This window comes from Poecile atricapillus, chromosome 8, assembly GCF_030490865.1.
Source record: "Poecile atricapillus isolate bPoeAtr1 chromosome 8, bPoeAtr1.hap1, whole genome shotgun sequence".
Taxonomy (NCBI): Eukaryota; Metazoa; Chordata; class Aves; order Passeriformes; family Paridae; genus Poecile; species Poecile atricapillus.
The window spans coordinates 6,481,900-6,618,473 of NC_081256.1; the positions used below are offsets into that span (position 1 = coordinate 6,481,900).

The following is a 136,574-nucleotide window of genomic DNA, read 5'->3' on the forward strand; positions in this document are numbered from 1 at the left end:
AGGAACAAGCAGCTGCGAAAATACAGGGATTGGGAAATGCAGCCAACGTCAAACTGCTCTGTGAAGGCAAATCCAGCAGGAGTTACAACACAGACACTCGTTGGTATGTGTTTTGGGGAAAAAAAAAAAAAAAAAAAGGAAAGTTTTGCTGCATGGAAAGCAATACAAGAAGAAAGTTTGCTCAGTCTACTGGTGGCAGTACTTTAATTAAAATTTAATTGATTAATATATTTGGTTATTGATGTTTCAGAGCTCGTGGTAGTCTGCATATCAACACAGTGGAAAAGAGAACCAGCTCATGTAATTCCGTGTTAGCTATCCTGTGTTTGGGATAAACTCTTCCAGCTGCACAGGTAACAGGGACTTGGATGTGCAGTGATCACTCCCACCCCACAGACACCGTCAGGAACGTCCCCAGTCACAAAAATCATTGATCAGCCCTAAAATCCTTCTCCTTCCACTGTCCCGGGAGGATGAGGAAGGGATTGACGGGTGGCTCTGCAGATCCTGCATGGGGCTGCCGTGCCCTCTGCTGGGCTCTGCATCCAGGCTCAGGCTCCTTCCTTGAGGCCTGAAGCCTGGAAATTTTTTTTGGAAAAATAACCAGGAAGGTAATTGTAATTAAAGCAGACCCCACCATCCCTTAGATTCCCTGCGGGACCTCCTGCTGGGAAAGCTGCCCCAAAACGCTTTAATTTTCCCATTTTCCTCCCTGCTTTCCTTTAAAAATCCTTTTCGCTCCTGAGTAAAATGCTGGAGAGTCAGCTTGGAGCAAGCAGCTGGGAAGCAACAGGAAAAGCATTCAAAAACCCTTTTGTCACTGAAATTCGAGGATAAAACTCCTAAACACCAATGCAATATTAAGGATCAGGCGTTACTTTATTCCGGCGCTGGATGCTCGAGGGATAACTGTCTTTAAGTGAGCGCCTGCCTCAAATTGCTACAGGTTTTATTACCAGGAGATACCAATTTATCGGGAAAGTGTTACATGTTCCTGGGCAATTTGTTACTTCAGGCGGCCGCAGCGCTCCTGAACCGGCTGGGGTTCCTCCAGCTGCTCCCGAGCTCCCAGGAAAGTTCCTTCTCGTGATGTGCAGCACATTTAGGAGGGAGCGGGGCATTCCCGGGGCTCCAGGAGCGAGGAGCGGGCGAGCCCCGCGGCACCGTCCGCGCCTCGCGCTGGAACCCCCGCCTCGAGCCCCGCGGTCACTCGGTCACTCGCGGTTCGGTCGCGGCTCAGTCGCGGTTCGGTCGCGGTTCGGTCGCGGTTCGGTCGCGGCTCAGTCGCGGTTCGGTCGCGGTTCAGTCGCGGTTCAGTCGCTGTTCGGTCGCGGTTCAGTCGCTGTTCGACAGCATCAGGCGAGCGCCATGCCGAGAAGGAGAAAACGCCGACGTGCGCCCAAGGCGGCTCGGTGAGCGCCGGGGAGGGGATGCCGCAGCGGGGGCACGGGGAGGGAGGGCGGGGAGACAGAGGGACCAGTGGCTGCTTTTCCTGGGATGCCGGGGGTTCTGTCCCCCGGAGTCAGGGAAAGCACCAGAGCCCCCGGGAAATGCCCAGCAAGTCCCACCGCCTCGCAGGGACCCACGGCAAGTTCCCCACGCCAGGTCCCCACCAAAGCCCGACGACCGAGTCCTGGAGTAGGGAAAGCTGACTCTCTGCGAGGGCAAAAGCTCCCGACCCTCCAAAGGGACAAAGCTCCTGACTCTTGGAGTAGGGAAAGCTCCTGGCTCTAGGAGAGGGCACAGCTCCTGACCCAGCCGTGGTAGCGCTGTTAGGGCCGGCTGGGGTGGGGGGGAAGAAAACGGTACGGGACAGGAGCAAAATGGGCAGAAATAACCCAAATTTTGTCTTTGGAATGTTGCAAAACGCACGCGCGCATCGTTCCAGCCCGCGCGCTCCGGGAACGGGCGCGGGAGGGGCGGGGCGATGAGCCCGGGGGGCGGGGCCTGTGCGGATGGGGCGGGGCCTACAGGGCTGCGGGGCTCGCGGGGCTGTGGGCGGGGCGTTTGTGGCTGTGGGCGGGGCGTTTGCGGCTGTGGGCGGGGCGTTTGCGGCCGTGGGCGGGGCGTTTGTGGCCGTGGGCGGGGCGTTTGTGGCCGTGGGCGGGGCTCTAGGTGGGCGTTTGTGGCTGTGGGCGGGGCGTTCCCCGCCGTTGGCGGCGCGGGGCGGGGCCTGGCGCCGGAAGTGCGCGCGGTCCATGTACCAATGGCTGCTCGCGGTCCTCCGCGCCCTCCGCGACGCCGCCCGCCAGGCCCCGGCCCCGGCCCCGGCCCTCAGCCCGGCCCCGCGCCCGGACCCGCCGCCCCGAAAGAAGCCGCTCTCCAGGTCAGCCCTTCCCGCCGCGCCTCCGGCCTGCGCCCCGTCTGCTGCCCCGCCGCTCGGCCCGGCCGGCGTCCGCACGCCCCCGGGGCTCCCCGTGTGGGTCTCGGAAATTGCTGATAAATCCCAGGTGTTCCCGTGGTCGTGGGTCCCAGGTATTCCCCTTAAGGCGGTCCGCAGGCCCAGGTGTGGAGGTGGCTGTGGGTCCCAGGTGTTCCCGATAAACCCCTCGGGCCGTTTCCCCCTGCCCGGGGCGGGTTTGGGGGGCAGGAGCGGCGGGCGGCTCTAGGGTGGATGTGCTGCTGGAGCAGGGACGGCTACACCCGCCTGTGGGGATGCCCTGGCTGCAGGGGACGGATGGAATATGGGTGTGAAGTGGATAAAAGAAGGATGCCTGCCCAGGCATTCAGCATTTTGCTGCCGGTGATGGCCGAAGCACCTCCATGCCTTGGAATGTATGGGTTACAGGCTGCGCTCTGGGGCAGCGCGGCTGCTCCCTCCGGGACAAACTTGCTCCGGGAGGCTTTGCTTAGTGTCCCATTCCTGAGTGAGACAGACGAGGGAATGTCTCTGGAAAGAGCCGCGTGGTGCACGAGTGATTTTCACTGAGGAGCAGCTCAGAAGGAGTTAGCCTTTGGTGGGGGGAGAGAATTAAAATAGGAACGTTCTTTGTGCTCTGTTCCTAAAGGAGACGTTTTTACCGGCCTTAATGATGGTGTCAGCTGATAAAAATCCCCGCGTTTAGGCCTCTGAGAAAGGGTGAGGCTGCTAATTGTTTCAAGGATTTGTTCCCAAGCGCTGACTCAGCAGGCAGTGGCTGGAGTGGATGTAATCAGGAATGACATTCCCACCTTTTGTTTCCTCTTCTGCTTAAACTTTCCTTTGCAGCTCAGAGTAGTGACATGAGCTTGGGTGGCTTAGTGTCCTCTGGAGAGTTTCTTTCCTGGAGGAAAGATGAAAGTATTACATGTTAAGCCATATTTTGGTGGTAGGAAGGAACATAAAACATGAGGAAGCATTAACAGAAGGAGAAAAGGAGGCCTGATCTGCTTTAGTGGGATGATCAGCTCCCTGGGAGATGATCTTAGGGAAATAGGAAAGCCACCTTTGGAAGTTTGGGCGCTGTGAAGAAGGGAAATCAGCCTGCTGGAAGCTGAATTGTGGTTGCAAAACATTGTTCTGTCTGTTCTTCCCTCAGAGTTCTGTCACCTGTGGAAGATCCTGAGGATATTCCCGCAAAGAGGCTGAAAACAGGTATTTCCCCTCGTGGAGAGGTGTAATATGCCTGATTTTCCTTGGGTTTGGGGTACCATGGGGAACTCTGGATTGGGTACTTAAGAATTGCTGCTGAAACTGAGGATTTTTGAGCCATTCTTGTGGCTGGAGGGGGCCTGGGTCTATTGATGATGTGTCCCATTGTTCATGGATGTGGCGCTTGGGCACGTGGGTCTATGGTGGCCTTGGGAACAGTTGGGCTTGATGACCTCATAGGGTTTTTCCAACCTTAATGATTCTGTGATCTTCAAACCAAGTGGAAGATCAGAGATCCTGCTCAGATGAAGGCAGGAAAAGAAGCAGGGAACAACTTTTTCCCTTCTGGGAGGGCCATGTATTTACACCAAGGATAAATCCTGGCTGGGGCAGGGCATGGGGTATCCCAGATCCCTCTGGCACTGAGGGGCAGGGCAGCACAAAGAGCATTTTCAATCAAGCTGTTGCTGTTCCATGGGGGATTAGGAATTTCCTAATTGCTATTTGGGAGCAAGATCCCCAGTGATGGGGTGTGGGTGCTGCTGGGCTGTTGCTGAGTTGTTGAAATGAGTTACCTGCTCCATGTGGGATCGAGGGGCAGGGCTTCAGTGTAAGGAGAAATCCCAGCCCCTGTTTTCAGTCCTATTCTTTATGGCCTGGTGATGTGGTTTTTCCAGAATGTGTCTCTGGGGCTAGCAAGGAGCCTGAAGAGGTTTCTGTGGCTGCCAAGTTGCCACCCGAGGCAGCAAGCCAGGAGACTAAAGAGAGAGATGACTTCTTCTCTGATTCTGAAGATGAGGTGAGCAAGGATTTTGAGAGGAGCTCAGGGATCAGCTCCTACAATCCCTGCATGTGTGAGAGCCTGTGTTACAGAAGTGGTGCCATCAGTGCCCCTGCCTTCTGCTGCAACCCAAGCAAAACCACAGGCTCTGAGAGCACAGCTGGCTGAATTTCAGGAAGGGGAGGTGTCTGCTTGGATTCATCTTGAGGTTATGCTCACTCTGGTACTTGTTTTTATTTCAGGTAGTATACATTTCTTCTGACTCTTCAGTTGTAGCGTCTGCAGAGGATGAGGACACAACAGAACCTGGTAGGGCTGACAGCAAGTCTTTCATTCATTCCTTTCTCCTGCTGCTCTGACTCTGAGCAGCTCTGCCCAGGCTGGGGGCTGGTTGCTGAAGTCAAAATATATGTAGTTACCAATATGAAAATACCCTGAAGCAACATAGCACAAATAATATTAGAACATGAGGGATAAAATGAAAGTAATTTGTCTTTGGTGAAGCTCTTTAAGCTCATAAAACTCCCGTTTTCTTGACTGGTAGCTGATGTCTTGTGCTCTTCTCTCACAGACAAAATGCCTTGTGACACCAACCCGTGCTTGACTGAGGAAACACCATGCTCTCTTGCCGAGAGACTTCCCTATGCGAGGTAAAAACCCTTCTGTTTTCCTTCACTTCTGCTTTGAGGGGTTTCTTGCCTTTCACTTTCATCTGTGAACTTCTTGTGCTGCCCAACATTTGTTTTGCTGTCCCCAGAGCAGCATTTTTCCATGGTGTTCTAGGGCTCCTCCTGGCTGCCATAGTGAGGGAGGTCTCCAGCTGTGGAGAGACAGCTGTGTTCTTGTCTTTGACCAATTTTAAACTTTCTCTTTAAATCCAGATAATTGATAGACTCAGGAGATGAGAGAAAGATTAACAAGTTCATCACTCTCACCTCCTGTGGTAGGTGGAAGCGTTGAACTTGGGAAGAGGCTGAGACCAGGAATGCAAACAGAAAATCCTAGAACCACCAAAAAAAAAAAAAAAAAGAAAGAAAAAAATCCCCAAAAAACCCCAGAGAATTTCCATTTCCCCAGAGGAAAAATTTTTTTCCCCTTCTGAGGTTGTTCAGCTACTGCCACAGGTCACCTAGAGAGGTTTTGGAGTCTGTCCATGGAGATATTGGAAAATCCTCCTGGACATGGTCCTGGGCAGCCTGCTGTGCCTCCTTGAATCAGGAGGTGCTAATTAAAACCTAATTAATAAATCAGGAGATTTGAATGTTCTTTTAGTAGTGTTTGTTCTGCCTTTGATGCTTTCAGCTTGAGCAGGAATAACTACATCCAAGCTGCTCCAGAGAGCCCTGTCACACCCAGGCCCCCCATTAAGGAGCCAGGTCCCAGCTCTCCAGGAGTCAGTGGCACCAGGAGGCCTTTGTGTGCTGCTGAGGAGGTAAACTGGGGAGAAGGGAATTGTTTTGGGATGAAACAGCTGTGGAGTTCCTGTACAGTTAGGCTGAGACAAAAGGAAGGGCTGGGAATGCCTCTCAAAATCTCTTTTTTCCTTCCCTTCTGCAAGGATGTTCAGCAAGCAGAAAATAAGAAATACAAAGAGCTCTTGCGTCTGTTCAAGGAAAAATATTCTGGAAGACTTCATTCTCCACAGCCAGGAAGACTTAACAAGTAATTATGAGCAAAATAACCCTTAACTTTCTGGTGATGAGCTCCTTGTATGTGGAAGGGGAGGAGAATTGATCTTTCCTACTCTCAGAGTTCTGGACAGTGTCAAATGTAACGATTGTGTCTTTTTTGGAATAGTGGAGGCAGAAAATTTGACTCTTGTATATTCACTGTGCCTGAGTTGAAGGTGGCCAAACTTCTGGATGTAAACTCCTCGAAATGCCCTTTGCATCTGGTCATGGAACCAGTGACAGCATGATTCTGTTAAGGATTAAACCGCCTAATTTTACTTCATATATTTCTGTTGCTTTCATTTAGCCAGTTATGTACAAATAGCCATGTCCTCTGCAGTGAATAATGTGCACTGGTAACAAATCAGCTGTAAAAACTCTGTCCTTTTCTTCTGCTGCTCCAAAGAGTTCAAACCAAGGAACCAAGGATGACTGGGAGTCCCCTGAAAGAACAAAAATCCGGAGGTGCCTCTCCACCTGTGCCAGAGAGAACTAGTGAGTATCCCCTGGTCCACTCTGTAGGTGGATGTCCAGCTCAAACAGGGCATTTCCTCAATCCTGGCTAAACTGAGTTTCTGAGGGTTTTACTGAAGGGGAAGAACTGGTTTTAAATGGCATTTGAGAGCTGTGACTGTAGCAGTGCAGTTTGTGCAGCTGGATGTGACCCCGCTGCACAGGAGAAGGTTGTAGAATCTGTTTTCCTTTTTTTTTTTTTTTTTTTTTGTACCAGGGGAGGGGGATATTTGACTCTGCACCCTCAGAGCTGCACTTTAATCCCTTTTTAATGCTAGACAGGACTATTTCCATAAAAGCAAAGCTTCCAAACCAAGTAAACTAATTAAATAAGTGCTTAATATTGTCCCAGGATTTTTTTTCCCCCTGTTCATTACTTAAATACTTTTTCATCACTTGCTCTTTTATATCTTGAACTATGACATGATTACATGGGGATTGAAATGATTTCTGAGCAAGTACCAGAGTTTGAACTTCTAAGTTGGAAATGCTGATGCAATGTCAGTGATGTCACCCAGAAACTGAGAGCTCTGTGCAGCTGCTGGAATGGGAAATCACCTCCTTATTCTCATATTGCTGCTTTTCCCTGCAGGTGTCAATCAGAGGGATGTTTTCAGCCCCCAGCTGCCTCAGAGAGGTGTCATGATCAGGTAAGAGTCTCTTTTAACCATGGCTCTTGTTTCTTTTGGCTCTGTCAGTCTCCAGAATACAAGTCCTGTCCAGTGTCTCAGTGCTGGGGGAGAGGAGCAGCTGGTTTGAGGAATTGCTGACAGCCAGTTGTCCCTCACATCCAGCTCCCCTGTCACAGCTGGGCAGCTGTTGGGATGTGCTGGGTGTTTTCTGGGAGAAGGAAGTAGGGGTGACAGTGGTGGCCACACCAGGTTGTCCTTGGGTTTGCAGAATCCCTCTTTGTTACTGAGTGTCTCAGTGCCACACCATTAATGGGCTGACTTTGCATTTCCTGTGGATCCTTGAGCAAAAGGAGTAAGGAGCTGGTAAAGCCTGGAGGAGCTGAGGCAGTTTTTGAGGCTTGCAGGATGCCTTGGGTTGGAATAGGAGACCGAAAAGAAGTGTTGCTGTCCCTCTTCAGGGGCCAGTGGACTCTGTGGTGGCAGGATGGGGGTGCAGGAGGCTCCTTGTGGAGGGAAGGGGGCTTTTGGCTGCAGCTCTAGGGAGGGGTTTTAGTGTGGCAGTTTGGTGTCCTCTTCTTCCTCCCCTCAGGCAAGAGAGGAAAGAGTGCAGATTGGGGCAGAGAGAGGTTTGGTTGTGGTAGGTCTGGTTTGGGGTGATTTTGTCCCTGTTCTCTTTCCCCCTTAGACACAAGCACTGTGTTGAGCTGTGCATTTGTCCTGAGTTCAATTGTCACTGTCCTCTAAGCTCAAGGGAAGAGAGGGATTAACTGGTGGAGTGGCACCTGTCACCAGGAGATCACAAAGCACTTGATAGAGGAAGTGCTGGTAGCTTCCCTGTTTTCCAAAGATTAAAACTGAAGAACAAAAGGAGTTTGGCACCTGACATTGGAAGAAAGTTTGTGGAGCTTCCAGCTCTTCATCTGTCCTGGTCTCACTGCTACAAAAGGGATGGGGAAGGAAACAGATGTTGTCATGTGTCAGAATGAGCCTTGAAAAAGTGTTTCTTATGCAGAAGGTGAATTCTGGGGAATTTCATGGGGCAGTGTGGATATCCAGCTCACTTCTCTTTCTCTCCTGACAGCTACTACACACCACCAGAAGACTCTCGTGGACAGGGAAAACGAGACAAACAAGCTGCTTCAGTGGTAAGCTTGAGTTAGTCATTACTTCACTTTGTTTTATGGAAAATATAACTCATCTCTGCTCAGGATTGAGATCCAAAATAAAATCTGAGGTGTAGAAATCAGAAATACTTACCTTGGTCTCACCTTGATACCTGCATGTGGAGGCTTTGCTGGGGTCCTGGATGTTAATCCAAGCCCGAGGAAAGTCCTGTCTCTCTGGGCACACTTGGAATGCAGTCACCACTCAAAGGTGACTTTGGGGTTTGCTGCTGGGATGTGTTTCCACAACCCCTCCCAGTTTCTTGCAGGATTCTCTGCCCTGTCCCCCAGCAAACCCCTTGTGCTTCTCTCTGACTTCCTGTCCTTGTCCCTGGCAGGGCCAGCGTGAAGCCAAAGTCCTCCAAGGAAAGTTATTCCAGTTCCATGTGACACCTGTGCTGTCCAAAGACCTCTTTTTTGTGGACAGTGAGCCACTGCCATGCCCAGGAAAGCCAGTAGATGACCTGGCTCCACTGACAGAGGTACCTTGTGCTCAGCAGCGAGCCAGTGCTGTGCCTGGTCCAGCAAAGGCCTGCAAGGCTCCTTGCTCTGGCACTGGAGCTGCACTTGGAGGCCTTCTGGGGGGCTGGTGCTGTGCTGTGGGGGCTGTTCCACGAGCCCTTCCCCACTGAATGCTTTGTTGCAGGCCATGGAGAGCGAGATCTCTGCTGCCTTTGACAGTGGTGAGCCCGATGACATCCTGAGCAGAGCCTTCAAGCTCAGTGTCACCCGTGAGGACATCTGCACCCTGCAGCCCCTGGGCTGGCTCAATGACAGGGTATGGCATCCTGCACTTGCAGGGAAATCCCACCTCCCTGGGCACAGGAGTCTTCCAGGAGCTCCACTGCAGGGCCCAGAAATAGCTGTAGACTCATTTTGGGTACTGTGTGGGCTGGTGTTTCTGGAAGCTTTCACTTGGATGATGCAGCTCCCAGGAGTCAGTCTGGGTTATCAGAGTGGGTGTGGGGGCTTTAACCAACAGCACAAGTCTCCCAGTGTCAAATTCTGGGAGCAAAAGCTGCCAAGCTGGACTTTTCTCAGCTCAAGGGTGACCAGCAAAGACATGTTGGTGTATTTTTAATTTAGTGTCTTATTTCACATCTCACTTTGTCTCTTTCTGCTCCAGATAATGAATTTCTACATGGGTCTTCTTGTGGAAAGAAGCAAGAAGGAAGGATATCCAGCAGTCTATGCTTTTAATACCTTCTTTTATTCCAAGCTAAGTTCTGCAAGCCACAAGGGAGTAAAGAAATGGACCAAAGGTGTGGATATCTTTGAGCACGATGTCATCTTGGTGCCTGTTCACCTCAGAACTCACTGGACACTGCTGGTAAGTCAAACTAGCTTTTTATTTAGGGATGGGGAGAAGTAAACTAGCAAGCAAAGTCCTTTAGTGTTTGGAGTGTGCTTTGTCTAAGCCAGCTTTTATCCCAGGTCGTAGACCTCCGAGAGAAAACCATCAAATACTTTGACTCCTTGGGACAGAAAGGAGACCACATTTGTAAAACTGTCTTGTGAGTAGCTGCTTTTTTATCCCTTTTGGTTGTTTTTGAGGCCTTCTCCCCTCCCTTCATGAAGTGTTTTTGCCCCTGTCCCATGGTGCTCCTCATTTCATATATCTTCTGTTCTGCTCAGTGTTTTGAATCCTCTGGAGTGTCAGAGCTGCAAGTTTTCACATGTGCTGTACTTCCTGACATGTCTTTGTCAGTAAAAGCCCTTCATCCAGCAGCTTTGTAGGGTGAGAGCAGGAGAGCAGCCCCACAGAGACAATTCCCAGAATCACTGAGGTTGGAAAAGCTCTCCAGGGTCATTGAGTCCAACCCATGACCGATCCTCCCCTTTTCACCAGCCCAGAGCACTGACCAGAGCCCTGTGCAGAGCCTTTCTGCCCTCCACCCAACTTGGTGTCACCTACAGAGGTCCTTAGGGTGCCAAATCCCCTGGTCCAGGTCATGGGTAAAGATATTACACAGGGCTGGGCCCCACACTGGGCCCTGGGGAGCCCTGCTCACAGCCTCTCACTGTGTTTCTAGGATTGGAATTTTTTCTCCATGTTCCTTAAATCCACTGCTGTGAGGATCCTCTGGCATTTCACTATGATTTATTTTCCTGTCACCTTTCAACAGCTTCTTGTTGTTGCCCTAAACTGTGGAGATGAAAAGTGTGATTTTTGTGTTGTTTTCAACAGAAAATACCTGGAAGAGGAAAGCAGGGAAAAAAGAAACATTGAATTGACTGCTTCTGAGTGGACCCTTCACAGCATGGGCACAGAGGTATGGGAGCAATGCCTGGATTTGGAATGGGAGCTAGAACTCCTTGTCACAGAGGGTTTAACAGTTTCCAGGCAAGCAGAGGAGGGAGATGATGTTCAGTTAACTGGGGCTATTCCTTGAGTTTGGGAGTGGTAAATGGATTATGGAAATAGGTTTTCAGGGGTAGGTGTGGCTAATGTGTGCTATGACCAAATTGCTGCTCTTTCAAATCAGATAAAAATTCTCCATGTTTTTTTATTCCTCAGGAAATTCCTCAACAAAATAATGGAAGTGACTGTGGAGTTTTTGTTTGCAAATTTGCTGATTTCATCTCCAGAGACAAACCCATCATCTTCACCCCGGTGAGAGGAGGTGTAAACAACTCCAGCCTTTCCCAGAGCCAGGGAAGCTGCACAGCAGCTGGGGCAGGGGCTGAGGGTTTGTTCCTCATGTTTGGTGTCTGCTTCTTGGGCAAGAGCACAGAATTGTGGGGTCCCAGGGTGGTTTGGGCTGGAATGGACCTTAAGGACCATCTCATTCCATCCAGCCAGGCTGCTGCAGCCAGTGGCCTTTGTATCTCTTGGTGAAACAGGTTTCACCCTTGGACCAGCTCAGACCCTGGTTATTTTCTGATGCAGTGACTTTAATAAATGTCCCTGTAAAGAGATGTGGTTTTGTTGGGTGGTTGTGTCATCCTCATGTGAAACCCACCTTGTACCCAAATGGCAGGTGCTCAGAAGCAGCTTCCCATTCAAGAATTCCCTGGGTTTTAATGGAGATTTCCTGCCTCTTTCTCCCCTGGCTTTCTATGTGATGGATTTTTCCTGTTTCTTTTCAGGAACACATGCCTTATTTCCGCAGGAAGATGGTGTGGGAAATAATCCATCAGCAGCTGCTGGGAGACATGCACTGTTAAGAAAACACTGTTCTGTAAAAGAGTAGTATTTATTTCTTATTGTTTAGGTTAAATGAGATAAATATTAACTTATGTAAGAGCCTTACTGTATGGGAATGTGACTTGTTAATAGAGTAATTTATTTTTTAATTGAAAACTGATTTGGTGTCTGTGTGGTTTCTAACTTGCTCCCCATCTGATGAAGAACAGGGGCTGTCTCCTCTCCTGCTGGCTGTGGGGACAGACAGCCCTGTGCTGCTCCTGACCCAAAGACCCACAAGATCCCAGCCAAGCTGCAGAGGAGCTTTGTCTGTCTCTGCTTTTAGTGATTGGTTCAATCTGCCACAAACTCGGGCTAGATTCTCCAAAGGATGAACAATTCCAAATAAACTCATGTTTAATCCTTACAAATAATCAGTCAGGGATAATTAATAATCCCTGAGGATGTAGAAGATGTGAGCATGAGGATGCAGTAGCTGGGAATGTTTTAGGTGTCCTTTACCCTGTCTCTTGGGTTCTCACTGTTTGGGGCTGCAGTTTTGACTCTCCTGTGCTGGAGGGCTGGGAGGGAAGAGCCCAGCTCTGGGGCTCATGGAAGGGAGGGTCCCTCAGGGTGGCACCTGGCAGCAGCATCCCTGGCCCTGCCCCCAGAGGCCATCCCAGCCCCATTGGGCACCTTTCCCCACTGGCTGTTCCACCCAGAGATGTGCAGGGAGGGAGAGGTGGCTTCATGATGCCAACACTTCCCAGGTCCCAGGGTAAAACCACACCTGGCAATGCCTACAACTCCACACACAGCCCTTCCCGTGCTGGCAGCAGGGAATTGGGCACCAGGGAGGAACTCCCATCCACGACCACCAAAAGGGACCCCAAAGAAGACAAGAGAGAGCAGGCTCAGGCTCTGGTTAGCTGGATATATTTCTCTTTTTTGTCGGTTGGTTTTCACAGAACACTTTGCAGTAGAGGAAAACACGGATTCGCAGCCCACAGGAGCGGTGCTGGCACCGGCACCTCTGCTCCCACCCCTGCTCTTGCCCATCGGCTTTCACCACTTCCATCCATCACTTGGATTTCATTAAACCCTTTTGCTTTTGTGTTTGGCTTTTTAATTTTTCCCTTTTTTTTTTTTTTTTTTTCTTTTTAACCATTTCTCAAGCTTTCTCCGAAGGAACAGCCACTGGCTCTCGGTTTGCAGGAGACTACGGAAGAGCTCTGGGACACGGGGAATGGTTTCCTTCTTCCACCTCGCAGCTGACTTGGTCGAGATCATTTTTCCAACTCGTTTTTTTTTTATTACAAAAATAAAAAAATGCTCCAACTATCAGTTTTACAAGGCATACAAAAATCTCTAAAAGGGCAACACAAGCGCAAGGTGCTGAGGTATGAAAACCTGAGGTAGTTTTTCTCTGTGTGTGTGTGTGTGTTGGGAGGGTTATTTGGGTTATTTTTCATTTGAAGCCAATTTTGCTGGTTGGGTTTTCCAGCCCTGGGCTGACAACCTCTTGTAAATCCATTTTTTTTCACCCATTTCCCCCTCCTCTCCCTGCAACAGGGATCTTTCCCCAAAGATCCCAGTCCAAAGCGGGCAGGGCTGGTGCTGCCCCTTAATTTTCCAGGGATGTCAGTGCTGGGCAGTGATGGAGAGAGGACAGAGAACAGATGCGAATCCCGCTTTTGGAGTCAAAAGCAAAGAGGAAAAGGTGTGTGAAGGAGAGGAACAATGAACATGAGGAATCTTCTTGGCTCCTACAGGCCCTGCTATTCTCAAAGCCCTTCAGAAATTGCTTTTTAACAGTAATTTAGTATTTTTTTTCCCTGCTGGCGATCCTACAGCTCTGCTCTACGGTGCATTAGAGAACCAATGAACCAGCTCCTGCCATTAAACCTCTAGAAAAGCCTGCTTTTGCTAAAAACAAACAGCCCCCTCCCCCCAAAAAATTTAAAAAGTGAGTTAAAAAATAAAATCTTACAAAACTTAAAAATCGGCGTTAGTTTTGTTACTGATATATTAATTCTAAATTAACGAGCGCCGCGGCCCCCTAGGCTGGGCGAGCTCCTCCGGGGTGGAATGGGCAGGTTTGGGGAGAATTCCAAAATAAAAACCACCTCTCTCTACCTGTGTTAGTCCAACTGCTGGGGCCGGGGCGGGGGAGGCGATGGAGTAAGGCGGAAGCTGCGGGATGGAGAGAGCCCCCCGTGCCCCGGTTCTGCGCTGCCGGGGGCCGCGGGGGTCTTTGGTTTGTCCCCTAACCTGCTGGGCTCCGGCAGTGGCGGGGGGTTACATTCGTCAGGCGCTGCTGGCGGGAGCCTCACTTGCTGTGCTGCGAGGCCGCGGCTCCCTCAGCGTGTTTGTGCTCCTGCTGCTTCACCTGCTGCACGATTTCCCTGATCTTGCGCTGGGCAGTCTGGAGAGGGGGGCAAGAAACGGGGGTGGTCTCACCAGAGCTGAGCTCCTGCCCACCACAACAGCATCACAACCCCACAGCTTTTAACGCCAGGACAAACACGTAAGCGACTCTGTGATAAATGAGGGTGTGCTAAAGCAAAGGTTTGGCTTGTTCTTCCATCACTCAAGAGCCTCGATTCTGGGGTGTCACGGTGCCCTCACAGCCAGGAACACAGCCTGGTTAGATGTACTGAGGTGGGATGCAGGAGACAATTCCCACCCTGTGTCCAAGGCACAGATTTTGGTTGAATCGAGCCAATCCTTAATTTTAATGCAGCCAAAAACCCATTCAGTGCATCCAGGGTGCACAGAAACTGCTCAGAGCAGCTCAGGGGATGCTGTGCTTGGCGGCTTTCCTTAAACTGAGAATTTTGGGAGAGCTATGGCCAAACCTTACCTGACTGGCAAAGAAATGCCCAATGATTTTGACGATGACCTCCTCGTTCTCGTCTGGAGTTTGGTCTCTGGGCACAATGACTTCTGCGCTCGTTAAGTTCTGCAGTTCGTTCACCTGGAGCAAATGACAAAGATCCAGGTTTTGCTGTGGAAGAGCCAAAATCCTCCGCTGCTGCTGCCACCCCAGCTCTGAGCCAGGACGTGGCACCAGGCTGCCGTGGCTCACACCCTGTCCCCTTGGCATGCTTGCCACCCCCAGGACACAGGGCTGGGACTGAGATATCGCTGATATCACAGAGCACTGGGACAGAGGTGATGGGAGGCAGGGGATGTCCAGCTCTCTATTCCCAGGACAGGTGGGAGCCCACACACCCCCACCTACCGTCTTGCCACCTTTGCCGATGACACGGCCGGCGGCGAAGGAAGGCACCTTGATGTGGGCTTCGAGCTTCACTTCTTCTTTCGGGTTAAAGAAGTTTTCCTCTTTCAGCTTTCCAAATATTCGCCCCTGGGCCTGGAGAGGACACAAGAGGGACATAGCGGTGGTGGGCAGCATCCTGGAGGTGGCCTGATGTGCCCTTCATTCCCACAGGCAATGATGTGCCATGGGCTGGCAGCACTAAAAACGTGGTCCTGAGCTGAGAAGCCCCCTGGCACGGTGGGGACCAAAGGGATGCTCTCACCCATGTCCCCAAGGCAGCCCCCACCCTGTGGCCACCGCACCTTGAACTGAGCCTCAGGTGGCCCCGTGATGATCACCATGCGCTCGCTGGCATCTGGACCTTCTGCCGGGGCGATCTGCAGAGGGACAGGGAAGGAGCGTGAGTGTGACTCTCCTCGGGCAAGACCTTCCGTGTGTGGGATGTGCCCCCATGCAGGGACACCCCCAGTGCAGAGATACCCCCCTACCCAGCAGTGGTGACCATCAGGAAACTGCAGGACTGGGCTTCTACCAACCTGGGGAGCAGAACCATTCACCAAGGGCCTCAGCAGTGGGAAGGGGAAACTGAGGCCCTCTTTCCTGCTCACCTTGATGGAGGCACCAGCAAACCGTGCTAGCTGCTTGATGTGCTGCCCCTTCTTCCCGATGATGGCTCCCACTGCCTGTGTTGGGATGAACAAGTTCACAACCTCCTGCTCCGGCAGCTGGAAAGGGCACGGAAGAGGCAGAGGGTCAGGGGAACAGCTGGATCAGGGGGTTCCTTCCCCCTGCCAGCATTCCAGGCTTGAAGAGGTGGTGGGGTAGGTTGGGTTGGGCTGGGTTGGGTTGAGTTGGGCTGGGTTGGGTTGGGCTGGGTTCTGTTGGGTCAGGCTGTGGTCCTGGCACACATTCCCTGCTTTTTTGACTGCCTTCCCACAAGATGCCCAAGGAAAGACCTCATGGCAGGAGGTACCAGGGTACCTCTGGGGAAGGGAAACTTACGGGGTGTTGATGGGGGAAGGCGCTGGCTGGGGGGCCTCCATACAGACTCGACAGATAGGCTGAGGAGCCCTGTGGAGGGAGAGAAAATGAGGATCAGTGACATTGATGACGTCCTCAAGGTGCCAGCCCCTTCCCAGACACCCCCAACCTGACACAGGGAGTATCACCACCAAGAGTGACACAAGGGACACAGTGACCACCCCTCATCCCCTGAAACCCCTCCAGAATGAGCTGCAGCCCAGATCCTGTGCCTATGGGGCAGTATGAGGCTGGGATGTGGATAGGAACAACCAGTTAAACCCAGTCCCTCCCCACTGCTGATTTTTTGGCTTTGGGTTGTTAATGTTTGTACCAGAAAAAAAGTTCCCTTCTGGCCTCACCAGGGGGGCTTAAAAAAGGCCACACAAAGCTTTGGGGTGAAGGACCCCACACCAAACACTGCTCTTCAGGAGACCTGTCCTCTCCATCACACCCATAAATAATTCCCACAGCTGTCTCCCAAAGGCTGTGATACAGGCACAGCACCCTCCCTCCAGCGGCTGAGAGTGACCAACCAACCCTCCTGGAGCCCTCCAGAGCCACCACATCCCGCCCCCCACATCCTCCCAGGCACTCACCGTCCTCCTCCTGCTGCTCTGCTGCTGGCATTCCAGAGAAAGAAAACAGCACAGGTAAATTAACCCACAGCTTGGAATAAATTATTTAGGGACTAACAGAGACAGACCACAGTGTCTGGGTGACCTGGGATGGACCTTCTCCACCAGCACCTTGGCCATCCTGTTCTCCTGGCACTGCACCATCCCTGCCCACTGTCACCTCAGGGGTTGTGAACATCCTTGCCCAGGTCTCAGCACCCCAAGAACAAGGAGAACCCTCCCCTGTGAGGTGGGGTGGAGACTGGCTCCCCACAAGCACAGTCCCTCAGGTGCCAAGGCAGGGATCCAAGCTGCTGGTAGTGGATGCACAGGGTGGGCTGCTCGCCCCCTGCACGCCCCTGTGGCCACACCAAGGGGCTCTGGTGGCAACCAAGACCCACAGGGCACAACCCAGTCCATTCCATCACGATGCAGTGGTGGACCTGGGGTCAGGACTGAAGACCACATACGTGGTTTTTCCATGCTCTACAGAGAGCAGCACCCTTGGGACACAGCCAGTCCTTAAACACTGGTGAAACCCAGCTCAGCACAACACAGGGATGCAGCTGATCATCCCAGGGGACTGCCACCTTCATTCCCTGTCCTCTCCACTTTGCTGCTGCCATGAGCATCCTCCCCAAATGGCCGAGAGTCAGAACTCCCCATGAGGTGGATCCCACAGCTACGGTGTCCACCCAAACCCAACAGCTCCAGCAGGACACTCCAGACAGCAGGAACATCTCACACTTACTGCAAAGGGGTGGTACGGGGTGGCAGCTGCAGCCCCTCGGGCCCCTGGGGTGGACGGGAGCATGGACAGCCCTGTGGAGAAGATGCCCAAAGCACTGAGGTTCAGTCCTGGGATCAGGTTGGCCTGTTGCTGGGAAAGGAAAGACACGGAGAAGCGTGTCAAAGGTGGAGTACTGAGCTTCTCAACACAGTGTGGATGTGATGGGTGTGGCCCAACCCTTGCTGTAACACATTGACCTCCACTCTGAATTTTTGTCAGGCCACCTGCAGCAGGAGCAGGCACAGTGGGAGGGCTGAGCTTACATTGACGGCCACCATGTCATTCTCGTAGGCCTCGCGCAGCTTCTTCATGATCTCCACCTCGGCGTTGGAGCAGGCCTCCGTGCTGCCCTTCACCGTGATGGTGCGCTCAGGGTTGTAGATGGTCAAATCCTGCAAACTGCCCCACGGGAAAACCCAGAGACATGGTTACATTCCTTCTTCAAATCAAGACAAATCCCAGGAGAATTCAAATCACAGCTGAGGGCTTCCCCTGAGACAGCGTGAGAGCCACAGGCCCTCTTTGGGCTGGAAGGGGCATGAAAGCACATCCAGTTCAATCCCCTGCCATGGGCAGGGCCACCTCCCACTGTCCCAGGGTGCTCCAAGCCCTGTCCAACCTGGCCTGCAACACTTCCAGGGATCCAGGGGCAGCCACAGCTCCTCTGGGCAATCTACCACCCTCACAGGGAACAATTCCTTTCCACTATCCCATCTAACCCTGCCGTCTGACCATGGGCAGCCATCTCCCCTGGTCCTGTCACAGAAACTTACGGGGAGATGGTGATCTTTGTGCCCGTGTCCTGCTCAATCTTCTTGAGGTTGCGGCCCTCCTTGCCAATCAACCTCCCCACCAGGCTGTTGTGTGCCAGGATTTTCAAAGGGATCTCTTCTGCTCTAAAATAGATTAAAAAAATAAAATCTAAAGGTCCAGCCAGTCAGGAAACAGAAATTGCCAGCCACAGGTACTAAGGGTGTGCTGGAAAGGAGAAGGACCACCATCAGCATTTCCCACCACGCTTTTGGCTGAGCCAGGAGCACTCACGATTTAGTTTCATCAGCCTCCTTCTTCATGATATCCAGGATCATGCGGCACGCTTCCGAGCACCCCTCTGGTGTGGCGTGGATGGTGATGGGCTTCTCGGCAGCGCCGGCGTTCTCCTTCCGATGGATGTCGACCCTGCGGCGAAACAACCAGCAGAGAGGAGCCCCTGAGATGGGTCTGGTGTCACACAGAGGCTTTTGAGAGCTCAGGAGCTGAGAAAAACTCATTTCAACACTTGCTCAAGCTTTGGGGTGAACCTGGGTTCAGGTCCATCTACCACCACCTGGCTCACGCAAGCCCAGGCAGTGTTTGGCTTTGGGTGGTTTGGATCAGATTTGGGCCACGTTCACCTGCAGGACCCGAGGTTCTGGAAGCTGAGGGGTATCACAACACCAACCAATGCATCGAGGGGGCAGAACAAATCCTCAACTGGACAAAGCCCTGAGCAACCTGGTCTATCATCTCTGACGCCAGTCCCGCTTGGAGCAGGAGACCGGATTAGAGGCCCTTCCAAGCTCTGCCTCTCTCTGCGCAACACCCGAGGCTGTCCAGCGACCACGTCCTTCGGGACAGAGAGCACTTACCCGTGGGCAGCGTCTGTCACGACACGGAGGCACCCGGCAACAACAGCGCTGGTACTCACGCCCTTCCAGGGGAGACCAGAAGGCTCCCATGCGCACCGGCAGGGACCGTGCTCTACTCCTCTGGTCTTCCCTCAGCTCATGGCGGGAGGAGGCACGGCCTCCAGCTCGCTCCTCAACCGTACCTGGCAAAGCCCTGAGAGAGAGGGAGAGAGGAAAGCAGGGTAGGAGACTCCCGCACCTCAACCATGTGCCTTGGACAACAGGGGGAAGAACTTTTCCGTCTTCTCCGCGCGAGTCCACGCGCTCTTCCCACCGGAGGGTGATGCCGTGCGGCCGTCCTGCCATCGGCCACCACCTTGGTGTCCCTGTCACTGCTGCAGCCGGGGCCGGATCTTCCGAGCAGGCGCGGTAGTGGCAGCTCAGCCACTCCGGAACGCTGCCAGTGCTCAGCTCCAACACGCTGGGTTCCCTCCGGCCACGTCTCCGAGGTCCTGTCCCGATGGGATCATCCAGGCTGCTGCTGCACATGGCAGCCCGAGGGCTGCGGGGCAGCCACCTCACAGTGCCACGCTGGGATGCTGCGGGATCCAGGCGGGTTTGCACAGGTGAACTCTTCCAGGAGCTCAGGAGCACGGACAGTGGAAGGGGAGCAGCTGGGTGAGAGAAGGGCAGGGCCAACCCCACCCGCTCCAAAGGGAACCCCAGAGTGGTTCCATCCAAGCACTGAATAGGGAGTGAAGACTGTGATGCCCTTTGTAGGCTCCATCTCTCCAGATCTCCCGTGGCTTCAGTTGGTGCTCCCAGCCATGGAGCTCCCTCAGCTTGGCCTGGAGGATCCATTCCCAGCAGGTACAGGGACACTTGCTGCCACCCCTTCACTGTGGACAGGGTGAACACGTCATGGTGGCCACACGAGGTGATGACAGACCAGGCTGATGCTCCCAAGGTAGAGGGAATCAATGAGGAATCCCAACAAACACCACGGATGGGAGCCATGCAGCTCCTTGGACCCACGAGCAGCTGAGGAGATGAGAACACAGCTGAGCCTTCGCACCAGAGAGGGACCGAGTGCCACAGAAGTGCTGAATGGAGGCACCGAGGCGATGAGGACCTTGGACAAGCCTTAGAAAGGGGCACGAGCCAGGTTCCTGGCTGACCAACCCATCCCACCTTGGGATGTGTGGGCACGAGCTCACTTGCCAGAGAGAAGAAGGGATTCCAGGAAGGGGCAACTGCTTTCAGGCACATCCCACCCCAGACAGCTGGAGAGGGAGAGCTCTGGAGCTCCCAGCACATCCCAGTGCCGCTGCTGAACTGCTCCATTACAACAGGAGGATGGAGAAGGGGACCTTCAATAGCTTCACCTCATCACCAGGTGCTGCAGGGAGGGATGTTCAGGGCTGGGGACAGGGTTTGCCTACAGTGCAGCAGGAAAAGCCTCCAAGAGACCTTATGGGGGGCTGGGAATGCTTCAGGGAGTGGTTGCCATGAGGGACAGCCCTCTCCAGGTGGACAATAGAGTGTGCCTGTAGGGTTATCCCAGTCCCATGGCTGCTGGGTAGCCACGATCCTCTCCTCATGGAGTTCCAAGGGCTGTGGAAAGTCTCCTGGTGCGGTGGGCTCTTGCTCTGGGTTTCTTCATGGAAAAAGATGGCTCAGCCTGGGGACACTTTTGCCTCCTGGGGTTCACAAGCATCTTTAGGATCTCTGTGTGTGGAACCAGGGGTGAAATCCAATGTGACCAGAGGAATCCAGAACCCAACGTCGCTCTGGGGAGGAGCAGGGGTCAGGCAACAGGATGTCACCCTCAGATCATCACACCAGTGGATGAGGGTGGCCTGGGCAGGGACAGAATGTGGGATGACACCCAAAGTGAAGGACAGGGGCTCCTGTGACTCCATGGCACCGGTCTTCAGGGCAGGCACAGGGAGCCACTCCACAAGCAGGGACAATTCAGTGGCAGAAACTGCTCCAAGCAACAGCATTTGGTTTCATGGTTGGGAGAAACTGGCACTTTCCCACCTTCCTTGCTAGGCTCAGGGCTTGGAAAGGACAAATTCCATTCTTGGGTGGTGAGGGCACAGCTACACCTGCTGCTCATCCTGCCAGGACTCACCTGGAGAAGAGCTTGCAGCCTACCAGGATCTGCTCAGGGCTATCAGGTGGCCACGCCCTGGGGCGAGCCGGGCTCCAAGAGCTCCTCTCCCTACTCCTCTGCCCCCTTTCCGTACAAACCTCTTCCTGCCAACCCAGTGCCGGGGTTTGGCTCGTCTTTCTACCTACATCCACACTACTACCAAAGATTTGCCTCTAAAAACTCCTCTGAGAACTAGGATGCTCTGGGACAGGAGTCCTACGTCCCATGGGATCACCAGGTTCAGGATGATGAGCACAGGAGAAGACAGCTTTGAGTTAAACACAAACACACCTGGGCAGAAACAAACCATGCAGGAAAACCATGCAGAGAATGAGCGGTGAGATCAGGAGAACAGCAACAAGAGAAACATGGAAAACTTTGGCAAGACAACCCCACTTTTGTTTTTTTTTCCTTTTTTAGTTCAAAAATAAACATGTTAATAGCTAAAAAAGGCTTCAAATAGTCACAAAAGCCCATCCTTCTTGTGGCAGTGCTCCCACAGTGTCCCTTTCCCTTCATTGGCTCTAGCCCATACAGGATGCTGCAAGATGAGCAAATCCCAAGAACAAAGACCACTGCACTGAGGATTCACCCTTAGGATTTTATCCCCAAACTTGCCATTTCTCCCTAAAGCCTCATTCCCAGCTATTTTCATGAGGCTTTAGGAGCTCATTCCAGCCTTTTCCAGTGTGCATCCCCCTCTTGCAGCACCCAGACCACCCTGGCCAGCAGGAATGGTTCAGGACCTGAGCTCTGCCACCAGCCCCTGAAGGCTGCACCCCAAGAAATCAGCAGTGGCTGGCACTCCAAAGCCCCCAGTGCAGGGAGAGCCCGAGCTGGGACCTACAGCACCCTAGGGAAGGAAACAAAACCATTGGAAGTACTTACTTGGACTGGGTTTGCTTAGTAAGGTTCTTTATGGTCAAGCCCTCCTTTCCTATGATCGCACCAACAAACTGCGTGGGCACCAGCATCCGCAGTGGGAAATCGAGCTGTTTGGGCTGCGAGGAGCCCCCCGGGGAGGAGCCCCGCTCCCTGGAAGAGTGGCCCCCACGGCGGGATCGCTGCGGGGGCGGAGGGGAGCTCACCTCTTCATCCGGGATGTAGGAAATCTTGAAGGAATAGTTCTCAAACTGGTGGTCGCTCAGCTTCTCTATTGCTCTGCAAGGCAGGGAGATGCAGGGGGTGGTGAGGGGCTCCCCGGGGATGGGCTCCCCTCCAGCATCTCCTCCACATGTAGAACATGGGCCTTTCCCAACTTTCATCTTCCTCCCTGCCCAGTCTGGATAATGTGGCCACAAGAAGCCAGAGCCCCACACTTTTCCCACAAGGAGCAAGTCCCTGGTGTAACCTGGTGGGACATCATCCCCTTCCACGTGGGTCATGCCAAAACTGGCACATGACTTTTACCCCCTGCAGAGGTGGGATGGCAGCCTTCACCTGGGCAAAGTCCTGCCAGAAGCTACCACACAGCATGGAATGGTCTCACAGGCTTCTTGGACATGGAAAAGGTGACAGAGTGGCTCTGAGCCAGAGAGGAGGATGCAGCACGTGGTGGCCCCTCTGCTGGGAACCCCAACTCCCTTCCCAGCTGGATGAGGCTGGCTGGCAGCACCTGGACTCTTCAAGCCCCTCCTCAGCAGTGACATTTGGCCACGCTGGCATCTGCCATGCTTGGCTTCCCTGCTCCTACCACAATCCCACTTCAGCTACTGACAAATCACAAGCAGCTCCTTGCCAGGCCTGAATTCCACATCTTCTGAGGACTTCTGCAGCTTCACCTTCCCTTTCCTAAGTCCAAAAAAGCCTCTTATCCCAAAGCATTAAGCATGGCTATGTTGGGGAAACTCTTTGTCTTCCTTTATTGCCACACCCCCCAAGACCATGGTGGGATTTTTGGGGCTGTCCTGTGCATTGTGGGACCCTTCCAGATCAAGAGACTCCATGATTCTAGGACACTCATGTCATGTTTATCTGCGGTCCACAACACATCCAGCCGAGGCTGGAGGCACAAGAAGGATTCTCCTCTGCCCTCCTGGACCAGCAAATCACTGTCCCCATCTCTGTCCTCACTTATCCAGCACCACGATGGGTCAGCTCAGATGGGAAACTGGTGGAACATCCATCCACAAATGGACTCACAAAATCTCTTTGTGGCCTGGGATCTGCTCTTGATCATATAAAAAATACCCTGGCCACTAATAATAATAATCTCACTGGTCTCCAGTACAGGGCTGAAGTCTGTACAAGACCAGAAGAAAACGTTTTGCTTGGAACCATGCCCCCACATCTGAAATAACCCCTAATTTGTACTACCCCATCTCCCATGCCAGGGGAGAAGGCAGAAGACAGCCCAGTGGTGGGACAGCTCAGAGAAGCCTGGAAGGTGCCTGGGATTCCTTGGGAAAGCTGGTGTGGCGTGAAATTACGGGCAAACCGAAACAAACCCCACTCACACTTTTGCCTCCTCCTTCGTCGCGTAAGTCACGTTGACAACGGCAGTTTCTGTGTCTGTGTTCACTGCGGGGAGCAAGAGAAGCAGGGTTGGAGCAGGGATGGGAGAGGTGTCCTGCTGCTCTCAGCATGCTCCAGAGGGGGATACAGCTGGGATGGGGGGAGGGAGGTGCCTGTCCCACAGCACGCCTGGGCACCACTGTGTTTCCCCTCAGCTCAAGGACTGGGATGGATCCAAGGGTGGATCCAAGCAGAATGCAAGGCTGGATATCCCCAACCCACCAGTGAACCCCAAGCTACACTCAGCTCGTTTTTGTTGCAGGGGTAATAGTTTTTTTCAATTTTCCAGGGACTGGGAGCATTCCTGGGGATGGTGGATGGATGGCCCACATCATCCCACCACTGGACAGGAGGCCCCACCTTCACCAGCAAGGTTTGTGTCCAAAACCCATTTCAGACCAGTGTTGCTGGTCTGGTTATCCAGCTAGGTTTCATCCCAGTGGGCTTCCTGCAGCCTGGGTGGAACAGGGGAGCAGTGCTGGGAATTTTGCAGGGATGAGGACCATGCTGGACCATCTCACCTTGCTCTACATTCTCCACCGTGCCGTACTGAGCTAAGAGGCCATCCAGCACCTGGGGACAGAGCAGCAAACCGGGCATGTGAGCCCCCAGGCAGACAGGGCAAGAGCCCACTCCAGCCACAAACACCCTCCAGCACCACCCAACTGCTCCAGTCCCTCCACCCACCTGCATCCCATCATCCCAAAGCTGACCCAGCGCTCAAAGCTGGCCCACAGCTCTGCTACCCAGAAGCAGGCAGGAGCTGGAGCCCAGTTCATGCTCCCTCCTGTGGTCACTGGGAAGTTAAAGGGTGGCCCACACGCAGACCATGTGCTCCAGCAGCACAGCTCACGCTGCTGGAAAAGGAGATGAACGGGATGTTTTTGGGATCAGCCACTTCTTACCTCCCACTGTAGGTGGGGAGGGATGTTTCGGATCTGGATCTTCCTGCTCCTGCAAAGACAAAGCCCTGGATTAGGGTCTGTAGGCACCTCACAGCAGAGGGAAAAGCCTCTCTGGGAATCAGACAGCTGTTGTTGACAGCTTTGCAAAGCATCCCACTTCCCCAAGCCAGGGCAGCTCATGCCCAGGGAAAGCCATTTCTCCCAGCTTTGCCCTGGTCATCACCGGGGCTGACGCTCTCTCTGGAATGCTCCCTCCTCATGCTGGCTGTCAGGTTTCCAAGGAAACCTCCTGAAAGGAGCCTCTGCAGAGCTGTGACCATACAGGGATGCATGGCCAGCCCTGCCCACGCTGCTCTGGGCTGGATGGCTGGGTGGGAACAGCAGCCCCAGCCCTGTCATGGCCAGACCTCCTATACTTGAGGGGAGCTCTCCAAAAGTACATCCAGCTGGGGACCACCACTTCCCAGCACCATGGGGCTGCTTTCCTTGGGGAAACCCAAATAAATATCCTCAGAGGCCCGAGCTTGGAGATGGCCAACACACCCAACCTTGTCCAGTGGCACTTCCAAACTCACGTGACAATGTGGCTCACTCCCAGCCTGGCTGTGGTTCCATTCCCACCCTTGTTACAGCTGCATTCCCAAACTGTGGTTGCATTCCCAAGTCAACCATGGCTTCATTGGCAGCCTGGCTGTGGCTGCACAGGAAGCATTGCCAAGGCTTCCCAAGGGTAACAGCCCCTCAACACCTCCCCAGCCTGACTGTGAGATGTGCTTGGGAGCTCTGACAGGAGGATCCAGCCAAGCCATGAGCTCATTCACGAGCCACCCAGATCAGCATTCCCAATCCTGCCTGGAACCAGTCAGCTCTGACCACAGCACTGTCCCATGTTCCCACCTGGTCAAGCTCCAATGGCCTCAGCAGAGCACAGCTGGATCACCCCTCCCAACAGCAGGGATGGCTTTCCTGACCAAGCCACCCCATGCCCACACACAGAGCCAAGTTTCAGGAGCTGAGCAGAAGCTGGAAGCTGGTTTTGTTAAGATTTCCTTTTCCCTGGGATAAGTTCAAGGAGAATGCTTGGAAGGACAGGTCCCACCAACCTGGGAGTTCCATGGGAACACAGAAGCAGCCCCAGCTGATGGCCACCAACACCCAGGGACCTTGGGCCAAATCCTGCAGGACAAGGAGGACAACCTGATCCCACCAGGGATCTTCAACCACTGGGAAACAAGACCTTCCAGCCCTGGTCCCTGCTCTCACAACTCATTGCACAGACAAACCCTCAGCCTCTGACAACAGCTTTGGCAGCTAAAGAGTTCCTTGAGTAGCCTGGGGCCAGACACCAGGGCCAGCAAGGAAAAGGCAGGGAAAAGGATGTTCTTTGAGATGTGGGCTGTCAGGGCAAGACAAACCCCACAGCTCATCGCATGAGAAGGACCATGGACAAGCAGGTGGAACCACTGGAGAGCCTGGTATCTCCTGGGGCTGCTCAGCCACAGTCAGGGGGACAATAAACCCTGTGCTGGCATCCAGCTGAGCAGGTGTGCTCAGGAAAAGGCTCCTGTCCCCAGCTGCCACTGGGGATGTCACAGCTGGGAATCCCAGAATCCCTGCGAGGGAAGGAGCAGGATTTGTCCTATCCCACCCCCAGCCATGCCCACCCACAGCAGGAAGGAGGCAGGAAGGAAGGCCTGGCCCAAGGCAGACCCTGGCAGTGATGATCCTGCTCTGTTCACCAACAGCTCGAACCCTTCTCCTGCCTTTGTCACCCGTCCATGGCTAACGCTGCTCGTGGTATAAACATCCCACGGGGACCACTCCAGAAAATGGGATCTGGTTTATTGTTAAAACCCACCAGCATTTCCCAGAGGGTCTATTTTAAGATGCCCAGGTCCTGCCCAGATCCTCAGCTCCTGGGAGACTGCTCCTGCCTGCTCCAAGTGACACATGTCACTCCTGAGATGATGGGTGCCACACTGCGAGCCCAGAGTGCCTGAACAAATCCCAGCGAGTCTCGAACCATCGGAGAGAGCCGGACACGATGCCCAGTCACTCCCACCACCTCCCAGACACAAACCAAGGGGGTGGGTACCTTCATCCCAAGGTACCACTGCACAGCTCCAAGCCAAACCATCACCACAGCCACCCTCCTCTCTGTGTGGGAGCCATCGGGATGCCCCAGGCTGGACCACAGAGGAGCCACTCTCCATTTGGGGTTCATTTGGCTCAGCCCACCTGGCACCAAAGCCCAGGAGCCCAGGGAACACAGGGCACTTGGAAGGGGCACATCCAAGAGAAACCAGCACAGGAGCCGGACACGCTCCCTTCGCCACTCCTGGAAAAGCTCTGCCTAGAATTTAATTGCTCCAGGGCCGTAATTTCCCTACTCCTCTGCCAAGAGAGATGCCAGGGGAGATGCCAGAGCAGTCCTGGTCTCCCAAGGTGCTGCCTCACCCCTCCTGGCCCACCTCCCAAAACACCCAAACAGAAGGATCACAGCAAGCTGCCACATAACCCCAGCTCCCAACGGGACACGACAGCACATCCCCACTCCCAACATCCATCCAAACCAGTGCAGAGCATCTAAAGACACCCAAAGGCACTCAGGCTTCAGATCCCATGGGCAGGACTCCCAGCAGCTCATCACCCCCCAGCATGTAAGATAAAGTTATTATTCCTACTGGGTGTGCTTATAGCTCTTGTAACTCCACACCTGGTTGAAGCAGTGCTGGACCACACACAGCCATCACTGACGGAGCCATGGATGTACATCTGGAGCCATGACAGATGGATGAGTTATTCCCAGAGCTGGGGCATGGGCTGGTATTCTCCAACACCACTCCCAGGACTTTGTGGCAGACACCCCCTTTCTTTTGATTTTTGTTTTTATTTTAGTTATATTTTCACCACTCTCCCAAACCCCAGAGACTGACTCCAGGGCACGCACAGAACGCTGGCACAGGAGCTCTTGATGGCCACATTTCACCCACCCTGTTTTGCAGCAGACTGGTGGGGATTTGAAGAATGAAATAACTCACAATAACCAGCTAGGGGAAAAACACTCAACTGTGTGTGATGCAACTGGCCCTGCTGTAGCGAGTGCCCTCAGATAACCTGGAAAGCTGCATCCCTCTGGTTCTTCCCTACCTCCACACACCCATACTGCTGCCTCAGCAGCTTCAAGGGCTGAAGGACACCAGGATCACTTGCTTTGTTCCCTTCTAAACTGATCCCAAACTAGTCCTGCTCACCAGCAGCTCAAGGAGGAAGCATCTCCTCCAGCCCAGAGCAGGGTTTGGGTACCAGGAGCTGCCAGCAGCGCAGGGAGGATGAAGCAGTGAGTGAGGAGGTGAAGTGGGCTCATGAAATAATCCAGGATGGAGCTGTGTGCTGTTTCACGCATCCATTAGAGCAGAATCATGGGGCTGGCATCACAATCCTGCAGGGAAAGGGGATGGAAAACCCCCAGCCAACCACGCCCTGCCAGCATCACCACTGCCATGTGCCCTGCACTTGCTGAAATCATGCAGTAAAACAGAAAAGCCTTAAAACTTGGGGTTTATTCCCCAGAATCAGGAAGATCGAGGGGGGTTTAGCACATCCCCCACATTTTCCAGCATGGCTTCCTGCCCTCCTGTAACTTCCAGGGAAATAGTGAGTAACAAGCCCCTCAAAATCCAGGGACACAGAAGGACAAGAATAAAAATGAAGTTGTGAAATGAGAATGAGACACCAGCTCCCTGCCCAACATCCACAAGCCCTTCCTGGATTTTCCCTGTTGGCCCCATGGAAAACCCACCCATCCCTTAGTCAAGGTGAAGTTCCAGAGGGGCTTTGTCTCCTACAAGAATTTGGGAACTAGAAACAAGCTGGCTTAAATATAAGCTCTCTAATATAATAATAAAACCTCAGCAAAAATAATACAACAATAAAATAATACAGTAATATAATACCATATAGTAATATCACACAATAATATAGAGAAATAATATATAATGGCATATAATTAATGGAGTGGAATACAAGGTGTGGCTTCACCACCCTCTGCCCTAAAAAGTGCAGATTTTTTTTCCTACTCACACTTTGTAATATCTTACTATAATAAAGCTTAAAGGGATTTTATCACCTTCCACCTCAGATCAGTGCTGAGGGCAGAGAAAACATCCTCTGCCACCCCCTGTTTTCCATAAAAATCAGATTTCAAGAGAACTGAGGAAAGAAAGCAAAGGGAAAACATGCTGAAAAACCAGTGGGGGCTCTGCCTGCCTTATGAAATGTTTGTCCCAGGCAAGAAAACATCTAGAAAAAAAATGATTCCCATCATCAGGCAGGGACCAAACTCTGTCCCAGCTGAATTTTCCAGACCCAGCAGCTCGCAGCCTGAGCCAGCCACAGCCCCCTGACCGGGCAGGGAAGGAAGTGGCTGCTGGATTTGTGATCGTTCATTATTACATTTATTTTCTGGGTCTGCCAGGGCTGTCCTGGAGGAGTTTTGCTGCCACCCAAGCCCACCCAGCAGCGGATCCAGCACAGGGGCAGCAGCATTAAAGAGCTGCCCCAGTTTCCAGCAGTTGCCAGGAGCGTGGAGCTGCTCCAGTTCCCCCTCCCAGCCCGGGGGCTTTGCCCTGACGCTCTTAAGGAATTAAAATCCCCGGTTGGAAAAGCACCGGGCTGGTCCTGCCGGGGCTGGGGAGCAGCTCCAGCAATATCAACAATATCAACAATATCAACAATATCAACAAAATATCAACAAAATATCAACAAAATATCAACAATATCAACAATATCAACAATATCAACAATATCAACAATAGGGATGGATGGGAAGCGCAGCCCATCTGTCACCACCCAGACTGAGGGGGGAAAACAAAAGAGGGAATAGGGGGGGAAAGAAGAAGGTAGAAAAAAGGAGGGGTGAAAAAAAAAAGGATAGGAAAATAGATAAACGGGAGGACAGAAAGAAGGGTGGAAAGGAAAGGAAAAGAAAAAAAGGGAAAGGAAAAAGGGGATAAAAGATAAGGGGAAAAAGGAAGGAAAGGAAGGTGGAGAAAAAGGGGGAGGGAGGAAAAAAGAAGGGGGGAGAGTGGGAAAGAAGAGAGGTGAAAAAAGGGGGGAAACAAGAGGGAGAAGAGAGGAGGGAAAAAAATGAAAGGGGAAAAGAAGAGGGAGAAAAAGGGGGGGAGAAGAAAGGGGAAAAAAGAAATAAGGGAAAAAGAAGGGGGAAAAGAAGGTGAGGGAAAAAGGGGAAGGGAGGGGGAAAGAAAGGGGAAAAGGAGGAGGGAAAGAAAGGGGAAAAAGAAAAGCAGAGAAGAAGGAAAAAAGGGGAAAATAATGGGGAGAAAAGAAGAAGGAGGGATAGGGGAAAGAAGAGGGGAGGAAGAAAAGAATGAAGGAAAAGAAGGAAGAAAGAAAGAGGTGGAAAAGAAAGGGGGAGGAATGAGAGGAAAAAGAAAGGGGAAAAAGAAAGCAGGGAAAGGAAACGGGAGAAAATAAATGGGGGGAAAGAAGGGACAAAAAATTAATGGAAGCAAAGATCCATGTGGAAAGGAATCTAAAGAAAACCAAAACTCAAACACCACCAACTCCCAGTTCACCCACACCTGCAAACAGAAATAAAATAAAAATTTAAAAAAAAAAAAAAAAAAAAAAAAAAAAAAAAAAAAAAAAAAAAACAAAATAAAGCCGGTGTCACCCCTCTCCAGAGCCAGCACTGGAGTCTGGGAAAAGATCAGCTCCAAGGGGATCCTGGCCAGCTCCATTGGGAGCAGCATCCCAGACCTATGAAAAACTGGGCACACATCCAGTGGGCAGCAGGAGGGGGTTTTCCCATCCTGGATGTGACCAACATTGCCCTGGCAACTTCAAATGTATGTCTATATATAAATATATAAACATAAAGTCTCTTTTTGCACATAAATGTGTCTTATAAAATTTTAAATATTATACAGGAATATTTTGTGTATTTCATGTTGTTTGATATATTCACATAAATGTTTCATATAAACACACATAAATATAGAATCATAGAATAGTTTGGGTTGGAACTTTAGAGCTCTTTTAGTCCATATATCTCACAGAAAAATATATATTAGAAGTATTTTTTAAATACATATAAAATATATATAAGTACCTTTTATATAGTGTCTTTATACATGTAATATGTTTTATTTATATCTCCATAAAAGATACCAAATACTTTAAACACACCACCATACATTATTAATTTGTATCAATACGTAACATACTCTAAGTTTTAAAATAGATCTGGTTTAGGATACAGGACTAGGACTGAATTTTCTGCTCCCCGTGTGCATTTCCAGACACACGTGGGGAAGTTCCAGGAGCTTTTCCTGCCAAAGCAACGGGAAATATCAACAATATCAACAAATTCCTCTCTGCTAATTAAGCAGCTCACTAACGACAAGCAATTATTGATAAGGAAAGCAAAGATGGGGTGTCCAGAGGAAGAACAAAGGGCCTGGATGTTTATCCCAAGCATTAACATCATCAGAATTTCTGGGTTGAAAAACACAGGGAAATGAGTAAATAATCAATAAAGCAAAACCACGCAGAAATGAGAAGGGAATTGATGCTCAAAAGAGAATAATTTACGGGTAATTCCTTTTGAAACAGGAGAAAGTGCCATAAAATCACCCCCAGCAAAGCCACTCGGGCAGGCACCAGCACCGCTCCCCCTCCAGCCACCTTTATCTGGGGCAAAAGCACCCGAGTTTGATGCAATGAGATATTTCTATATAATCATTTAATGTTACAGTGATCTCCAGGCTCCCCTCACTGCTCTTCACACCTCCCTTGGGCTTTCCTTTCTCATTTCTGAAAATTATGGTAGAAGCAGAAATTAAAAGGCACCTCCACAACCAAAACCCCCCAAAATTTGACTGGTCTGGGGACAATAACTGGAGCTCTGCTACTTTTTTAAACTCCTCATTTTAATTCAATTCTTGTATAAAGGTCAGCACTGGGCTAGCTGAGTTGTACTTCCTATTTTTCACATTTTAATTTTTTTAAAATGCTCTTTCTTTATATACCTTTGTATGTTCTTTCTTTTCTTTCTTTTCCATTAACTTGATTTTTTTAAGATTTTAGGAATACACAACCAATCCTTAAGGGGGAAGATGCTGCTGCTTCCCCCATGGCCACAAAAACAAAATACTCTTGGAGTGGGATTGCTTCAAGCAAATAAAAGTATTCCCTGCTCCTGCTGAGTTTAAAATCAATTTAAAAAGAACTTAAAATTTGAAAATGTTGATAAAAATATAAAGTGATTTTTTTTTTCCTTTAATTCCCCAAGGCACAAACAAACATTTACAAGGGAAAAAAACAATTGCGATTTGTTGGATAACTGTTGGATATTTCCTACAGCAGCCCAGATCATTGGGAAAACAGCAGAAGGGCTGATTTTATATTTGTGGGAGGTGAATTGATGTACTGGGCAGGATTCAGGCTCCTTCCCACCACTGTCACATTTAATTTCTGCCTTCGGAGAAACAGAAACAACCCCTCTGCCAGCACCTCCCCTCGAGGAATTCCCTTCCCTACTTCACGTGGCCAAATGTCCCAGGGGTTTTCCAGCCAGTTCCTTATCCAAACCTATTTATATGTACACAAATAGATTGATAGCATAGATCTGGATTCGATTTTAATATAAAAATTAAGCGTTCCAGGTGTAGTCGGGCACGGAGGGAAGCTCCGGGCACCGGCACCTCCTCACATCCCCGTGACGCAGGAATGCCAAGGGATGAGAGCCAACCCAGCTCGGGTTCTCCAAGCCAAATAACCCCAAATTCATCTCAGCAACAGGGGGGTTTTCACTGTTTCACTCCCTGAAATCGCAGCGTCTCTCCGGGACTCAGCCGCCACCGTAAAAATTGGATTTTCTACAAATTTAAAGGGAGGGGGGGAAATAAACACGACCACGTGAGGTTCCGTCCCCTGCCAAAAATCACATTACCAAAATAAAATCTATAATCTACCGAGCCAAGGCACAGCCCCCCCAAACTGGGGATATTAATATGAAGCAAGGTAGATTTTTTTTGAGCTGGGCATAAGAAGATACCAGCTTAAATTAGATCTCGATAATCGGAAGAAATTTGGGAATAGAAAACTTGGAGCCAGCTGAGCACAGAGCGATGTATAATAAATCAGTATTTATTTCTGGGCTGCTTAAATGGCTTTTTTTTCTAATTTTAAAACTTGGGAGGAAGAGCAGGCGCACCCAAGCACTGAGGGAGAACTTAAAGATGAATTCCTTGTTTACATCCCCTGCTTCATGGTAAAGGTCGAGCCGTGGCTCCATACTATCGCCCCAAACTCTTCATTTCTGGCTCCATCCCTCCTCCAAAGCCACCGGCAGCCCAACGTGAGGTTTAGTTTAGAAGAATCCCACCTGGGCATTTCTGGGGGGCTGGTTTGGATGGGTTTATTTTGAAGGTAGGGAGCGTGTGATCCCTGCCGAAGACGAAATCCCACTCCGGCACACGTGATGCCGGGCACGAGCCATTCCCCCCCCGTAAGCCTCAATTACACAACAGCATTTCCAACCCCCCCGTCATTTCCAAATTAATACCCCGACAGCAATCCCGGACCAAATCCGTATCCCACCTCCCAGCCCAGGCCAAGCCTCCGCGCCAAGAGCCACCAAATTACTCGCCCGGAGCAGCCCATGGGGGTCTTTTTTGTTCCTTTTTATCCCGACACATAACGGGGGGAGGAAATAAACCCCGGGCTAAGGCTGCGCCACTGGGTGCCGGGGTTTGTTTTCCCTGTGGAACGCGTGTGTCCATCAGCCCGGCCTCGGGCACCTGATGGAAATGAGAGGGCGCGCTCGCCGCGATGCCTTAAATACAAAACGCTTCGGCTTTGGGGGTTCTCCGGCCGGATAAAGGGAGGGTGAGGTGTTTGGAGAGGGAAAATTGATTAATTAGTGATTAAAAATAATATCCCTAAAGGTGCGGGTGGCTGCGCTGCTGGGAAAACCTCCGTCCGCGCCGCGGAGAGCGGGAGGAAAGGGGTTTTCTCGTGTTTTCCTGCTAAATAGGCGGCTGTTTTCGCCGGGAGCGGTGGGGAGCGTGGAGCGGGGGGCATCACGGGGGTGCCCAGCCGTGGGAACGCGGCCGTGGGCCGGCAGCTCCTTCCCCCCCGCGCCGCGCTCGGGAGCGAAAGTAAAACCGACGGGGCTCCGGCGCCCCCCATCCCCCGCATCCCGGCCCCAGGAGCGCCCCCCGTCCGGCTGGGGTGGCCACACGGAGCGGGGGGAGGCTGGGGGTGACGGCGCGGGGTTACCTGAGCTTTTTGGGCACGGAATAATCCACTTCCATCACTTTGCCGTGCAGCTCCACTTTCCCTGCGGAGACAGCGGGGCGCTCAGCATCCCCCCGGGATGGGGCAGGGCGGCATCCCCCCACCAAATCCCGTCCCCCTCCCCATCCCACCCCATCGGATCCCACCGCATCCCACCCTCCCGGCCCCACCGGGCTGTCCCCGCGTCCCCCGCCCCCCCCGGCCCCCCGATCCCCCCCGCTCGGCGCCCCCGGGGAGTTGGGGTTGGGCACCTCGTAATCGGGTCCCCGGGGAGCCGCGGGGGGCGGCGGGGCGGCGGGGCGGGGGGCGCCGCGCCCCGGGGGCTCCCAATAAAATCGGAGAAAAAAATCAGCGAAAAATAGAGGCGAGGTCGGGAAGAGCCGGGGCGGGAGGAGGGAGGGAAGGAGGGAAAGGAGGGAGGGAAGAGGGGGGACAGGGAGATGCCCGGGGAGGGGGCGGCGGGGAGGGTGATGAGGGGGTCGCGGGGGGGATGCGGGGGGCGCGGGGGGGGGCGGGGGGGGTCGCTCACCCGAGAGGGTCTCGATGGCCCGGATGGCCCAGTTTTGGTCCGGGTAGTCCACGAAGGCGTAGCCGGACTTGAGAAGGACCTGGCCGGGCAGAGGCAGCTGCCGCTCCCCGAAGAGCTGCCGGAGGTCCTGGGCGGTGGCGGCGGGGCTGAGGTTGCCGATGTACAGCTGGTTCATTCTCCGGCGCCTCATCGGGAGCCCCCCGGGCTCCTCCCCGGGAGCCCCCCCGGCTCCTCCCCTCCCGGGAGCGGGACGGACGCGGGCTCGGGAGGGTCCCGCTCTGCGCCACCGGCCCCGGCCCGGCCGAGCCTCCGACAGCGGCGGGCGGAGCCCGGCCCGGCCCGGCCCCGGGGCCGCCCCGCGGGGGGGCAGGTGGAGCCGCCAGACCCCCGCGGGGACGGGATGCGCCGGGGGGGACCGGCCCTGTGCCCCCCACCCTTCTGGACGGAAACCCACCGCATCCCAGCACCCCGATCCCTCCGTCCGGGACCCCCCTGCATCCGGCATCCCGATCCCGATCCCTCCGTCCTGGAACCTCCCGCACCCAGCATCCCCATCCTTCTGTCCTGGAACCCATGGAATCCCATTCCCCCTAACCCCCCACACTCTGTCATCAGCTCCGAGAGCTCTGCCCTTGCACCCCACCGTACCCCATCACCCCAAACCCCTCCCTCTGTCCTGAACCCACTGCCCCCCACCATTCCAACCCCTTTGCCCTGGAAACCACCACAGCCCAGCACCCCCAAACCCTACTCTGCCCTGGAACCCACTGCACCCACCACCCCTGACTCCATCACCCCCAATCCCATTACCACGACCCCAACACCCCCAAACTCTGCCCCAGAATCCACCACAGCCCAGCACCCCCAACCCTTCAGGAGTTCCTTCAGGGAGAGGAAAACCTTTTTGCTCAGGAACCCAAGAAAATAAATAAGAAATACATCTTTATATCTATTTATTTATCTACATAATTACTTAATACAGTTAAAACAAATAAACAAGCATGATAAATAATAAAAATAATAATTTTTTTACAATGCTTCTTTCAGAAAATAAGAGTGTATGAACTCTTCCCAGCCCAGATCCAACCAGCCCATCACTGCATGTGATCCCATCATCGGGAAGGCTCCAGGAGATGCCAAACCGGTGCCAGACACTCCAGCCACGAGCTGGGCATGTTCTCTGCCTGCTGGTAGGTGGCTCCTGCAGCCTCTGGGGCTCTGCTGAATGGTGTCCTCAGGTCACCAGGAGCTGGTATCACCACCTGCCTGCAGGCAAAGTGACATTTTTCTCCCCTTTTGAGAATAAAAGCCTAATCCTTGTAGAAGCGCCTCGAGGACATGATTGGAGACAGAAATAAGGTGCAGAATAATCCTGTCTGGGTGGGTGACAAGTGGCCGTGTGCTCTTGGAACAAAGCGTTGTGTCCAGGGCCAGGCATCCCTTCCTTCGCTGGGCAGGTGAAGGGCAATATTCTGAATTCCCCAGATTTTAAGGCAATTAAGGACACAAACCACCGCTCCCCCTGCTGCTCCATCCCACTGCCAGTCTTCCCTGGCATACAGAGATGGATGGAGTAGGAATAGCGGTGACGGGTGCTCGATGCCATGCCTACAGCAAAAATAGATGTGGTTGGGCTGCGATGATGCAAAGCCAGAAGAATCCTTCTCCGATTTCCCCGGCTTTGCTTTCAGTGTGGCTCCTGCCTGGCTGTCATTTGTCACCGGTGCTCGTGGCTCCTGCATCCCCAGCACATTTTTGGGGTGATTTTAGGCTGAAATTGGTTGATAAAGTCCTTTTCAAAGATCTTACCCTTTCCCTTTTTCAGGTAATTCCTGCCTCCTCAGGGATGAGCTATCAACAGGAATGGGGCAGAAGCTGCTGGTTCATTGTGTGAGGTCGCTGCCACTGGGAAGTAGTGGGAGAAACACGAGGTTTTGACATTAATAAAACTCATTTACTACTCCTCAAAACAGCCTTCTGCCAGAGCTGGATGCAGCAGAGGAGTCTCCTGCAGTTACCTGCATGAGCTCATCCTTCCTGCCCCTGATTTTTGGCTTTGCAGAAAGAGCTCAACAAACTTCTGCAGGTCACTTCCCAACCCTATGGAGCTGGTAACTGTTTCCCGGTTTTGGTGGATCTGTCGTGATCCACATGTGATGCTCAACGGAAGTCTGTGCTTTGGGGAGGAAGATTTCAGAGCAGTGGTAAAAAACAGCTGGAGAGGCAGCAACTAGATGGAAAAAAGGTCCTAAAAGTGGTGCAGGATCCAGCAGGAAAGGGAAAGCATCTTCCAAGGGCAGCCTTGCAAGCAAGATCATCCCTCCCTAGAAAGAGATGCCGACATGGAATGAGTTTGGAATGCGGCAGCAAGACTGATAAAATGAGCAAAAGGCCATGAGAGGTTGAAGGAGGGTTTGTTTAGTCTGTAAAATGACAAGATAACCTGCTGTGTCTGAAGGGCTGCCTTGAAAAAACAGGACAAACTAGGAAAAAAACAATGTTTGGTCGATGGGAAGAGGAGATGCTGTTCCACAGCTGGAGGTTTTGGGAGGAGATTGGGCAAACATCTGGGACTACCAAATCCATGTTGAGGCCAGCCTAGGGGGGTTCCTGAGTCTCCTCAAAGCTCAGGATAAACAGTCTGGACCACAACTCCATTTTATTCTGAGCCTTTGGAAACCCTGTCTTGGAGCAGGCAGGTTGGGATCCACGAGGTTTCATCACCCTGTTCTGGCAGACTGATCTTACTGGGATTTGCACTCAGGGCACTGGTTGGGCTCCTAATAACAGAGCAGGCTGTGTTGGGATCTCTCCTTGGATCCCACATCCCCAGAGGGTGTTTGGAACAGGACAGAGGAAAGACAGCGGGGTGAGGGAGCCAGCAGGGCTCCAGAAGTTACCCCAGGAGGCTGCAGTAATCCAGCAGGAAAAGCCCAGCGACCTGGCCCAGGAGGAACCTGCCTCACCTCTCTGACCTGCAAGTTTCCCCTGAATCCTCAAGGATATTTTCCACTATTCATCATGCAGAGAATCTCAGGAGAGCTTCATCCCACCCCTTCACTGTTAGGATTGGGAACAAGGTGGGAATGCAGCTGCTCGTTGCTCCATGGGGACACCTTTGGCTGCAGAGACTGCACAGGCGAGGCAGTGCCAAAACAAAGCCCCGAGTAAACCCTGTCCTAAAAAAGAACCCATTTCCCTCATGGAAGGACTTGGTTTGTTCTCCCAGTCTTGTGGCAGAGGTGACTCTGTGCCACGATTCAGCACAGTGGGATCAGGATGTGCTGCCAGAGCGGCTCCCACCTGCCCCTCACCACTCCGAGCAAACCACGAGGCAGCTCCAGGCTGGGCTGATCCCAAATTTCCCTCATACAGAGGCGATGAACCATCTGAAATGCGGTTTTTGGCTTTTAGAAACCTCCCAGTCACAGAATGGCGCAGATGCTACGGAGGTGAGGGAAGAGCATCAAGGACTGGCATGGAAGCAGACCATCTTGGGAGGTGGGATTATCCCTCAGGAAGAGCAGAGCTGAGAAAATAATTCACAATTTGGCTGGAAAATGCATCCATGCTTTTCAACTGTTTTGCTCACCCTTTGCTGGGACATGAGTGAAAATCTACCCACTACTCACTGGATTCCAGAAGTTTCCAAGTCTGTAACAGTCAGGAATGCTGAGGCGGAGGCACTGGCATGGCTGGGTAACAAAATTAGTGTCTGTGCTAATTACACCTGCACAGGGGTTGAGCACGAGTGAGACATTAATGATGGGAATGGTGGACAGGCCCCAGTAGCTCCTTCCCAACTAAGTTTTGCTGGCTTTCCCAAGGTGATATCAAAGGTATGGATCTGTGGGAACAGCGGTGCAGAGGAAAGGCAGGTGGCAGAGACAGGCACCAAGGAGGGTCCTGTGGAGTTGCACACTTCCTATCCAAGCAGGAAAACAAAAGGATCAGCTTCTCCCAGCTGCAGAGCAGCTCCATCGGGATGGGAACACCTGCCTTGTGTGTGATCAATCTACTGGAGCTGGAGTGAACGGCAAAATAAATAGTTTGAACCCCAATAAAGGTGTTGCAAGGAAAAACAGGATTTCTAGCTCATGGAATTCCAAGAGGAGCAGAGAGCTACTGCACTACTTGTGCAAGAGGTGCCTGAATGTACTGAACCCACAACTGCCTTGATACTGCACAGCTCCCTCGAGCTCCACAATCCCTCCAGGCCCCCTCTCGTGCCCAGGGAAAGTCAGGAGATGCCAAAGGGACAGCTCCTGTGCAGGGAGAGACTCAAACTGCCCCAGAGGAAATTCCACCTGCATGTGTGGGGAGAGGACAGCCGCACAAACAGCTCCTGGTTTCCTTTTTGCCCTCCACATGCTTCCAAGGTTTTTATTTGTCCTCTGTTGACGGGAAAGCAGGTCAGAAAAGGGCACAGCCTGTCTCATCCAGCCAGCAGATGCTGCTCTGGCACAGGATTCCTTGCTGCCCTGGTGGGATGCATGCTGGGGGTCAGGGTAGGCTTCCTCCTCCTGCCATGGGTAATTCCTGCCTCACTGCTGCAGAGCACCGGGCCAGGCAGCCGCGGGTTCCCACAGCCATGCCACAGGGCAGCGCTACACCCTGGGAGCACCGGGCCCTTCCTGGACTGAGAGCCCTTGGATGATTCAGCAGCAGCAAGTGCTGGGCTCTCCCCACAGCAGCTGCTTCCCCAAACCCCAGCGACAGCTTTAAGGTGGATTGTGGGGTGCACCCCAGCAAGCTGCCACTCACAGACAACATCCATTCCCTCTGGCTCTCCTGGTGGAGTTTTCACCTGGGTCTGAGCCTTACCAGCACCCCTGGTCCTCACAATGACATTGAGGGGCTGGAGCGTGTCCAGAGAAGTGAACAGAGCTGGGGAAGGGGCTGGAGCACCAGGAGCAGCTGAGGGAGCTGGGAAAGGGGCTCAGCCTGGAGAAAAGGAGGCTCAGGTGGGACCTTCTGGCTCTGCACAGCTCCCTGACAGGAGGGGACAGCTGGGGGTGGTTGGGCTCTGCTCCCAGGGAACAGGGACAGGAGGAGAGGGAACAGCCTCAATCTGTGCCAGGGGAGGTTCAGGTTGGACATGAGGAGGAATTTCCCCATGGAAAGGGTGGGCAGGCACCAGGAGCTGCTGAAGGTGGTACAGTCCCCATCCCTGCAGGGATCTGAAAGCCCTGTGGATGTGGCTCTTGGGGACATGGACAAGTGGTCACCTTCGAGTGTTGGGGAATGGTTGGAGTCCATCTTAGAGGGCTTTTCCAAACTGAATTATTCCATGATGCATGGAATATGAGCCTTGCAATGCTCATACCAAGCACAGACCTGGCACAGGGATTTGGGACACACTCAGGAGCCATATGACACATTCCAAAAAATTTGTCACCAAAAAATGTGCCCACTCAGCCCTGAATGGGCTGGTACTGCCCAAACAATTTAAAATAATTACTGCCATTGTCCATTCTGGCCACTAAAAACAGGGAAATTTTAACAAATACCTGGATAATTTGCAAATCCCTAAGACACCTGGTGTACTGTTGTTGGCCATCTCCTCTCCAGGCAGCTGAAGCAGGTAGGGCCTGCTCCCTCAGTCCCTTCCTTTGCACCACAGCACACCATTCCTCCAACTTTGTTCCCTACATTCATAGAAATCATCAGTTTTGAGTCTAGAAATTTCCATTATTTCCACAAAACCACACATTCTCACCACAAACCAATGTGGAAAGCTCCTCCAACACAAGATTAAAAAATAACTGGCTCACAGATCCAAGTGCAAATTCATTATGTGGTATGACAGATAAACAGTAAAGTGTTGGCCTAAAATCTTTTAAATACAAGAGGCAACAGCTGAACACCCAAATGAGGGATTCAGTGCTGATTTCACAAGTGAGAAATGGACTTGAGAAGCACCTCAGGTGCAATTTACTTGTGGCACACCAAAAGACTGGCTCCTCCTGGAAGGAATAGATGGCACTTGCCCTGGGATTACCTCCAAGCTTTTGTTTTCTCGGCAAAAATAAGTAGGAAAGAAAAAAAACAAACATCTTTTTATTTTATTTTCTCGTCTCACTTTCAGAAAGCGTTTTACACAGGTTTGTATCTTGGGAATAACTTGGAATCAGTAGAAAAAACTAACTCAACAGTTTGTGTCTTTACAATAGAAACCTCTCAGGAGTCAAAATGGAGACTAAAAAAATACATGCAAAACATACTCCTTTCAAAACACACCTGGAAACGAAGCACCAAACTACACAAATATGCAGAATGAAACAGCATTGAACACCACAGAAGTTGTCTTCATAAAAGGTGTAAAAGTCACCTAATTCACTAGGCACTGTCACTTGGTTAAACAGAAGAGACAATAAAAAAATATTGTCCACAAACTTGCAATTTCAACTCAAAGGCTGTAGCTAGAAATTCCTCTATGTGTCATGCTTTAATAGCGACCTGAAAGACAAAAACCCAACAGTCAGACTTTCAAAGGTTGAGGCTCAATAAAATATCCACACCCAAATCAATCTTAGTGGACACAGAAGCTCAAAAGAAGTTCAAGAAATGGGAAGTTTACTTTTGAGAGGTGAACTCTGTGACTGAGCCAGGCCCAATTAAGGCCAGGTTGGATGGGGCTTGGAGCAAGCTGGTCTATGGGAAGTGTCCCTGCCCATGCCAGAGCGTGGAATGGGATGAGCTTTAAGGTCCCTCCCAACCCAAACCATTCCACGAGTCCGTGACTACTTACGAGGTGAGTAGGATCGGGATCTGGACCGGGATCTGTAGCCCCCTCGGCTGTAGTACGGGGACGGTGACCTCCTCCTGTGACAGGGGTGACACAAACAATCCCTTTGTTAAAACCTGCACAGGTGAGTGCCAGCATCTTTATGTGGGTAGCTCTAACCCCATCCTGGTCTCAGGAATGCACTTGGGAAAGCTAACAAGCATGGGAGAACTGATCAACATTTCCACTGGGCAACAAAGCAATGATTTGAATTCTCTTTTTTTTTACCAGGATTATTTTTCACTAACACAGCAAATACAAGCTCTTGTACTCACAATCTGCTCTCATGTGAATTTAGTCTGAAGCCAAGAGCATCCCACACAAGCAGGGTAAGCCAAATCCACCTTCACTTTTAATCTGAATTACTTGTTCAAGGTGAAGATTTCCTTGATTTGCAGTCAGTCCTACAGCCAGGCACTCCCAAACCCCTCTAATCCAGGCATTCCCAAGTTTTGTGTTTCCTTGCCTAGTTCCACTAGTCCAGTACACACCTGTAAAACTGATCCCTGTCCTGAACAGCTCTCCAGCCTCCTCCGCCGCCACCACCTCCTCCTCTGTGAAAACAAAATGACGACTTTTAGGAATTTAAAAAATAAACAAAGAGTTCACTGTACAAAACCCCCCCATCATCAGAGTAAGAAAATGACATGAAGACAACATTAGTTCTTATACCAGATGATGCTGACTTACTTAATTTAACATTGATTTTTAAACACTTATCTACGCAAGGAAAATCCTTTTACCTATTATTTTCAAGTAGCAAGATCAACTCACTATCCTGAGGAAAAATACAGATTCCAAGATGGAGGCAGGGAAAGCCTTCCTATCCTGACATTTTAACACTTTTGAGTCATGTTTAAACGCAAAATGTGATGTGACTTATAGAGAGCTGAAACATCACCCTACAGCATTAATATTGAGTGGCTGCACTGGAACCTCCTCAGATTCAGATCAGCAAAGCTCCACCAGGAGACTAAATCAAGTTTAAAGCCTTCCCCAGTTGTTTCTGGGGGATTGCTTTTCTTAAAGAATATTACCTTATTTACAGACACTTTTTCAGGCAAAATTAAGCCTCCCACAGTAACAAGGAGAAACTGAAGTTTTAATTCCCATTTGTCACTACATTTCCCTTAAGGCTTTATTTTCAGAAGATAGGGAATGCAAAGGAATTGTTACCAATGGAATTTTTAGGGTGGGGTATGCAATGCTCCACTGCATCTTGAACAATTCCAACCTTTCCTTCCTCAGGGAAGCACTCACAACATAGTAACACCTCTCTCCCTCAACCAACCCAGGTCTGCAGGAGGGGAAAGTAGCAGACCGTGACATTTTTCAAGTAGCCACGCACAAGTCATTTGTGGCTCCATATTTATTCACAGAATCCCAGAATGGTTTGGGTTGGAAAGGACCTTAAACACCATCCAGGGGCAAGCCCTGCCACAAGTAAGGACACTTCCCACCAACGCAGATCACGCTCACTGGCTCTCTCCTGACCCAATCACAACTGGTAACATTCACAAACCCCTGTCAGAATGAAAAGGCACCACTTAAGCACTGAAGACTTGAGCCCAAAGCATAACTTTAACATGGAATTCTGCAATTGCAGGAATGCCTGGTAGTACAGACAGAAAAAAACAGTTTCTCTATTACCAAAACCAACCATGATTACACACACATCCAACCTGACAAGGGATATTTAAAAAGCTTTTTAATGCAGATGCCCAACACACGCTCCAATCCCCAATTCCTTATTTTTGGCAACATTCGAGGTGCCATAATTATCAGCAGGAGATACTGGGGACCACTGAAATTTCCCACTTTTTATCTACTACAATGTGCTCAAAATTTAAGTAGACACTACAATACCAACTCAAATATTAATCTGCACCATTTCTGTGCTAACAGAAGAACCGACTAAAGATTCTAAAATGAAAGCACAATGAACACTTAGTGCAGATTCAGAAGACATTTTGGACTAAGGCAGGCCACAGGTTAAACACCATCAAGTATTTCTCAATCCAACTAATATAATTTGTATTGAGCAGTCATTCTGGTGAAAATTTCACAGGAAAATTCCAGATTGACAGAGAGTGCAAAAATATTCTGGAATAGTTATGTAGGATGAACTGCCTAATGCTTGCACAAGCAGATGAGAAAACAGAGTTTAGAAAGCAGCAAAAGATTCCAAATAGGCTCACCTGTATGACCTGCTGTAATAATCACGGTCATCGTAGCCTCTGTCATAGCCTCTGTCATAGTAATCTCGCCTCCGTGAGCTGCCACTGCAAAGAGGGAAGGAAATTGCATTGCTAAGATACAAAACATTAACTTTGTCTGCAGTGTGGTAAATTCACATGATTTACACTAGGTTACATTGTTACTTCTTATCCTCACAGTCGGAAGACTGCAAGTACTCCTGCTTCCCACCAGTGCAGGTGGGAACTAACTACTTAAATAATTGCTATTTAAATGCTGGAACTTTCAGTTATTTTCCTCAGCCTTTAGGCATCACAGGCACATTCCATTCCCAGACAAGTCTTCATTCACTTTTAACTCTGAAAAAGCTCCTGTTCAATCAACTTCCTGACTTAAAAAATCAGAAACCTTTAGTCTCAAGACAACATCACCATAACCACCAGTAAGCTGAAAGTCTTGGGAAGTGAACTGGGGAATAACTTGGGAAAACTATTTACACTGCTGGCAACTGGAAGTCAAAAGGGCAGGGTGTGAACACAGCAAACCACTAATCCCAAATGTTAAATGAATTAGTTAATGCATAAGCCCAAGAAACCAGGAAAACCACTCAGAATCAGGTCTCTCAGGGGAGAGACAGGAGTTTTTACAGAATCATGAATCCTATCCTGTACTGCTTTGGGGGAAAAAAACCCAGCCAAAACCATGGACACAACTTACTAAGTGGGTCTTCCCATATAGATTCCAGGGGTTGGTGTGTGAGGTCTTTTTGTTATAGAAAAGTCTACCCGGATCCTTCTTCCATCCAGCTCCATTCCATTGGCACGTTCCTTTGCCTAAGGAGTGACAGAAGAACATTAGCTGTAGGTATGAACTTCAGCAACTACACATTTCTAACCACTCCTTTAAGTGCAGAAATGTCCTGAAAATGGTTGTTTGGAGGCAGGTCTGAGTGTCATATCTACAGTGAATGCACTGTGTAAGATGCTCTAGGCCAGCTGGACTTAAGTGCCAGTAACCACTGATTAAAATCCTGAAAGGAACACCACCGGGCAATTGTTTCAAAGCCTCTGACATGATTAAGAGCAACCTTTCAACATGCTGATGTAGGGAGATGTAACTACTCCACCACACAATATAAAACATTTACAGGTTAAAAGAACACCACTAAGATATTCAAAGACATCCTTCAAACGACCATAACCTTGAATATAAGATCAGAGTCACAAATATAAAGTAAAAAACCAGGAACACTTGTGTTTTGGGTTTTTTTTTGTCTGCCAAGTAGCAGCACCTATACATCAAGCTCCAACCCAACATGAAAGCCTTCATGCCAGATGTGGAAAAGACTGGAGACCTTCTGGAGTAGAGTTTATGCAGAATATAAGCCTTGCTCCAGTCCACGAAGAGCAGCTCTACAAGGACTGGCGTGAGCACAGGATTCTCTGCTGGGTGACTACAGAATTCCCAATTCATTCTGCAGCATTTTTAAGGCCAAATTCCATGATTATCAGATTCCAAATATTTTTCAGGCTACGAGTTTCCCCTGGCTATACACTGTGACAGAACATACACCCCAGGAGGTCAGAGCCCAACAAACACGGCCCATACTGTGCACCCCAACCTACCTCCTTGGCATCCTCGACGTTCTCGAAGTAGACGAATGCGAACCCTCGGGAGCGCCGTGACTGCTGATCGTACACGATGGAAACGTCGGCAATGGGCCCATACTTGGAGAAAACCTCTCGCAGGTCTCGTTCTGTAGTGTACAGACTCAGCCCAAACACTCCGAGACAACAGTTTGGATCAGGATTTGCCTAAAGGAAGGGACAGAGACATTGGAATGAAATTAGGTTTATTTGCAGTGCAACATATTTCTCAAGTTGTGACTGTCAGGGCTTCAAGATGAACAGCAACAAAGGTGGGGCTGAGATTTAGGCCACCCGCTAATAGCCACTAATAAATTCAACCTACAGGAACAAAAGCCGTTCACAAAACCCCTTTGTGTTTCTCAGGGCACAGAGACGATTCCAGGATGCATCCAGGACACACATACCCTGTTCCCAATGTGACGCCTCCGAGTAGACATGGGGGAATGGCTGTGACTGTGCCGTCGCCGGTAGTCCCGACTGTACGACCTGCTTCTGGATCTCCTGTGGGAGCGGGACCGGGAGCGGGACCTGGTGTAGTGTCTGCGGGAACTCCTCCTTGATCTAGACCTGAGGGAAAGAAGAGAAAGATACAGCTTGTTGGGGTGTTTAACATTTCAAAAATCCATCAGATAGTTACAAAAAGCTCAAATAATTGTTTCCCCAAATTCTGCAGCACCACATACCTAAGCTATAATCCATTTACTCACTACTCTCAATGACTGTCGCTAAATCTTTACTATCAGATTACTGCAGATACTCTCAGGGCATTCTTGCTGTAGTCCAGGAACTTACACTGATCGATCAGCCCTTCATTTAACAAAGCTACCTGGGTGTGACATACTAGTGCTTAGAATAATCAGTGTTTAGTGTAAAAGCAAGTGGGGTGGCTTTCTTATCCACATGTATCAGACAAAGGGACCAGAAAATATGCTTTAACACAAAGCATGCACCACTGAGGGGGGCACTCTCTTGGTGGTGCCTTGGGTAACACTGAGAAGCAAACACATCCTTCAAAGTCTGGCAAATACCCCTGAAACAGAGCTGAGCACAATCTGAAGAAATCAAGCCTGAGCTGGCTCATATACCTGCTGGTATTTCAGCAGTTATTTAGCACTGCTTGTTCATGAATATTTACATGTTCACTCTCTTAAGTGCATTTATGCAAAGGTGCAACTGCTCATCAATTCCTTTTTCCCCAAAAAGTATTTTCTTACATCACATGTTCTGTGGACATGAAGGTCTAAAACTCTTCAATTCCTTCTCCCAAAGAAGCCTTCCCAACACAGCCAATCCTAGAGAAGCTGGACACTCACAGGGGCTACTACACCTGATCTTGATCTGTTGATGGCTACACTAAGAAACCTGCATTCCACAGCACTCCAAAGAAAAACACATGCAAGGCTAAAAATTGCAATAAACAGTGTAACAGTCAATGGATCTGAGTCACAAATTGCTGATTTTCTAGCTCTGTCTTAAATGTCCCGCTCCTCTAACTCCACAGCAGCACCACCCCACTGGCATGAGGGAAGCTCTGAACCTGAACTGCTTTTACTCCTGAGCATTTAACAGCTTCTTCCAGGGATTTCTCACCAAGTGTCACAGCCAAACTGTTCAATCTATCTCCTCAAAAAACACCTCCTACCTCATCAAGAGTGAGACAGAAAAGCTCAACTTAAAATGGATATTCATGTCCAGGAGAAATTAATTCAGCATGTCCCATTACAGCACTTTTCACTACGTATTTATAGACAAAACATGATTTTTGCAACAAAATTAAAAAAGAGAACTTCCCTGAAGCTGGGAAAACAGTAAAAACATAGAGAAATTATAATATCAATAACAAAAAAAAAGAAGCTCCACACATGCACACAGCCACATTTCAGCCACTGACATAGGAAAAAAAAAAAAAAATTAAAGCAAACTCAGAACTGATATTTCAGGTACCAGAATGGTATCAGCCAAAGATAGGAGATACAAACTTCAATAAAAGTAGATTTTAAAATCAAGTATATCCACACCCCAACTGATAAAAACACCAAGACACAGGTTGGTTCCCAAATCAAAGTTTAATTTATAAGCTGGTAACTCAAAAAATACATTTGCAACAGAAACTACCAAGAAATATATAAGTTATCACAGGGTTATTTCTCTGGAAAAGCCAGAGTTCAATGATCTGCCCATGACCACATCCCAATGTGTGACAGCATTGAACAGATTAAAGTATGTTGTTTCTAATTATGTGCCTCGACACAATTCTGTCCAAATCCACTAATCAGCACTAACTCTGACATGTAATTCTGTTACCTCCAGCCATAGACATCTTCAAGACAGCTGTTAAATGCTCAGGAAGCCATGATACTTATAAACTCTACTTTTTGCTCATCAAAAAGTAGAAAGGCAGTTGCCAGGGCATTATTTACACACTTTTTATTGCAAAAGTAAGATCTGTCATGTCTCTCATAAATTCTACAGCTTATATTTGCTTCTTCAGAATTGAGTACGATCTGTGACTGCATTTTTACTCAGTATTGTGGTTACTCTACAAGTGGGAAATGTGTAAGGAGTATGAAATCCCTGGAGTCATATGGTTTAAGGGACAGAAGAATATGCTGAGAGGTGTCCTGACTTTGTTGTTCTAATATTAAAAGGTTCCCCAAAGGTGTTCTCAGCCTCCCTCCCCCAAGGTTTTCAAACCTCAACTGGATAAAAGCCCTGACAGCAGGGTCTGAGCCCAGAGCTGAATGCCTGAGCAGGATCTGGGGCTGGGCCCTTCCTGAGATGCCCCATCATCTCTCACTGCTGGCACTCCCACAGGTCACTCCAATGGTACTACTCTAACAAGTATTTATTCATTTTATTTGACACATTTCTTCTTACACTACAAGGACTGTCAGATACACGATATGACACTTGTGACTGTGCCTGAATTAAAAAAACTCATTCTTCTGCTGTCAAAGCTTCCCAACTACCTTCCTTCTCATAAAAGCCTTTCTGTTTAATCTTGCAAGATTTAACACCCTCTTTGATAGTGTTTTCAATCGTGGGAGATTGCTGACAGCACAGTATCTTCCTCCAGCCTGCCCCCCAAGCTCTGGCAGTTCATTGCTTGTTCACATAAGAAGTGCATTGTGAACAGCTCACCTGAAAAACACACTGCTGAAACCTCACCTTTTTTAGCCTGAATGCCTATGAGTAAAGAAATGATCAACACATTCATTTCTGTAGTCAGCAGTCAACTAGCTACTCTTAAAAGAGGAATTCTGACCCTGCACACAGCTTGTTTGGCAGGTGAGTATCAGGAGAGGTAATACAGTGCAAATAGGCACGTGGATGTTTGTGCTGCCACATGACAAATACAATAAGCAAGCTCTCCACAACTTTTCTGGAGAGTTTTCTAATATTCAAAGCTGTTAATTTTCAAACATTCATTATTAATTTTCTAATATTCAAAGCCTGTTAATTTTCAAGTTAAATCAACGGATTAAAAATGTCAAACTGTGAAATTCACATTTATTTCTACTGCTTCTTTTCACTACTCCAGGAACATCACTGTTTCCAGTACAGAAACATAATACATGAATATGGCTTAAAATGGGAAATCTGCTGATGCACCAAACTCTGTCAATGCACAGCAAAACTAAGACCTAAAGTTCCTAGTACTCCATGCTCAGACACAAATCAATATGCGAAGAGATAAAAGGCAGGCACCTCCAAAGTGTATCAGCAAGGATACACACCTACAGCTGATTTAACTGTTGGAAGAAGCAGCAAAAATATCTAAATTTATAGAATTTGGCTTTCCCAATCCTGAAACCACACATGCCCCTTTGTATTCCATGTCCACAGAAGATCCACTAACTCTGGAAACAGAACTGGCTAAGCTGGGTTACCTCTGACAATCATCTGATTTGTGAGGAAGAGGAAGAGGTAAAAGAAGCAAACTCACCTGGATTCAGACCTGGATCTAGATTTTGACCTGGAGCGCCTGGAATCCTCCTTAGAGCGAGATCTTGCAGGGGTGTGCCTCCCCGACTTGCCAGACCCATGAGCACTTCCGCTTCTGGAAGCAGAACGGGATTCCTGCACGCAGATATTGAAAGCCTAATTTGTACACAATTCCTTGTTCACCTACGGGCTGTAAACAAGCTCCAGTGAAATAAATGGTAAATATTCATAGCTATGTGTCCGGGCAGTCGGCATTCGCACTGCCTAGATTTTTAAGGAGTTTTTTTTTTTTTTTTCCCTGGTAGACACTTCTTTACCCTGCATGTACTTTTGCTATTAAACAGATAATGCATGCATGTTTAGCAAAATATACAGGGACACATAAACAGACTAGTAATTACTTAGCGTAGTGCTTTCAGATTCCAGATTACTTCTTATCTTAACTTCATTTTTATTCCTTTTCTTCATTCTTCCGTTTCAAATTCTGACTTCTTTCATCTTCCCCACTTCACACAAATTGCTCAATATTCTATAAGTGGGACTTCTGGTCTGATAATTAGCATGCATTCACTTTCTTTTTTTTCAAATTTCAGCTTCACTTATTCCTGAGCTTCAAATAATTCTCATTTATAAAACTTGTCAAATGGCGACTTCCGCATTTTCCTTCTTCAACATTAACCTTAATAGAAAAAGAACAGGATGAAGAATATTTAAGAACTCCAGGATAAAATCTAGTGCCAAAACTGAAACTAGAAAAAAAAAAGTGTTGTGGACTTTTACTATAAATGCAGTTCAAGAATTGAATCTACCAAAGCCCTACAATTTTATCAACAGGTTCAGTCAACTCAGTTTAACTTAGCCCTAAGTAGCTGAATTTGCTATTTATGCCTTTATTTAATAGCAAGTGCAACTGGATCAACTGAGTACCTACTAAGGAATTGTAGCATCAGGAAACTCAAAATAATTTGAGCTATCAGCCACACACTGAGACAAAATCACCAAGGAGTGACTCCAGTGAGGTTTTGCTGCAGCCACTGACAGATGTGCTTTAAAATGGAGAAAGCACTGCATGGTTGGTCCTTCTATGAACTCCAATTATCTGAATTTTGGGCCCCTCCTGGTGTGAAGGTTTAGGAGCACACATCCCCAGCTGCCTGCACAAGTGGGATTACATGTGCAGGCTTTGTATTTCCACAGAAATCTGAATTTCCCACTGACCAGAACTGCATTTGTGCCCCACACTCCAAACTACTCTGGAATAACACCCCACCTGCTCTGTTATTTACTGGCAATCTCCTCATGACCTAATTAGCAGTTTCAACTTTTGTATTTTTATTTTTTAATCAGTATAATGCTTGACTTTAGTCATATGCTTTAAACACCTGAACACACTAGTAGAAAGTATTCTTCATTTCAAGACATCAGAGAAAATTTACAATTCAGCAGAATTATACTTCCTTCTAAAAACAATCCTGAATTTAGTGTAAATTCTGATGAAGAGAGCTCACTAATGACACTGGGTACCAGATTTTTCTCAAAAATCCCTTGCTTTATCTTTCTAACATGTCTTAAAACTTGAACACTAACTCAACAGAAATCCTGTACTAAGCATTCAGAAATTCATTAGCTAACACAAAACTTAATTATGCTTCAACTACTTCCATACAACCTTAACCAAATGTTACCTGCTTACCCTACCATACAGGGGAAAGAAACATGACATAAAGGATAAAGCAGGTTTGCAATTAATCCCAAGAGCAACAGAAATAGAACTAAGTTGGCCAACGTTGTATTCTTCATAAATATGTTTAAGGTTTTGCTCTAAACTACAGCTTCCCCATGTACTAACACTGCAAAGGGCAGGGGGAATATTAGAGAGCAATTTAAATTACAATTAACTAATTTAACCTAAATCAATTACTACCTTCCAAAGAAAACACTCCAGAGATGAGTTCTGAATTAATGTATGCATTTTGCCTCAAGAAGTCTTAGCTCTTCAACAAATTCAGACAAAGTAAGATTGAAGAAGGACTAAAACCCAAATTAAGGCCGCTTTTCACCTGAGGAAAAATACCTCGATTCACAAAAGATAATCTGGGCTAAACAGGAGCTATGGTCAAACACAGGTGGTCTGAGACCAGAAATAAAAGGAGAAGTGCAGGTTTGGAGGGAAGCAGTTGAGAGGATTCTGCCCACAAATACACCCCAAACCCTTTTTCAGAGCTTTTAGAAGTCAAAAAGCTTTGAAGAAATTAGTAGAGAATAGGTAATTCTTCATACATTTGGTACATTTTTCAGGTAATCTTTGTAAAGGTTGATGTGGAATCTGGACACTGAGGAGCTGAGCTTAGGAAGAAGTCCTAGACACAACTATCTACCTAAATTAAAACAATTAAACAGCTGGCCTATTTTCATTCAACTCCTTTGCATTTCATATTTCCCAGGCTTTAAACATCCACTTTTTTTTCCAGATCATCCTTCAATCCACCACACTTTACAGGATCATGGCACCTCTTTATTCCAGCTGTAAAGGAATTCAATTCACCTCCCCCATTCTGGATATCACCAGGACTGGTAATAACCCCCAAAATTACCAAGTTACCCCTTTTCCACCCCAAGCCCCAGGAAATCCTCCCTATCCAAAATTCCAAGAACCAGAGACCTGCAACACTGCAAATTTATTTTACACCCTAGAGGGTTCACATCAATCACAGCTCATATGTTCCATATGGTTTTGTTGTTCTTTGTATGTTTTTTCTTTTCCTACTCCTGGCTTTCACCCTGTGAATTTTAAGTTACTGAAAAATGCCGAAGTATGCTCCTGGCATGACATGTTCAAGAGGGAAGAAACAACTCTCCTTACCCTGCCTATATTCCAGCACTGCTAGTCAGCAGATCCAGACAGTATTCACTAAACAATAACCATTTTCCCCCCTGTAACTTTAAGTTTGTCAAGTGTGGACTTCACCTCCCTCCCCAGATCCCTTGGTCTTTATCAACAGCTCTTCCCCTTCATCAGGCACTTCTGGAATTCACATGGAAGTCCTGGAGTCCAGGCTTGTGGTTCTTTCCAGACCTCACGCATGTTCAAACCTAGTGTAATAACGCCGGGATGACTTTAACAGCTCCAAGCACATTCACATAGAGTGTTACAGCTGCTGAGCAGGGAATGTCCCAACACAGGATTATTTGGGGGGCAGGAGGTATGAAAGGTGATGCTGAGATCCTGGTTTTCCTCACATGAACAGAAGCTACAGATTTCAGTCAGTAATGTAAGTTACAGAGAAATAAAGGTATTAAGGTTTTATAATAATATATTCCTATGAAGTTATGTATTTCCACTTGTTTTCCTAAGGAAAGGTGCAGCCTCACATGACATTATCAGATCTGCAGCCTCTTATTCAAGGTGTCACTGTGCTGACTCCACATTCTCCAACCTCTCCATTATGGAAGTTGCCTCTCTTCCCCTGAGGGACATGAGATCACTGCTGTGGGAGCTGGGAATTCACTCGAGGGAGAGCAGAACCATCCCTTTCCACAGGTTTCCAAACTCCACACAGAAAGAACAGACTGTTTTGAACAATTAGGCCACAGCTTCCTCCCACCACCTCTGCCACCAGCCCTGTGGGCTCCTCCAGTGCCCCAAGCTGGCAGGAAATTAATCCATCAGCAAAACCCAAATTATCTTCTGACAGGTTTGGGCACTGAATCAGCTCCCTATGAGGTCCCATCAAGCGCCAGTTGGTGAGGGAGGAACACAGGTCTATTCCTTTGATGGCACTGAGTGATCAGCTCATGTCTAATCTCAAATTGCTTCCTCAGACCACCTCCTCACACAATTTAGTAATAAAAGTCACTCTTTTTTTAAAAGACACATATTAAATACCTTGGAAGCAATCTGTAAATTGAGCTTTTATACATTAAAAACGAAAAAACCCAAACATAACCCCCCACCTTGACTTGCACATTGAACAGCTTCTGACCACATACCAAGCCATCATTTATCATAATTAACTAATTCACAAGGTAGGACTCATTAATTTGGCCTTTAACTCATCTTTTTCTAACCGTTCCATGCCTGTTCAGTGAGAACAATTTCAATGAAAACAAAGCTAAGTTGGAAAACAACGGCGTTGCAGCACAACAACAGCATCTCAAGCATATTCCAGTATTTAAGTACTGGAAGCATTTCATAATTTATAGTTTCTTCAGTCAAAAAGTTTCTAGAGTTCATCCCACTGTGGAGCATAAATTGTAAAAGAGAATTCAAGTGGGGATTTTTAATTCTTCTTACATTCCACCCCCCCTTTTAAAAACACCATAATCTAGTGTAAATTCGTGCTGCTGCATAAACAAGTCACATTCCTGGCAAAAGCACCTGGAATTTCTTCATCCCAAAAGCTGCCATGAGGACTCAATCACGTCAGGCCTGCAAACCAATGCAGCTGGAAATGGAGTAAAACAAGATCCAGCTGACTGAATTCCCAGATCTGACGGACTGAAGGGAACACCACTAAGGGAGAGAGCAAGAGGACAATTCCTGTTGGCAGCCTGCACTTGGGACAGTTTAAGACAGTTGCAATCATATTGCAGATTATTTATCCAAACACTAACTCTATTCTGCAGAGACTCCAGCTTGGAAAAGCATAAAAGCCACTGACTCAGTAAAACATAAGCCTTAAGTAAGCAAAAAACCCCATAAATAACACTGGCAAGAGCAGAAGTGGAAAACAAATCCCTGCTCCAGTCTGGAATAGCAGGTCTGCAGCTCCATGGTTTCACCTTTACAAACACGTCAATTTTAAACAACTTACCTATTTGAAAGTCCCTAAAGTTCAGACATAACTCATTTTAGGCACTGGAAAAGGCAGGCTACAAATGCTTTAATACATTTTTAAAGTTAAAAATATAAAAAAGCAGCAGACAACAATTTCTGCCCCAATACTCTGCACATTTGTTTCACAAAAAAAGACTTTGCTATAGAAGCTTTATTATTTCCACTCTTTCTGACTGAAAACACAATGCAGGTTATTCTAGGAAACTTTATTAAGACTAAATTGGCTTCCAATCTACGCAACAATTAAAGCATCTTTAAAAAAAACTAACACACAAATCATTCACCCAGACCAAAAAAATACCCCCTCACTAAAAAAACTTTAGAGTGAATGAAGATACCAATGAAAACACTGGCGCTGGCACAAGCCTATTCCTTAATCCCTGTCTTTCACCATTCATTCCCATTTTTAGCCCTCTGGAGACCAAATTTTTTTACCTTACCTAATTTTACCAAATTTTTCTACTTTACCTACCTTGAAGTAGAAACACTCAGATATGACGGCTTCTTATAGTGGATTAATATGAGAAAACTATATTCTAAGAAAGACATCACTCAGAATTACTACGTTTTCTAATATTTCTTACCCCGTCCAGTCTAAAATTTAAGAACTTATCACCTCCACAACTCCCTCCGATGCTGCAGCAAAATATTTGAATTATGCTGAAAAAAATCCCCAAAACACAGTACTGACCCTAATTAAAGACGTCAAAGGCAAACAAGGCTGATGCAGTAAAAAAAAAAAAAAAGCAACTACAAATGTGCATCACAAACGTGAAGCTTAGCAAGTCATCTATTTCGACATTAATAAAAACTCATCCGGACAGTAAGATCTTTCCCAAACGATAAGCTTTGAGAGATATCTGCTGCAGGTTTCACAAAGCGAAGGGGTTGCCTCTGATTATCAAGCCTAAATTAGAGGCGAGCCCGAGCCACCTGGACGCTAGGCCCGAAAAGCAGAGTTATTGTTACAGGCGAGAGGAAGCGAACAGCGGTCTAAATTAAAGAGTTAATCAAGAGTGGGTTGCAAGGCGGCTCTGGAAAGAGAATAATAACAGCGTTCGCCTTCCGCAGGGGTGGGATGGAGGACGAGGGGCCCCTGAGGGCTCGGGGCCGCCATTTTGTCCCTCCCGGGCGCGCGCGGTCCCGGCCCAAGATGGCGCCGGGCACCTCACGCGGGGAGCGGCTCCTCCGCCACTGACCCCGCCACGCCGCCTCACCCGTCTCTCCGCTCCCGCGGAAGCTCCGTCACCCGCCAAAGAGGACACGGGGAAACGCGGGGGCGCCGGCGCCACCCGAAAGCGATGGAGGAGTGTGTGGGGAGGGGAGAGAGGAGGGGCCCGGCCGCGCAGCGCGCTCGGGCTCCGTGTATTACCCGCTCGCCGTAGTTTTGCTCCCCGCTGTCGCTCATCGTCCCGTCCCGCCGCTCCTGCCGCTGCCCGAACCGGACACGACCGTCCCCGGCGACAGCGCCGTCCGCGCGGGAAGTGACGAGACCGCGGGGCCGCGCGCGCGCGCTCGGCAGGACACGCCCCCAGGGGGGACAGCCCCGGGCCGGAGGCCGCGCCCACGAGCCAAAGCCACGCCCCCCACGGCGCCGGCCCCGAACACAAGGTCACGCCTCTGTCCTTAGGCCACGCCCCGAGTTGGCGCTGTTTAATGGAAGACCACGCCCCTGCCCTGAGGCCGCCCGTGATGAGAGACCACGCCCACATCATGGCCGCGCCCATACCAGGGCCACGCCCACTCCGCCCACCCACGAACCATCCCTCGGCCATTACCGCGCTCAGAGCGGTGGCCACGCCTCTCGCGTTGAGGCCACGCCCCTGACACCACCGGTGATAATAAGGCCACGAGCCCGCCCCCCCACGTGAGGCCCCGCCCTTCCTCCCTCAGGTGAGGCCCTGCGCCCTCGCTCCAGGTGAGGTCGACTCCGTCGCCCTCCCCAGGCCGCGGAAACAGTGTAAGAATGTGATTGCGAGGGACTTTTTTTTGAGTGTTAAAGCATTAGTTCAGAGCACGTGGGGAGGGAAGAGCGGGATATTTCTTAGGCACCCACTCGAGGGCAGCAGAGCGTCGCTGAAATGGCGGGGTTTCCTCCCTCTGCATTGTTTCTCCACAAAACGTGTGCAGCGAGGAGTGTCACAAACACCTCCGCTGTGTCTGTTTTATGTCACAAGCAGCACGAGTAAAGCACTGGCTGCCCCAAATGGCCAGGACTGTGCCCGGATTAGCAAAAGATGTCCACACAGAGGGGACCACCCCGACTTAAAACAGACAGCTATGGTTTAACCAAAATACTGACTTCTTCAGCTTTTCAAACCACAATACTGCACAAGGCTCAGAGCTAGGAGACAGGAGGAGACTTTGCACCTGCTCAGCTAATCCAAATGAGTCCCGGAATTGTCTAGTTTGAAAGGGATCTTAAAGCTCATCCATTTCCACTCCCTGCCATGGGCAGGGACACCTTCCACTATCCAAGGCTGTTCCAAGCCCCATCCAGCCTGGCTTTGGGCACTTCCAGGGATGAACCACAGCTTCCCTGGGCAATCTGTGCCAGGGCCTCCCCACCCTCACGGGGAACAATTTTTCCCCTAATATCTAGACCAACTCTTTTCAAGTTGAAAGTGCACCTGTTATCCCACAAACTGCTGCTGCGGGACATAATCCTGCTCCAGAAGTGCTTCTGTAACCATCTGACAACCCAGTAGTGACTATTTTTCTTCACTGAAATTCATTTCCTGTGCAGTGAGGGCTGGGTAATGCCCTGCCTGCCCCATTGTGGTGTTAACAAGCAACGAGGCAGAGACCTGAACACGTTGGTAACTCTTCTAAGTGGGATTTTGGGCCACCGGGATTATTCCTGGTGCCATTTCCGACACAGATTGAAGAAGTGGCAGCAGCTGAGAATGCCGGGAGAGCAGGCTGGAGGCAAAGTGCAAAGGGAAGAGAGCAAATCTCTGATGGCTTTGCAGTGCATTCCCAGGTGATGACTACAGAGACCCCCAAGGGGAACCGCAGCTCCATTTCCATCACCTCTGACACTTGTGAGAAGAGACAAACCAGAGGTTGCTTGGCTGCCTTCCCTCTTCCTGCCAGCCCCAGAACACAAAGGTGAATTTATCAGCTAAAGAGGAAGGCAGTATTTTTGCAGCTTTTGCTGATTTAAAAATACCACAGGGTTTTTTATGCCAATGGTTTCATCTTAATGCTTTGCTTGTGTTACAGCACAGTTACTGACACACTGATCCTGAGCTGGAAGGGAGCCACAGGGACCATCCAGTCCAAATCCTGGCCCTGCACAGGCACCCCAATAATCTCACCCGTGCCTGAGAGTTTGCCAAATGCTCCTGGAGCTCTGGCAGCCTTGGGGCTGTGCCCACTCCCTGGGGAGCCTGGACAGTGCCCCAGCACTCTCTGTAGGAAGAATCTTTTCATCATTCAGTCTAACCCTCACCTGACACAGCTCCAGCTGTTCCTTGGGTCCTGTCTGTGGTCACAGAGAGCAGAGATTGGAGCTGCCCCTTGGGAGGAAGCTGCAGCCCCTGGTGAGCTCTGCCCTCACCCTCTTCTCCAAGCTGAACAGACCAAGTGACCTCAGCTCCTCCTGCCTTTCTTGCAGGAAGTTTAACAGACATTTGTTTCCCAGCCCTTGGTCTATATTTAGAAATCTAGGCAGTACATGACCCTCAGAGACTGCAAACCCCAAAACTGCCTACAACCCTCACTGGGCATTGCCCACCTCTCCTCAAGGTCCTCCCCTTCACCAGTGGGATAAGAAGACACCAGCAGGGATAAGTAATCTGGAATTTCCTAGGAATAAGGGAATGTTCCCTGTCCCAGTGGTGGCAGATACCTCAATGCTCCTGAAAATACTCTGATCAGGAGAAGAGGGCATGGAGGAAAAGAAACAGCTGATCTGAGCATGCTTTGATCCTTCACATTTAAATGTAGGTAACCAGGAGTTAGGGAAGCCTCCCTACCTTCAGGGAACCTGAGCCCGCTGTGCTTGGCCTCTGCAGCAGGGATGCAGATGTGTGAGATGATCCCAAGGAGATTATCTCCCTGCTCCCAGCAGCACCCAGAGATGCAGGGAGTGCAGCTGGATTGAAGAGACATTTTTCTGTTTGCTTAGGCCACTTCCAGCTTCTATTACAATGTCAATCTGGATTTGGGGGCCTCCTGGCCATGGTCTCCACAGAAATATTTCTGCCAGAGTTTGTAAAACACATTTTGCAGTTAAATTCACAGTCTCACCTGTGCCTTGGACACTGTTTCCTACAGCATTCTCCCTGAGAAACTGGCTGCTCATGGCTTCCATGGGTGCACTGTTTGCTGGACAAAAACCTGGCTGCTGCCTGGGCACAGGGAATGGCGGGAATGGAGTTACATCCAGCTTGGGCTGGGCACCACTGAGGAACCCCAGGGCTCAGTATTGGACCCAGCACTGTTTAATATCTTTATCCATGATGTGGACAAGGGGATTTGCCACGCTCAGTATGTTCTTAGGTGACACCAAGATGGGTGGGAGTGTGGAGGGCAGGAAGGCTCTCCAGAGGGATCTGGACAGGCTGGATCTGTGGGCTGAGGACAACAGGGTGAGGGTCAACAAGGCCAAGTGCCAGGTCTTGTCCTTTGGCCACACCAACCCTGTGCAGCTCCAGGCTGGGGACAGAGTGGCTGGAAAGCTGGGGAAGGCCATAGAGGTGTTGGTGACAGTGGCTGGACACGAGCCCAGGTGTGCCCAGGTGGGCAGGAGGCCAGTGGCCCCTGGGCTGTCCCAGCCATGGTGTGTCCAGCAGGCCCAGGGCAGTGACTGTCCCTCTGTGCTGGCATCTGTGAGGCACCTCCAGTCCTGGGGACAGTTCTGGGCCCTTCAGTTCAAGAGATTGAGGGGCTGGAGCGTGTCCAGCTGGGGAAGGGGCTGGAGCAGCAGGAGCAGCTGAGGGAGCTGGGAAAGGGGCTCAGCCTGGAGAAAAGGAGGCTCAGGGGAACCTTCTGGCTCTGCACAACTCCCTGACAGGAGGGGACAGCTGGGATAGGGGTCAGGCTCTGCTCCCAGGGAACAAGGGACAGGTTACAGCTGAAATGCTAAAATAAGGAGCAAGTTCCACTGTGCCTGGTGTTCTCTAGAGACAGTTATCAGTTCCTTTTGCCAACAACATGCATCCTGTGAATACATTTACATGGGAATTGGGATCCTGCTGATTTGCAAATCAAAGTAAAAGATGATGTTTCTTTATGCAGAGTGTGTGATGCTGTGAGATACACAGGAAGGAGCCTGAAGGGATCAGGATGATATGTGCCTCCCTTATAAAGAGACCAAAAAACATTGAAGAAAGGCAGAACATTAGAGTCAGGGTGGGCCAGGAGGTTGTCTCCTGCCTTCCTCCTTTCTGAGCATTTAGTGAAGGGAGCCCAAACCAAGTGGGAGCTCAGTAGGGAATTTAAAAAGGATCTGGAGAAGGGCAAAGAGGCATAGGGAGTGGAACCAGCACTTTTCTCCACACAGATCTACCAAGGACAATGCTGCTTTGCAGCCAAGATGTTTCACCTCTTAATCCTGTTCCTGTCTCACATCTCCCCTTAGGAAGTCAGTGTCATGCAAGAACAAAGATTAAGTGACGAGTAAGAACATTAAAGTGAAGATTAAAGATTAGGAAAGTCATGAGTAGAAAACGTTTGTGGCTCTGAGCTGCTGTAACAGGTCCCAGAACAGCAATTTCCCTCTCTCCAGTTGTGTGTAATCCCCAAAATTGATCCCAAGTGGAGAAGACTGACTCGTGCCTACACTGTTGAGGTCACTAGGCTGCTCTAACTACATCCACATCAACTCCTGGTAGAAACTTTCCAGCTGTTCCTCAGCTGAGTGAATGCTGAAGTACATCCATAGGTCCTGCTAATCCATGCTAATTGAGATTGAACTTTGATGTTAATTTTTTCAGGTTTTTTTTTTTTTTTCAAGAGATAACCAACCAAAGGGGAAAAAAACCTCCCAGAACTATAAAAACAAAAGTGGGAATTACTTAAATTCATGATGCCAACTGCATCCTGGAAGTTTCACAAATCCACCTGCACAGTTTCTTTTCTGGATCAATGGAATGAGTCTGTATTTGCCATGTTTACCATGTAAAAGGCAAACAGGGATGCTCAACTGGGGTGTTGTGGCATTTGCCTACTGAATTGCAGGCTGAAAAAGCCACACTTCTGGAAGTTATGGAAAGGAGTTTGTTTTTTCCAGCAGCACACGTGTGCAGCTGCAGAGCCAGCTCCCCTCCACCTCTCTTCCCCCACAGCACCCACGCAGCACATGGACACGCTTCCAGGGCAACAAGAACCACAGTAGGAGTGAGCCAGCTCACTGGGAATCATTAGTGAGCGTTGGCAGCTCTGGTGCCAGCTGGGACAGACCAGGCTCTCAAAGAGCTTTTCCCTGGAGTGTGTGTGGCACCTTTTCCATGGGAGCTCCCACTGCCATCCCACTGCAGCCCCTCCTGGTTCTGTGCTGCCCGGAGCTCTGCCATGCCCAGCACCTGTGCAGCTCTTTGCTGCAAGGGGATCACAGAAAAAACATCCTGCTAGGAATAACCTTTATCCCCAGGTGCCAGCTCACCTTCCTGCCAAAAGAGCAGAGGGAAGTGAGCAGAACAGATCAGAACTCTATTTAGGTTGGAAAAATCAAGTCCAACCATAAATGTTACACTGCTGAGTCCACAACTTGTTCCCTGGGAACAGAGCCTGACCACCCCCAGCTGTCCCCTCCTGTCAGGGAGTTGTTCAGAGCCAGAAGGTCCCACCTGTGCCTCCTTTTCTCCAGGCTGAGCCCCTTTCCCAGCTCTCTCAGCCTCTCGTGGGGCTCCAGCCCCTTCCCCAGCTCCATTCCCTTCTCTGGATTCACTCCAGCCCCTCAATACTCACTCTATGCAGTTGGCTGTGATTTCCCTTTACTGTGCATGTCTGCCTTGGGAATTCATATTTGTTGCATGAGACAGATCTTGTCTGTTGGGAAATTCCTCATCCTGGTCAGGCCGCTGGAGCTGTGCAGTGTCCCCAGGTGGCCTCAGGTGTGGCTGTGGTGTCTGTACAGCTGCTGAAACAGGGCTAGTGCTGGTGTGGTCATAGGGAACAGCAGAGGGAGCAGGAGCTTTCACACAAATCCTCTCTGAAGTTTTTCCCCAAAATTTCTGTAGAAGCTCTTCTGTTAATTTGGCCCTGGAGTGCTCATCTGCCTCCCTGCCTCTGGAAGTGTCTTGTAGACACAGGTGTTCCTCTTGGCTAGCTCTTCAGAGGGACTAAAGAGGGGATGTTTCCCAAATTGAAAACGGTCTAAGCCTGTGTGACACGTGTGTCCCATCCATCATGATGACATGATTATTTTGTTGGCTCTTGCCAAACTTTGGCATTTCCTGCCAACATCTAAATAGTGATCGCCCACGGTGTTCTGGACCCAGAGCAGTGACGGCTGCAGACAGGGAATGTCCCGTGGGTGGAAGAGCTGCTGGAGAACTGCCATGAGCATCCTTAGAACTACAGCATGGCCAAGCCTGCCATGACCCCACACTGCAGCAGTTACAGGAACAACTTGTTGCTCAGAAATGAGGCATTCTCAAACACATGGGGCTTTTCCAAGGAATAGGAAAGGGCAGGGAGCAGAGCCCATTTCCAGGAGGGCTGGCCACCTCTCCAGGATACCAGGAAAATTAATCTCTCTGAAAGCTATGTTGCTCCTTCTATCCTGTTTACAGCTTTTCTCAACCAGGATGGTTCTTGATAGCGATCAGATTCTGGAACACATAAAGCAGCTGTCGGCAGAGTGGGGTTGCACCAGAAGAGGTGGCTCTGGTTGCTCTCCCAGCTGCCAGGACTCAAGAGGTGTCCATACAGGCACTGCCATCTCCATCTCTACAAAGTGTTTGTGAGATCTGATGTGGCCAATGGAAGGCAAAACCCCTCCATGCAGGACCTGAAGGAGTATCAGGAAACTATGCTGGGGGGAGATTTAGGTTGGATAATAGGAAAAGATTCTTCCCCCCAGAAGTGGTGGGGCATTGAATGGGTTCCTGAGGGAATGGTCACAGCCCCAAGACTGCCAGAGCTCCAGCAGCATTTGGACAATGCTCTCAGGCACAGGGTGGGATTGTTGGGGTGTTTGTGCAAGGCCAGGAGTTGGGCTGGATGACCCCTGTGGGTTCCTTCCAGCTTGGGGTATTGTGTGATTCTATGATTCTGTGATACATGGGAAGGCAGGCACCCATCGGTGACAGTGATAAGCCTGGAAAGCAGTGTGGAGGTGTGGCTGCTACCGGCAACAAGGGCAGTCATCACTATCACTGGCAGCTCCCAGCTCCTTCAAATTCCCTGTGTGTGACTCACACTCCAACAGCACATCCAGGCAGTTCAGTTCAGTACCCAGGACACTCGAGGGGTTCCTTCTGAGACTTTTGTGGGGATCTCAAGTGAGCTGTGAGACCCTGCATAAAGGAATCACAGATCACAGCAAATGTCCTGGTTGGAAATGAGAAGAAAAAGTACATGTAGGGATTACATGTTTTCCTGCATCTTCTGCAAAGCTATTAAACAGGTTCTTTAAGGCTCATTATATAAAACACTGACTTGAAGCTTGAAAGGAAATGTGAGGCTGCTGTGCAGTGCAGACCTGACTGAAGCTACTTCAGATATGAGCCCAAGTCTGCAAAGAGCTTTTTGGACACCCCAGGAATTAGGGGGTGAGGTGGGGCCTCAGTATGGCCACGGGGAGATCTGACCCCTGCTCTGGAACACTGAAAGTCCTGTTAGTGACACTGCAGGGCCGTGAGCAGGATGTGGACGTGCCATGGATTGTAGGTGTTCCTGTGCAGCCTGGAGAGGCCACGTGGTCCCAGGCCTCAGGGGTTCTGTTCTCTCCATGCACTTCACAAGCCTAAATGCATTATTTAACTGCTCTCTTTTTAAAAGACTGGGACAGAGGTTTGCCTGAGATGATTATTGCTCCTACTTGCAGAATTAAACTGTGGATTAAAATAGATTTTATTTAATTAACTTGAATGAAATAAATGTTTGTGTCTGATTCAGTCTCAGGAGAGGTGTCAGATCAGTCAGTGCCAGTAAAGCTGACTGACCTGTGCTTTTTCCAGCAGGATGAGCACAAAAATCTCTCTGTGGCATCTAGAGAAGATTCCTTAATCTCCTTAGCCTGTCTCGGGGACAGGCTTGGCTGCCAACAGTGCAGCGATGCAGGGCTGTGGCTGGGATTGCAGAGCTGGCTGGTTGGAATCATGCTTGGGTGTTTCCATCTTGCAGTGGAAGTGAGAGCAGCCTGGGATTCGGTGAACAAAAGTACCACAAAGTCCTGGATATTGCTGTTCCTTGAGTCCTGCTGCTGCCCTCACTGACACACGGCCCAAGTGCCCTGATCCTGAGTTTGCTCATACCAGCTGGCCTGTGGACAGCTGCATGCAGAAAACCCAAGAATTCCAAGGATTGCTCCATCTGCCTCCAAGTGCTTGCATATCCAGCTCTGAAATCCTCATGCACCACCTGTGTCCTGGCTGGCTGTGGGTGTGATGGCAACTAAGTGCTGAGAGAGAGGGAAGTGCAGCGGGGTGATCTGCCTAACGCGCTTATCCCACATTTTTTCTGCACAGTGTGTGCCCATTGATCCCAATAAATGCATCCCTCAGCCCTTCCCTTATCTGGAAGTGTGGCAATCAGGAGGGAAGGGAGCCCAGTGCCACCCGTCTCCTCTACCCACAGAAGGCCATCACCACAAACAAGGGTTCACTTCCAGTGTGTTCCACAGAATCATGGAATCATTAAGGCTGGAAAAGCCCTCTAACTTCCAGTCCAACCATTAACCTGGCACCACCATGTCCACCACTGGCTCATATCAGGAACAGGGTGTCCAGCAGGCCCAGGGTTGTGCCTGTCCCCTGTGCTGGCACTGCTGAGGCTTCTTGAGTGCTGTGTCCAGTTCTGGGTCCCCCAGATCAGGAATGACATTGAGGGGTTGGAGCATGTCCAGGGAAGGGAACAGAACTGAGGATGTGTCTGGAGCGCCAGGAGCAGCTGAGGGAGCTGGGAAAGGGGCTCAGCCTGGAGCAAAGGAGGCTCAGGTGGGACCTTCTGGCTCTGCACAGCTCCCTGACAGGAGGGGACAGCTGGGGGTGGTTGGGCTCTGCTCCCAGGGAACAGGGACAGGATGGGAGGAAACAGCCTCAATCTGTGCCAGGGGAGGCTCAGGTTGGACATGAGGAGGAATTTCTTCACTGTAAGGGTGGGCAGGCCTTGGCAGGGGCTGCCCAGGGAGGTTTGGAGCCCCCATCCCTGGAGGTGTCCAAGGAATGCCTGGACATAGCACTCAGTGCTGTGGGCTGGTGACAAGGTGGGGATCAGTTGGACTCGATGATCTTGGAGGTGTTTTCCAACTAAAATGATTCTGTGATTTTGTAAACTATGTCCCTAAGTGTCCCATCCACAGACCTGAACCCCCCCTTTTTGCAGCAGCACCCAAGCACCCATGCAACCGAACACGGAACACCCAACCCCCATCCTGCAGTCGTTTCTGTTGCCAAATAAGGTGGAAACACACAGAAAAACACTGGGAAACACTGCATTAATCCCTTTTTTTTGGACTAACTACGCTGCTTCTCCAGACCTTTTTATTCCAGCTCTCCCATTTAACCACCTGCTGCTGTTACACCCCTGAAGATACAAACTGGAGGTTTTTCTGCACCACATCATACGGTGAGGTGCACACCCAAGCACACACACAAACCCAGCAGTCCAGGAGAGGACTTTGACTGTAAAAACGAGTCCTGAACCACTTGAGTCCCAAGGCTGGTTCAAAGGTGAGTGTTAGTTTTCTTATTTGCCCCATGGGATAAGAGGAGGAACTATAGTGCTGTATTAGTCATTCTTGAGATAGTCATTAACTCTTATTTGTACAAAACATATTTTTCAAGGGCTGAACTATCACCTGTTGGAATGATTAGGATCTGACTGAGGAGAGAGGGGGGCGAAGGATGCAGATGGGGAGCCATCAGGGATGGGTGAGAGGGCATAAATGATGTATTTATTAGAGAAAATGTAGATATATTTTATTTATGCACACTTCATCCATGTATATACAGGGGTATATAGGGATGTATGTGTAAAGGCAGACATAAAATTATACACTCATGTATTATTCAAATAGAAGGAGTAGGTTTAGATATTAGGGGAAAAAAAAAAAGGTTCCCTGTGAGGGTGGTGAGGCCTCAGAGAAGCAACGCTGGACATCTTCAAGGCAGGGCTGGACAGAGCTTGGAGCAACCTGGGATAGTGGAAGGTGTCCCTGCCCATGGCAGGGGTTTGGAATGAGATGGGCTTTTCCCATCCAGCCCAAAACCATTCCACGATTCCATGGTGATCCTTTCACATAAATATACACCCACAAAGGCGTAGCTCTGTGTACAAAACGTTCTCTAATAAGATATAATTGAAGGACTAATAGGATTTACCCGTAAATACGAATAACCACCTCACCCCGCGCCCGTTGCGGCAGCGGCGCTCGGGCGGGCGGGGCGCGGCGGGGCCCGGGGGCTGCGGCGGGGCCCGGGGCGGGTCGGGGAGCGGAGGGGAGGAGGCGAATCCACGGCCAGAGCTGCGGAACCGCCCCGGCCGGGCGGGGCCTGAGGCCGCCGGTGCCGCCCCTGCAGGCGCGGCGCGGCCCGGCCCGGCCCGGCATGAGGCTGAGCCGGGCGGCCGTGCTGGCACAGGCCAAGGCGGCCGCGCTTGACGGCGTCCGCCGCCTCAACTGCTGGTGGGCCTGGGGACAGGGACTGAGGGGGGGACAGGCAGGGCTGAGGAAGGAGGACGGGCTCGGATGAGGCTGGGAGGACAGTGATGGAGGAAGGACGGGGATGGAGAGGGGATAGGCAGGCCTGGGGGCACAGGCAGGGATCAGGAGAGGGGACGGGCGGGGATGGATGAGGGGTGACAGGCCAGGATGGGGAGGGGACAGGCAGGGATGGAGATGGGGACATAGGCAGAGGTGGGGAGGGGGTTCAGGAAGGGCTGGGGAGGGGAGTCAAGGATTGAGGAAGAGGGCAGGAAGGGAGGGAGGGAGCTGGGTGTCAGGGATGGGGAGGGACAGGGCTGGGTAAGGACAGACAGGCAGAGCAGGGAACAGGCAGCGCTGGTGGAGGGGGTCAGGGCTGGGTGAGGGAGAACAGGCAGGGCTGGGCAAGAGGAGGCACAACAGGGCTCATGACAGACTGTGCTGGAGCAGTTTAGTGGGGCCGGGCTGGGTGGGGGGTGCAGGGGGACACTCAGCTCTGCTGTGCTCTCCCTGACCCCCCTTTCCTCTCGCAGGGGCAGCCACCTGACGGATGTAAGTACTGGAGGAGCCAGAGGAGCCTGGGCCCACAGCCGGAGCGGGGACACCGTGGAGGCGATGGGGCTGCCAGGGCACTGGGGAGGGCCTGGCTTCGGGCTGGCCTGGTGCCTGTGAGCTGCAGGGCTTTTCAGGGTTGATTAGCATCTCACGCCATGAAAAAAAAAATGTGATTGCTGCTGTTTCCACATTGGAAAATTTCTCTCCAAGGCCCAGCAGAGAGTGGTGTCTCAGAGAGTGGGACCCTGAGTCCTACGTCTCTGGTGATTTTAGATGAGGTTCTGTCACTAGGGGAGGGCTGGCAGAGGTTGGAGAGAGCCTTTCCTGCCTGTAGAGGCTGCAGAGTTGCTGGAGCAGAAGAAAAATGTGACACTGGCTGGTATCTGCACTTCCACTCCTGAGCAGAGGCTGGAGGAGCTGCTGACGCTGCACTCACTGTGTCAGAAAATCTCTGGTGTTGTTAAGCTCGGGTTAGACTGAAGCAAACCCAAATTTGTGATGGTGCCTTTTGTGATTTCAGTTGGGTTTATTTATATTTTCCCCCATGAGTGCAAACTCATGTTGTTTCTGTCTCTTCCTGCCCAGATATCCATATGCCGAGATTTGCCCAACATCGAGGTGATCACGTTCAGGTGAATGCCAGTTTTGCAGCTTCAGAGAGGGCAGGGAAATCACCTTTTCCTGGGGAAGGTTTCTTCTCACATTACTAGGGTTGTGTGTGTGAGCTGCCTGGCTCTTTATGCCCCGCTTCTCAAGCATTAGAGATACAGAAATGATTATTCCTCAGCAGCTCCTCTGCACTACTCCCTGTACTCCTTGAGAAAATATTCTCTCTTTTGACGAGTGATAAAACCCCTTAGGATTGTTGATCCTGAAATTCTATTCCGTAGTTTTGACAGGGATCTTCTTGGCCCCTGTATGTGGTCTGTTTCCAAAATGCTTGTTGGAATATTTTGTGGATCTCTCAGAGCTTTCCCTCTCCATAATACACTCAACTTTCACCTATCCTGGGGATCCCATGGAACCAGTGCTCTGCGAATTCGAGCCTTTTAATTTGAGAATCTTACATAGGTTCTCCTTGGGTGGGTCAGAGGAGCTGCTACAGAAAAGGGGGCAGGTTTTGGGGGGAGAAGAGGCGCTTTGTTATCCTCAGCAGGGTGGAACAACAGCTCTTTCAATTCTCCTCTCTGCTGACAAAAGATAAAATGCCACAAACCATGGGCTGAGCATCCCTTGCTGTGCCGTGCTGGGGTGAGGCTGTTGTAGGAAAGGGGACTGGGAAATGCTGTGCTCCATCCTGGATGGGGCAGCGAGGGTGGGATGGGCTCTGACCGTGTCTCCACAGCGTGAACGGCATCTCAGACCTCGAACCGCTGCACCAGTGCCAGAACCTGAGCGAGCTCTACCTGAGGAAGAACAACATCACGAGCCTGGATGAGCTGTTCTACCTGAAGACGCTGCCGCGGCTGCGGGTGCTGTGGCTGGCGGAGAACCCCTGCTGCGGGCCCGACCCCCACCGCTACCGCATGACCGTGCTGCGCAACCTGCCCAGCCTGCAGAAGCTCGACAACCAGGGTGGGCTTTGGTCACCTGCAAACAGCCCCAGGGCAGGGCCACCTGGGAAATGGGGATGTGTTGGCTCCTCTTGAAGGCAGCCTTTGAGTTTTCCTAGAGTCAGGGGGTGTTAGGGGTTGACTTGGATCCAGTGCTTCTAAGCTGTTTTCTCTCTTTGTCTTCCCTTTCTGTTTCTCTTCCCCTTCTGCCTCCTCTTCCTCCTCCTTTTTCTTTCTCCATCCCTATCCCCATCCCCATCTGCATCACCTACCCCTTTCCCTTTCGCCCTTTCCCTTTCCCCTTCCCTTCTCTATCCCTTCCCTACGGTAGCACTACTGAGTGCCTATTATAGCTCAGACACTACCACTAATTAGTGGTTTTTAGAGCTCTCTCTTTGCTGTGGCCAGACAAAGGTTCTATAACTGGATCTGCTGCTGTAGAAAAGCTTCCCTGTTTTTTTTTTTTTCCATCCACTAGCAGCAGTTTGGTGGCTTTTGGAGCCTTCTCCAGAGACAAGAAATAGCAAAGCATGTTTGCATCCCTCCCTGATACCCTTCTCACTTTGGGAGGCTGTTGATTGCTTCCAGCATTCTCCTGCCCAGGTTTCACTGCAGGAGGAGGGTGAAAGCAAAATGCCAGACAGTTTTTGGACCAAACCCCTTGGGAACAGCTCTGCAGCAGCAGAACTGCCCCACTAGAGATGCCATCCCCCTGGGCAGCTGCAGTTCATAGCAACAGGCATTTGTTGTGGCCTTTGCAGCTGTGACAGAGGAAGAGCTGTCGCAGGCCCTGGTGGATGGTGTGGAGATCACGGCCCCGCCAGCGCGGAGGAGTGTGGAGAACGGCTGGTCCGAGTCCACCGCATCCAGCGCCACCGGATCCACGACAGAGCCCGAGAGTGAGCTGCTCACCTGCAGCCTGGAGGAGACAAAGTGAGGGCTGGGGAGCTGCCAGCATTTCTGGGTTGAACTCATGTGTGGCAGGAGAGGATCCTGACATTCCAGGGGCCAGGCCCACAGCCAGTGCAGGTTCCCCTTGTTCTGGTTACTGCAGTGGAGCTGTGCAGGATCAGTGGCACTGCTGGGGCTGGTTCTGTGTCTGCCAAACAGGCTCTGCTGTGGGGGGTGACTCAAGCTCATCAGCTGCATGGATGGATCCTCTCTGATCTGGGAGCTCTAGTCCATTCCCTGGGGTGCTCCAGCTGGATACCCCTTGCATAGTCATGCATATGTGATGAGGAAGGATTGGCCTGGCAGAGGAAGGTTCTCCCACCTGGTCATAATAACATAATAATATTTGCTTTTCCTCCCTTTTTTTTTTAGCAAAACTCAGGAGGAGCTTGATATGAAGCTTGTTCCTAGGGATAGATATTCCTCCTTTTCCCCTCAAGAGACAGATTGCAGCCACAAGAAGAGAGTGAGTATCATTTAAAGACCAAATTGCTTTTCCTGGTGTGTGGGGCTGAGCCCCAGCATTGAAAGATGTGAAGAACCTTGGATGTCCCCAGAGGAGGGGAACAGAGCTGATGCCAGGACTGGAACAAATGTCTAGGAGCAGCTGAGGGCTCTGGGTTTGTTTGGTCTGGGGAGAAGGAGGCCAAGGGGTGACCTCATGCCCCTCTGCAGCTTCCTGAGGAGGGGATGTGGGGAAGGGGATTCTGAGTTCTTCTACCTGGGATCCAGCAATAGGAGTGGGAATGGTTCAAAGTTGTGCCAGGGGAGGCTCAGACTGGACATTAGGAAGTGTTTCTTTAGCAAGAGTAGGGTCAAACCTTGGGAAGGGGCTGCGGAACAGGAAGCTTAGGTGATTCTGCAGCCCCCTCCATCGTGTAGCCTTGGATGAACCTGGATTTTGGTGGTTGAGCTGGGAATTGCAGAGTGCTGGATTTGGTGTTGTTGCATCAATCAGCGGAGCAAGATCTAACCCACACTGCCTCACTCAGCCATAGCTGTCTAGAGCAGCACCACAGGCTCTGACCATTAAAAAGAGGGGAAGTGGCCCCCCATTGCAGCTGGAAAGGTTCAGGTTGGATGTTGGGCAAAAGATTCTCCCTAGAAGGACAGTTATTTAGGCTGTGGAATCTCTCCCTGGAGTTCTTCAGGACATGATTTGACAGAGCCATGGCCTGGTGTTGGCAGTGGTCCTGTGGTGGTGGCAGGGCTGGGGACCTTCAAGGGTCCTTTGCAGAGAGCACCAGCTCTCATTCCTTAGAACAGATGCCTCCTGTCCTTTCCCATCCTACACATGCTGGAGAGCGAGGGCAGCTGCTCCTGAATGTGCTTTTCCTTACAGAAGCCAGGCTGGAGCGTGGCTGGGAGCCAGAGGCATGTGGGCAGCCAGCACAGGACTGGGTGGATGGGTTTGTCCTGCATTCCAGCCTCGTCACGTGCCACATGCAGCCTCCGTCTGCGTTTGCCCCGAGGGCTTGGTGGTTAGACCCGGTCCTGTGGCTGCAGGTGGCTGTTCCAAACTGCTGCCAGTGGTGGTGGTGGTGGTGGTGGTGGAGGAGTTCTTAGAAAGCGCAGGGAAAATCGAGTGTCCGTGTCCTGGCTGGCTGGTATAAAGCAGTGTCTGCCTTGTCCCTACAGAACAATGTCCTGAGTGCCATCCTGCTTCTTATGAAGGAACTGGATGCAGAGGGGCTGGAGATCATCCAGCAGACAGTGGTGAGGAGGCTCCAGGCCTTCCAGAAGAAGGAGCTGCAGGAGGAGTGACAACACCCATCCCCATTCCAACCTCCCTTGGAGCCCCAGCCCCGCGGTGCTGTCCTGCCCACACATCCCTGGCTGCAGCCAAAGCCTCGGTGCTCCCCATTCTGCTTCCCATGTGAGGGCATGGGGGATGGGATGCTCCTTCTCCGGAGATTTCCTGCTTGTGCTGCAGGCTCTGACACTGTATCCTGTGTGGCTGGGGCTCTTGGATGGGAGCCGCAGGCAAATCAGCGGAGCAGAAGGGAGCAGGGCTGCAGCCAGAGGTGCTGTGTGATTTGAGGGGGAGCAGAGCCTGCTGATGGCTGGGGAGGTCTCTGCCCCTCAGCAAGCCTGGGGATGCACAGCACCTCTGAGGGCAGTTTGTACCACAAAGATTTGGTTTGGTGGAATCTGACGGGGAGACATTGCCTGAGATGGTCACCAAGAACTGTCTGGTGCAGGTGGTGAAGGTCAATGTCCAGTTATTAATTTACTTTCCAGCTCCTGGCTGACTTCCTTGCTGGTGCACACAACCCAAAGGAAAGCTCAGAGCAGCCTAGGTGAACCAGAAATGACTCCCACATCCTGAATGCTCAGCTGTCCTCTTACCCCAACATTCCCTGCAGGCATTAGAGCAGTTTAAGGAAACATCCCAGTTAAAAGGGCCTGAGCATTCTGCCTGCTTTACACAGGCATCAGGGGTGGGTCTTGCTCTTTAACTGATAAAACTGTATTTACCAAGTTTTATAGAGTTGTTAAGTACAAACTACACTGTTGTGACATACCAAATAAACCAAATTATCCCTCAAGGCTGTGTAAGTGGTGGCTGGAGTTCAGCAAAGGCCTGGCTGGGGGCACTGCTCCATTACCTCTGGTTCAGGGAGTGCATTGTGAGCCCTGTGGAGCAGGAGGAGGGCTGGGAGCCCCGCGCCTTCCCGCTTCACTGAGCTTCTGAAACAGTGAGCCTGCTCCCAGCACTGCTTTCCAGGGGCACTGGGCTGTCTTGCAACCTTCTGGCAACCACAGCAAAGGCAGGGAGCAGGAGAGGTACTGAGAAAAGCTCAGTGCAGAGCCACCTGGGTAGGACAGTGGCCCTGAGATATGGGACACGAGCCCTCTGTGCCTCCCAGCGCTGCACTGGCCGTTCCATGGCCCCCCTGTCCCTGTTTGTGCCGTCTCCAGGCTGTGCTACCAGGAAGGAATGCTCCTCAGGGATGGTGACAGCCCTGTGTCCACACGCCTGGCCTTGGTGGGAAGGGACACAGTTTGACCCTCGTCACTCAGAGGGAGATTTGCTGATGCCTTTAGCGCCTTGAAAGACCTTTGTTCTGGCCTTCTGTGTTAAACCCAGCTGCAATTGTGTGATTTATGATGTCCCAGACTTCCTTTGACAGTCAGGGCCTGGGAGACTCACCCTGCTGAGTGCAAGTCTTCTCCCAGGCCCCTGGCCTGTCCATGTCAAGGAACAGGGGAGTTGTTGGGGTGAGCTGGACCCCAAAGGAAGCATCCATCAGGACTTGGTCATGGTGGAGCAATTACTGTGCCCTTGAGGCCATGCTGACACAATTCCTGGAGACGTTGGGTTGCTCACTGCCTACGTGCTGTGCTCGTCATCCTTGGCTGTTGCCGGTGCTGCCCTCAGAGCTCCCAACTGCTCCTTGCAGCGTCCCAGCAAACCCCAGCGGGAGCTCAGCCCCTCCAGAGCCCCAGCATCCTGCCTTCCACTGCAGGATGCTCCTGGAGGCTTGCTCTGCCCTCTTTTCAGGGTGGGCTGGATGTGCTGGGAAGTCTGGGAGCACAGTCACGTCCCCTCCTGCTCATCCTCAGAATGCAGTGGCTGTGCCTGTCTGTTTTCTCACAGGCATTGGGCCCTCCAGGTATTTTTTTTGGTGGAAATGAGGTGTGAGGGCTGCAGTGACTCCTGTCCCTCAACTTGCAGCTGGTCTGAGCCTGGGGACACCCCTGTCCCCATTCATACCCTAAACGTGTCTGCTGCAGGGCTGTGCTGCCGACACATTTTCCACATGACCTGCTGTCACCCTGCCCTGCCTCAGCCAGGAGTATCGAGCAGTGAATGCAGATAATTCCCAGCTGTGGAAAATGCTAGCAGCTGTACTGAGCCACTTCCCTTCAAACCATCCTCAGAGACTCTGAGAGGCTGGTAGTGAGGCAGGTGTGAGGTCCATGGCTGACGGAGGGGGGGAGAGAGTGGGCTGGGGCTCCCCCAAAGTGGAATAGCACATGGGAAGAGTGGAAGAGCCCATTTCCCACCCAGGAAATGGAGCTCCAGGAGAAGCCAGGTCTCTGCCTGGGGTTCCCAGAGCAGATACTCATTCAAGAGCAGCAATGCTGCCTCCATCAGCAAGGTCTGCTACTATGGGTCCATGGAGGAGACAAAAGTTACCATCTTCCACCAGAGCCGAAAATGTGTTCAATTAGGGGAAAAGGGCTGAAATCATGGAATCCCAGAATGGTTTTTACAGGTAAGGGACCTGTAAGCCCATCTCACTCCACTCCCTGCCATGGGCAAGGGACACTTTCCACTAAACCAGGTCGCTCCAAGCCCCGTCCAACCCTTGGACACTTTCAGGGATGGGGCAGCCACGGCTGCTCTGGGCAACTGTGGCAGGGCCTCACCTCCCTCAGAGCTGGTAATTTCTTACCAATATCCTGTCTAACCCTGCAGCAGTAGAAAGCCATCCCCCCTTGGCCTGTCACTCCAGGACCTAGTCCAAAGTCCTCCATCTTCCTTGTTGGCTCCTTCAGGCACTGCAAGGCCACAATGAGCTCACCCCAGAGCTTCTCTTCAGGCTGAACAATCCCAACTCTCCCAGCCTTTCCTCCCAGCAGAGCTGCTCCATCCTCTGCTCATCCTGGTGCCCCCTCTGGACTCTCTCCAGCAGCTCCACGTCCTCCCTGTGCTGGGCCCCAGGGCTGGGGCAGCTCTGCAGGTGGGGTCTCACCTGAGCACAGGGGCACAGGGGCACAATCCCAATCCCTTTCCTGCTGCCCATGCTGGGGGATCAGCCCAGCACAGGGAGGTTTCTGGGCTGGGCATGGCCAGCCCTCACTGCCTGCACCCCCAGGTCTGTCTCCCAGGGCTGCTCCATCTGCTCATCCCCAGCCCGGACTGATCCCGGGGGTTGCCCTGACCCAGGGGCAGCACCAGCACTTGGTGGTGTTAAACCTCAGGAGATTGCCATGGGTCACTTCTGGAGCTTGTCCAGGGCCCTCTGGATGGCCCTGCCCTTCAGCAGTGTCACCTCAGCCTGGTGTCACCTGCAGAGCTGCTGAGGGTGTCTCGAACCCTCTCTCTGTGTCAGTGATGCAGATCTGAACTGTCCCTGCTCCCAGTACGGACCCCTGGGACACCACTGGTCACTGATGGCCACTCGGAGCCACTGCCCCTCTGCATGTGACCATCCAGCCAATTCCCTATCCAGCTAAGAGTCCATCCATGGAATCCAGCTCTCTCCAACGCAGAGAGAAGGATGTTGGGTGGGATTGTGTCCAGGCTCTGTAGAAATCCGGATAAATGTCATCCCTAACTTTTCCCTTTGTCCGCTGAGGGAGTCACCCCATCGGAGAAAGTCCCTGGGCAAGTCAGGGCAGCTTTCACTTGGGGACAGCCCCATGGGGAGGACAAAATAACGGCATGTTTGACCCCAAAAAGTGTGATGCATACTGGTGCTGCCCTGCAGGCTGGATCCATCAGCCCCCAGAGGGAAGTGGTCTGGGAAAGGGCTCCCTGTGACCGTCTGGCGCAGCCTGAGCGGTCGGAGCTCGGTCAGGCCGGCACACTTGGCCAGCACTCTGAGAAACTGCCTCATAAACAAGCAGAGCATCACCCCAAAGCACTTGGGTGTTTCTCTTGACAGTGGGAACCAAGTGATTTTTCTCTGGAATGGTGAAGTGATTGCAGAAAGATGCTGACCTTGCACCCACCATGACCTGAGCAGGGAGGAGCTGCCTGAGGTCCCACGCTCCCAGGCTTTGAAGATGCACAAAACCAGGAAACCTCTTGGTCCAGCATTAACCCAGCTTGGGAAAACCATCAGGCTTTGCTTGTCCCCTCACCCTGCCTCTGTCCTGCCACCTGTCCCCCCAACAATGACCACTCCAGGAGGCAGGTTTGGCTCCAGCAGGTTTTATTTCTAGAGAGGAGCAGCGCCACGGTCGGTGCAGGATCCGGGGGTCACGGAGCAGCGGTGAGGTGACGGACATGGCACCCACAGCCACGCGGTGACGGTCGCAGCCAAGCGTCATGCAAGGGGACAGGGGCTCGCCAGGACCCCTGTGCTCAGCCCTCGAGACCCCCACGGGGGATGGAGCTTCACTGGGGCTCAGGGCACCCAGAAGCACCTGGGACCAGCTCCGACCCACTCCAGGGTGGCTCCGCATCCTCCTCACTCCCCTTCCGCACGTGGGGCAGGCGACTACAAGCAGCAGCAGTTGGCTCAGGCGGTCAAGCCGCTAAATAAGGACTCAAAATACCCCATCATTAAATAATAATAAACTATTAAGGGAAGATTAAGGGTCTGGGCTGTGCGGCCGGGCTCAAGCAATTCTTCTGCACCCGCACAGGGACCAGAACCCGCAGCAATGATTCGGGGCGGGATTGTGCCGTTCTGGGAGCCAGCACCAGGCTCTGCCTGCTGTAAGGGGTTGATGGCAAAGCTACAGGGCTACTGAGAACAGAGGGGACACAGTGCTCCCCCAGCAGCACGTGGGCACAGAGAGGACACAGCGGGGGCTATGGGTCAGGCTGGTGGGACTAGAAGCCCTTCTCGATGCTGAGAGTGCGACGGGTGACGTGCTCCATCTGCCCCGAGATGTACTCAGTGAGGCTGATCTGGTAGTTGGCGAGCATCTTCAGCATCAGCCGTAGGTTCAGCCACCACTGCTCCTGGGGCAGCCTGTGCCTGTGCAGGGGGACACAGCTCTAGAGAAAACACCCCAGGAAGGTTCCCCTGGGAGCCAGTGAACCGCTGGGGTGTGGGGACTTACTCAAAATCCGTGACTTTCTTGAGCTCCGTCACAGGGCTGAAGGCCACAACCTTCTTCCGCAGCCCGATCACACAGGCAGTGTCTCCAGAGTTGGCAAACACACGCCCTGGGAGGAGGACACTGCTGACCTTGGCCACCTCACTGGGGGCCAAGCCTGGGAGCCTGGAGCAGCAGCCACCACCTTCCCCCACCCCCCATGGGAACCCCAGCCCTCGGCTCACCCTTGCTGTAGACTTGCTGCAGCTTCTCCGACATCCACAGCACCGCCTTCACTCCCAGCTTGGTCCCATAGTTCCGGTCAAAGGGGGTTGGGGCTCCCCCCTGGGGACAAAGAAATGGAGATGTCAGGTCTTGCCCAGCTCTCAGGGCCAGCAAGACCCATGTCACCCTGTCCCCTGTACCTCTGTACCTGCTGGAGGTGGCCCAGGACATTGATCCTGCAGTCAAAGATGCCTTTGCCCTCGGAGGAGTAAAGGTTGTAGAGGAACTCGGTGGTATAGTGCTCATGGCACTTCTCATTGCTGGGGGGGAGAGGGAAGGGCTTGGTAGGCTGCTCCTTCTGCTGGCATTCCCAGGGGCCCCCCTTTGTTTCCCATAACACCTTTCTTGAGCTGTTTTGTTCTCCCTGAGGCCCAGAGCCCTGGCCTGTGTCCCCAGGAGGACCCTGGGGCTGGGGTGGGAACAGCAGCGGAGGCACCTAGCGTCCCCACAGCCAGGCACGTGCTCACTGTGCCAAACCTCACCGTCCCCAGGACCCCTCTCTGGCCGTGGGAAGGGCTCAACTCCAGCCTTGCTCCCTGCCCTGGGGCTGGGGTTTGCAGTGACTGTCCCCAAGAGCCCCCAGCTCACCGCAGCACCAGCCCTCTCTGGATATCTGTCTTCATTTTGTCGGTCAAGTGCTCCACGTTGGCCTGCAAGATGAACACGGAGATGCCGGCAGCCATCCCACAGCCTGATCATCACTCCTGACATCAACCCAGTGTCTGCAGGGCATGGCCATGGTCCTCCAGCTCCTGCCCTGCTCTGGAGCCCTAACGTCCCCAATCTTCCTTCTCATTTTAGCCAGAGAGCCGCTCCTGCCTGCTCACCTTTAAGTCGTGGATAGTGAAGGGGTCTTCATAGACGTAGGCAGCGTCGGCGCCCACGGCGATGCCGGTGACTGTGGACAGGTACCCGCAGTAGCCCCCCATGGTCTCCACGATGAACACGCGGCGCTTGGTGCCCGAGGCCGACTGCTTGATGCGGTCACAGCTCTGTGCCCAAAGAAGGGGACGTCAGACCAGGGAGAGCCACCTTTGCTTCCCCAGCCCGGGGCACTCCAGGCCACAATGAAGGTGGTGGAGCACGGTGTCCCCATGAGCTGTCCCCGTCCGTGTCCCTCACCTCCATGGCGGCGTTGACGGCCGTGTCGGAGCCCAGGCTGAAGTCGGTGCCGGGCACGTTGTTGCTGATGGTGGCGGGGATGACGCACATGACGATGCAGAGCTCCTCGTACTGCCCGCGTGCCTCCACCAGCTGCAGCACCCCCTCGTACGCCTGCAGGCAGTCCAGGGATTGGGAAATGCTGGCCCTGCAGCCAGATCCACATCCCAGAAAGATTCCCCCAGCCACCCCGGCCCCCACTGAGCCAAGGATTCTGCCGCACCTCGAAGCCCCCAATGACCAGCAGCCCCTGGATGTTGAATTTGCGCACGTTCTCCACGATCTTCTCCATGCAGGTCTTGGGCAGTGTCCTGTGGTGGGCAGGGGGGCAGACGGTGGGTTGAGAATGGCAGGGACATCCCTCCCCTATGTCCCTGTCCCCAGGGCTGTCCTCACCTCTTGGTGCCCAGCATGGAGCCACCACGGCCCAGCCATCCTGCCACGTCGTGCCAGCCCACCTCGCGGACCTGCATTAGGGGTGAGCTTAGGGGAGGGAAGAGCCCCCCTCCCCCAGGCCCAACCCTGTGGATGCTAAATGCAAAAGCAAGCAGGGAACAGAGCCTGTGTGAAACTCAAAGGCACACAGGCTTCTCACTCTGGCCTGAGGAAGCATAAGAAAGAATCCAAACAGTCCTTGGTAAAAGACAACAATCTCTGCAGGTGGTGTTTAGGAAAACAGTCAAGGGGTGGTGTTCCACTTAACCAATGCTGGTGATGTGTTGCTTTAATGACCAATGAGAGTTTTACCTCTCGGACCTTCTTGAACATGTGTATAAAAGAACATTAAGAATAATAAACTTTGCTCTCTCGAACAATGCAACTAAGGGAGTCAGTGTCGTACTGTTTCACCATTCCTAACATAGTGCAAGACACCCCATGCTCCAGGATGTCCCAGGCTCACCATGGCCCTTACCTGCCCCTTGGCCAGGCCCTCGAAGCCGTCGCTCACCACGTAGATGGTGTGTCCCTGGCAGATGCCGATGCGCACGGCCGAGCGCACGGCAGCGTTCATGCCGGCGGCCGGCGCTCCCACGTTCAGAATGGCCATGCTGAAGGGGCTCTGTGGGGACAGGGATGGGAACAGCACATCCCTGCGTGTCCCCAAGGCGGGGATGATGTACCCTGCTGCTCCCCATCACCCCTCACCTTCTCCTGAGCTGGCTTCTGGTGCGCCAGCAGCTTGTAGATGTTCCAGTTGTTCTCAAAGCTCCTGCAAGGACACAGTGATGTGTCCCCAAGGCACGTCTGGGAGGAGGAGGAGTGCCCTGGGGTGTGACTGGGGACACCCTTCTGGCTGCAGGAACCAATGGCTTCCCCACAAGGAGAAGACCCTATCCAAGAGGGATGTCTCCCCCAGTCTTGGTCCCTGCTCCTCACCTTCCCCGAAGCTGGATGGCCTCCTCAAACCTCTTCTCATCCATGGCCTTCTGCACATCTTTTGTCTTGGGCCGGGAGAAAGATGCAGCACCATGACACCCATGTTCACAGGGAGGGGAATGGGACCCCCACCCAAATTCCCTGGTACTCACCACCTGGACACACTCCATGAGTGGCAGCCGCACTGACTGGTTCCCAGAGAGGCTGACCACGCAGGCTGGGGTGTCTGGTGTGGCCTCCAGCAGTGCCATCACCGCCTCCATCCCCATCTTGCTGCTCTGCAAAGGGACAGGGACACCTGTGACACTGGGGCCACCAGCGTCAGCTGGGTGGGATGCTCAGGCATGCTCCCACAGGCTTGGAAACCACGTGGCTGCTGATTCACTGCCGGAAAGCCGATGGTTTTATTTAAAAATCCATGGAATTTGGAGTAAACGAGGCAAAATGGGTGCACATTTTGCACAGCGCAGCAGGGCTGAGCCCATCCGAGCCTCACCCCAGCTGGCAAACCTTTTCCATTGGGCAGAGGGATGGCAGGAGCGGGGTTCCCCCTCCCTGTGTCCTGCCCTGGACCTACCAGCACGCGGTCAAAGGCAGACGGGGTTCCTCCGCGCTGCACATGGCCGAGGACCGTGACCCGCGTGTCGAAGCCCAGGCGTTGCACCACCAGCTGTGGGGAAGAGGGGACATCATGTTGGGGACCCACCGGTGTCTGTGGGTGCCAGGGTGGTGCCGGGGCAGTCGCTTACGTCCTTCACATAGTTGGAGGAGATGGGTTTGCCGCTGCGGTCGATGGCGCCCTCGGCGATGATGATGATGTTGAGCCGCGAGCCCCGGCTGCGTGTCTGGCACGAGGGGAGGACAAAGGGCTCAGCCAAAACTGAGCCAAAACTCACCGTGGGCTGTGTGTGAGTGCCCTCCCCTTCCCGCCATCTGTGCTGCCCTGGGGGTGGCTCAGGTCACAGGCAGCTGAGCCCCCAAGGCAGCGCTGCCCCTGGCATGCGAGGGCTGGATTTGCGCTCGGCTGAGCGCCCCGGTTCACAGGGACAATGGCGGCAGCTCCCGAAGCTTCACGGGGGCCGGGCACCGGCTGCAGGGCTCAGCCCGGGCCCCTGCGGGGACTCTTGGGGGGAACAGGGGATGGGATGGTAGGAACTCCCCCCTCACCTCCCCAAGCCTTTCGCACATGAGGTCCTCCCAGCCGTCCTCCGGAGGGGATTCAGGGATGAAGAGCCAGTCGGCACCCGAGGCCAAGCCGGACACCAGTGCCAGGTACCTGGGGAGACACGGCAGTGGCAGCACCGGCCCTGAAATGCGGCATCCCGTCCCACCGATGGGCTTCCCCACCCACAGGGGCTTACCCGCAGTGGCGACCCATCACCTCCAGCACGAACGTCCGCTGGTGGCTGCAAAGACACGGGTGGGAAGAGAGGAGGGTGGGTGCGATGGCCGGGGCGGGGCAGCCCCCAGCCCCATCCCGCTCACCTCTGTGCCGTGGTGGTGATGGCGTCAATGACCTCCATGATGCGGTGCAGCGCCGAGTCGGTGCCGATGGTCATGTCGGTGCCGCAGAAGTCGTTGTCGATGGAGCCCACCAGCCCCACGATGTTCAGCCGGCAATTCTTCTTCGCCACCTCCTCGCTGATCTGCCCTGGGGCGGGTCACGGCCACCACACCAGTTATTTCGGGGCACTCACGTCCCCACCATCATGGGGCTGGAGCCCAGCCCTTCTTGGGGTCACGGCAGCGGGGTGACCCTCTGCACCTCATCAGCCTCGGTGACCCGGGGGCTGGAAGGGGCTCACCCACCATCTCGGACCAGCTCCTCCAGCAGCCCAGCCCACTCGGAGCGGAAGATGTCAGCGCCGGTGAGGCTGCCGTCGCCGCCGATGACGCACAGGTTGGTGATGCCGTGCTCCACCAGGTTGCGGGCGGCCCGGAGCCGGCCCGCCCTCGTGGTGAAGGCCTTGCAGCGGGCGCTGCCGATCACCGTCCCACCCTGGGGACAGAACAGGGCTCGTCACACACATTTGGGGCAATGGGATCTGGGGTCCCGTGGCCCCGTGGTGACCCTCACCAGCTGGATGATGTTGGAGACGCTGAGCCAGTTGGCCTGTTTGATGTTGTCACCGCCCTCCACCAGCCCCTCGTAGCCCTGTGGAGAAGCAGAGGGTGATGAAAGGTACCCGGGCACGGGGGGGGGGGTGAATCCCCCCAGCCATGACGGGGACCAGGACGAGCCCCAACCTCATAGATGAGGAAGACCTTGGCTCCCACGTATATCCCCATGCGGGTGACAGCGCGGACAGCGGCGTTCATACCTGGAAAAGTGATATGTGAGCTGGAGTATTCCCATGGGATCCTGCGTCCCACAGGGGATGGGATCCTATAGGTGACCCTGAGGTGTCCCCTTGAGTGGGCGGGGAGCCACGTGGGCTGAGACCGGGGAAACTCTGCGCACAGCTGGGCCCGCGGACGAGGAACTGCCCGGGAGGGAGTCGCTTATCCCGGGAGGGGGACGGGGACGGACACACTCCCTCCGTGGGGCTCCCCGCCTGGGGCCCCTGCCCTCCCACGGCCCGAGGGGGACGGGGAAGCGGCGCGGGCGGGAGCGCACGGGAGGGGGTCCCCATCCGCCCGCCCCGGGGAGGAGCGCGGCCCGCGGGCTCCGGTCCCGGGCGGTCTCGGGCACGGACACGGACACGGACACGGACACGGACACGGACACGGACACGCGGGGCGGCCGCGGGCCCGGCCCGAGCCCCCCGCCCCGCCGGGCGCACCTTGCGCGTCTCCGCCGCTGGTGAGGACAGCGATGGCCATCCCGGCCCCCGCCATCCGCAGCCGCTCCAGCTCCGCCGCCGCCATCGCTGCGCTCCCGGCACCGGCGCCGCCGCCGCGGACACGCCCCGGGACACGCACGGACCGGGGACACGCCCCGGGACACGCCCCGGGACACGCAGGGACCGGGGACACGCCCCGGGACACGCCCCGGGACACGCCCCGAGCGGGGGACACGCCCCGGGACACGCCCCTCCCGCCGCCGCCGAGCGACAGACAGGGTGACACGTCGCGCTGTGTCGCGACATGGTGCCCCATATCGTGCCGGACAGTGGGCACACGCCCCGCCATCCCGGACCGCGACATCCTGCGCGAGGTCCGTTCCAGAGTCCTGAAGGAATTGGCTGATAGAGCTGCCCAGCCGCTCTCCAGGATGTTGGAAAGGTCCTGGCTGTCCGGTCAGGTCCCAGGTGACTGGAAAAAAACGGGGTCCTTGTCCTCATCTTTGAGAAGGGTGGAAAGGAGAAGCCTGGGGAGCGGAGCTGCCGGCCCGTCAGCCTCCCCTCTGTGCCTGGGAGGATCCTGGGCCAGACCCTCCTGGAAGCTCTGCTGAGGCAGGGGAAGGACAGGAGGTGAATCGGGACCGCCGGCACCAAGGGCAAGTCCTGCCAGACCAACCCAGGGACTTTCTCCGATGGGGTGATTCCCTCAGCGGACAAGGGAAAAGTTAGGGATGACATTTATCCGGATTTCTATAGAGCCTGGACACAATCCCACCCAACATCTTCCTCTCTGCGTTGGAGAGAGCTGGATTCCATGGATGGACTCTTAGCTGGATAGGGAACTGGCTGGATGGTCACATGCAGAGGGGCAGTGGCTCCAAGTGGCCATCAGTGACCAGTGGTGTCCCAGGGGTCCGTACTGGGAGCAGGGACAGTTCAGATCTGCATCACTGACACAGAGAGAGGGTTCGAGACACCCTCAGCAGCTCTGCAGGTGACACCAGGCTGAGGTGACACTGCTGAAGGGCAGGGCCATCCAGAGGGCCCTGGACAAGCTCCAGAAGTGACCCATGGCAATCTCCTGAGGTTTAACACCACCAAGTGCTGGTGCTGCCCCTGGGTCAGGGCAACTCCCGGGATCAGTCCGGGCTGGGGATGAGCAGATGGAGCAGCCCTGGGAGATGGACCTGGGGGTGCAGGCGGTGAGGGCTGGCCATGCCCCAGCCCAGAAACCTCCCTGTGCTGGGCTGATCCCCCAGCGTGGGCAGCAGGAAAGGGATTGGGATTCTGCCCCTGTGCCCCTGTGCTCAGGTGAGACCCCACCTGCAGAGCTGCCCCAGCCCTGGGGCCCAGCACAGGGAGGACGTGGAGCTGCTGGAGAGAGTCCAGAGGGGGCACCAGGATGAGCAGAGGATGGAGCAGCTCTGCTGGGAGGAAAGGCTGGGAGAGTTGGGATTGTTCAGCCTGAAGAGAAGCTCTGGGGTGAGCTCATTGTGGCCTTGCAGTGCCTGAAGGAGCCAACAAGGAAGATGGAGATAGAATATTCCCAAGGGGAAGTCCCCTTGCAGAGGGGAATGGCTTCAAACTGGTTAGATGGGATACTGGGAAGAAATTCTTGGCTGTGAGAGTGGTGAGACCCTGGTGCAGGTCACAGAGAGAAGCTGTGGCTGTCCCTGGATCCCTGGAAGTGTCCAAGGCCAGGTTGGACGGGGTTTAGAGCAGCCTGGGATAGTGGAAGGTGTCCCTGCCCCTGGCAGGGGGTGGAATGAGATGGGCTTTCAGGTCCCTTCCCACCCAGGGCATTCCATGACTATATTCTATGCCACCACAGGCTGTGCCATGCTGTGCCAATGAGACGAGCTGGAGCTTTTACTAGAAATTTCACATTTTAAAATTTTTAATTTATAATTATTTTAGTTGTAATTAAAAAAACAAACCTATGGAGGAATCCCTGGCATGGATTTCTCATCCCCACGACCCAGCTCTGTACCCAGAGTGTCACCCCTCTCCAGGGAGGGGGTTCCTGTTGCTGGATGCCCTCTCGGCACCAGGTGGGTACAGTGCGGTGCTGGGAGGCTGCTCCAATCCTCCCCATTCCCTGGGAATGGTCCCCATCACCGTGCTCCCCTGGTCTCCCACATCCCCCAGGGGAGTGGGACAGGGCCCTGCCCAGCCAAGGGATGGGGAAACCGAGTAAGGTTCTGGCAGCTTGCCCAATTCCATCTATGCCGAGTGGAGCTTGGAGCCTCATCCTGCATCCTCAGGCGCCGCGGGGCCCGGCATATCCGGCAGGGAAGGGGTGCGGGTGCCTCGGGTTAAGGAAATGGGAGAGACCTGGCCGGAGTCCCGCTCTCCTCCTCCCACAGCCCCACCTCCCCGGCCCTCTTAACATCCCCCGGGCCGGCCGTGGGGCCAGCAGCGCGTCCCCGTCCCCACCATGCTGCGGCTGCTGCTGCTCTGCGGGGCCCTGCGCTGCGGGGCGGAGCAGGCGGGTAAGGCAGGGACACGCCTGGGGACGCCGGGCTTGCCCCGGGGGCACACGGGGCTCACGGGGCGCTGGGTGATGTCCCACGTCTCCCGCAGCCCCGCTCGCTTTCACCATGCTCCAGCTGACCCGAGTCTACATGGGCAATTCCATGTTCCGGGGGAACGCCAGCCTGAATGGGCAGCTCAGCCATCTCCTGGAGGAGGATAATGTCACCCAGGTGCTCCCGCTGGAGCCTCCGGACGCCTGGGCCCGGCGGCGGGACATGGTGATCACCTACCTGAAGAACTTCAGGCAGCTGATGCAGCTCTTCAACATGGAGAGACCCACCAAATGTGAGTGGTACCCGGGGGACGGGGGTGGGTGCCCCGGGGAAGGGGAGCCCCTTCCACGCTGCCAGGGCCCGGGGGTGGCTCTCCAAGGACAGGTGGGAGAAAGGATGGGGACACGGCCATGTGCAAAACCTCGCTGTGGGCAAAGGGAGCCCTTCTGTGGAGCTGGGAATTTCTTACCCGAAGCACACCCTGGGAACGGGATAATGCTCAACCTGTTGCTGCTCCTCCGGAAAAGGGCTGGGGGCTGCAGCCTGTGGGGTGGTGAGGTGTAGGAACCCTGTCTGCTCCCTGCCTGTGCTCTGCCTGCGTCCCACCTGGATCCCACTTGCACCCTGCTTGCATCCCACCCGCTCCCTGCCTGCATCCCACAGCTTGTGTGATCTGTGGGACGCTGCTGGCGATGGTTTTGTGCTCCTGCCCACTCCACCCCACAAGCCGTGTCACCTCTGCTGCTCCTGCCCGGGGTGTGCTTTCCTTTCCTTTCCTTGGTTACCCTCAAACCGGTTTAGCCCCAGCCCCACATTGCTGTACCCCTGGGGAGCCCGGTGTCACCGCGGGGTCTCTGGCATGACCCGCCCCAGCCCTCCCGGTGTCCCTGTCCCAGCGTCTCACCCCATCCGTGACAGCTACGAGCAGCTCTGTGCCCAAGACCTCCCTCTCTGTAAAACCGGAGCTATGCTGTGTGCAGATAAGAGAGGGAAAATAATCCTGGCTGCTGGAAAAGCCACTGCCGTGCTCAAACCAAGGGGAAGCAGAGCTGTGGGTGGGTTGGGTGGCACAAGGCCACTGGTGAGGGCCACGGGATCCTGAGGGTGGGAGCGTGGTGACCCTGTCCCCTCCCTGTCCCTGCAGTCACCCAGCACCTGCGCTGCCTCCTCGGCTGCCGCCTCTACCCCAATGGCACAGCCCAGAGCTTCTACGAGGTGTCCCTCAACAGGACAGCGTTCCTCAGCTTCCACGTCCCCAACGCCACCTGGGAGCGGCGCTGGCCCGGCGAGCTCCCGGTGGCCACCTTCGCCCAGGAGCAGCTGATGAAATACCCCACAACCACCCAGGACCTGCAGTATTTCCTCAACACCACCTGTGTCAGCATCCTGCAGGCTCAGAGCGCCAGGACAGGTTCGTGGTGGGGCCAGGGTTGGGGACAGGGACACGGTGGCGTGGCCCAGTCGTCACCTCTGTCCCTCTCGCCTCTTGCAGGAAAAGTCAGCGGCCGATCGCGCACTCCGCTGGTCCTGGGGCTGGTCCTGGGAAGCCTTGCCCTGCTGGGCACGGCCCTGGGCATCTTCCTGTGCACGGGAGGGAGCTGTTAGTGTGGGCAGCTGTCCCATGTCACCCCGTGGACACAGGGGACTGACCCATCATCTTTCCGTGCATCCATCACCACCCTCTGGAGGCAAGGGACAGAACCATCATCTCCCTGTGGAGTCAGGGGATGGATCCATCGTCCTCCCAAGGATCCAGCAACTCTCCGTGGATCCATCATCACGCTGGGGAGGCAGGGGCTGGATCTGTCATCCCTGCATAGACAGAGGATGGATCCGTCATCCCCCCGTGGAGGCGGGGACTGAGCCCATCCCTCACAAGGGTGCGTGTCCCCAGTGCCACAGCCTTTGCTCCCTGAGGACACCGGTGGCTTCCCAGTCCTGTCCCAGCTGGACTGACCCTCCCAGCAGCCCCCAGCCCTGTGGATGGTCTTCACACTGGGCAATGCACTGAGAATCCACACAGAAACACAGGGCATAGATGGAAAAATGGAGGGGAGGGGCATGGGGGGAAAGCAGCAGGAGAAACAGCCATGGAATTGTTAAAAGGATGGTGTTAAACCCTCATTTATCCTTGTTCCAGTGGGGATGGAGGGAGGATGTCACAGCTGTAATAAAACCACCCATCACCTCCCACCACACCTTTGGCTGCTCTTGTTCCCCTTGGCAGCACCGATGTGGGGCTGTGGATCCATCCTGGACCACTGCTGCTGCTGGGTGAGCTCGTTGGTGTTGCCAGCCACTGTGCCAGACCTTGGGTTGTGTGCTGAGTTTTCCTGGTCTCTGGAAAGATGCTGGTGGTATTTGCAGGAGGGTGTTGCACCTCCTGAGCTCATTTCAACCTCCCAGTTTTGGTTTGACTCTATTAAGTAATTTTCTCAATGTTTTTCATTTCCTTGCTCAGTGTGAGATGCTGAGGTCAAGCACACACAGCTGTGAGGGGACAGTTTTCCTTTTCCACAATCCAAATCTGAGCTCAAAACTCCACTGTTTAAACTTTGATTGCATTGATAAGAAACTTGGCCACATTTCCCTTTCACCCAAAAGGGGATTTTGAGCTCTCCTGCACATCACTGCTCTGGAGCCAGGAAGGGCTGGGGATGAGCCAGGAGCTGCCTGGGGACAGCACAGGAGAGAGGCTTTCCTGGATGAGCTTCCAGCTCTTTCCTTTCTAAGCACCCTGCGAGCAAGGCAGGATGGGATGAGGGAAGATGGGAAAAGAGGTGAGGGACAGCAGGGATGCGAAGATGACCTGTGGGGTTGTCCTGATGGAGGGATGGAGGAGGAGGTCTCCAAAGCCCACACCTCATCACCCTGGCTCCCAGCCACCCCTGGAACAGCCCCCACCTCCCCTGGGTTCCTGGGGCAGAGGCTGGGGTGCTCCCCACCCTTGGCAGGCTCCGAGAGGCTGGAGAATCCAAAACAACATGGATGAGGTATGGGAACGTCATCGCTCGGCCCTTGGAGCAGCGCCCTTGGCAGGAGCTGTGCTGCGGGCCGAGCGCTCTGTGTCCCTGCCACCGGCATCCAGGGACACCAGGGCAGCGCTGAAGGTCACACGTGCTGCAATTGCTGCCCTCAAAGGGATTCAGTCCATTCCAGCTGGGAGAAACCACTGCATTCCCAGCTCTGCTTGGAGCTTTGGACTCAGGGCATCTCTGCTACCTGCAGATGTTGCACCGTGGCCCCCAAAGAGTGACTCCCATTCCCAGTCCCCTCTCCCTGGGCTGCAGCTCCTTGCTCTGGCTGGGATGGCCGAGCGTGGATGCTGTGGGATCCCCACGGCTGTGATGGGGCAGGGATTGCACCCAGGACACCCCCAGATGGCAAACACTGGTGGGGAGGCCTGGAACAGCTTTTTGTTCCAGAAATGTGTCGTCTTTTGGACAGATGGGCAAGTCTGAGCTTCTCCACGCAGCTCTGGGAAAGCCTTTTCCTTGCCCCCGAGCCCCCCATGTGTGTCTGGAGAATGCTCCAGAGTGGAGCTGACTCTGTTGCTACTCTTGAATTTCCACAGGGGATTGGGCAGTGGGGATCCCCCAAAAGTGCAGAACCCCGAGGAACAGCCTCATCTCCATTGGTGTCCGTGGGCAACGCACCCAAACCTGGCACCTCCATCCCAAGGCACCTCCCTGGTGGTGACCAGCATCAGTGTCCAACCTGGATATGGTGGCCAGCAGCAGAGGGGTTATGGTGGCAGCATCCACCTCCGACACATTGTAGCCCCAAAATTTCCCTTCCTCACCCCAAACACAATTTGTTGCCCCAACATTTCTCTTCCTCACTCCAAAACCCTCAAGTGCCTCATGGCAGGGCCACTGAGGTCTGGCTGGGTGTGGGAGCTGGGAACAGTGGCCCAGGTGCCTCAGAGCTGGGAGCTGGGCTCCTGCTCCATCACCACTCCAACACAGAGCAGCTTCCTGGCAGCCAGCAGCCACGTGCATGGCTTATCCTTTCCCAAATTTGGCTGCTCTTCTGCCCCCAGGTCACAGCTTGGGACAGGCGCCAGTGCGTATTCCATCAGTGAGGGGTGGTTTTAATTTTCTCCTTGGAGGACTTTGGGGTCCTGCAGGAGGGAGAATGAACCTGCAGGGAAACCTCTGGCAGCTTTAACCAGAGTGACCCATCCCTGTTATCTGCAGGGATTGCTGGGCAAGGCTTTGTTTTCCACGCGTGGTTTCCATCAGCCCGTTCCACTGTCGCTGTCTTGGATAAGGGCTCAGATAAGACGCCCAAGCCTTGATTCTTGTTGCAGTGAGGCAATGCCCATGTGCCAGGGACCAGCTCTTCCCTTCGCCCCATCCCATGGATGGGGTGGGCAGGTCACCTCATTTCCTTTTGGACATCATCTCCCTCTGCAAGGTTGGTATCTCCATCCATGTCCTTTGGGAACTACAGTGCCCCAGGACAAAGGGCTGGATGGCTCCAGGAGCTGCCCAAAACCAGCAATGGGCTCTGGTGCCTGCTGGGGTGGGAAAGGGAAAAAAAGTGGGGCTGATGGGATCCATCTGGAAGGAAGTGGGATTATCCCTGTAAACACCTTTTACGCACTCAGAGCCTGCACTGGTGTCATTGTGGCTTTCCAGGACTAAACAAACCCCATCCTTCCAAATTCTCAGAGGTCACAGTCATAGATGTTTTAATTCCTGACTTTGGGACACCCTTGTTAACCCCAGGGGCTGCACTAGGGTGAGTGGATCTGCTTTCTAGCAGCCTCCTGCTCCCACATGGAAGCGAGCAGCTCCCTGGAAAAGCCTCCCAGCACAGGGAAGAGCCGTGATGGCCACTCCCTCCTCGCAGGGCGTTCGGTGGTGCCCAGTGCTGATCTCTTCTTCCCGCTCACCTCCCAGGTCAGCTGGAGGAAACAGGAGGAGAGAGCTGGCTGCTGGCCAGGAGGAGGGATATGGGCAGGTGGGATGCAGGCAGAGGGTATCACCCATCCCACACCTCTGCCCTGCTCCAGAGGGCTGCCCTCTCCCTGGGGACCGCTCAGGAGCAAGCCAGGCTGCTCCACCAGCTCCTGCAGTGCAGGTGAGCAGGGATAGGGGCTCCTAGCTGGGAATCACAGCAAGGATTCCAGCAAGGAATCATCGCTCCTCCTTCCCAGCTGGAGGCTCCCACTCCAAACCCGTGTCCTCAGAGCAAACTTCTCCTGGCACCAGCCCCTTCTCCCTTCTTCCTCCACTGCCCAGCCCTGGAGCAGAAAGGTTCAGAGAGAGCCAAAGACACAAAACCCCAAGATTTTTCTTTGGAAAAACCCAAGCTTCCTTGCACTGCGCTTTCAGAGAAGTTTCCCTGAAAAAACAGCTGTTTGAGAACACTTTCACCCACTTCCCAGAGTTGGGAGCAGCCTTCAGTGTGACTGAAGCCATTGAGAGCAAAGCCCTCCTCCCAACACTCCCACACCAAGGGCTGAAACTCCTTGGAGCAGCCCCGAAACTTCACCATCCGGTCTGGGATGGGGAATGTGGCTCTAGGTGCAGCCAGCCCAGGCTGTGGAGGGACAGAAGACACGGACAAGGCTGCAGGACAGGATGGGAACATGGATCTGAGCCCTGTATTCCCTCCCATCATCAACCTGCTATGGAATCCTCATCCATCTGCTCCTTCCCCTCCCCTGGGATGGGAGGGATCCAGCCAAAGGGTGGGAACACAGCGCTGATGGAGGCAATGACATCTAAAAGCCAGCCTGTGGTGAGGCCCTGAAGGAACACACACAGCCCCTGGAGATGCTGGAAATCATTCCCTTCAGGAATAAACCAGGACCCCATTTCAGCCAGACCTTCCCAAAGCAGCATGGACTTCTGGGAATGCATTCCAAGGACAAGTGTTTTCCTAGAAGAATTGAACAACATGCCCTCATCAGAACCCTCACAATCCTCCCTGTTCCAAGGATTTATGTTAAAAGAGGCACAGGAAATCTGTGTTTATTTGTTCCTGGTTTGGGAATGCTGTTGCTTAGAAAGACTGGAAATTCAAGCTGTGCATTACAGAATTCCCAGCCTGGAGGTTCAGTCAGCATCCTTGCCTGGTGCCTGACCAAGATGAACACTTAAATCTCATGGGAAGCATTTCTGTGGATAAAGGAGTCCATGTGTGCCATGACTTGCTCCCACCAGCTCCATGTCACTGGAGAAGGGGACAGAAGATGTCAAGGACACCGAGCACCCTCTGCACCCCCAATTCTTGGAGGACAAATATTCCATGATCCCAAAAAAAGCACACTGTGAGCGGGCCAGAACCAAAACCACTGGGAAAGCACTGCTGTTGCTGCTGGGCAAAAGCATGGAAGCTCTGGAAGCTTTGTCTGGAGGTAGGAAAAGTGTTGGATGCTGGCTCTGAACACACCCCACACCACGGGGGAAAGGGTGGAAGGAAACAGGGATTCTTGGTTGGAATTTGGGGCTTTTTTTTTCCTGTTTTTCCCCTTGCTAGTGAGCAAGCCAGGGCTCTGCAGCCATTGTTGTGTTCTCCAAAGAGTCTGGCCCCACAATGCAATTAAAACAAACCACAGGAAGGAAAGGAATTAGCAGGGAAAGGAAAAGCAGCAGCAGGAACAAAATAAACCCGCTGGCTGCTGCTGGGGGTGCAGGTAGGAGAGGTTACGCCTTGCCCTGGGGACAAACCTGGAGCTTGGGGGTAAAATCTTGGCTTTTTGGATTTATTGCTACAGGTGAGCAGGGCTGCAAGGGGCTGGAATGACAGCAAACAGCCCCATGCACAGGGATATGGGAAGGAATTCCTTTGAAATCTGAGGTTTCCTAGAAACTTGAACTAAGAGGGAGCAGAGGCAGCACCTGGAAAAGACTGGGCATCATGGGCAGAGGAAGCAGCCTCAGCTGGGGTCACCACTTTATCCTTATGGATTCTGAGGAGAAGCAGAGACCAAGGGTTTGGCATTGCAGGTTTGTCTCAGCTGCTCCCCAAGCCCCTGCTGCGCTCTGCCAAGGCAAATGTACACAGGATCCAACAGGAAATCTTCCCGGGGCTGCTGCTTCCCCTGCGTCACTCCCACTGGTTGGAAGCACTGGAGCTGCAGGGGTGGGTGGGACTTGCTGGACCTAGGGCAGCATGGACATAGGGGCTGTGCCCACCTCGAGCTGCTTCCTGCTCCCAAGGAAGGAAAACAAGGAATAAACCCAAAACAAATCCACCTTGAGGCTGCATCTGCTGCAGCAAACACTTCCCTGTAGGCAAACCACAGCCCATCCACTTCCCAAATAGGGAATGGGGTAGGGAGAAGCTGGAAGGATCCCACTTTAGAGCCCCCAAGATCCCTGAAGGAACTGGAAGGAGTGTGGAGCCAGGTGGCACTGGGCTCTTCTCTCAGGGAACAAGTGACAGGACAAGAGGAAACAGCCTCAAGTTGCTCCTGGGAGGTTTAGATTGGATATGACAGAAAATTCCTTCCCTAAAAGGGTGGTCAAGCACTGGCAGTGGCAGAGTCCCTGTCTCTGGAGGGGGTTAACAGATGTGTGGATGTGGCACCTGGGGACACGGGGAAGTGGTGGCCTGGGAAGTGCTGGGGCAATGGTTGGACTTGACCTCAGAGGGATTTTCCAGCCTTACTGATTCCATGACTTCTGCTGCTGCCTGGCACAAGGAAACCCAGGTCTGTCCCAGAAACACATCACCAGGCAGGTTTTGCCATTCCAACTCCAACACTTTATTCCTATCAGCCTCACCCGTCCTCACGGAGGACAGAGCGCAGGAGGGGAGGGAGCTTTTCCAGACTGATTCCACGTGGGGGCAACGAGGGACAACCAAGGCCATGAGGAGCCATTCCCAAATTCCACCATGGCCAAGGAGTCTTTGCTAAGCTGGTGCAACTTCAAATTTCAAACCAGGCATTGACTCTTGGGACTTGGTAGTTAAGAGAGCCCAGAGGCATCGAGAGACTCTTTTCCCAAACAATTGTGGGGCCTAACACAGCCCCCAGTGCACTCCCAACAGCACCAGTATTCCTGCCCCAAAACTAGACTCTGAACCAATACCACACTCTGGACTCAGAGGGGAAGGGGAGGAAGGGCTGGGATTAAAAATATCACCCCAAAACAACAGGAATTTAGAAGAAATTTACACGAAGGATGTAAAAAGCAGGAACAGCTATGAAAATACGTTGAGATGGCCAAGAAAAGTCACATCAAAATATATTTAAAAACCAGAAATTCCAATCCGTGTGGAATTTAAAACTTCTTTCCCCAGCTATGTTTTCCTGCTCAAGGAATCTCTGTTGTTCCAGGACGTGGAACATGATAGGCAGCACCAGTTATGTCCTGAAAAAGTATTTCCCCAAACTCTGAGCACTTCCATAATTTACAAACCAAAGATGAGCTAAACCTCAACCATCGCCCCCCTCCCTCTTCCCTCTTCTACAGTGGGCAGGAGAAAAGACTGCAAACAAATCTGACTTTGCATTTCCAGGGAAGTCCAATTTTTCCACACATCAATATCCCTGCAATCCGTTGTAGACCTTCTGCACTGATCCTTGTTTCAACAGCTGCTTGAGACCTGCAAGAGAAGTAAGAGTGTCACACACAGAGCACAGCAAAGACAGTGGGATGACTTTTCCAATGCTTCTTCCCCATTCCTGAAATCCTGTACACTAAACATTCCAAGGAACTGGCAGTTCAAGGATCTGTTGGTATCAAATTCTTACCAAACAGGCTAAAAGAGTGAGTCAGCCCTTAAATCCATAATAGCTCATCTCCTGGGGTCGGCACGACAGGGAAGAACTGGCAGGTCTCCACTGCTGCTTAAAGGGCAAGTCCACACGGAGCAGAGGAAGCAGAGTGGCAAGGGTGGATGTGTCACTGTTTTTCCAGAGATTAGAGAGGGAGTCCCCTCTGATTAACTCAGCCTGGTCACTCACTGCCCTGGAGCCCCTCAGGACACAGCTCAGAGCAGCCTCAAAAACCACCGAGCCAAAACAGAACCCAAACCAGAACCCAAACCAGAGGGAAACTCCCAACATTGTGGGTGACCTTCAAATAACTAAAGGAAGGACACTGAGGGGCTGGAGTGTGTCCAGGGAAGTGAACAGAGCTGGGGAAGGGGCTGGAGCACCAGGAGAGGCTGAGGGAGCTGGGGGAGCTCAGCCTGGAGAAAAGGAGGCTCAGGGGGGACCTTCTGGCTCTGCACAGCTCCCTGACAGGAGAGGGAAGCTGGGTGGGGGTCAGGCTCTGCTCAGGGGAACACAGGACAGAATGAGAGGAAATGGCTTCAGGTTGCCCCAGGGGAGATTTAGATTGACTATCAGTAATGAAACCAACCAATTTACTTGTACAGAAAAAATTCCAACCTTTCAGGCATGCAAATCCTTCAGGAAATCCTGCTAAAAAACAGTTTGTCTCCCTGCAACCCTTGTCCTGCTTGTCTATCCTTAAACCTTTTTGGCTACACATTCTACTGTCCTTGAAAACCAGTGATGGGATGCATAAGGGTAACAGTAGCTGTGTTAAAATACTGGAAAACTGTCCTGGAAGTAGTAACTGGAAACAGGACGTCTCTCTTCCAGGCAAGAACTTCTCATGCTCCTTTCCTGATGGCCAGAGATTCCTGAACTCTTTTCAGGAACACCAGGACAAAGCAAACCCCTGTCCAGGAGCTGCTCATTATTAGGAACAGATCATTCTCCAAGGCAAATTCACTTCCTCTCTGACATCCAGAGGGGGCTCCAAGTCACTTCCTAGCTAGTGGGTGAGAGGATGTGGCCCCTGGATGTGTTATTCTTAGAAAGGAAGGGCATAGCTGGAGAAAGGTGTGCTCCAGGAACATTGAAATAATTGGGATTACCACCATCCCACACCTCATTTCCCAGCAGCTCCCACACCCCTGGCAGCGGCCTCAACAGAACATCCTCAGTAGTGCAGAATATTTCAACATGTACCTGAGGTTTAGTCAGGAATTTCAACTAGGAATCCTAACAATTAGTGCTACTGCACTTCAGGCACTTTTTACAGCCTGAAGTCAATTTTTCCTTTGAAATGTTGCTGATACCAACAAGAAGTGACAGGTTACAGCACAGAGCAGCTCTGATCAACAGTGATCAAGTCCCACTGCAGGAAAGAAGGGATGTTATTGCTGTGACTCCAAAGCTCGGGGTGGTGCTCTCGGAGCCAGAGTATCTTCTGAGAGCCCCAGGAGCCAGGCATGTGGTCAGGAGATAAGAAATGAGGACCACTGCCAACAATAAGGAAAAAAGGGATGTTTTGAATTCTGAAGCCTACAGTTTTCCATTGAATGTGTACACTGAACTGCTGCCACGCACAGGGATAGACCTATTCCCTCATAAAACTCCAGAAATCATGGATGTTTGGAGATACCCAGCACACTGAAAGGCATCTGACTGCCAACCCAGTCACCTTCCCCTGGGAAATGTGGAATTGCTTTAGGAGGCAAAGAAACACCCAAAGCCCTGTGCCTGAACACACCCATGCCAGTGCCATCATCTCTCTGCTCCCGGATATCCGTAGAGGTGTGTGAGCAATTCTGTCAAAAACACGGAGGCTTCTGTCACTGCTCCTTGCCCAGTGTCCTCTAAAGTGCCAAGAGCAACAGATGGAATAACCTCACATCTGTTTCAGAGCTGCTGTTGCCTGATGAAGCTTCTGGAAGGGCAGCAGAGCCTGGACTGAGACTCCACAGTGATGTGGTCATTGTGCCCTGCACAACGCTCTTGGAACAAGAAGGAAAGCACAGGGATAAAACTACGAACCAGGATCATTCTCATAGCCCATAGTACAGACCTCCCAGCCCAAACAGCTGCAGGAAGAGCCTTGGGACATCTGGAGCTGCAGCCACCAACTGGACTGCACAGCGCAGCTGGCACAGTGTGGCCAAGGCAGCAGTAAGTGGAATAAAACCCACCCAGCACTTGGCTTTCCACTGCAAACTTGAGGAGTCCAGGAAATCCAGTAAAAGATATGAATCCACTTCAGAAGAAGCTCTGAAAGAAGTTCTGGGGATGGGGATTTCCTGAACAGCTGCACTAGTACATGCCAGGAATATCTTTGTCCCATGGCAAAGGATGAGGTCCTTGATTCTTACTCTGACATGGAGCAGCAGAACCACAGAGGCTGCTGGAGCAAAGAATTCCCTGCTAGGAGTATGGGATTTACCCTCCTGGCAATTTTAGGATTCCTACATGGTTCATCAGGTTTCCGTTTGAGCACTGAAGCTGAGCAGCAGATCTGTCCTAGGGGGAGTAGGGTGGAAGGAGCTGCGGGGAGGAACAACCCTTCTCCTGACACACTGTGACATTCCTCATCCTTGGATCAGAGATTTCCACAAGTCTTGCCTCCAAGAAAGTAGCAGCAGGGGCTGGAAACCCCTTGTGATCCCATTCCAGCTGAGGCAAAGCAGACAGAGGCTGAGCCCAGCAAGGCTGTGGGGTCAGACAGATGGGCAGCATCAAAACAAAGCACCTGCAAACTTGCCAAGAGCTGCATTCCAGCAGCAGCACATCCCAACCTCAGCCACAACCACAGCAGCCAAGCTTCCTCACTTCCAGGGGAAGTGGGAGTCAATTACAGGCCATCAGCCAACAGTGTTATGTTGGACAAGGGGCACAGGGACATCTGGAGCTGCAGACTCCTCCTGACTGCTCCAGCCCCTGGATGAGCTGTGCCAGGTTCAGGGCTCTGGACACGCACCTTCCCGCTGCTCAGGTGTCAGCTGCTCCTTGGGGAACTCCACGTCAAAGGTGATTATTAGGGAGCCTTTGATGTTGTTGTTATCAAAGTTTGGAAGACCTTCTCCCTTCTTCCACAGCTTGGCACCAGGTTTTGTGGTTTTATCCCGGGCAATGTGAACCTGGGGAGAAAAGGAATTTTAGAACATTATTAGTGTTAGAGGATCAGGATCCCAGGATCATTGAGGTTGGGAGAGACTTCCAAGATCATTGAGTCCAAGCCATGACTGATCCCCACCTTGTCAACCAGAACAGAGCGCTGAGGGCCACATCCAGGTGTTCCTTGGACACCTCCAGGGATGGGGACTTCACCCCCTCCCTGGACACTCCATACTGTGTTTGTGCACCCCAATACTCCAACACTCTTTCCAACCCACTGGAAAGCTCCAACTGGCACTGATTCCTTGCCAAAACCAGTGATATCCAGTGGGTCCAGGCAGTTTTACTGGACACATGCCAGAACTGGGTTAGCCTGGAAGTGAGGCACACACTGTGCACCCCTTGTAGAGAGGGCCCCTTTTGGCTCCATGGGAATTGGCCTGGAATGCTCCAACAGAGGGAATACTGTGGATAACCAGACCCTGAGCAAGCCAACCCTCAGCACGGAGCTGCAGGTGAATTTGGGATGCACACAACACCCTAGGCCTCACCTTGTGCCCATCCAAATGGGCAATATCCATCTCAAAGCCTGTCAGTGCCTCGACCAGCGAGATTGTCACGTTTGTGTACAAGTCATCTCCTCTCCTTTCAAACACTGGGTGCCTGTGGAAATAAGAGCCATTGAACTTTTCTCCTTCCCTGGAGGGGAAACACATCCTTGAGTTTCTTTCCTTCTATTTGGGAGCTAGAAGAAATCATAAATAGGAAGGGAAGTGGGGAATGAATCAAATTTAGCCTCATTTTCCTGTGTAAGATATGCACTGATAAGTGTCTTTTCTATTTCTAGGGCAGTGAGTGGTGAGGTGTGGCAAGAAGTCCTGACTCACTCAGCAATTTTCTTAGTAGTGCATTTCCTTACAATAGCAAGACTGTGTGCTAGGAAAAAGATATTTATTCTGAATCACACATGGTGAATTCAAGCCAAAAAAATTAAGGTACTTTGATAATTCCACTTTTAACAGCTTCAAGTCCAGCTCCTCCAGAACCATGAAGGCTGAGCATCCTGCACAGCCCTGAGTGCCAGGCTTGCACCTGCCCTGCTGAAGGGCAAGCTCCATCTGGCCAAGCAAGAGCCTAACAAGGCCAGAGACTTACTTAAGAACTTTTATTCGGAAGCGCAAATCTCCTGGCTCCCCATCCACGTGGGGCTCACCTGTGGGGGAGAAAGAAAAGCTTTGTTTAAAGGAAACGAGTTAGGAAGAAATGGAAAGACAAGCAGGATATTACAGACTTGCAGCTCACAAGTCAAAGGGAGAAAAAAACAAGTAATTGATCTTGAGATGATCAGAATTCTGCTTAAACATATCCTAAAGAGCTTAGGGCTTTCTGAGGGTTGCCTCAGCAAGGTCACATCTCTGTTGTTCTGTGAGACCTTTGCATATTAATGATGTCCTTCAGTCACTGAAGGGCAGAGGGGATCCCTTCACAGGCTCAAGCCTGGAACAGATGCTCCTGCTCAAGTATTATGGGAAACATCGGCTTTAGAGCTGGTTTTGTTTATGTCCCCACTCCCAGCTAAGGGAGTGGAACTGTGCTATCCAGATGTAGGAACATGCTCCTGGATTCCAGCACGTGAAGAGGAACAGCAATTCCAACCACATGGGGGGCTTGGGCACTGCCAGTGCCAGAGAACCGTGGCAGAGGAGCAGCTCAGAGCTGAGCACACACTCACCTTCCCCGATGAAGGGATACTCCATGCCATCCCTCACCCCTGGCTCTATCTCCACTTCCAGCGTCCGCTCCTCATTCACCAGCCTGAAAACGGGAAGAGCCACCCAGTTCTCAGTTTTCAACTTTATTTATTCTAACTTCATCTCAATTTTTAATTTGTGCCACTGTGGTAAGGAGAACACCCCCACAAAGCTCACACATGCTCTCCTTGCTCACATCTAAACCTAGAGGGCCAGAGCTGCCTTTCTGGCGAGATGAGACTCAGGGAGTAGAGAAGGTGAAGCTGAAAGCTCCCAAATACACAGTCAGCATCTGGGTGTGTGACTACAGCATGGCATTCCAAATCCAGCTGTTCCCAGCTGTGTGCTTCCCGTTCAGATTTAGCTGTGGAACTTCCACTGCAGTGTGACTGTGCAAGGAATAAAAGGCTGGAAGAGGAAACAGGGAAGCTCTACATCCAGCAGGTAAGAATAAAGAGTGGCTCCCTGGCTATGAGAACCCCGTGTTAAGCCTGTGTTAAGCCTTCCCAAAGTCACCGGTTCTTCCTGGGAATACAGGTGCGTCCCCCCCACCTAGCGGTGGGTTTTGGAATAAACATCCCTACATCGCTACATAAAATCACGGAATTTATGATTCTGTGGAGCAGGAAAGAGCACCAAACTCACTTGACGTTGGGACATTCATCACAAACAACTTCCTGAGTCATCTGGAAGCGCCCAGGCCCCAGCTGGGTGGTTCTCATCTCCTGCCTGCAGTTGCATTTCCGTTTGCCAGGCGCCTGTCTTGCCACTGGCTTGTTCCTGACAACCTGCAGGGAAGAGGGGGAGGTTGATATCAGCGTTCCTGGGTCTCCACAAGGGTCTGGATTTCTCTGAACAGAGAATGTTTTGGTTTGGAAGGGACCTTAAAGATCACCTTATTCCAGCCCCATGCCATGGGCAGGGACATGCTGTTGTGTGGTGCTGCCATAATAGTTCCAAATGTGGCCTCAGCAAAACACTGACAAAGTTTCACCTTGTGATCACACGTTAAACACCAGAAAAGCTCTCTCTGACATTCCTATTGCTATTCCTCTTCATTTTCCACACCTTTCCATAGAGGAAAGGTAACACTAGGATGGAACACCCCATGCTTTGGTTATGACACTTCCTTGTCCCACACAACAGGAAAATTATCTGGAGTTCCCCCAACAGCCACAACACAAAATCAACCAATGGAAAGCCAACATGGAGACAGGAGGGATTGTCAGCACCAGAGATGGAGCTTGCTGGAAAGAAGGTAATACTTTTCCACATACTCTTCAAACTTTATATAATCTGGAAACTTGCAATGACACGTTTGGCCATAAAAGGAGACTGAAAAATCCTCAATGTGGTTTTGCAAGAACTGCAAAGTGAATTTGAAGCTTATGAACAGCCCCTCAAATATCCCGAAGTTGTACACAAGGACAAGTTACATCTCTTCCAACTGGGCTGCTGCACTAATCAAGCTGAGCTGGTGACTGACAGCCAATAAATCAGTATTATCACACTTCATGGAGACACTGCCAGAGGCAAAAGGTGAATAAATGTGTGGTTTCTTCAGTAAACTACAGGAAACAGCACCACAACATCCTCCACTGCCAGACACAGAAATGGAGAATCCATTTCAGCTGCTAATTTTTGGGAGAAGATATTCTGAGCTCTGGTCAGGCACCTCAAACCAGGGAACACCTGTAAACACTAAGATAAGTAAACTTACTTCTACAAAGTTTCCTGAATACACCTCCTCCAGTGTGACCTCCAGGTCCACGATGATGTCACTTCCTCGGGGAATATTCCTGTCTTGCTGGCGAGGGTTTCCTCCAAACATGAATCCAAAGTCCCCAAAGAAGCTGGAGTTAAGCACATTGATTAGGTCAGGAAGGAATTCTGGGAAAATGCTTCTACTCCACTACAAAACAGCCTCCTAGCAGTCCTAAAGCTCCAGAGTAAACCCAGGAACATCTTTTTGCTCCTGCGGAACACAACTAAAGCCTTCAAACAAAGCAGCCACTCTGGAAGAGTTTTCTGCACTAAAGAAAACAAAATTCAGAGCAAAACACTCAAAATCTGAGCTCTCCACATTGCACTGCTGCTCAGCTGCCACCACCAAAAGGTGTAAATTCCGAGTAGTGCTGCAAGTCACTGCTAGCAGGTTGGTTTTCTGTAGTTTGAGGACAAGAGGGATGAGGAAAACTCCTTAGGAATCCTGCATATTGTCCCCCAGAACAGAGCAGAGCAGCAGTGCAAGTCCTCACCCAGGATTACAGGAGCTGAGCAACTTCTGGAATTATTTCAGGAAATTTATCCAAAGGAGCAGAAAATCAGGTTCTGCCCAAGCAATGTGCAAGTACCTTTGGTTTTTAATTCTCCAAATTCCACAGGTGCAGTGCAAGTAACCACAGCATTGCTTTGCAGAAGAAAAAGTGTCCCCAAAGTGATGTGTGACAACAGGTTAAACCCCAACCACACACAGATAATCTGAGAAAGTTTCCACATGTTTGAAGCAGGTGCTGCATCTGAAAAATCACCCACAGTACCCAGATGTGCTGAAGAGGGAAGTCTCTACTCGTTCCTGCTTGCAGCAATGACTAGGCCACACCAAAACTGGAAACTGCATGTGGGATACCCACTGTAAATGTATTTCTTCAAATTCTCAACTCTCAGCGACCCTGGGCCAGGTGAAAACCCCATCAAAAGGGTGCTTGAGCATCACAGAATCAGAGAGGCAGCTGTAGGACAGCCCAAAGGGATTAAACCTCCTTACTGGGAGAAGATGTCTCCGTGGGAGCTCTGGTGCCCATCCTTCAGGCCCTCCTCACCATAGGCATCGTACTGCTTCCTCTTCTCCTCGTCTGACAGCACCTGGAAAAGGCAGGGATGTGGGAAAGGCTCATCTGGAGCTGAGGAGAGGTGTTGAACAAGGCTCTGAGGGTCCCCAGCACTTTTCACTGGGGACACTACAGGAGACCTGCTTGCTGTGCTGTCTAGAAAAGTTAAGATCATAACAAGCACATTTTGTTCATTAAAAAAATCAGAACCTGGAAAGCATAAACATGGACTTTATGTAAAATATCAAAAAATAATCAGAAAGAATAACTCAAATCCTACAAAGTAGGACATACTGAGACAAATAATCACATACCACCCTCCCTGTGTCTCAGACATGACTTTTAAGACTTCTAAGCATCAATTTTATTTCCTAAGTTTTGATCTTTGCTCTTTCCTGCCTCAGAGATCCACAAGTCTCTGGTCACATTTCATCTTCCCTGCCCTTCCTCCCCCACTAATCATATTTGGAAAAGCCAGAGTTGGCAGGTTGGCTTTCAGAAGGCTGAACAGGAGAGGGAACTGATGGAGAAGCAACTCAACAGGTAGAAAAGCAGCTAAAACATGAACACCAGCTGAATTTGGGGTGTTTGGAGAAGCTGTGGCTACCCCACCCCAGGAAGTGTCCAAGGCCAGGCTGGATGGGACTTGGAGCCACCTGGTCCAGCGGGAGGTGTCCCTGCCCATAGCAGGGGGTGAGACTGGATGAGCTTTAAGGTCCCTCTCAACTCAAACCATCCTGGGATTCTGTGGAATTATAACCACTGATAAATGCTAGAAACAGGGAAAAAATCGGCACTGACTTCACTACTTTCACCCAATAGGTAAAGGTTCAGTTCTCCCTTTGCCACTTGAGATTCCTATGAAAACTCCTCCCAAATCCATCCTGAGACTCATGACTCTTTGTAAAAGAGTCTTAGCTCCCTCTCCTGGGATCAGTCTCCTTCCTAGCTGGAACAGCTGAATACAGCTCTGGGCTGGAATCACCGAGCCTGTGAAAATGAAGCGACTGAGCAGGTTCACTAACCTACTTTCCCCTCAATTTTTTGGGAAAGCTTTGCCATAATCATCTGCCCAGATCCTGAGCAGCACTGCTATTAACAGAGGCTTTATGGTGAGAAAAATTCTGGTTTATAAGGGACACCCAATTCTGGCTCCATTTTGCCCAGAACAACCAAATCAACCCACTGTATCCCACAGCTCATTCAGCAGAAGGATCTCCAAGGTGTCCTGGCTAAACACAGATAAAGACTTTGCAGGGAGGGCACCAAAAGCTTCCTCCAAACCTCACACACATCAATACTGGATTTCTGATTTGATTTTACAAGCATTTTTTTTTCACTCAGCTTTTAAATAGAAAGAATAATCTCAACTGCTGGCAAAGATTTAAATCAGCTGGAACTCGAGGAAAAGGCAGAGAAATCTTTTGGCAGCAGAAAGTGCCAACAAGATCCCAGCTCACAGAACCAGCACCAAGCTCCCAGCTCCACATGCATCAATCCTGAGGTGCTGCAAGTGATAGGGGATTACATTTATCCAAAAGAAATTTCTTTATATTCGTTTTCCCTGTGATAATTAAGCCAGTTTGTTTAAGTCTGGACTAAAAAGGGGTCCCAGCTCTGAGAAAAAAACTAAAGTGAACAGTTTTCTTTCTCACACAGAGAAATAAATGCCAGCTGGTTCTTCACTTTTGAGGAGTATCTGCATATCTGAGGAGCACCAGGGATAGAAGCAGGAGCCAGGGCACAAACCCTTTCCTCTGCAGCTGGGTTCTTCCCAAACGACCCCAACCTCCCACCCACAGAGCATGGCACTGCCAGGAACTCTTGCTAATAGAATTTTTCAGCACCACCTTTTTCTGGGTATCTCTGCTGCTCAGGGGGAGCAGGAGCAGATGGAGTCCAACAGTGACAGAAGGAGGACAAAAAGGACAGAAAACATGGAGGAAACAGCCTGCATTCCATCACTCTGTACATACACCCAAGGAAAGCAGGCTTTGACTTCAGACCTTTGGGCAATACAATAATCTACATTTGATTTATTTAATGTACAGCACTATTAGTGTGAGGGATCATTTGCATGCCACAACATCATCACGGAATAACAGGAATCCTCCTGTGACCCACAATTACTTTTCTCACTTAATATCCTCTAAACCCAAGGCCAGCACCTTTCACTTCCCATCAGCTCAGACTAATTCCAGCCAGGCCCTAAAACCCTTGGAGCTGCTGCACCTTCACTTCTCCCTTAAGGAACTGGGAATAAATTCCAAGGAATTTTAACCTGGTGCCTTGGCTTCCTCCTGGCTTAGAGAGCTGAAGTGTTGGATTGTCCTCTGGCAGGAGCAGCTCTCCAAGCAACCTGGTATGCTCTGGATCTTTGTTTTTCATTTGGGAGAGTATCTGGAATTGGATGTATTAACAGGGGCAGGATGGAATTTGATGTAGGAATAGGGGGAAGTTGATGAGAAGGAAAGAAGGGAATTTGATGTGGAAGGTGTCCCTGACCACGACAAAGGGACAGAATGAGATCATCCTTAAGTCCCTTCCAACCTAAATCACCCTGAGATTCTGTGATAATAAAAGGTGTAGGATAGAATTCAGTACATTAACAAGGGGAAGATGGAATTTCACACGGTAACAGGTGAAGGATGGATTCCAGCTGCACCTTATGGAAGAGCCTTTACATTCCCTAAAAACCTCCTTCCCCGTTCCCTGAATGCTACAGAATGAATCCTCACGAGCCTCAGTGGCCACGCTCCAGCCTGTTTTACTACGAGCCCCATGCACCCCTCCCAGCCCGGGGAGGCCATTCCCGGCTCCCAGCCTCACCTCGTAGGCAGCGCCCAGGTCCTGGAACTTCTCCTGCGCCCGGGGGTCGTCGGGGTTCCTGTCGGGATGGAGCTGCAGCGCCAGTTTGCGATAGGCCTTCTTGATGTCCTTGATGGAGGCGCCGCGGGACACCCCCAGGATCTTGTAGAAGTCTCGCCTGCCGTGAGGGGAGAGAGAAGGTGAGGGAAGGGGAACGGGGAGATGGTGAAGGAGAACGGGGATGGGAGGGAGAAGGGAATGGGAGAGGGAGGGCACGGGAGGGAGACAGGAAGGGAAAGGGGCAAGGGGAAAGAGGTGAGGGGAAATAGGAGAGAGGAAAGCGATGAGGGGAAGGGAGCGGGGTCCCGTCAGCGCCGCGGCCGCCGACCCTGAGCAGGGGGAAGGCCCGGTGCTGAGGCGAAGCCCCCAGGCCCGTGGGCGCGGCCCGGCGCACTCACCCCGCGGCGGCCTCCCCGCAGAGGCAGAGCAGGAGGAGGCAGAGGCGGCCGATCCATGCGGGGGCCATGGCGGGCCCGGCCCTGCCGGCTGAGGGGGAGCGGCGGGAGCGGCGCGTCCGGGCGGCTCCGTAGCGCCCCGGCCCCGGCGGCCGCCGCCAGCCAATGGGAGCTCGGGGTGTTCCCCGCTAACCAATCCGAGCACGCCGCCGCTTGCAGCCGGCCAATGGGCTGCTCACACTTCACCGCCGCCGGCCAATCGCCTGCCGGAGCGTCGCCGCTGAGCGCGCCGGCCCCGCCCCGCCACCCCCCCAGGGTGACTTCCTCCCGAACAGCCAATCAGCGAGCGCATTGCTTTTTCCCGCCCCCGCGCTGCCAGTCGCAGCCAATGGGCAGCGGCTCCGGGCGGGAGGCGGGGCGGTCTCGATGGTGCCCGCGGCGGAAGCCGGAAGCGGCGGCGGCCATGGCGGGGTCGGTGTGGCTGTGGGTGCGCACGGAGCCGTTCCTGGTGGGAGCGCTCCCGGCCCCGCCGCCCGCTCGCCTCACCCCGCACTACCTTCGCAAGGCGGCCGCCTACGCCCGCGCGCGGGCGGACCAGGGCTGCTTCCCGCGGCTGCGCTGGCCCTGCTGGCGGCACATCGCCTGCGGGAAGCTGCAGCTGAGCCGCGACATCGCCTGGCTCTACTTCGAGCTCTTCCGCGGCCTCCTCGGGCCCGCCCCGCCGCTCCGCCTGCGCTGGGCCGAGGCTGAGGCGGCCTGCGGCAGCGCCGAGGAGCTGGAGCGGGAGCGGAGCAAGGCAAGAGCCCGGAGCCGGCCTCGGGCAGGGCGAGCCCCGACCCCGCCTGAGGGGGAGCCCGGCCCAGCCTGACTCTCTCTGTCTCTCCCGTGCTCCCCAGCTCTCCGTGGACACTCTGCAGTTCCTGCTCTTCCTCTACGTGCAGCAGCTCCACAAGGTTTCCCTGCGGCGATCTCTGCTCGGGGACGAGTGGCCCAGCGCCAGGACCAAGTCTCCCAGCCTGAGTGGGAAATCGGCCGGCGGCAATAAGGTACTCGTGCCTCTGAGATTCCCCATGCAGGAGCTTCTTGTCCGTGGCAAGCTGCCTGGAGGGGGCTTGGAAAGGTGCTAGTTTGCTCCTGGGGGGGGTTTCACCTGTAGTAAAGCATGAGCAAGGGTCTAGCTGCAGAATTCTAAAGTGAAGTTGTTGTGATCTCTATAGTTTATGAAAAGTTGTTTTTTTTTTAATTTTCCATGAGACTTTTCTGGAGTCTGAAGCCGACTGAATATTCCCTAAAAGTCTTGGCAAGTCTTCTTTTAAGAAGCAACAGCCTTTTTTTTTTTGCTTTATTAGCCAAGCAGGAAGCTCTCCTTATGCTCATAGTGCCTTTCCAGTGATCCAGTGTGGAGTTTTAGATCCCAGGAGGTTCCCTGGCATCACATTCTGTTTCTGAGAGGGGAGTTGGTTGTTCAGCTGTAGATCAACCACGTGGAAACGCTGTTTCCTTTTAAAATACTTCTGGGTATTTAGGAAGGAGTGAGTTGGATGTGTCCCATGGGCAGCTCTGTGTGGGTGAATGGATTACAATTTGCAACCCTGTGTAAGGCCATGCAAACCTCTGTAATTCTGGCTCAGACGTGCTGCTGTGAGCAGGATGAGCTGGTGAAATATAGCTTGGGGCAAGCTGGAATCATTGAAAAGAGGAGCTGGGTAACTTGATCCTGAAACATTGAACAGAAGTGGTGAGGACAAGGCATAATCACAGCTGTGTGTTCCTTCAGCAAAACTCAGCTTTATGAAGCTCTGCCAGAATTCCAGTCTCCTGCTTTTTTTGGGCTGGAGAATTTGATATAAGGATTCTTTCAGAGGGTTTGGTTTATTGGTGCACTTGCTGTGGAGGAATGACTGTCATCTTTTTATCCTGGAAGGTGGCACTGAATCCTGGCTGCAGGTCTGGCCCAGCTGCAGGGATTTCCCAGTGGAGCAGCTCCAAGACCTTGAGTGTCAGTTATTGATTTATTTCCTCCCTTCGAATGCCAGCAGCAGTGGCCTGGATTTGTGTAGGATTGTAGAAAAGCCTGGTGCTGCTCTCTTAGAAGGAAATATTTGGTACTTGAGCTGGAATGAAATGTTTTGAGTTTTTGTGGGGAAGTGTCTTTCCAGCTTTGGAAGAGCAGAGCAACAGGAATGAGCACTGTGTCTGACTGGGTTTCCTTCTTCTGGAAGGATTCTAAGCAAGGACTTGTATGATGATGTCCATGGAGCTTCTGAGCCCGGAGAACTCACCCCCTTGTGTGTTTTCCTTCCCCTCCAGAACTGGAACGACCAGGAGCACCTTGCCTTTGTGCAGAGCCACCTCTTGGATATGTTGGAGCTGCTGCTGGAGCCAGAGCAGCTCTCAGCCTCTTCCCACTCCAGCTGCAGCAGCCTGGTGTCCTTTGAAGCCGTGTGTGCCCTCAGCTTCCTGCTCGAGGGCACCGTCAGCAATTCCGGCAGCGTCCGGCCCCTCCACGAGCTGGCCCTCAGGCAGCCCTGCCACGGCCACAATGGATATTCCAAAGTGTCCAGAGCCTTCTCCCTGCCCAAACTGGAGAGCTGGCTGCGCTCCTCCCTCACTGCTAATCCCTTGGGAATGACTGCCTGCCTCAAGGCTGGGAAGAAGCTCGCCTGGGCACAGCAAGGTGGGAAAAACCGCTGGGAAGCTGTTCTTAGGAAGACAGAAATGGGGGCAAAAGAGAAATATATAGAAATACACAGAAATATGGCAGATAGAAATATGGAAAAGTAGAAGCAGAAGTATATGGAAATACACAAATATACAGAAATACAAAAGTGTAGAGAAATCAAAAAACAGAAATGTAGAAAATTAGAAATACAGAAAAATAAATATAGATAAATAGTATAAATAAAATTTAGGGGAAAAAATAGAAGCAGAAATGGGAGCTCAGCTCCTGTTTCTGGTGAGGGGTCTGGCAGTGGGGTAGGACCTGGTCTAGGTTTCCTTGTGTCCAATCCAGCCCCTCTCCTTCAGAGACATGGCAGTGGAGCAAAGGCACTTTCCCCCTTAGGATAAGGAATTCAACTCAGTGTTTTGTTTCCCTGACTGCAGGATCCCAAGAGGAGCAGTGGGTTAGGGAAGATGGGGAAGAACTTAAGGATTGTGTCCTAGAGGGATCATTTCCCTTTCAAAAACACACAATTCCTGCTTAAAACTTGCTCTCAGGATCTTCCTGTTAAGCTGAGTCTTGTGTTCAGGAACAGGCTTGTGGAACTGAAGATTCTTTGCTCAGTGCTGGCTGGAGCTTGTGGGAGGCCTTGGCTACTCCTAAGTAATCTTGAAGTGGTTTTGATCCTTCAGTGTCTGTCAGTTTCTGAAATTTCTGGTGCCTCGTGCTGTTGACCTGCCCAGGGAGCATCAGGGATGGTGTGAATGGTGTGGGAAGTACCATCCTTGAACTTTGGGGCTCATGATTTTCCTGAAGAATTGCTGGACCCAGAACTTTCGTGGGCTTTGTTTTGCAGTGGAAGGAACAACCAGGAGAGCCAGGATTGCCTGCAGCTCCCGGGTGGTGCCGGAGGTGTCCCCCATGGTGATCATGAGCCAGGTGTACAGGCAGACCCTGGCCAAGAGCTCGGACACTCTGGTGGGGGCTCACGTCAGAATCCATCGCTGCAACGAGTCCTTCATTTACCTCCTGTCCCCTCTGCGGTGAGTTTGGGTTCTCCTGGGACACAGCTGCACTCCTGGCTGACCATGAGTGTGTCCTGGGGGCCAGGCCAATGGGATCCTGGGGGGCATTAGGAAGAGCATTCCCAGTAGGCCAGGGAGTGATCCTGCCCCTCTGTGTGAGGCACAGCTGGGGTGCTGTGTTCAGGTCTGGGTTCCTCAGGAGGGACAAGGAGCTCCTGAGAGGGTCCAGTGGATGGTACAGAGATGGTGAAGGGACCAGAGCATCTTCCTGACAAGGCAAGGCTGAGGGAGCTGGGCCTGGTTAGTCTGGAGAAGACCAGACTGAGATGGGATCCCATCAGTCCATGCAGAGATCTCCAGGCGGTGCGAGAGGGTGGTGCCAGGCTTTGCTCAGAGGTGCCAGAGACAGGACAAGGAGCAATGGCCATAAACTAAAACACAAGTTTCACCTCAACATGAGGAAGAACTTGCTTCCATTGAGGGTGGCAGAGCACTGCAACAGCTGCCCAGGGAGGATGTGGAGTCTCCCTCTCTGGAGACATTCCAAACCCACCTGGACGTGTTCCTGTGTCACCTCCTGCAGGTGACCCTGCCTTGGGCTGGATGGAGGTTCCTTCCAGCCCTAATGGTTCTGTATTTCTTTGGCAGATCTGTGACCATCGAGAAGTGCCGGAATAGCACCTTTGTCCTGGGCCCTGTGGAGACGTCAGTCCACGTCCAGAGCTGTGACAACATCAAGGTCATCGTGGTTTGCCATCGCTTGTCCCTTTCATCCACCACTGGCTGTACTTTCCACACTCTCACACCCACACAGCCCCTCATCCTCTCAGGGAACCAGGCAATCAGCTTTGCCCCTTTCCACACCCATTATCCCATGCTGGAAGACCACATGGCTCAGGTGGGCTTGGCCACTCTGCCAAACTATTGGGACAGCCCCATGCTGGTGTGCAGGGACAGCGGTGACGCGAGCGTCTTCCGGCTCCTGCCCCCCTCAGACTTCTACACCTTTGTGATTCCCTTTGAGATGGAAGGAGACACCACAGAGACCCCAGGGGGGCTTCCCCAGGAGTACCAGGAGGTGCTGAGCCAGCGGGAGCAGAAGGTCCAGGTGTGGCAGCGCATGGTGAAGGAGGCAGAGCTGACCAGGTGAGTGCCTCCCAGGAAGGGCAGAGCTTGGCCACATGGACAGAGGGTTGTTTGGTGGGATTCCACAGAAATCCCTGAAGGATGGGTTGGGTTTTGTAAGCCATGTCTTGCAAACCAGTCCTAGAGCATTAGTAATTAGCAATCCTGGGATTCTGCTTGGTAAGGTTTGAAGAGTAATGCTCACAGACACAGCTCAGAGTTGTAGAATCCCAAAATGCTTTGGGTTGGAAGGGACCTTAAAGATCATACTGTTCCACCCCCTGCCGTGGAATGCCTTCCACTATCCCAGGTAGCTCCAAGCTCTGTCCAGCCTGGCCCTGGACAGTTCAGGGATGGGGCAGCCACAGCTTCTCTGGGCAACCTGTGCCAGGGTCTCACCTCCCTCACAGGGAAGAATTCCTTCCCAAAGTCCCATCTATCCCTGCCCTCTGGCAGTGGGAAGCCATTCCCCTATGTCCTGTCATTCCAGTCCTTTGTCCCAAGTCTCTCCAGCTCTCCTGGAGCTCCTTTAGGCCCTGGAAGGGGCTCTCAGGTCTCCCTGGAGCCTTCTCCTCTCCAGGTGAACACCCCCAGCACTCCCAGCCTGGCTCCAGAGCAGAGAGGCTCCAGCCCCTGGAACACCTCTGTGGCATCCTCTGGATTCCAGCAGTGGCACATCCTTGGTATCCCAGAGCTGAAGGCAGCTCTGCAGGTGGGGCCTCACCAAGTGGAGTGAAGTGGGACAGTGCCCTCCCTCACCCATGCTGCTCCTAAGGAGGTGCTTTCTCAAGGCTGCATTTTCCCAGCTTGTGAGACTCCAGGAAAAGCATTCCTGGATATTGCTGAGGTGAGGGATCCACCCTGGCAGTGGATTGGGCCAGGGCTGGGTGTGCAGCCTGAGCTGCCTGGGGTCCCTCTTAGCCCAACCTTCACCTTGGGATTGAAGCTGTAAATGACTGTCCCAGCCCTTGTTGAGGTGAGCTGGGAATGTGCACGTGGATCATTGCAGCAGATGACATTGTGGGCAGTAGCTTTTAAATTCCCCTGGAGCACAGAATGGGGATAAAACCCCATTTCAAAAATCTGTTGTTCTCCCAGGGCTGCTGCTTCCCACCACAGTTTTGGCAAGGGGTTTGACCTGTCAGAACCTTCCTGTGAAAGAAGTGGAGGAAATAGGGATGATGTGCTTAGATTTGCCATCGTCTGCTGCAGTCGCAGGAGGCAAGAGCTCGCTGCTTATTCCATAAAAAGGGGGGGGAATTGGAAAGTTTAGAAGCTTGTTGAAAAGAAACTGGGCAGCTGACAGTGTAAAATGTCTGTTGTCTCCTGCAGGCAGGGAAGCAAGAAGGGAGACAAGTAGGAAGCTTACAGCAAACAGGATATCAGGCTTGTAGAAAGAAAAAAGCTGCTGTGCTCAAGCGGGGAGGTGAAAGAGAGTGTTAGAAATAAGAAGACATCTTTCAAGAAGTTGAAGTTGTCTGATTGAGGAAAGTGGGGCAAAAAAAGAATGTAAATCCTGCCAGGCTGAAAGTAAAACCCCCGTAAGACAGGACCAAGAAGACAGCTTGAGGAACAACTTGCAAAAGCATAAAATCCTGTTTATTCATTTTTCTAGCGTATCAGACACAAAGTCTTTCAGGGTCAGTAGCAGATCAAGGTAGAGAAAAAGCTCTTGAAGAAGATAAATCCACAAGGGAAAAAAGAAGTGTCTGTCTTTGTGTTCACTGGGGAGGAATTTGGGTTAGTTTGTGTCCCAGAACCCTGCTTTTTGGGGAATGGCTCAAATGGAAGAGAACATACAGACAGCCTTAACTTGAAAAAAGGATGTGGATACATGGAGCTTGTCTGAGGCTGAGTAGAATGGCCTGAATTGGAAGGGACCTTAAAAATCCAACCAGATTCTACCCCCTGCCATGGGCAGGGACACCTTCCACTACCCCAGGTTGCTCCAAGCCCTGTCCAACCTGGCCTTGGGCACTTCCAGGGATCCAGGGGCAGCCACTGCTTCTCTGGGCACCCTGTGCTGGGGCCTCCCTTCCATCACAGGGAAGAATTCTTTTCCAGTATCATATCTGACCCTGCCCTCTGTCAGTAGAAAGCCATTCCCCCTTGTGCTGTCACTTCAGGCTCTTGGAAAGGGTTTCTCTCCATGTTGTAGCTCCTTCAGGCACTGGAAGGCCACAGTGATTTCACCCCGAAGCTTCTCTCCTCCAGGCTGAACAATTCCAAATCTCCCAGCATTTCCTTAGAGGAGGGATGCTCCATCTCTCTGATCACCTTCATGGTCTTCTCTGGAGCCAGTTTCCTGCTTTTCCCAGTACAGGATGGGGTCAACACATCACATTAGGAATGGGTTCAAAGCAAACCCACATAAAATCTCCAGAATACTGAAAAATGTTCATTTTTCATTGGTGTTCAGAAATGAATTGTGGTAACTCCTTGAAAAAGTCTATCAGGAGCTACTCCACACCTGTGCCACCTTTGGCTTAAGAAATTCCAGATGTGAGCTGATCCCAGAGGACTGGGATGCTGTTCTGGAGATGCTTTTGGGCATCTGACCAGTGCCAGTTAGCCTGAGCTGAGTGGCCCACCCTGTTACTGCTGGGCTTACCAAAAACACCCCAAAAGTTCATAATAAGCAGCAGGAATGATGTGAGGTGTGTTTATAGGTGCATTTTTTCCCTGATCTCCATCCTCTCTGGTGCTGTCAGAACAGAATTTTGTGTCCTTAGTGCTTAATCACTGGTTGCTAATTTTAATTTTCTCCATTTTCAGACAGTTTTTCAGCCTGAAGGGAAAGTGGAGGCAGCCCTGAAGCAGGGTGGTTGTGATGGTGGGATGGGGAATTTTGTATGACTTCTCTAGCTCCACCAGGTTCTGCTTTTGGGGTTCATTATCATCACATTCACTAGGTAAAAACCTTTTCTGGTTGTCTCCACATGGTTCAGGAACCAAGCCTGGCTCTTCCTGATACATCTGGAGGCTTGTTTGGATAGTAAAGACATGGTAGAAGTATAATACTGTAAATAAATGTGATTTTTCCATATTTCCCTGCTGATGTTTCTGTTTCAGGGATCAAAGGAAGCAGTTCCAGACATTGGTAGAAAACAAATTCTATGAGTGGCTGGTTGAGACGGGGAACCGGCAGCAGCTGGACAGCCTGGTCCCTCCTGCAGTCAGCTCCAAGCAGGCAGCAGGATAACATTCCTGGGCAGGACAACATTCCTGGGCAGCAGAAGGAAAGGGAGGTGGGTAAATGGCTTCCTTCTCTTGCTTCTTCTCTCCCCCCCAGGAATTGTCCCATATTTGTGTGCACAGCTAAGGCAGATGTAGGAAAAGCAGGGGTCCCTTGAGTGACTTCTCTCAAGAGTCTGGCACTTGGCTTTAGTTCTTACTTTCCTGTCAAACCCCATTTTCAGCTGAAATCTGTGTCCTCAGCACTGCCTTGTTGTCAAGTTTGATTTGTTGGAGGCATTTGTAAGGCAGATGGGCATATTGCACATAGTGTGATAAAAAACTGATTGGAAGAGCTGCTCTTTCAAAGAAACTCTGTGTATTGATATCTGCCCATCTCACTTCTTGCTAAAGAGAGTTGAGTGATACTTTGGGTCGTTCTTTTGATGAGAGTTTGGGTAATTCTTACACTGAGACTTTGGATAATTCTCACTTAATCTTCCCAAGCAGAAGTGGTTTAGGAGCAGGAGACCTGCCCTTATTGTGCTCTTCTGCCATGGCATGTTTCAAACCATTTCATTAGAAAATGGTTTTATTTTTGACTTAGCATTTGAATTCCTTTTTCTTTGCTGGTGTTAGAAGTAAAATTGTCTCTTTTTATTTTGTTCCAGAGCTCTGGGAACAGTTACTGGTCCACCCAGCCCATTACTCATTAAGACTTTGTGGCCTTTCCACCTGCACCCACTGGATCCAACACCCAGCCCTGGTGTGGATTGGACTGCCTGGCTGCTGTAGGGTTCCTGAGCACTGCTGCCTTCTCAGGAATGTGCTGTAGCCATCCTGTTGGTGACTGAGAGGTGCCTGGCACTGGGGGAAGATGAAGTGTGCCTTGTTTCAGGGCTGTCCCTGCAGTTAGTGTCCATGGTGAGCAGGTGTCCAGCACACCAGGTTTCCTGGGACAAAGCTGGATGCAGGCCCTGGGTATCACCTGCATCCTTATGGTACGAACCAGCTGTGTTGTTTTTATAAATGTGAAAAAGAAATGTTTAAATTTTTTATGAACTAAATCCAACAGGTTTTTTGTTTGTTTTTTTTTATATGAAGATGGCACTTTTGTGAAGGTGAATTTTTGTATATGGTTGCATTGTTTTGACAAATGTCAATAAACCAATGTTGTTGGGTTACCTGGCACATGTCCTAGGGAAGGAGTTTTACCTGTACAGTTGGTCTTAGAGGGACACAGCATCTTTTATCTTAATGAAATGTGAGAAAGAGAGAGAAACTGCTAATTTATGAGGAAAGTGGGGCAAAAAAAGAATGTAAGTCCTGCCAGGCTGAAAGTAAAACTCCTGTAAAATTCAGCCATGGAGCTGAAAGGTTTTGAAGTCTGCCCTGGCACATGGTTTTGGTACAAGCCCTGTTCCTATCTCATAATTTTCATAAAGATTATCAGCTTGAATAAGCACCATTCTTCTGTGCTGGTGGGATGTGTTTTGGGAAGATGTGCTCGTAGCTGAGCACTTAAATAAGCTTGGAAAATAGGCAAAGGCATTGCATGGATGAGTGGAGGCAGCAGCTGGTGGTGCCTTGGGAAGAGCTATCCAAGCTGAGAGTGAGGGGAAGTCACAGTACTCTGGAGTGCACAGCCTCAGAATTCCTCTGAAAGTCTCTCTTGGCTCCTGGGCCGGCAGGTGAGGTGAGTTTATTATATTTATTTATGTGAGATGAATTTATTGTATTTAACCAACCTTTAAAGGAGGGATGTGTGAAGTGCCCACAGCTTTGAGCTGTGAATTTGCTGGTAAAACCCAGCTCGTGCTTGAACGCTGATCTTCAGGAATTAAAAACTAAATCAATCCAAGTGGCCTCACTGAGAGCAACAGCTCTGGGTGATTCAAGGCTCCTAAAATGGGAAGAGGAGCAGCTGCTGAATGTGTGTGCCCTGGGCTGTCCCATCTGCCTGCATTTACAGAGCTGCTGTTGCGAGAGTGCTTGTCCTGACAGATTTGAAAGAGGTGCTGCGTGTTTCGGGCGCTGCTGTGCCAAATTCATGTCCCTTTGTCTCCCTAAGCCTTTGGGCTGGGGCACTGAATAACTGCAGAGGTGGTTTTTCATAATGCCCTGGCGGGGGCAGGGGGGGTGGCTGTGGAAGCCTGTGATCCTCGGCCTCCCCCATCTGAGGGCTGGAGTGTGGCCGAAGGGAAAACTCCTCTGCTTCAACCTCAGGTGCTGGGCTGAGAGTTGGGAGTTGAATTTGTGGCACTTGCAGAGACAACCAGAAATCTGGGCATCGTTTTGATGTGTGAAATAACTCAGTTTGTGGGGAGGTGGCCACACATCCTTCTTTCCTTCTATGTCAAGAGGTGTTTGGAGCATTGTGGCTCCAGCTGAGGGTGTCTCAGGAAAATCTGCAGCCTCTGCTGCACAGATGTTTCCATTGAGAGCTTTCAGTGCAGAGCTGGTCTTTGCAAGCCGCTGGTGTCTGCTCTGAGCCCTTGTTTATCGTTCATTAATTGCACCCTTCACTTGACTGGAACACACCCTGATGAATATCACGTGCCCTCCTTACAAATGGGGTGGGTCTCTAAGAGATAACGAGGATTCCTTCTTGTTTAACAAGTTTGGAAGGGAGGGAGCAACCGCATTACCACCTGTCCTCCTGGACTTGGCAGAGGGCTGCGTGTTTTGAGTGCATTTGGCAGAGTTTTGGTGTCCTGACTCAGCAAATGGTAACAAAGGGGGGATGGCGAAGCCTTCCTTTATTCCATAATCCTGTTTGCTTTTCTGGAAATCGGCTATAGCCTCAGAATCACTGACTCAATTTTTGGATCCTATTCTCATGACAAAGCGGCTGTCTGGTTTAAAACAAGCCCGTTATAAAAAGGGCACCTCGGATCCTGGCTGTTTGTAACAGCTGCTGACGTTCCTCCGGCACAGGGGAGCTTGGCTGGAACGGAAAATGTCCAGAGCTGGAACCAAGGTAAGATTTTTTGCAGTGTATTCATGATTTTGGCTAAAAGCACAGAATTTTGTGGGGATGAATTGTGGAGAAACTTTGTTTTCTTTGTTCTGCTGACAGCTTCCCCCTCTGTCAGCGTGTGGGCAGGGGGAGATGCTTGAAATCCCTCCTCACGTGGAGGGAAGCTGGAGCTGAGCCCTCCCAAGTATTTTCCCAGATTTTGGCTGGTTTCTCTAGGTGTGGCTTTGCCAGAGGATGGAGTCAAGCGCAGTGACTGGTGAGGAGGCATTTTGAAATGGTTCTAAATCAGCAGGATCTGATGCCTTGTAAATTGGGGGTGGAGGGGGCTGTGCCAGCTGGGAATCACTGCGCTTGCAGAGTGGACTCTCATGGAAAGCTCCCTCGGAGCCTTGGGAGAGCCTGACTCCCAGCAGCAGCAGAGCTGCCACATCCCTTTTCCATGGTGGAGCAGAGGGTGTGCTGTGACAGAAGGACTCCTGGATGATGGCCATGGCACTGAAGGGAATATTATTCCCTAAGGGATGCACACCAGCCTTGGGATTCGGTGCAATCAGCAGGGATGAACTGAAATTGGAGAAGGAGGTAGGTTGGGAAGCTGAGCTTCAGCTGGAGTGACATTTGGGTGAGGAATCCAGCTCCTCAGGCTTGGGTTTAACAGAGCTGAGCTGGCTGCTCCCACAGAACTTGTCTGGGACTGGGCAGGGAGAAACAGCTGGGAAATGAAACGAGGGTGAGGGCTTGGGCCGGTGTCCCCTATGGAATGTCAAACACTGTTAGGAGGCTGCAGGAAGAGCTTCATCTGAGTTTCGATTTGGGCTGGATTCCTTTTAGCCTGTGGGGGGCTGAGACCCACGGGGCTTTGGGAGCACAGTGGGTTTGGAGGCACTGGGCAATGCCATGGAATGTCTCGGCTTTTCCGTGTCCTTCAGCTCTGTGGCTCTCAGGGGTTGGGCTGGTGGTCTGGGAAGCCGAGGAGAGTGTGCTGGTGGCTCCCAGATCCTGAGGTGCAAACTTGCTGTACCTGAGTCTAAAAAAGGTGCTGGGGAATTGCAGCTGCTCCATCCTTGAGTCTCCTGTCAGCTTGGAAAGCCTTGAGCACATTCTGCCTTTTCCCTGTTGAAAGCCGTGTCCCCTTGGCGTGTACCATGGGGAATTAATGGAATAGGGGCAGCAAGATGGCCAGGAAGAGTTATCTCCTATTTCTCTATGTTGTGCCCTTGTTTAGCACATTCCAGGAAAGGGCAAAGTAGGGAATTAAACACCATTTCTCACAACCCTGGTGAGTCATCTGCTCTGGAAAAGGATCAGTGCTGACAAAGGAAACACTACTGGATATATTTTATGAGTTTTCTTCTAGCTAAGCTTCTGTTGAAAAGAAATATGTAATAACTCAGGTGATGTGACCAAAGTGAGAGTTTTACATTCCTGCAAGGAAGATCTGCTCTGGCAAACCTGGTATGTGTCTGGTAACCCCAGAAAAGGCAAGGTTTGGGCAGGGAGAGGTTAGCAGGGGAGTGCTGGGAGCAGAGCTCCTGGAGTGTTTGGCTGAAGGAAGGCAGTTTCCCTTCGAGTGAGAGGGGACAGAAACAGAGCTGGAAATCTGGAATCTGTAATTATTCTATGGGTGAAAACATCAACCAGCTCTGTTGGTGGCTGGATCCATGCAGGAAAGCTGGGAAACGAAGGTCTGAAATGAGCTGAGGGTGTGTCAGAAGGGCTGTGCCAGAGAATGGGTGGGCAGGATCCCTTAAATTCTGAGATTAAATCAAGGTGCAGCACTTTGGTTGGACACACTTCTGTAGGAACAGCCATATCCTTAAAATGCCTTTGGATTTCTTTGGCTTTGTGGCTTTATAAGTACAGGGAAAACGCCCCCCTGGAAATATCAGGAAGCTTTGCCAGGCTCCAGTTTGGTTGTGCTAGGCTGGGTGGGGAAGGAACATCACTGAATCCCAGGATGTTGTGGGTTGGAAGGGACCTTAAAGCCCATCCAGTTCCACCCCCTTCCATGGGCAGGGACACCTTCCACTATCTCAGGTTGCTCCAAGACCCATCCAACCTGGCCTGGAACTCGTCCAGGTTCCCTCTGCCCAGAAAGCAGAGCCACATTGGGCAGAGCTCGTCATCAGCTATGTTGGACACTCACCACAGGGACAGGAGTGGGACAGGATCAGAGCTTGGAGACGTGTGTTGGAGAGAGGGATCAGCCATCCCAGTAGAGGATAATGCTGAACCAGGAGTAAATGAATCTCTGCAGAGGGTTTTCCAGGGATGCTGTGGCTTCCTTGGACCGCTGGCTTCAAGAAGAGGGTGACTGCCAATCCCAGTGAACAGAGCTTTTGGTGCTGCCTTTGGGTCAGGCTGGCAGCTTTTTTGGGTGATACCTTTAGGGACAGTGGTCAACAAGCAGGATCTGGAAAAGGCAGCAGGTTGTGGCTGGGAAGACCTGGCCAGCGTGATTAACTGCCCAAGGGTGGGAAAACAGGAGCTGGACATTTCAGTGCTCTCCTTTCACAGCCTTTATTCACTGCTGGAAAGGTCAGAGTGATTCCCAGCTCTCCATTGAAGGTGGGAAGAACTTGCTCAGGATGTTAAGGGACGGGTTGTTTTGTGTGTACCAACTGCTTTGTGATGGCAGATCAGTCCTTGAAATTAATATTATCCTAATAAATGTCCAGTAACAGGCCACAAAATCAAAAGCATGACTCCTCTAGCATGATCAGTCTGACTCCCCAGATCCCTTGGTCAGGCTGGTAGGACCTGCTGACCAACCAGCTCCAGGAGCACTCCAGCTAATTTAATTTTTAGCACAAAACAAATGATTAAAAATAAAAAGTGAGCAAGTTGTCCTGGATTTGGGTTGAAACCCTGACAATGAATGATTTTTTAAGAGAAGAAGGTTACATTGATTGCAGTAGCCAAAGCACTGTAGATGAAGTACAGCAGGTGTGGGTGTATCTTAATACTCCAACCACAGAAAAAAAAAACATGGAAAAAATGGATTGTGGAACAGTGCATGTTGGGTGTGGCCAGAAGGATTCTCTCTAGACCATCTGGTGCCACAAATGAGCAAAAGATAGGCGTGATGGTTTGGGAATCCTCTTGAAGAAGAGCAACATTTGATGAGTAATTGTCACTTGGGAGGATCTAAAAATGGAGCTGGAGAAAGGACTGGCCTGGTCTAGGGATTGGCAATATTTCCATGAAGGGATTTTTGAGGAAAACTGGATCTTCTCTCCAGGGTTGGCTGGGTAGGTAATGCCTCAAGTAGGAGGAGTGGGATTGGCTCATCAGGTCCCAAGATCGTTTCAAGCCAGGTTGTGATCAAGGATAAAGTGCTCCACGATAAAGTGCTTTGGGGTCAGCAGCATGGCTCTAGAGCAGCTCTAGGGAAAGAAATGTAGGGATGGACTGTGAATTTGTCAGAGGTTTTGTGGACTTGCAGCAACCAAGGAAGAACAAGCTAACTGCAAATACAATCCTTGGATGTCCATAAAACTGCTACCCACCATGCACATGGAATGCTCCCTTAGTTTCTTCTAGCATGGGCAAAGCTTGTGTGATGTCCAGCTTTGAGCAGTGGGTTTTGAGAAAGGAAGTTTTGCATTGTTCAAGTGGGAGCAAGGATGGGCTGGAAGACATGACCATGGAGGAGAGAGACTTCTCCACTCCCTTATCAGTAAAGATCTCCCTGCAAATGCTTGGTGAGCCAATAAAAAGGAAATCATGGGATCATTAAGGCTGGAAAAGCCCTCTAAAGTCATCAAGTCCAACTGCTAACCCAGGGCTGCCAGACCCACCCATGTCCCCAGAAACCTGCTTTGTACATTCCATTGACTTCTCACAGCTCTCCAGCCATAATTTATAACTCCTGAAGAGAAGGTGGGAGGGAATTGTTTTGATAGTGTTTTGTTGGAAAAAGGACAGGGACTTCTCTGTGGGAGTGTTGGGTTGGACTGGGACAGAACAAAGGTTTGGGAAGGGCAGAACACTGGTGGCAGCTGGAGGCATTGGGGCCAGAGAGGTGAATTAGTCTGACCGACTGCAGCTGATCCCGTTGCATTGCTGGGCTCGATGATTTCTGGTATCTCGAGCACTCTGCTTACAGACATTTCCTGCCGTGATGTGGCTGGAATATGGAGATGTGCTGGATGAGGCACCTCCCCACTCTCCCTGCTCTGCTCATTTCAGGTCACCTTCTATGAAGACAAGAACTTCCTCGGCCGTTACTACGAGTGTGACAGCGACTGCCCCGATTTCCACACCTACCTGAGCCGCTGCAACTCCATCCGTGTGGATGGAGGCACCTGGGTGGCCTACGAGAGGCCCAACTATGCTGGGAACATGTACGTGCTGACCCATGGGGAGTATCCCGACTACCACCACTGGATGGGCCTCAACGACCGCCTGGGCTCCTGCAAGTACATCCAGATCGTAGGTGTCACCCCTTCCCAGGGGATACTGTCATTTCCACCCGTCCTGGGAAGGGTTTCACATCAGGAAACATGGTGCCCATCTTCCTGGGGAACCACACAGGGGGTGGCTGCAGGGGATTTGCTCCCACGGTTCCCCTCTGGGAGTAGCAAGGTGTTTGGTGGGGGGAGAAGGTGAATCTCTCCCACTCTGGATTGCAGTGGGAAAAGGCAGATCCCTTTGAGTGTGGGTGAGTTTCCACAGGAACAGCAGTGTAGTTTCATCAGCATGTTCCTTTAGGGCTTTCAGTGTCCAGGCAGGTTGCTCCAATGTTTGCCTCTCGCCTTTTCCGTGGTGTGTAACCAACTGATCCAACAGGCTCAAGGCCTATGACAGTGGAATGTAGATTTTGCAGGAACATTTGGAATGAAGGGCGGTTTCTTCTCTAGCAAGCCAGAACTCTCTTCTGATCCAGGAAACTGAATCTGTGTCACCAAACCCCTCTGGGCATGGGGAGACCAAGCCCAGCAGCAGCCCTGGAGTGCCCAGAAATGGGAGGGATGCCTGGAGCCCTCCTGGGTCATGCTTGGAGCAACCTGGTGCCTCCTGGTATTAGGAGAGCACAGCAGGTGTGCTCATCCCCTCCTAGCTGATGATGGGGAGAAAGGAAAGAAGGAATGATCCTTTTGGGAAGCCTATGGGGTGGAGGAGCATCCTTTAAAACTGGGAGCATCCTTTAAAACTGGGATTGTGGGTGAAGTGTGGATTGGTGCTGCTGAGGTTTTGCCAGTAGTGGGGCAGACACTGGTGATCTGTGGGTTGCTGACTTGGAGCACGGCCATGAATTCCCACCGCATGGAGCAGATCTCACAACTGAGAACGGGTTTTGCTTCTCTGCCTGGGAGTCTAACGCCCCTCTGAGCCTGTTCTGGCTTTGAGCTGGATCTAAATCCCTTTTCATGGGGCGGGGAGAATTTCCAGCCCATTCAGAGCACTGATCTGGTTTATGACACGGAGCTAAAACACGTGCGAGATGCAAGAGCAGCACAGCTTCCTCCACCAGGGTGAAATGTGGGAGCCTTATCCTGAATATCCACCTGGTACCTGGCTTTCCCTCCTGCCCTGGGGAGACCTCGAGACCCCGCAGAGCTCGGCTGGGGCTGGCAAGGAGGGAGTGGGCTGAGGAGGTGGGGGAAGAGGTGCCCGAGCAGCTGCAAGATTAGACGCTGCCGCGGTGCCTTCGGGCAAGGAACACTTCCAGTCCCGGTGGGAACCAGCACTGCCTCCACAGCAACACGGCCCTGTTGGGGTCAGCAGCTCATTAAACTCCTCTCTGCCTGGAGGAGAGGGGACTGGAGGGGGTCTGGCTCTCTGATGCTCACGTGGAGCACTGAGAGGGGTTCAAGGCCACCCGGGATAGCGAGACCAGCACTGTTGACTCAGCCTTATCCCTGGAGCTGCTCTGCATGTGATGCTCTGTTAAAATTCACCCCATCTGCTTCTCCCTGTGCTTTTGGAGGCTGATGTGAGATTTCAGCCCTGTTCTGGTGTGCTGGGGGTGGTTGGTACCTGATTTTGAGTCATGCCCCCATGTCAGAGCTGGAACATGTCAGTGTCCCATCCGATGCTCCTCTTGCCAATGAAGTCACCCAGAGAAGCTGTGTCTGCCCCATCCCTGGAAGTGTCCAAGGCCAGCTTGGATGGGGCTTGGAGGAACCTGGGATAGTGGGAGGTGTGCCCACCCACAGCAGGGAGGTACAACTGCGTGATCTTTAAATCCCTTCCCAAACCATTGCATGACTCTATGATTTTCTCTCCCTTTTTAATTTTTCCTAGCCGAGCGGAGGCCGAGCCCACATCCAGGTGTTCGAGAAGGGAGATTTTGGCGGGCAGATGTTCGAAGCCACCGAAGACTGCCCCTCCATCATGGAGGAGTGGCACATGCGTGAGGTGCACGCCTGCAGGGTGCTGGAGGGCGTCTGGGTGTTCTACGAGCATCCCAACTACCGGGGCCGGCAGTACGTGCTGCCCAAGGGGGAGTACCGCAAGCCCGTGGAGTGGGGAGCGGCCAGCCCCGCCGTCCAGTCCTTCCGCAGCATCTCTGAGTGAGCCAGCCCCGAGAGCGGGCTGCACACCCCCCCAATAAAGCAACTGAGTCGCTCAGCTCCGCCTGGTCTTGCTTATTCCCGGGATTTGTGTGTGATGTGTCCTGTCTCGGGGGAGCTGGGGTGGAGCGGAGCCTTCTCTGAGCGGAACACCCCCCTGCCAGCCCCGACCGCCTCATTGTCACCCCCTTCCGCACCCCCTGCCCTCTGTCTCACTGCTCCTTTAGGAAAAAGCCATCCTCATTCTGGCAGCCCAGTGTGCCATGTACAGAATGTCCCCTCTCGGTGGGAGCCAAGGGATTCTGCTGCTTAAACGGGCTGGGAAGCAGGAGAGCAGGCTGGATGTGGGATAGAGGCAGTGAGTGCCTCTGGGAGCCACCCTGGCATTGGGAGGTGGCTGCTGGGTGATCCCGAGGGGAAGGAAGAGCTCCCTGGGCACCTGAGATGTGCAGGGAGCAGAGGGGGCTCCCAGTTAGCCCAGTTTGCCACCAGGAAGGTCCCATTTTGTCCGGTGCTGGCAGAGGAGAGGGAGGTGCCAGGCACAGCCTCTGTCCTCATCAGGAATACCTGATGGCTGGGCACCCTGGCAGCCCTGGGGCCCTGCAGCCCGTTTGTACATGGAACTGAGGGGCTTTGGGGCAATGACGCTGGAGGTGGGAGCAGAGCCCTCCCAGCCGTGTTCTGCTGTCTCCTCCCGTTGATATATGAGGTTATTACGGAGCAGGGAGCCCAGGATGAGTGATGCTCATCAAGCCACGGGGCTGCCACCTCCCAGGAAAGCTGCTGCCATGGGGAATGGGAAGGAGCTGCCAAGAGGGGCAGCTCTGGCCCCCTGGACTTCCCCTAGCACAAAGACGAGCTGAAGAGTCGCTTTCCCCTTCTTCCTCTTCCTCCTCTCCCTGCTGTCACCCCTCTCCCTTAGCCCCCTCCCTATTCCAGACTTTCCCTGCAAAGGGTGATGCATCTTCACCCACTTCCATCCCTCCTCCCCTCCTCTCCATCACGGATCAGCAGGATGCAGACGATCCAGAACCACAGTTAGGTTTCACTGTATTCTTCCCCATAATATTTCTCCAGGACCAACCAGCCCTCAGCTCCAACTCCCCTTTCCCCCCTCTGGCTCCTGATAAAGCTCTCCAAGGGCAGCAGCTTGAGCACAGCCTGGCTCCTGCATTTTCTTTGACAATGAGCCTGTTGCTGTTCCTGTTGTGGATGGAAAATCTCCTGTAAGTGGGTGAGCTCCACCCAGTGCATTTCCAGCCACTTCCCACCCTGATTTTGGGGAATGTCCCTCTCTCTCCATCCCATATGCCCTACACTGGGTGGGTTTGGGATGCTCCAGCTCTGTGGCTGCTGGTGTACATCCACCCAACAGCACTGGAGGAGCCAGACCTGAATCTGGTTTGCCCTTAAGGTAATGTTTTCTCATGTCCTTCCCTTTCACTGCTGATTTCCCCACTTTTAAAACCAAATTATCCCAGGTCTTCCCCCGTTCTCCTTGTCCTCCAGGCTCTTGCCCTTGGGTGAACGTTGTGTCCTCAACATTTGCAACCAACACAAACAACAATAAACTGGTACTTGGGTGTTTTTTTTTATCATCAGTTTTTATTTTATTGTTATTCCAGATGACTTTTTCCATTTTTCCCTTGCCACAGCAGCACACGGAGCAGGGCGCCTGTGGAGATGAGCGGGGAACGCAGCAATCCAAGCCCAGCCGTGCTGATGCTGGTTTTTCCTTGACAGCTAATTTCCATTTCCCAGTATCAGGGGGTCTGCTCCAGTAATTGGCATGCAGATTGTGTCCGGTGGGCCTGTTAGACACGAGCAAAGGCTCTGCTGCTTGGAATAAGCCAACCCCAGGCTGATGGATGGGGTGTAAGGAAGTCATGGGGAGAGAGAATATCCAGATGCCCGCATGCACACACCTAAATTTCCCATTCCATGCCCTCCCCCCATCCCTACTTTCTTTATCCAGCAAACTCTAATCTATCATACTTCATTGAGACAAATCCTGCTCCATTTCTCTCTTTCCCTTTTTTCCCTCTAAGGGAAGTGTGATAGAACCTGCTCCTGGATTTAATGAGAGGATGGTGTGGCATAGCAGGAATTAAAGTGGTGCCATGCTTCATTAGCAGCTGGGGATCACATGGAACAGGCCCAGATGTTAATTACACTTTGGGAATTAATTGGTATAAGGCATTCCTCTCCTCCATCATCTGTAATCCGGTGGGTGTCTGAGGACTTCTAGAAGCAGAGACATCCAGGCAGCTGTCTGTCTGTTTGTCTGTCTGTCTGTCTGTCTGTCCCCCCTCCTCAGCCTGCCCGGCACTGCCTGTGACTGAGGGGCACTGGCTGGTCTGGAAATTTTGCATTTCCATCCCCTTGGTGCCCAAGGACCTGCTGTAATTTTCCACTTTTCCTTCCTGTGTCACTCTCCTCCAAAATTTTTCTCCAGCTGCTGGGGAAAGCAGGTCTGGATGGGATGAGGCAGTGGGGGGAGGTGGCACTGTGTTGAAGGAGGAATGAATATCCCCCTCAGAGCTGGTCATCCCCAAGTGGATTCCAGGACATCCTGGTCCTTTCTGCTGCTCCTTGACCTGTCCTTGCTGGCCCATCCCTTCCATCCAGCTCTGGAGGCAGACAGGGGAGCTTCAGTCTGCCCCCAGAGCGCCTCTGCTGCCGAAATCTCTCCAGTTCTCCAAGGCAAATGATCTCCAGTTTCTTCCCTTTTCCACCTTGGATTCAGCCTGATGAAATGCAAAAGCTGCTGAAAAGCTGAGGGGTGGGGTGGGGGGCGCAGAAATGATATGCTTGGAAATTAAGAATATTCCTCTGAATGCTGCCAATTTGTTCCTTTCCTGAGCTGGCTGGTGGTGGCCCAGAGTGGGGCACGGATGTCACTGCGATGGAGCAGCACATCTGTGGGATGTGGCCTGGAATTTGCTGCACAGCCCAAGGTGGGACACTCGAACTCAGCTCTGCCCCTGCAGATTGCTCCCAGGCCCTGACAGTGGGACACAGCCACCACATCCAGCACAGGCTCACATTCTTCCTCTGGCCCAAATCTGGGCAGGGAGAGATTGAGCTGGTTCCTCTCTGTCACACACAGAGGTCCTGGAGACTCCATCAGTGTCTGGCCACTGTCACACATGTCCTGTCACCCAGAGGTGCTGGGCTGGCTGTGTCTGAGAGCGTGGCAGTGGGAAGGAGATGCCTCTCCAGGATGTGTGCCCTGGCACCCCAAATGGGGCTCTGAGATTCCCCTAGAATTGCAGAGGGAAAGGAGAGGAGGGGCAGGAGAGGAGAGAGGGAGGAGGAGGGCGCTTCCCAGGGCTCCATCCCTCCGTCTGCCAGAGCCCAGCAGAGGGCAATAGAAGCAAATGGAAGAGGCGAGACCTTGCGAGGGATGTGCAACACGAGCAGATTCCGAGGCAGAGCGACCTGGAAGCGGAGGGATGTGCAGGAGGATGTACAGGCAGAGGGATGTGCCAGGGATGGGAACGGTGCACCCGGGGCGCTGTGCAGGGAGCGGGGCTGGGGGGGCGCTGAAGGAGGTCGGAGCAAAACAGAGCAATTCAAGGTTATTTTGGTGGGAGTTAAAGCAAATCGATGATTTCCTAATTCCTAAATTCATCACTTTGGGGTTGGACGGAGAAGGAAAGGGAAATATTTAACACTTTTGTTTAAACCTTCTGGATTTTAGGTCAGTTTTTATGAAAAACGCTGCATGGCTGATCACACCCAGTGGATGATGCTGGGAGGAAAGGCTCTGAGAATTCCCAGCCCCAATTATATTCCACCCGGGTAATTGTGTGACTGAGCCCATCTCAGTTTCTGCATCTCTTGGAAATCAAATTCCACACGTGCCTGGAGCCTTCTTTTGGTTCTACACGAGCCCTGGCAGGAGGGATGTGCTGGGCTGGGGCTGGCACTGCCCACGGGCTCCCTTCCTCCCTGCAGAGGGAAAAACCTCGGCAGGGGAGAGTTGGGAATATGATCCCCTTCCACCTTCCTGCTGCTGGACCAGCTGGGACAGAGCTTGGGTAGGAGCCTCCTCTCCTCTCTGTTACTATTTGCTGCAAGTAATTTGCCTACGGATTTTAAGCTTTTTATTTTTTTTTTTTTTTCCCAAACCCTTTGGAGTCACACAGGGACATTTAACAAGGAAAGCATTCCATGGCAAGAGCGTGATCCCACTGCTGCCCTCACAGCCGGGACAGGGCATCTGCAGAGGCACAGCAGGGAAGTCTCTCCTGGCAGATTCCCTATTGTGACATTGTCTTTTTTTAATTTCAATTATTTCAAATAATATAAAATATTAATATATAATATTAGTACACATAATATATATATATATTTATTATATATTATATGTTATATATGATTAAAATATAAAATAAATAGAAATATTTCAAAAGGAAGGAAGGCCGGAATCCCTGTGTGTGGGAGCTGCAGGTGGCCGGGAACAGGCAGGATCCTGTGTGGATGCAGGATGCCCGGACACCCCGGGCAGCAGCTCCCGGGGGAGTTATTTGGGCAGAGCCCCACCACGGTGCTGCTGCTGCTTCTGCGGGGCGCGACCTTAGGAAAAAAAAAAGCTGTTTTTTTGGGAGCCTGGCGTAGGCTTTTTGTTGAGCTTGCTGCTGCTTGGAGAGAGCAGCACCGGGCTTAGAGGAGAAGGAGGAAGGGTCGTCCCCACCTTCCTCTGCGGGGCCCCCCAGCCGGCTCATTAAAGCCGTCCTTGGCGAGAGGAGCGATCTGCCCATCTCAGCGCTGTTATCTCCCGATCTGCCTCCTCTCCTGCCACGCTTCCAGCTGCTCCTTATCTCCTCTCACCTTCCCGGAGAGCCAGCCTGCTGGGGGCAGGGCCGGCTGCCCAGACTCCCCACCTGTGATCTCCCCGGCTCTTATCAGGCTCCGTGAGTCCCGATCGAGCCCCTGTCTCAAAGTCAAAGGGATTTTGTGGCGGGGCGAGCGCGCCCAAGGTCGGGCGGTGGCGGGGAGGCTGAGGGGGGACCCCGCTCTCCCCCTGCGCCCCGCTCCAGCCCATTCCCCAGGTACCGCTTCTCCCCATTTATTCTCCAACATTATCAATTACATTTGGATTATTATTCCTCATTGAAGCCCAAGTGAGCCGCAGACAGCTATTTCCTAATGGGGAAACGTTACAGGCAACTTATTAACGAACAATGCGTCATTAAGGGGGGAGAGCTTCAAAGGATCCTAAATGCATTTCAAAGGACACAATGCGGAGGAGCGGATCCTGCCGCCGCATATCTGGGGGACATGGGCGAAATTTGTGACAAGGAATAGACCGGGCCCAATGTAATTAACTAATTCTCGATCAAAGGGGTTTTAGAACTGAATGGTCAGGGAATTCAATTATGGGTTTCCTAATGAACCACTCTGTGCCAAGGCAAGGGGATGTGTTTTTGCTTCTGGAAAAGCAGGGCTGAGGATCAGGGCTAGGATTTCTAGGGAGATTTGGGAGGGAAGCACCAGAGAGCTCCTCCCGAGTGGATTTGGGGCGGGGTGACAGAGATCATCGAGTCATGGAATCCCAGAATGGTTTGGGTTGGAAGGGACCTTAAAGCTCATCTCATTCCAACGTGTCATGGGCAGGGACACCCTCCACTAGGCCGGGTTGCTGTGAGCTCCATCTGCCACCATCCAGGCTCCCTTTGGTGGCTGTCTGTCCTGGACATGTCCCTGTGGTGGGACACCTTCCCCCTCCCTCTGATTTGGGCAGATCCACGGCTCTTCGGAGCCAGAGAGCTGCTGGAAGGGGCTGTGGGATGCAGCAGGACGGCTGTGCCAGTGCTGGCACCTCCTGATCCCCTCCCTGGAAAACCTGGGCAAGGAACATTTCCTCCTCTGCTGCCTGAATCCAGCCTCGGGCAAAAATAGCATGGTTTTCTGCTCATGAAAGGAGCATCTTCTAGTCCTCCACTAGTTTTCTCTTATTATAGAAAGTTGATTTGCTCACTTTACAAAGGGAAATGTATTATGAATTTTCCCTTCATTCTCCTCCTTTTTTTTGCCCCGTTTAACAACCGATTTGTGTGTTGCATGAAAGTTACACAGTTCTTTAGATGCGTTTGCTATTTTATTTTCTTTCATTCAAAAATATGTCAGTAATCTTTTTGTTAACATGAAAGATAAAGGATTAGTAATGCAAGATGCAGTTTTCTTGTAACCTTCTTGAAAGCAGACTATAGTTTCTTATCTGGCTCTAACATTCATTTTCCTGAAATGAAAAAAAAAAAAAAAAGAAAAAGAAAAAGGACTTCTTAAAATGAAATAAACTATATTCGATTCAGACGAGCAGCGCCAGCAAAGGAATTTATTGCAGCTGGCAGAATGGAGCAGCTGCACTGAAGTCGTTCTGCCGCAGCACTGGGGACCTTCCCAAGGAACAGTGCACACGGATCATTGGGCACCTGGGAAATGCTGCAGTGAAGAGAAACCACTGTAGAATCGTGGAATCATGGAAAGGTTTAGCTTGGAAAAGGCCAGTAAGATCATTGAGTCCAGCTGCTTCCCCATCACTGCCCAGGTCACCTTTAATCCATGTCCCCAAGCACCACATCCACACGGCTTTTAAATCCCTCCAGGGATGGGGACTCCAGCACTGCCCTGGGCAGCTGTGCCAAGGCTGGACAGCCCTTTCCAAAAAGAATCTTTCCCAATATCCAACCTGAACCTCCCCTGATTCAACCTGAAACTATTTCTTCTCGTCCTACCAAGAACAAACCTTGTGTTGACACCATGACATCTCCCAAGGTGTGCCTGTCCAGTTGACTTTGGCAGCCACCACGTTTACCTTGGGGACATCCAGGATGTCCCAAGCTGGAGATGGGCCACCATTTCCTGGGCTTGGTGCTCTCTGCAGATGCACAGAGAAGCTGCCAGAGAAGCTGTGGCTGCCCCATCTCTGGAAGTGTCCATGACCAGGCTGGATGGGACTTGGGGTAACCTGGGATAGTGGGAGGTGTGCCTGCCCATGGCAGGGGATGGAACTGGATGATCTCTAAATCCCTCCCAACCCAAACAGTTCTGTGACTGTGATTCCACGATCTCCCACTCGTGGCTCACGAGCAAACTGGGATTTGCAGGACTTCCAGCTCCTGGGAATTTATTTGAGCAATGCTGGGTCTCCAGGAGGTCCCACCTTGCATAACCCTGCCACCAGCCTGACAGCTCCTCAGGGGTTAAATCCTTTCATAAACTGCTGGATTTCTGTGGCAATCAGCTAATGGGTACTCAGCATCTAAACAAGGTATTTTTCCCCCATCAGGTGGATTTGGTTATTATTGAGTTGGCCTGACAAAGAGCCAGCATTTACAACTTTGTTTATAACCTGGTTTGCAGGGGATACTTTGTTTTGCTTCAGAGAAACTTGATATTTTCTATTGCAGAGGGGAACGATGATTTCTGTCCCACACCACGTGGATTGCAGGGATTAATAATTAAATAAAATAAAGGAAAGCATCATCCTGTGGGCTCAAATCTTTGCCTCCAGTGTTTAATGGAGCTCTTGTCCTGCGCTAACAGATCCGTGGTTTCATTTGAGGGAAAAGTGTGTTTTCATATCAAAGGAGCCCCCCTGCACTGACCCAGCCTTCCCTTCCCCCTCTCTGCCCTGGCACACATGCTATTTTAATATTTCATATATTTCATAAGCTTTTATGCTTCTAAAAGAGAAGTGAATTTGTGGAGAGTTGAGCTCTCCAGAGCTGTACTTCAGAGCTGGGAAGTAATTCAGGGTGAAGCCTGTATTAATCTCAGGTGAGAGAGATATTTAAATTCAGGCTACCAGTGTGAATATAAAATGGGGATCTCTTTACAAAAATTTCAAATTGTAATATGCAAAGCTTAAAGAAAAGAAACCCCAAGGGAACAGCTTTCTTCTAGAACATTTTGTTCCAACCATCATCTCTTTACCTTTATTTTTTTATTTAAAAAACCCTCCCTTTGCCATTTTGTATTTTTAAATTAAATCTTTCAGTTTTTAAAATGAAATTCTTTATTGCTGGGAGACGGTGATGGGGAAGGGGGAGCAGGATGTAAGTGCCTGGCTGTGAAAAATGGTGCATGGACCCAAATTTTAGCTGGCACAGAAGGAATAGTGACCAGTGGGAAAATAAATCCCTGTTTGGTTGGTCCAAGGAATGTGGGGTCGCCTCCCCACTCAGGGGATGCTGCCTGAATCCTGTTTTTGGGGAGAAATCTCTGCTTGGAGGGAGGAGAGAGGCAGCACAACCATGTCCTTGCATCCTTCTCTGCCAGCCCTGGGGAGCACTGGGATGAGCTGGTCCATCCCATCAGCCTTCTCCTTCTCCACAGAAGAACTCCAGAATGGATTTATGATCCTGGCCAGTGGCCACATTCCCTGAGTGCATTTTGGCAGGATGGGGATCACCTGCAGGTGTCTGTGCTGGGCGTAATGAGCTGGAATATCCCAAATCCCACGGTACCATTCCTGGGAGAGCCCTGTATTTGCATCCATGGCAAACACCTCCGGCTGCAACCAGCTCCCAGGTCAGGAGAACTGGTGACAGATGACATGCTATTATCAGCTCTGTCAATTAATTAAATTATACATTATGCTTATGAGGGTGATATACCGAGCCACTCTAGATTAAGTGTCTCAATTAAGTCTTTAATTTCTATTTAATAAGTAAGTTATTATATGTTAATAAAAGATCAATTAGTTGCTAACAGAGCATTGATCCAGGTACAATGAGTGTGTCAGGGAAACATCAGGGCTGACATGAAAGGGGCTGGGGGATTTTGTGCACAACACGTATACAATTAGGATTTTAATGAAGACAAGCTGGAGTGGGCAGGGGGCATCCAGGTGGGCTTGAAATATTGCTCCATGCATGAAACCTGGCTCTTCCCAGGCTGGCAGGGCTGGGACAGCCGGGACAGACCCAGCCACAGAATCCCAGAATGGTTTGGGTTGGGACCTTAACACTTATCCCATTCTATGTCCTGCCATGGGCAGGGACACCTTCCACTGTCCCAGGTTGCTCCAAGTCCCACCCAACCTGGTCTGGAAAAGTTCCCGGGATGGGGCAGCCATGGCTTCTCTGGGCAGCCTTTTCCAGAGCCTTCCCACCCTAACAGCCAGGAATTCCTTCCCACCATCCCATCTAATCCTAGCGTCTGGTACTGGGAAGCCATTCCCCTTTGTCATGCCACTCCAGGCCCTTGTTCAATATCCCTCTCCAGCTTCCTTGGAGCCCCTTTAGGCGCTGGAAGGGGCTCTAAGGTCTCATTGGAATCTTCTCCTCTCCATGTGAACACCCCCAGCTCTCTCTCCTGCGATGTCAGTGACAGCAGGTGATTCTCCTGTGATGGGGTGACCCCAAGGAAGGACCTTCCACCAGAATGGTCTCCAAGCCAGCAGTTTTTACTGCTTCCTGCTCTAGTATCTGCACACCACGGCATCTTTCCATGTGCCTGATGCACCTCCCGCCAGGAGCCCCTTCCTCCCGCACCTCCAGCCGAGCCGGCTCATTCCCAAATCCCAGGTGAGCGCAGAGCAGTGGGGAGCCGGCGGCTGAGCTTCCAGCGGGAGAGGAGGGAAGCGCTGGGCTCCAGCGGAGCCAAGATTCCAGCTGAATATGGATGACATCATTATACGGGTGATCCTTTCAGCAACAGCGAGCTGGGTTTTAAAGTAGCGACCTACAGCATACAAATGATGGGTTTAAAGGAAATAAAAAAAGAGATGATTTGAATAGCAGACATTTAGAGAAGAAAAGCTTCCCCCCTCCCCTTTTCCCATTTCTAATATCTTCCGACGGGGCAGGCGCTGTGCATTCGAAAAGAAATTAAAACACTTCTCCTAAATACACTCCAGGCAGTAACAATGGCAAAGTTAAGAAGGTTACGAGACTTAGTTGTCCCAGCAACATGTCATCAAGTTGGAATGAGCAGGAAACACAGATAACGGGGGAGAAGGAGGAGGGGGGGAGGAGAGGAATAAAACCACAGGAGGAAAAATGCCAAGAGATTGAGGAAGAAAAGGGAAACCCCTTTTTATTTGCTGTTTCGTTAGGATGAATCTGATTTTATAGTCCCTAAAAGAGGCTAAAATTTAATCTCCTTTTGTGTAATGTGTGTGTTAGGAAAATGTGTCATCAGCAATTCTTCTGTACACTCCAGCAATAGTCAGAAAATTAGCAGGGATATTCAGGGCTGGCTACAAAGAAAAACAAACAGAAGACTCACATTTCCAGCCTGAGCTGTCATTTAAGTGTGTTTCCAACTTTTTATTCACCTTTTTGATTGTCTCTCATGGTTTGTCTCCGCTGCAGCAGCAGAGCTTGGGGTTTCCAAAGGAAGACAAAGCAGAAGAGCAGATTTGGGATGTGGTTGTAACTGCCTGGAGAGCCCAGAACTCTCCCAGTACTGAGGGCTTTTGTGCTCAGCACTGTACATGGGTGTAGGAAGAAAGAACGTGTGGTGCAACACCTGGCAGAGGACAGAGAAACAGAGGAGAAGGAGAAATGGGAGGCTCATCTGAACCATAACCCCAAATCTGGTCACACATGGCTGTTATCCTTATTCCAGGTGCAACCTGGTGCTGAGGCTGTGTGGCACAGCCACCCCAATTGGTGCAACACAGGTGCAACCCCAAGTGTCATGGGAGCCCAGAGCTTTGGGTGGATGTGTCCCCAAAGCCTCGTGGTGCTCATCAGTGCCCACCACTGCCAGATGTGTTGGTTTTGGGCTCCCCAGAAGGACACGTGTTCAGGTCAGCATCTCCCCTTGGCAGTGTTCCAGGCCAGGCTGGATGGGGCTTGGAGCAACCTGGGATAGTGGAAGGTGTCCTGCCCATGGCAGGGGGTGGGATGAGATGGGCTTTAATGTTCCTTCCAACCCATTCCATGATTCTCTGATTCTACAATATTGATGTTTGATTCCTGACTAGAGTTACAAGGCAAAACTTCAATTAAAATGGTAATTAATTACTCAGTCTATGGTTGTGGCAGGAGGTTTGGGTGCTGCTTCCTCTACACCCAGAGTGCACTGGAGTGGTTGGCGGCTCATTTGGTTCCAAGGGGATGATGATACTGGGAGAAATGGGGTTGAACTGGGAGAAACTTCAGCTGGCTGCAGCAATCAGTTCCTGATGGCAGAGCAGGGGGCCTGGGGAGGAGCCCCTCCACCATCCCCCAGACTCAGCCCTCCCTGGAGAGGAGCGAGGTTTGCACTGACGTGGGAGTGAGGGGAGGATGAAACAACAGGATGCGGGAGGATGGACTTGATGATCCCAGAGAGTTATTCCAGCTCTTTGTCCCTAAACTGGACTGAGAACCCAAATTTTATGCACCACTTTTAAAACCCCTGACCCATCTTCTTTGTGTGTGTTACCCCCAAACTCATGACACTGCCGAGTCCCTCAGTTACATCTGAAACCCCACACTGTGCCTTGGCTTGCTCCATGCTGAGATATTTTTGGTGCTTGCATGTGACATACAAGCACACAAAATTATACTGATCTCTGACAAAAATCCCTCCTCTCTCCTTCCCATCAGTTTCTTCCACAAATATTTATTTGTTGTGCCTTTTTTTTAAAAAAAAATTTAATTCTCTCTTGCTGTGGCTTTTTGTAGTGGATTATATTTTACAGCAAGGCTTGGTTTAGTTAATTGATGGGGAGCTTTGCCTGTGAGGATTCTGTAATCCTTGGCATTTTATCTTTGCAATAATTGCTGTGTTTGTGATTATTTCAAAGGACTCAGGGAAAACAGACAACAAGAAAACAGCTCATCCACTCCTCTTTTTGCAGCTTGTCCAGGCACCTGGGTGGGCTCCTGCTCTGCAAGGTGCTCCCTCTGCAGCACAGAAGGAAAACCAGGGTGAAGACCTGGGGACCTGCAGCAGGCACAGCCATGTCACGAGATCACCGAGGGCCTTGGTGACACAGTGGCACTGAGGACTGGGAATCATCTTGCATCATAAAAAGTTGCCTTTTTGGTAAGAAAGGTTTCATCAGGGTGTTCGTCTCTTCTCCCCCCAAAAAAGTGACAGGACAAGAGGAAAAGGCTTCAGGTTGCACCAGGGAAGGTTTGGATTGGTTAGCTGGGAAAAGTTCATCACCAGAAGTGTTGTCCAGCCCTGGCACACTAGGGCAGGGCAGCAGTGGAGTTCCCATCCCTGGGGGGATTTAAAAGCTGTGTGGATGTGGCACCTGGGGACATGGGTCATTGGTGGCTTTGGCAGTGCTGAAGGAACAGTTGGACACCGTGATCTCAGAGGGCTTTTTCAACCTTAGTGATTCCATGATTCAGTGAGTGACATCTTTCTGACTGTGGGCCAGTTGTGAGCCCCTGTGGGCTTGGATGTGACGGGAGGGATGGTGGGGATGTGCTACATGGAGGACACAGGGTGCACAGCCACAGCCACAGCCTGTGTTTGCCCTGGGACTGGGGTGTGAGGCCGTGTTGGTGTTTGCTGTGGGATGTCAGCAATGGGGCCACGCTGGTGATCACCAGGGAATGCCACACTGAGAGTGGCCTTGGGACATTGGATGTGAGGCCAAACTGGAATTCACCACAGGACACTGGGGATGAAACCACACTGGTGTTTGGTGTGTGATGCCACGTGTGAGGCCACACTGATGTTGGCTGTGGGTCAGACACGAGGCCACACGGGCATTTTCATGGGAATCTGGATGTGAGGCCATGGTGATGATGGCTGTGGGACATCAGGCAAGAGGCCACACTGGCGTTGGCTGTGGGACATTGGACTTGAGGCCACAGTGGTGCTGGCAGTGGGACACTGAGGATGAAACCACACTGGCATTGGCTGTAGGACATTGGACATGAGGCCACATTGCTTGTGGCCATGGCACCTTGGACACAAGTGTTGGGTGTGAGGCCACACTGGTGCTGGCTGTGGGACACTGGACACAAAGCCACACTGGTGCTGGCTGTGGGACACTGAACACAAGGCCACAGTGGTGCTGGCTGTGGGACACTGGACACAAAGCCACACTGGTGCTGGCTGTGGGACACTGGACACAAGGCCACACTGGTGCTGGCTGTGGGACACTGGACACAAAGCCACACTGGTGCTGGCTGTGGGACACTGGGCACAAGGCCACAGTGGTGCTGGCTGTGGGACACTGGACACAAAGCCACACTGGTGCTGGCTGTGGGACACTGGACACAAGGCCACACTGGTGCTGGCTGTGGGACACTGGACACAAGGCCACAGTGGTGCTGGCTGTGGGACACTGGACACAAAGCCACACTGGTGCTGGCTGTGGGACACTGGGCACAAGGCCACACTGGTGCTGGCTGTGGGACACTGGGCACAAGGCCACACTGGTGCTGGCTGTGGGACACTGGGCACAAGGCCGCAGTGATGTTGGCCAAGGGACACTGGGGATGAAGCCACGCTGGTGCTGACCATGGCACAGTGACCATGAGGCAATTTGTGTGGAACTCTGGCCGTGTTGCCACACTGGTGTTGTTTGCCAGCTGGCCACTGGAGGCTGCTGCTGTCTTTGTAGTCACCGGCAGCTGCCTGCGGTCCCGGAGCACCCACGAAACTCTGCCCGGCCAGCATGGCTGGACAGGAGACTGAGGCTCCTGACTGTCCCCCAGCAGCCCGAGGCTGAGCTGGGAAACATTCTCCTCCCTTGTCTTTCTGTCCTTCACAGGAAGGAAGGCAAGAAGCTGGGCAGGGTTGCTGGGCTCCTGGGAAGGAAGGGGTATTTCTGTGCCACGCTTGGAAGCAGGATGATCTTCCAACCTCTCAGTGCCCAGGAATGATTTTTATAAGAAATACAGACTTTTCAATGCTCTCTGTGCATTTTCATAGATTTAGAAGCTGTTTAGAAGGGAGCTAACTCTAGTTTTGTGGAGAGCCCTGGCATAAACCCTCAGTGTGCTGATGCCTCTCGACTGTGTGGAGCATGTTCACCTGGGACCCTGCCGCACACACACCCAGCTGCCCATGGGCTCAGGAACTCCATTTAATCCCAGACCTGGGTGTCTGCTCCTGGTGTAGGCCCTGCTGCAAGTGTGCTTGTCTCCAGTCTTGCCTTTCTCCTGGGCAGGGCTGGAATGTATGTTTGGTTTAGCTTGTCTTTGCCCTATCTTTTGAGGGGTCTCTTGGGATGTGCCTTGGACTGGTCCAGCCCCTTGTTGTGTCAGGGGCTGCTGGTGGAGTCCATTGCCAGCACTGGGTGGGCTCCGTGGTGCTGAGGGGCTGTGCCATGGTTGGTGAGGGCATTGTTGTGCTGGGATCATCCTTGGCTCTCAGCTCATCCCACCTTGGACAGTGGTGGAGCTTCCTGCTGTGTGGTACAGATGCAACCTCATGGGAATGACCCTGCTGTGTGGGACCTGCTGGTTGTCACACTAAGGGCTTTCCACTGCTTTGAAATTTATGGATGAAAAACATATTCCAGATGGGACATGCTCTGAATGCACCTAAATTTAAACCTTGGGTGTGAATCAAATTCCAAGCTGGACATCCAACCATAAAATCACTGAATGATTTGGGTTGGAAGGGACCTTAAAAATCATCCCATTCCGTTCCACTCCCTGCCATGGGCAGGGACACCATCCACTATCCCAGGCTGCTCCAAACCTTTCCAGCCTGGCCTTGGACACTTCCAAGGATGGGGCAGCCACAGCTTCTCTGGGCACCCTGTGCCAGGGCATCAGCACCCTCACAGGGGAGAATTCCTTCCCAACATCCAATCCAAATATCTCTTATTTAGTTTAAAACATGGAGAGACCTGACTTCTCCCATGGCATCACTCGTGCTTTTGTGATCCAGCTGCTTTTTGTGAAAGCATCACGCAAAATGTGGTACTTCTGGTGACATCCTGTGGGGAACAGAGGCCATTTGAGTTCTGTGGTGTTGTCTGAAGGAGCTTGATGCAGGAAATGATCTGCTGTTTTTTAAGAGCTTCCAAGGATTTGGTAAGTGCACACTCAGGCTAATAATAAAAATAAAAATAAAAATAAAAATAAAAATAAAAATAAAAATAAAAATAAAAATAAAATTAAAAAGAAAATAATAATAATAATAATAATAATAATTATTATTATTATTATTATTATTATTATTATTATTATTTAAAATAATAACAAAAATAATAAAACAAACAGGATATGTTTCAGCCATAGAGGAAATTATGTCCTGAAATGATTCTGTAGTTTGTCAGGGTGCTGGAAATGTGCATTTACCTGCTCAGCTTTTTGGGACAGGGGGAGGCACAGTTTCCCTGAAAGATGGCAGTGCACACACTACATTTAAGAAGAACGCTTCCATACTTCTCCCTGCTACAACTGGAGTTTTGGTGACTTCATTTGAGTCAGTTGTCTGGGCTTTTTTTACCTTTTATAATTTGCTCAAGCCCTTGGAATACACAGGAAAACTCCTTAAGTTACACAGGTCTCATGACTGACAATAAAATGCTTTCAGTGTATGGGGTCTGCCATGCTCCAGCAATCACAGGTGACGTTTCTCACCTTCTCCAGGTGTCCTGACAGTCCTCTCAAGCTCAGCCTCTGCATCATCTTGGTGTGACGTGCATCAGCTCTTTCATGCTCTTGTCTGGGTGTGGGGCTGGCTGTGAGCTCTGTGCTGGGAGCAGAAGGGGCAGTGGGATGTGAAGTTTCTCCCAAGCCCTCTGTGAGGCAGAACCATGCAGGATCGAGAGCTCAGGGCACAGGAGGGGGCCTTCATCAGCCTGAGGAGGCTGGATTAGCTCCTGGAGATGCCTAGGGGGTCATCACTCTCCTGCTGCTGCTTCATAAACGTGCTCCTGGCGCTAAATCCAGGGAAGTGTCATGATTGCAGGAGTGGAGCTCTGCTTGATCAGTTCCTAAGCCTGGTTGCTGAATTCCTGAGTTTTCCTAAACCTGTAAGGATTGGAATTGCTCATGGCACTCCCAAGTTTAAGACCTGCCCAACACCTGAGCAGCTGTGCATTAAAATCAGCTTCTGTCCCTGGAAGAAAGGAGTATCAGGGTTATCTTTGGGACCTAGTCCTCAGTATCACCCTCCT

The 136,574-nt window shown here is 51.8% G+C and overlaps 9 protein-coding genes and 1 long non-coding RNA gene across 18 annotated transcripts; 5 read left to right on the forward strand and 5 right to left on the reverse strand.

Annotated features, from left to right (window-relative positions):
- The first annotated feature begins 2,178 nt into the window (after positions 1–2,178).
- On the forward strand, positions 2,179–11,638 carry SENP2 (SUMO specific peptidase 2). Of its 2 annotated transcripts, none has more exons than XM_058843773.1 (17): positions 2,179–2,326; positions 3,519–3,574; positions 4,249–4,370; positions 4,595–4,673; positions 4,924–5,002; positions 5,655–5,784; positions 5,911–6,014; positions 6,429–6,517; positions 7,128–7,185; positions 8,249–8,312; positions 8,669–8,812; positions 8,977–9,108; positions 9,457–9,660; positions 9,765–9,844; positions 10,519–10,603; positions 10,849–10,944; positions 11,421–11,638. In XM_058843773.1, the coding sequence occupies exons 1-17, from the start codon at positions 2,199–2,201 to the stop codon at positions 11,496–11,498; spliced, it is 1,728 nt and encodes a 575-aa protein (XP_058699756.1). In that variant the 5' UTR covers positions 2,179–2,198; the 3' UTR covers positions 11,499–11,638. The 2 variants fall into 2 exon arrangements, with proteins under 2 accessions (XP_058699756.1, XP_058699757.1); XM_058843774.1 differs by having other exon boundaries at positions 4,595–4,661.
- A 739-nt stretch (positions 11,639–12,377) lies between these two features.
- Positions 12,378–34,524, reverse strand: IGF2BP2 (insulin like growth factor 2 mRNA binding protein 2). Of its 5 annotated transcripts, none has more exons than XM_058843768.1 (18): positions 34,205–34,524; positions 33,658–33,718; positions 24,352–24,400; positions 23,968–24,019; positions 23,389–23,452; positions 22,021–22,093; positions 19,034–19,815; positions 18,212–18,346; positions 17,941–18,063; positions 17,431–17,566; positions 17,129–17,257; positions 16,360–16,380; positions 15,743–15,811; positions 15,349–15,465; positions 15,043–15,117; positions 14,702–14,833; positions 14,321–14,434; positions 12,378–13,882 (listed from the first exon to the last, which is right to left on the reverse strand). In XM_058843768.1, the coding sequence occupies exons 1-18, from the start codon at positions 34,392–34,394 to the stop codon at positions 13,787–13,789; spliced, it is 2,418 nt and encodes an 805-aa protein (XP_058699751.1). In that variant the 5' UTR covers positions 34,395–34,524; the 3' UTR covers positions 12,378–13,786. The 5 variants fall into 5 exon arrangements, with proteins under 5 accessions (XP_058699751.1, XP_058699750.1, XP_058699754.1 ...); XM_058843767.1 differs by having other exon boundaries at positions 16,360–16,383; XM_058843771.1 differs by lacking the exon at positions 19,034–19,815 and having other exon boundaries at positions 21,821–22,093.
- A 5,723-nt stretch (positions 34,525–40,247) lies between these two features.
- On the reverse strand, positions 40,248–55,145 carry TRA2B (transformer 2 beta homolog). Its single transcript, XM_058843740.1, has 9 exons — positions 54,991–55,145; positions 48,783–48,916; positions 45,241–45,403; positions 44,813–45,001; positions 43,905–44,020; positions 43,190–43,273; positions 41,483–41,545; positions 40,956–41,029; positions 40,248–40,663 (listed from the first exon to the last, which is right to left on the reverse strand). The coding sequence occupies exons 1-9, from the start codon at positions 55,024–55,026 to the stop codon at positions 40,653–40,655; spliced, it is 870 nt and encodes a 289-aa protein (XP_058699723.1). The 5' UTR covers positions 55,027–55,145; the 3' UTR covers positions 40,248–40,652.
- LOC131581462 (uncharacterized) lies at positions 49,257–54,083 on the reverse strand. Its single transcript, XR_009278094.1, has 2 exons — positions 52,736–54,083; positions 49,257–49,460 (listed from the first exon to the last, which is right to left on the reverse strand). It is a non-coding gene; the product is annotated as an uncharacterized LOC131581462 (long non-coding RNA).
- Positions 55,146–65,272: 10,127 nt separating the features above from the next.
- CFAP410 (cilia and flagella associated protein 410) lies at positions 65,273–71,041 on the forward strand. The gene is made up of 7 exons (XM_058844467.1): positions 65,273–65,415; positions 65,967–65,985; positions 66,574–66,620; positions 67,334–67,563; positions 68,303–68,474; positions 68,865–68,958; positions 70,131–71,041. Exons 1-7 carry the CDS (start codon positions 65,339–65,341, stop codon positions 70,254–70,256), a joined length of 765 nt encoding a protein of 254 aa, XP_058700450.1. The 5' UTR covers positions 65,273–65,338; the 3' UTR covers positions 70,257–71,041.
- Positions 71,042–74,363: 3,322 nt separating this feature from the next.
- PFKL (phosphofructokinase, liver type) lies at positions 74,364–80,979 on the reverse strand. Its single transcript, XM_058843560.1, has 22 exons — positions 80,822–80,979; positions 80,286–80,359; positions 80,116–80,193; positions 79,848–80,037; positions 79,524–79,689; positions 79,400–79,444; positions 79,206–79,314; positions 78,788–78,883; positions 78,616–78,708; positions 78,191–78,316; positions 78,039–78,103; positions 77,808–77,871; positions 77,575–77,721; positions 77,058–77,128; positions 76,885–76,972; positions 76,623–76,775; positions 76,328–76,492; positions 76,089–76,150; positions 75,649–75,760; positions 75,461–75,560; positions 75,240–75,345; positions 74,364–75,154 (listed from the first exon to the last, which is right to left on the reverse strand). Exons 1-22 carry the CDS (start codon positions 80,904–80,906, stop codon positions 75,007–75,009), a joined length of 2,343 nt encoding a protein of 780 aa, XP_058699543.1. The 5' UTR covers positions 80,907–80,979; the 3' UTR covers positions 74,364–75,006.
- Positions 80,980–83,195: 2,216 nt separating this feature from the next.
- PROCR (protein C receptor) lies at positions 83,196–85,542 on the forward strand. Its single transcript, XM_058843564.1, has 4 exons — positions 83,196–83,313; positions 83,405–83,641; positions 84,494–84,760; positions 84,842–85,542. The coding sequence occupies exons 1-4, from the start codon at positions 83,259–83,261 to the stop codon at positions 84,952–84,954; spliced, it is 672 nt and encodes a 223-aa protein (XP_058699547.1). The 5' UTR covers positions 83,196–83,258; the 3' UTR covers positions 84,955–85,542.
- Positions 85,543–91,539: 5,997 nt separating this feature from the next.
- On the reverse strand, positions 91,540–103,205 carry DNAJB11 (DnaJ heat shock protein family (Hsp40) member B11). Its single transcript, XM_058843563.1, has 10 exons — positions 103,046–103,205; positions 102,609–102,765; positions 99,716–99,813; positions 98,669–98,801; positions 97,594–97,736; positions 96,930–97,012; positions 96,353–96,410; positions 95,749–95,860; positions 95,061–95,220; positions 91,540–91,917 (listed from the first exon to the last, which is right to left on the reverse strand). Exons 1-10 carry the CDS (start codon positions 103,111–103,113, stop codon positions 91,853–91,855), a joined length of 1,077 nt encoding a protein of 358 aa, XP_058699546.1. The 5' UTR covers positions 103,114–103,205; the 3' UTR covers positions 91,540–91,852.
- Positions 103,206–103,481: 276 nt separating this feature from the next.
- On the forward strand, positions 103,482–112,217 carry TBCCD1 (TBCC domain containing 1). Of its 2 annotated transcripts, XM_058843561.1 has the most exons (7): positions 103,482–103,838; positions 103,939–104,088; positions 105,353–105,719; positions 106,561–106,747; positions 107,378–107,875; positions 110,927–111,102; positions 111,700–112,217. In XM_058843561.1, exons 1-6 carry the CDS (start codon positions 103,506–103,508, stop codon positions 111,054–111,056), a joined length of 1,665 nt encoding a protein of 554 aa, XP_058699544.1. In that variant the 5' UTR covers positions 103,482–103,505; the 3' UTR covers positions 111,057–111,102; positions 111,700–112,217. The 2 variants fall into 2 exon arrangements, with proteins under 2 accessions (XP_058699544.1, XP_058699545.1); XM_058843562.1 differs by lacking the exons at positions 110,927–111,102; positions 111,700–112,217 and adding an exon at positions 110,630–110,859.
- On the forward strand, positions 111,899–120,577 carry CRYGS (crystallin gamma S). Of its 3 annotated transcripts, none has more exons than XM_058843566.1 (3): positions 111,899–112,029; positions 118,200–118,442; positions 120,258–120,577. In XM_058843566.1, the coding sequence occupies exons 1-3, from the start codon at positions 111,997–111,999 to the stop codon at positions 120,528–120,530; spliced, it is 549 nt and encodes a 182-aa protein (XP_058699549.1). In that variant the 5' UTR covers positions 111,899–111,996; the 3' UTR covers positions 120,531–120,577. The 3 variants fall into 3 exon arrangements, with proteins under 3 accessions (XP_058699549.1, XP_058699550.1, XP_058699548.1); XM_058843567.1 differs by lacking the exon at positions 111,899–112,029 and adding an exon at positions 113,882–114,008; XM_058843565.1 differs by lacking the exon at positions 111,899–112,029 and adding an exon at positions 114,350–114,590.
- The last annotated feature ends 15,997 nt before the right edge of the window (positions 120,578–136,574 follow it).

Bases quoted from the DNA above. Each gene is read 5' to 3' on its own strand.
- SENP2 (XM_058843773.1), top strand. From the start codon at position 2,199: ATGTACCAATGGCTGCTCGCGGTCCTCCGCGCCCTCCGCGACGCCGCC. The intron at 7,186-8,248 runs GTAAGAGTCTCT...CTCTCCTGACAG, and splicing joins CAGAGAGGTGTCATGATCAG to CTACTACACACCACCAGAAG. The intron at 8,313-8,668 runs GTAAGCTTGAGT...TGTCCCTGGCAG, and splicing joins ACAAACAAGCTGCTTCAGTG to GGCCAGCGTGAAGCCAAAGT.
- IGF2BP2 (XM_058843767.1), bottom strand. From the start codon at position 34,394: ATGAGGCGCCGGAGAATGAACCAGCTGTACATCGGCAACCTCAGCCCC. The intron at 17,567-17,940 runs GTAAGTTTCTGT...CCCGTGGGGCAG, and splicing joins ACAAAGATCACCATCTCCCC to TTTGCAGGATTTGACCATCT. The intron at 15,118-15,348 runs GTGAGCAGGAAA...GTCCCTCTGCAG, and splicing joins TTGCTGGTGCCTCCATCAAG to ATCGCCCCGGCAGAAGGTCC.
- TRA2B (XM_058843740.1), bottom strand. From the start codon at position 55,026: ATGAGCGACAGCGGGGAGCAAAACTACGGCGAGCGG. The intron at 45,404-48,782 runs GTGAGTTTGCTT...TCTTTCCCTCAG, and splicing joins AGATCCAGGTCTGAATCCAG to GTCTAGATCAAGGAGGAGTT. The intron at 41,030-41,482 runs GTGTGTACTGGA...CCCCTGTCACAG, and splicing joins GACAGGGATCAGTTTTACAG to GAGGAGGTCACCGTCCCCGT.
- CFAP410 (XM_058844467.1), top strand. From the start codon at position 65,339: ATGAGGCTGAGCCGGGCGGCCGTGCTGGCACAGGCCAAGGCGGCCGCG. The intron at 66,621-67,333 runs GTGAATGCCAGT...GTGTCTCCACAG, and splicing joins ATCGAGGTGATCACGTTCAG to CGTGAACGGCATCTCAGACC. The intron at 68,475-68,864 runs GTGAGGGCTGGG...TTTTTTTTTTAG, and splicing joins TGCAGCCTGGAGGAGACAAA to CAAAACTCAGGAGGAGCTTG.
- PFKL (XM_058843560.1), bottom strand. From the start codon at position 80,906: ATGGCGGCGGCGGAGCTGGAGCGGCTGCGGATGGCGGGGGCCGGGATG. The intron at 77,722-77,807 runs GTGAGGGGTGAT...CTGTCCCCACAG, and splicing joins AGAAGCCAGCTCAGGAGAAG to AGCCCCTTCAGCATGGCCAT. The intron at 75,561-75,648 runs GTACAGAGGTAC...CTTTGTCCCCAG, and splicing joins TCCTGGGCCACCTCCAGCAG to GGGGGAGCCCCAACCCCCTT.
- PROCR (XM_058843564.1), top strand. From the start codon at position 83,259: ATGCTGCGGCTGCTGCTGCTCTGCGGGGCCCTGCGCTGCGGGGCGGAG. The intron at 83,642-84,493 runs GTGAGTGGTACC...CTGTCCCTGCAG, and splicing joins CATGGAGAGACCCACCAAAT to TCACCCAGCACCTGCGCTGC. The intron at 84,761-84,841 runs GTTCGTGGTGGG...CGCCTCTTGCAG, and splicing joins GGCTCAGAGCGCCAGGACAG to GAAAAGTCAGCGGCCGATCG.
- DNAJB11 (XM_058843563.1), bottom strand. From the start codon at position 103,113: ATGGCCCCCGCATGGATCGGCCGCCTCTGCCTCCTCCTGCTCTGCCTC. The intron at 99,814-102,608 runs GTGAGGCTGGGA...TGCCTTTTCCAG, and splicing joins ACCTGGGCGCTGCCTACGAG to GTGCTGTCAGACGAGGAGAA. The intron at 95,861-96,352 runs GTAAGTCTCTGG...TTATTTCCACAG, and splicing joins TTCCGAATAAAAGTTCTTAA to GCACCCAGTGTTTGAAAGGA.
- TBCCD1 (XM_058843561.1), top strand. From the start codon at position 103,506: ATGGCGGGGTCGGTGTGGCTGTGGGTGCGCACGGAGCCGTTCCTGGTG. The intron at 104,089-105,352 runs GTACTCGTGCCT...CTTCCCCTCCAG, and splicing joins AATCGGCCGGCGGCAATAAG to AACTGGAACGACCAGGAGCA. The intron at 105,720-106,560 runs GTGGGAAAAACC...TTTGTTTTGCAG, and splicing joins GCTCGCCTGGGCACAGCAAG to TGGAAGGAACAACCAGGAGA.
- CRYGS (XM_058843565.1), top strand. From the start codon at position 114,489: ATGATGGCCATGGCACTGAAGGGAATATTATTCCCTAAGGGATGCACA. The intron at 114,591-118,199 runs GTAGGTTGGGAA...TGCTCATTTCAG, and splicing joins AACTGAAATTGGAGAAGGAG to GTCACCTTCTATGAAGACAA. The intron at 118,443-120,257 runs GTAGGTGTCACC...AATTTTTCCTAG, and splicing joins CCTGCAAGTACATCCAGATC to CCGAGCGGAGGCCGAGCCCA.